At 34.0% G+C, this 130975-nt stretch overlaps 1 protein-coding gene across 3 annotated transcripts; it reads right to left on the bottom strand.

Moving 5' to 3' along the window:
- Positions 1-12843: 12843 nt before the first annotated feature.
- CD2AP (CD2 associated protein) lies at positions 12844-116454 on the bottom strand. Of its 3 annotated transcripts, none has more exons than XM_081295228.1 (19): positions 116390-116454; positions 96615-96775; positions 76731-76884; positions 69959-70059; positions 69029-69149; positions 48134-48321; positions 45943-46018; positions 45445-45539; positions 44108-44212; positions 43330-43365; positions 42741-42777; positions 41027-41089; positions 34707-34869; positions 33990-34132; positions 26219-26331; positions 25411-25512; positions 23206-23387; positions 19675-19738; positions 12844-15716 (listed from the first exon to the last, which is right to left on the bottom strand). In XM_081295228.1, the coding sequence occupies exons 1-19, from the start codon at positions 116391-116393 to the stop codon at positions 15675-15677; spliced, it is 1950 nt and encodes a 649-aa protein (XP_081151354.1). In that variant the 5' UTR covers positions 116394-116454; the 3' UTR covers positions 12844-15674. The 3 variants fall into 3 exon arrangements, with proteins under 3 accessions (XP_081151354.1, XP_081151356.1, XP_081151355.1); XM_081295230.1 differs by having other exon boundaries at positions 48134-48279; XM_081295229.1 differs by lacking the exon at positions 43330-43365.
- Positions 116455-130975: the final 14521 nt, after the last annotated feature.

Genomic DNA, 130975 nt, shown 5'->3' with positions numbered 1-130975 from the left:
GCTCTACAGCCTTACCCAGCATTTCAAGGAGAAAATTGAAGCCATCCAATGGGGACTCATCTACTTCTCAGCCCCAAGCCCACCCTGCACGTGCTCCTGCCTTCTCTTCCTTCCCTCCTGTCTTGTGAGGAGTGTCTGTCTTTTTCTAGAAACTGGTCCCTTCACAGAGGCTCCGTCCCTATCTCCTCGTCCCTCCCCAAGGACCACACACTTCAGACTTACTTCCTATTCCTGCACTGTCACTCTCCTCCTGGACAGTGGGCCATCTCACCAACATTCAAATGTGCTCAACATCTCCCCTTATAAACAAGACGGAGCAAAACAGGACTCTTCCTTTTCCCCTCATCCTCCTATTGACCCCATCCAAAGTCCCCCTTCCTACCTACACTTCTGAGCACCTTCCATACAGGCTGTCTCCTCTTCCTAATCTTGAAGTTCTTTCTCCATCCAGTTTTCTCCCTTTGTATGATGTAGAAAACAGATGTACAAACAACACTGGTATTTTCCACCTTCACAGATATGTATATAATAACTCTCTGCCCTCAACATATTCAATCACTCAATTCAGCTGGCCACTTTTCCCTACTACTTCTTTCTTTTTTAAAAAAAATGTAATATAATTTATGGTACTGGGATTGAACCCAAGGGTCTCGTGCACGCTAAGCAATCACTCTACCATTGAACCACATTTCCAGCCCAATGACTGCTTACTTTTGTCAAATTATTTTTATCTTTTGAATTTGTGGTGAAAAGCACATACTATAAAATGTACCCTCTTAATCATTTTTAAGTGCACACTTCTGTACTATGAAGTGTGTTCACATTGTTGTGCAACAAACCTTTAGACCAATTTTTTTTAATATTTATTTTTTTAGTTGTAGTTGGACACAATAGTATTATTCCATTCATTTATTTTTGTGTGGTGCTGAGGATCGAACCCAGGGCCACGCACATGCTAGGCGAGCGCTCTACTGCTGAGCCACAATTCCAGCCCCTAGACCACTTTTCATGCAAAACTGAAACTCCATATTCATTGGAAAATTCCCTATTTCTACCTTCTTCCAATCCCTGGCAACCAACTTTCTATTTTCTATTTTCATGAATTTGACTTATTTAAATACTTCATTTAACTAGGACAATATGGTCTTTGTCCTTTTCTTACTGGCCTATTTCATTTAGTGTAATGTCTCAAGCCTCATCGATGTTGTATCATATGTCAGAATTTCCTTCTTTTCAAGGCTGAATAATATCCCATTGTGCGCATATCCCACATTTTCCTCCTCCATTCACCTGTCATCTGGCATTTGGGTTTCTGAAGCTTCCCTTCTTGAATTCTTGAGTTTGTCACTTTCCTTATTTCCTCTGTCTCCTCTGATGTGGAAATTGCATTCAGCAAGAGACCTCTCTGCTTATATGGTTGGAGAACTCAGGTTTATTTTTGCCGGCAGACTGAGATGAGCTATTGCTCTAAAATTCTGGGCCTTGAGCTGAGGTTACGTGGGGCCTAGGAAATTTGACATCGTTTCTTAACTATTACAGCATTGATGGGTTTGAATTCTTGGCCTACAGTGACCAAAGACCATGCACAGGAATTTTTGCTATAAGCAGTTCACAGATGCAGATCAAAGACAAGGAAACACCTGTGAGGGATACCACAAGCAGCAGTTTCTCAAGATAATTGTAAGCTTACATTCCTAATATATATATAAACTAGCATAGAAATGTTACTATTTAGAGGAGAATTTAGACAACACTCTTATAGAGACCAAAGCTGTAAAGTAATATTTGCCTCTTCGCCTCTCCACTGAATTTCTAAGGATTGAAGTTTGGGAAATTCCAACACCCTTCTCCTCACCCCTCTGCTGTCCACTCCTCTCTCACTCATAGTTCCCTTTATTTCTCTTCTAAGCACAGCATTCCCACATCAGCACATCCTGATTTCTATTTCAAAATATATCTCAAATCTGTCTATTTCTTCTTGTTTCCCTCTAGCCCAGGTCCTCTTGTCTCTGGCCTGTGTTAACATGAACCCTTCTGATTGTCTTCTACTTTTACACTTGACCCCTTCCAATCTGTTTTTAAAAATCTCCTATAGCATGTACTCAATTATATCATTTTTCAGACTAAAACCTGAGTTCTCTATGACCCCCCCTTCCTGGCCCCCATAGCTGCAGTGCCCAGCTGACCCCAGACCAGCTGTTCCTCCAGGCTCACCTTGCTGCCTCTGTCCACTAAGGTCCAGATATAAGGGTCTTGTTCAGCTTCTGAAACTTGCCCAGCTCATGTCCTGCTCTGGGCCTTTGAATATCCAGTTTCTTCCTCCTGGGATCACCTCCTCCTCAGCCTACACCGCACTGCCTTCTTCAACACACACACACACACACACACACACACACACACACACACACACACTCATACCTTTGTGTGCCATTTCTCCTCTCCAGAATGCCCTGAAGACTAAGGTGAGGAAAGAGAAGGCTGTGAAAGTGCTCACCTTGCACTGTGTAACCCCAAGAAAGAGGGACTCCTTCAGTGCTGTGTCCTAAGTCTCACTTGCCGCCCCTTAGTCCAGCCCTGCCCCTCTCTTATGTCTGAGGTTCGACACAGTCTCTGGGAGGCTTCCTTTGACCATTCTCTCTAACAGGTTCCCCATTCTTCTTGCTTGCCAACCCTTCATCTCATTCACCCCAATTTGTAAACATCTTATTTATTTCAGGGTTGTCTGTTTATCCCTTCTGTCCCAGGAAAATAAGAACTGTACACACATTAACCATTTGGAGTGAATTTAAAGCCATAATTACTTCAACCACCCTTGAGTGAACATGGCTTCAAACTCTGTGAGTCTTCTGTCCACCTCCTCCTGCCTTCCAAATAGTGGAGGAGCTGAGATGGGAAGTAAGGGGCCTGGGAGCTTTATCAATTTCTAAGGGTAAAAAGAATTAAAGTATCACTAAACTCAGAATTCTTAAAATTAAAAAAAAAACTTGACATTTAACCCAATATTCAAAATTTAAAGGCAATTTGATATGGCCTAGTGAACTCATTTCTGACAAGCTACAACAAGGCTTTTGTTTCATATACAAGAAAGTCTTTCACTCTTAACATGTCAACCCTCCAAAAGACCACCAGAAAAATCCATTGATCAAAAAGCTACATGTACTAGACTTACTCTCAACAGCAAGAAAGAACTCCACCTTGACTGTCAGTAAGTCCCACAAGAGGGAAGACAAAGGAGGATATTCATGGGGTTTGGGAACCTTGAAAATCAAGGAACTGGGTGAGACTGGACAGTTTATGGCACATGGCTTGGCTAGGTGGACACAAAACCAAGAAGGGTTTAAGCAAGTCTTGAGAAGCAGGCGATTACTCTTGACAATAAGCTATTTTATTTCATTCAGGGTTTATCTTCCAGGAGCAAATATTTTCTGGAGAGAAGGTGGGTGTCTATGCTATTTTCGCTTGCCTCAGGTTTTATTTCACACGGAGACAGGAAAGGATACCCAGTTTCAGTACCATTTAACACAAAGACTGGAAAGAAAAACTTTTTTCTACGGCTCTAAAACTCACCCTCACAATTTTAATTTACATTCCCTCTCCTTTACCCACCATCCACCCTTCCTCAAGTCCATTGTTTAAATGGTCAATAGCCTCATTTCCCATCTGAGTCACTAAATAGGCTTTTAAGGCTCCAATGTGATCAGTAGGAGATCTCATTATTTTTCTCTTAAAAGGTTATTATCTACCACAAAATTAGTCACTTGGATAATTTTAAGAGTCTAGTTGTTGGAATGGACCTTGGTGGTGAATTACTCCTCGGGGTAATTTCCTTTCAATGTATTCATCAACCCTCCTCAAGCCACCTCCTTGCGTTCTTTTTGAAAGGGCTGGTCCTTTCGGCTGATTTCCAGTGCCTTTCAATATTTACTAGATGCTCCGATTTCATTTTGCTTCTGGCTACACTTCCCAACTCCTTAATCAAGCTGACGGTTCTGCTTTTCTAGGGGCCTGTGTGTCAGTCCGGGCAAAGCTTCATGCCTTCCTTCCTCTTCAGGAGTCGCTGGGTCATTGGTGGACACTGTTGGCTGGCTGACTGTGGAAGTCCTCCTCTGAGATTAAATAGCAGTAACATGCAACGACAAGTTGCCACCTACTATTTTTATCACCCACATAGATGACTGAGGGCAAGAAGGGGTAACATTATAAATATATATATATATATATATATATATATATATATATATATATATAGAGAGAGAGAGAGAGAGAGAGAGAGAGAGAGAGAGAGAGAATAAGGTTAAGATGGCTTTAAACTCAGATTCCTAACATTTCAATTGAAGAAAGAGACCCACTGAATAAGAACTTGATTTTCTAAAAGACACATTTATTACTATTCTATTACTTCCCAGCTGTGTGAACCTGGGCAAATCACTTACCCTCCCCTTCCATCAGTTTGCTCCTCTGTAAGTAGGGATGTAAAAGACACTAGTATGTGCACCAATTTTTATTCCCTTTTCTTTATTAACGAGCCCTAAATTTTTTTTCCAGGGTAACAATGTGCTCTGTTAAAATATATACCTTCCTACTGTGCAGCTAGGGCTAGGGATATAACCAAGTTCTGGACAATGAAATGTCAGTTGAATTTGCTAGGGGAGGGTTAGAGGAAAGTGTTTTTCCCATTAAAGAAAGTGGAATGAGCGGGGAGCAGACTCAGCAGCCATGGGTTTTGGGCTGATATTTTAGTTCAGCTCTTTGTTGCTATAACTAAAATACCTGACAAAGATAACTGAGAGGAGTCTACCCAGTGCTCATGCAGGCTAAGCCTGTTGGGATGTGTGGAGTATAAATTGGAACAGTTTACTTAAGGAACAACTGGACAGAAGTATCAAAAGCATTGAAAATGCTCACAGTTTCAAAGATTTAGTCTATGATGAGCTGACTCCATTACTCTGGGCCCAAGGTGTGGCAGAACATCACAATAAAAGGGTCTTGGTAGAGGGAAACTGCTCACCTTATGATAGCCAGGAAGCAGAGAGACGGAGGAGTATGGGGAAACAGGAAAGAAGAACCCTTCTAGGATACATCCCCAGGGACCCACCTCTTCCAGCCATGCCCACCTTCCTACAGTTACCACCCAGTTAGTCCAGTTAGACTTTGGTGGACTGATTAGATTACATCTCTCACAATCCAAACACTTTGCCTCTGAACATTACTGCATTAATCCAGGAGCTCTTCGGGACACCTCATATGCAAACCGTAACATCCTACTTACGTATTCTCATACTACCTGGGATGGAGATGCAATATTTACACAAAGATGAAAGCAGATGCTAAGACTGGTAGAACAGAAACATAGTGAAGATATAGTTCTTGATACCTTGCCTGAATCTTTCCATAAAGACTGCCTGCCACCTAATCAGTGACATTAAGAGAAAAAAAAATAACATGCAGCTAAATACAGGATTTGGTAATAGTACCTGTGCTATATTGAACATGTCCCTTCTGAAATTCAGATGTTGCCAACGTGATGCTATTGAGAAGTAGGACCTTTAAGAGGTGCTGGTCTTATCAAGGTAGGATTTCTAACAGATGACTAGCTTTAGGAACTCAATACTTCATGGTAGAGAACTCATCTAATGGGAGGAAAAAGTCAAGTTGAGATGGAAAAGCTTAATCTAGGATAGTGGTGCATGAAAGTCAGAAGGGTATGAGCTTATTAAAGTGTCCTCTAGTCTCACCTTCATTTCTCTACCTCATTGTGGACTTGACCTAACGTTATCTACAATAGGAAGCTATCATCCATACCAAGGTAAACAGGTTTGTCCTGGGTCAGTCTACCCATAATCCATTTGGGCTAAGCTTTGTTGAGATGTGTGGGGTATAAATTGGAACAATTCATTTAAGGAATCACTGGACAGATGTATCAAAAGCATTGAAAATGCTCATACCATTAACCCAGTTGGTAATGCCACTTTTGGGATTTTATCTTAAAGAAACAAGATGTTTCCAGGTATTCATGTAAAAGAATATTTATCACAGGGGCTGGGATTGTGGCTCAGTGGTGAAACGCTTGCCTTGCACGTGTGAGGCACTGGGTTCTATCCAAAGCACCACATAAAAAATAAATAAACAAAATAAAGTTATTTTGTTCATCCACAACTAAAAAATATTTTTCAAAAGGAATATTATTGCTAATAGTGAAACACTGAAATCCATGTAAATGTCAAATAAGAAGCCAATTGGCTAAATATATTATGTTATAACCATATCTTTGGCAGCAGGTAAATTCATATTTTGAGAAATAGCTAATGAAATGAAAAGAAAGTGATAACATACTCCAAAATCTACATATGATTCTGGTTTTGGGGGAAAAATATGTATACATACAGTGTGGGCAAATATTTTAGAAACAAACCTAAAGTTTATAGTTATCTCTTCTCTGGTTAGTTTGTGTGAAGTTTTTATACCCTTATATTTCCAAGTATTTCAAAATAAAAATATTTTTTCATTTAAAAAAGATGCAAAACAAAAATCATCAGTATGGAAACAGAAACAACTCTTTGTATGTTAAGTATGAAGAATTTGATCCTAGGGAATTAGAGTCTTAAACATCTACTGGAAGGTGGAGGGGAACAACATTAGGAAGCTAGGACCAAAAATCTCAGTTTGTAGCTCAAAACAGATGATTACCAAGAGCTGATTACAAATTCCAGAGCCTTCTAGAATTCCCTGCGACTCCGTGGGGAGGAAACTGGCAGGAGAGAAACAAAGTGCTCAGAAAGACACAGCTATGCTTGAAGGAACCCAAGAAGAATTTTGAAGCAGTAATTTCCAATAAACTGCTCCAGCTCCCATGTTGGGGATCCCAGAAGCAGCTCTTCCTGCTCTGATCTCCGTCCATAGCGTGCCCATATGCATATCTGCCACTGCACCTGGAGAATAATCACTGCTTCCATTTTGCCTCCCAACCCCCAGGAGAAAGAAATTCCAGGGTATGTTCTTTCTAGCTTCTCACCTGTGCTACAAAGAAGACCATAGCAATATGTGGCCATAATGCCAAGTAGACAACAGATAAGGCCAAAAGAAAACACAAATCTATAAAATGAAACAGCAACAGCAAAACAATTTTAAAAGCGATAGCACTACAAAGTTTTCTACTTCCTATTTGGGGCACCACACCAGAGTCTTGGTTATAATAGAAAGGTATCATTCAACCAGTCCAGCCATCTACTATATAAGAATTAATGCTGTTTTGTTCTTACCTCAGTGGATGATATCAGTTAAAATGATGTAAATGATTACAGCAGAGTCCCAAGTCTGGCATGAGAACTCCATGAGCAAATCATTATTCATAATGGGAATTTTTCATAATATACCCCCTAAAAAGTACTCTCTCACTGGTGAGCAGAATTTGTTCACTGAAGCATTTCCATATCACTTCCAGAAACAAGGGAAGGGTGAATACCATTGCACACGGTAAGGAAGGCCAAAGATACAGGCACTTTTCAGTCTGGTAGGAAGCAGAGCCTGTGGTAGGCAGAACAATTGCTCTCCCTCCAAAGATGTCTGTGACCTAGTCCCCAGAACCTGTGAACATGTTACATGGCATAAAGGATTTTGCAGATATATGAAGGTAGGACAAGTTGGGGCAGGAAGCTTGGATCCTCCAGGTGAGCCCAACATAATCATAAGAGTTCTTAGACATGGAGAGGAAAGCAAAGGCAGGGAGATGTGGCTATTCTGGAAGGTTGAATGCTGCCTTGTAAGCACTCCACCCTTGTTTGCACATCTACAAACTACTATACTGGATACGTTTGTGAAAAACTAGTAAGGGGGTGTCCATTGGTGCCTTTGGAAATGAAGAAAAGAGGCCATAAACCAAGAAATGCCAGCAACTTCTTAAGACTGGAAAATGGAATAACATGAATCCCTCACTAGAGCCCCGAGAAGGACCATAGCCTGCATGCACATTGATTCAGCCTAGGGAGTTCCAGCTGGACTTTTGAGCTCCTGCACATAATGTTTCTATTGTTCTATGCCACTAAATCTGTGGTAATTTCAGCAGAAATAGAAAACTAACACAGAATACTTCAGGTTCTGGAAAAAAGAAGCCCCAGAGGAGAAGGCAAGTACAGGCAGAGCAGGAGATGAGATAAAAGTATTTCCTAAAGTCAGTGCTGAGCTGGGAAGGAAAAGGGGCAGAGGGCTATAAGGGCTAAAAAACACACCACTGTGCTTAAGGAGATCCACAAAGGGCCAATGCTTCATTTCCCTGGATATGTCTGTCAGGTTTCAAGTTTTCTAGGGAGGCCTCATGAAAGGCCTGGTTTATTACTTGATGTTGAGTCAAGACAAAGAGCAGTTAAGAGCACAGGCAAGAGTCTAATCAGAGAGGTGTGAGACAACAATCTCCTTTTTCTTGGCAACTTGTCCCAGAAATTTGTGGATAACTAAGTCAAAGGAGGATAAAGCTATTGGGAAAATTGAGTTAGGATGCGCAGGTGCTGCATTCAGGAACTTGTTATTGAAAGTTTTTGTGAGAATCAAGTGCATAACAGTGTGATACTGTGCAGAACTAGGCAGGATCAATCACAACTCCATGCATGTGGGACAGAAGGCCATGAGCTGAGTAGTGAAGACACTCCCCGGGGGACCAATGAAGGCTACAGGACAGCACACAGACCTGAGGTCTTGCCTCCTCCTGCTGCCAAGAGGATACCTTGACACCAACTGAGAATAAAGGCAGGTGGGTCCCATAAGAGAAATAGTTTCAGAAGAACTTCATCTTGATTGCTCCTTGTTTTAAACCAGATGAGATCATTGACTTTGAATCACAATGTTTTTTCTCTTTCTTTCCTGCTGTGAGAACAAAAGCTTAGATTAAGATGAAATCAACAAAGACATTTTTACATTACATATATACTCAAGGAACTAAAAATAATTGTTTTATTTTATTATTTTATTTCATTCTCCACTTCCCTCCCTCCAATAAGACTGTTGATAATCTTGGTGAGACTGAGGAAAACAATCCCTTTTACATTGAATACATTTATGTGTACCCTGTTGTTTTTCTCATACTCCAGGACTTTTATTATATTAAAAATCACAATTGCTAGTTTTGTCACTTGTTCAAAATCACTGCCTAAGCTCTGAACCAAGACTCAGAGCTCTCTGTAGAAGGTTTTGCTTTCCCCTAGTGTTCTGCAGACAACTGGCTGTTGTTAGTGGAAAGAGCTGTGTGATGTCACATTGTTCTAACCTCTTAAATAACATGTTTCACACCTAAAGTCATTCAGATAGCCACGTCCTTTCTAGGGTAACATGGTTCCCAGTTTCTGTGACATTATAGTCATGTGGTACCATGAGGGACACATTAACTTCCTTTTGGACAACAAAATATTTCCTATTCAGAATTCAAACTGAAATAGATTTTCTTTCTTTGGCATGATCGTGGCACCAGGTCTCTCCCCGACCGCTGCTTGGAATGGACTGGGCTGTGTGGAACTTATACAAGGCCCTTGGGGAGAAGCTAGAAGTAGAAAAGTCAGAGATGCCTTGCCAGTAACTCTTTGAGAAGTCCAGGGTGCAGGTTATTTTTTGAGTTTGTTACATGAGTAACCATAGAGAGGATTTGTTTTCTTTGGAGGTTGGTTAAAGAAGGAGCACATTAGAAAAAGGAGCTGCTCCCAGATAATCCAGAGCTGTCAGTGGCAAATAGCATGGAGGAAGGAACCAAAACCCTGCAGCAACCTGGGGTTAAAGGATCTTTCAAGGAAATAGCGTCCAGCTATTTGTTGCTATTGCTGTGAGTTTGGTTGTTTTCTCAGACCACAGGATCCCCTCTCTCTTCCCTCTGAGTATATAACAAGAGGGAAAAGGCTTTAAATTGTAGTAACAATTTGGGGGGCATCTTTTAAAGGTAAGTGGCAAAATTTGAAGTGATTTCCTAAGTGCCCAGAGCTACTAATTTTTGAGCAAGTTTTCAAAGCCAGATTGATCTGATTCCAAACCCTCACTTCTCATCCTCTATTATGTGGCACTTTTCTTGAGGAAGAGGTTGGGCTAGGGGAGTGAGATGGTTATGTCCCAGCTCTGAATGAATTCACTAGGTTGAAGTGTTTTACTCAAGACAAACCAAAGAAGCCAAGCTTTGACTGCCATCTAGTGGTCAGTTGTTTGTTTTACGGAAGTAAAGTAGATTTTTTTTTTTGTCTTCACTGAAAACCCATATTTGTAGAGGTGTACACTAAGAAAGGAAAAATGCTAACTAAAATCTTATGTGTGATCATATCACACAGAGGAATCTTAAAGGACTGGGATAACTAAAATGATTGTTATACTAATGGAAAGATTTGATGCTCAGCGAAGATTCATAAAAGTAGTAAAAAATTTGAATACCCTATTTAGGCTTCTTTCATACTCATTATCTCTAGAGTGCCAATAATAAAGCATATATGATCAAGAGAATAAGCTCCAAAATCATGCTGTCTGGGCTTGGAGGTTAGTTCCATCCCTTACTAGCTCAGAAGCCTTCGTCAAGTCGCTTAATCTTCCTGAATTGGTTCACTCTTCTGTGAAGAATCATCCCACAGAACTGTCGAATGACGAAATAATTAGGAAAGTGGTAAGTTGAAATAGTGCTTGTTACATCATATTGACAGGATTCCTATTTCTGTTTTTTTTTTTAAGATGAACACAATATATTTATTTTTTATGTGGTGCTGAGGATCGAACCCAGTACCTCACAAGGGCAAGGCAAGTGCTCTACCGCTGAGCTATAATCCCAGCCCCTCTATTTCTAAAGATAAGCCTTGGTGTAATTAAACAGACCACTTAAAATCCAGTATAAAATATTTAACATATTTGAAGAGCCTAACAGAGTTCCTGGAATAGCTACTTAATAACAATTGGTATGATAGCAGTGGATTTCAACTAGGATACTTAAATATTTGGAGAGATGAAAAGGCAGAAGGGGGTCAAAAACACAACCTTGCTTTGTTCTTTTATTAATTCATCTACAAAACATTTATGAAGAGTCAGGCACAGTGGTGCACACCTGTAATCCTAGAAGCTTGAGAGGCTGAGTCAGGAGGATTAAAAATTTGAAGCCAGCCTCAGCAACTTAAGGAACCTAGTGAGACCCTGCATCTAAACAAATTAAAAGGGCTGAGGATGTGACTCAGTGGTTAAGCATCCTTGGATTCAATCCCTAACCCCCAAATTACTGATTGTGAACTATATGCTAGGTTATCTTAGGCCAGCCCACAATGTCAGCTGGTTTTGTGTGTGTGTGTTGAAATCTATACTGATGGTGTAAATGCAGTGGTGGGTAGAATTGCTGTCTCAGCATGCAATTGGTGCTCAACTGTTATCACACACCCATAATAAGGAAATGCCTTGCTTTGTCCTACTCTGTTCAATATGGTTTTTCTCATAATTTCATGATGCATTAATATGGAGGTTCAGAAAATATTGTAATTCCCAGACTCAGTCTCTCTTGAATCTTAGTAATAGAATCTTGAAAGTAATAGAACCTAATAAATATATTTGAGTTAAACTGTCATCTGCTTTTACTTCTTAGAATAGAACTAAATTTGAAGACTTTATCCTCACATAAAACATCATAAGGTTTGGATTGGACAATTTCTAATATCTCCTCAAACACTAAAATTCTATAGTCAAGTTATCACCATGTGCCTGCAAGGCTTAATTTTTGTCTAATGTTTATGCAGGCCAATAAAAAGCAACTCAAAATTTTTAGATTTTTTTTTTTACTTAAATGATTTAACATACTTATATCCATACTGCTTCATAGTTACTTCATAGTAATTTTTAGAAAGTCTGAGCTTTGTATGTGGCATATTTCCAGCATGAATACATGGGGCATGTTTAGGTTTTCTGATTTGTTTTTGTACTGGTGAATGAACCCAGAGCTTTACAATGATAGGCAAGTGCTTTCTACCACTAAGTGAGATCGTTGGTGCCTTGCTATCTATCTTGATTCAATCTTTTCTTTTCTTTTTTTTTTATTGATTCAATCTTTTCTATATCTGTCAGGACTTTTTCAGTTGTGAGCCAGAAACCCAACAAGCTTTTAAGCAAATTTGTGCTTCAGGAACCAAGCAACAGGTAACTGAGGTTCCAGAATGTCTATAATCAGTTTCAAAATCCTTTTACGATTCTGTTTCCATCTCAATGCTTTACTAAATTTTGTTCTTTCCAATTAGCTTTTCCATAACAGAAAAATAAAAGTAAGGAGAGTTTTCAGGCTGACACTAGCTTTTTGTTTCCAAATTCCAAAATCTTGCTCTCCGATTAACTTTAAAACTCAATTTGAGCTAAGTACTCTACCTACTGAGAGCAATTATTGGAAGGTAGAAACTAAGATGATAGCAGCTACCATTTAAAGAATACAATACAGATAGATGAATGTAGTATCTCCCCATATAATGTGATACTGTACTCAAAATCAAAGGGAGTGAAAATAATATACCTCCTCTCTTAACCTTATCCATCTCATTACATCACATCCAACACTGTAAAATGCTTTTTTGAAACTTCATTTTTTTCTGAACCAACTGTATCCCAAGCACTTCACAAAGCACTTTATATATATATAAATCACTTCAAATTATCCTCATAATCCTGGGAGGTAGGAAATGTCTTACAGTTTCGGATGAAATGACATATTTCGAAAGATACAAGAAAAGTCACACAGGCCTAGAAGCTTTAATACTTTCATTTTCAATTTGTTTCTTTTATTTGGAAAATTCAAATTATAAATATTCATCACTCTAAAATAAACATATGCTAAAGTTAATAATAACAAAGACTGACAAAAATAGCGATACGATTCTTTTATTATTGAGTTTTATTTTGAGGAAAAAGCATCTTTTTTTTTTTACACTTGTAAACAAGTCAGTAAATATACTATTCTGAGATTCCTCGTGTGTGTGTGTGTGTGTGTGTGTGTGTGTGTGTGTGTGTTGGAATGTTAGATTACAACAGCAACCACATTATATAATAGTTATTAAAGGCAAGTCAGGCTAAAACAAGGATAAAATTTTATAGCTAAAAATATTCATAGCAGCAACTTTAAAAAGATGATTTTATTAAGTCATTGCACTTGGTCATTTTATTGCTACAGCAAAACAAGGCCATTCAATTATAACACTTCTCGTTTTGGATTTTAACTGATTGTCTCATTCTGCTCATACATTTCAAGTTTAAATGCAAGCATAAAAAATTTACCAAAAAACTTACAGAGCACTTGAATTTTTTTTTCCCCCTGTAATCACAGTAAGGAGCTAATTTTAAAAAGAAAAAAAAAAAAAAGGATCCTCTGTTCCACAAGACCCATTCTCTCTCTGCATTTTTAGACTCTTCAGTAAAGTTCTATAAAATTCTGTAGAGGTAACAGCTTTATAAGACAGAAGCTTAGTGGTCACAACACAAAAAAGTAACATTGAATACAATTAGAAAATTAGTATTATGTGTTTCAAAGCATAGCAAACCTGAACTATATATTCACTAATAATTTGGCAACAACAGACTCATCTTTTCTGTCATTTATACTCACAAATAGGGAGTGGAGTGTGGGAACTAATGTTTCACCTCCAATAAAAGCTATTACTATTACATACCATTTTGTGACATGAAATTTAGGAAAGTCTTCATATCAAGAGCAAATACTGGTAAAATATGATAAAGGAATCGTTTTCCCCTTAATTTCAAGCTTGCTTGGTTTTCCTTACATTTTGTCAAGGGTAGAAAAGCAGAGAGAACTTCAATGAGTTTTATATTCTGAGAAGTAGGAAAGTCAAATATACTACAGAAAAATGACCAAAAAACCTTCATGAATAACCTGAAATCTGCTGGAACCTTCTCTCACCCCATTGTTATGGTAGGTAGGGATAACTTAGTACATCTTCCAATGAGAAAGCTGGAAGATATGGTATCTAGGATGCAGTATTTTTATTTTTACCTAAGGACTGTCATTAATTGATGATATAATTTATTTAACAAGGCAATCATTCATTTGACTAATCATTTAAAAACAAAAAGGAACAATTTTGCTCAGTAGTGATCTCATTAGAAGAGCCCAAAGACATTAAATAGTTAAAATGTACACACTCAAAAAGCAAAATTAGCTTTCCCCCAAAGCCCAAACATTGTGACTTAAATATTAAGTAACTGTGTATTGGCATTTCTATTATTTTCTACTTCAGTTCTTTTTATATCTTTTTTAAACAGTAAGAGTTTCATTTACACAAGATTTCCATACTTTTGAGATTTAAAAAATGTAAAGAAAAAACATTGGGTGGTTTAAAACAAAAACAAAAAAAAGGAAGCATGATAACTTGGTACTCAAAATCATTTCCTATAGTACAGCTGGAAGCCTTTTTTTTTCAAATGAAAAATTTCAAAATTTTAAATAAACCTATAAGTTTTTAGACATATTACATATAGAATATAACATTCTGAAATGTTCAAATGTTCATAAATGACTCTGAAGAAATTGCTGATTCACCCACTCTGTGAAAATGTGGTTTTCAATATGATCAACTATATTTGGTTTAAATAAGCTGTAATGTTATATTTTATGATATACTAACACCCTTTCTAAACTTTTAACCTAAATAACATTCCAAAATATCTCCAGGAGTTAGTTTGGCCTATTATGGAAATTATACACTGTAAAACCTGAGTATTTACATAATGACAACTTGTCCTAGTATGAAGCCTTACATGAGGTTCTGAAAAGATTTGGATTTTGTTTTCCTAATATTACACTATTAAAAGTCAGAGGGAAGAGTATGAAGAACTAAAGATAATGAAATATTTGAGACTGTAAAACAAGCAGGAAAGTACAGCAATAAGGCTGGTGTTTACTATTTCATAGGTGCTGTTGTTTCTAGGCACAAGGATTAAATTGATGTTTTTAGATTCCTTAGAACTAATGAACTTATAATAAAGCTCATTTTTAACAATCCATTACATTTTAACGAAATTCCTTTTATGAATCCTATAGTGCAAGCAATATAAAACACTCAAAATTGAAACTGTTTTTATTATTTCATTAGTTATTACTGTATGCATGGGTGAGTAATCTGATTTATAGCTAGGAAACTCCTATTTCATCACCCAAATTAAAAACAGCACTGCAGACAAACAGGCAAAACAGTGTAATCTTGGGTAAGAAGCTAAAAGTAAAAATATGTATATATTTACAAAGTTTATATCCCTTAATGTATCATGGGAAAAGTAGTGACTATAGTTACTATAAAGCTAATTTGTCGCTCTCAAATAGTTTATCTTACAGATTACTTGTAAAGATATCACCATATTTATAGTATAGATCTCTTTAAAAATAATACTACAAGTTTCAATAAAAAATTATGAACTTTCTTTCGTTTTTATACAGATTCAGTAGTATTTTCAAGCAAACAAACAAAAATAATGTTTGCAATCCCACCACAGTAAGAAATAAGGCCTCTTTTTTTTCATATTGGCAAAACTAAATATATATATATTAAAAAAAACACCCACCCCCTAACTTTTTAATAGATAATATAGTTCATATACTCATATTTCATTATCACAACATCAGCGTTTGTTATTTTTAAGTAACAAGTCGATGGAAGTTCATATTGTTGTATCTGAATCCCTGGAACACTTCAAGAAGACAGGACAGCTTTTTTCAGTTTCTCTATTTCCATCTAAAATAAATATAAATTGGGAAACAGATAAAATACACATTAGTGCAAATTATCTTGACATATGTCATTAACATTTGATCATACTTTTTAAGCCAGTAGATTTTAATTTCCAGATCTAAAATCCAGTTTCCCATGGTGTAATAAATATTGAGTAAATGCTCAACAGAATAAAAATGTCACAGTACAAGTTCCAAAGAAGCACTGAACAACAAGAAAAATATCAACTGTAATTCTTACAGCCAGAACAATATTAAGTAATGTGAAATTTAAAAGAATTTTTAAAAAATTATTCTATAAAGAACAAAAGAACTCTGGAAATCAAATTTAAAAATGTACATTTAAACAAAGGGGGCAGTGTAGAATAGTATAAAAAATAAAGGACCAGTTTATATTCCATGACTTTCACTATCTATGTATTACTGGTAAATTGCTTAACATTACTTCCTTTCAAATTCCCCATCTATAAACAGAAGGTACTAAATTGTCTCTAAAGCCCAGAAATATATCCAAGATTCAGACAATGTGTTAGAAATATTTCCACCTTTAGGAGAAGGGCCCCTTCACTTAAGAGAAAGAAAAAAAAATGATCATAATGACTACAAAGAGATACTTAATTTTCACATACTACAAATGACTAAGTTGAGGCTAAAAGACATTAAATAGTAAGTCAATATTTCTACATCAGTAACTGGTGGCATAGGATTTGTATTAGTAAAGTCTATGTCTATATTGTCCAGTTTTTGTACTGACTTTCTTCCCAATTCACCAATGTTTTCTTTACCTTTCACTTCCTTGCTTTTTCCTGATAATATTGCCTCTTTTTTAACAATGCACATAAGCAACGCGTGCATCAGTTAACCTCTGACTTAGTCGTAAAGTATAATTTCGATGTGGTCATAATCTCCTAAGTAATGCCAACCATCCAAATATGGTTTATTAACTTCAGGATCTCTCCTGATATCATTCTTAAATTTTCTTTTAATAATATAATTATGCACTAAATGTTTTGGCAGTATTGAATGAGAACAAGTCTCAATTTACAGTCTCAATTGAGACAAAATATCTTTAAATCATCCTCTTCATGTACTATTACTGTCTTGTTTCCAAAGATAAGTGAAAATAGGCAAGAATGCACAGAAAGCAGTAAGAAATAAGTTGGCAAAAGAGGGAATAAAAAGTGGGAGGAATAATCCTTCATTCAAAGTCAGTACTACTCCATACAAACAGTGATTTCTGACATAAATTTTAGTTATCAAGCAAAATCTTATATTGCTATCTACCCTCCTCATTTTTCCTTTTTTATCGCCCCCAAGTATAATTTAGTATTATATAGTACTAACATTATAGTATTTCAAAATACTACATCTAATCTTTCTGCAAACATTTCTTTAACTATATGATCCTAAAACTTTAATGACTTAAAAGTGCTTTTACAAATACAGAGGTCGAACTTTGCCCATTGGGGGAAAAAATACAGTTCAATAGGAGGGTAACATCTGACCATGTTGGAAAAATTAAATTCTTCAAAAAAGAATTCATTTGATTCCTTTCATAATTTTTATGACACAAACATTCCTCTTGCTTATCTTATTTTCATATATGAATATTAGCATGTATGTATAAAACAAAGTCAAGAAACTTTTTTTTAAATTTCTCAATTTCTACCAATTCACATGCTGTGAATTTAAGGTGTATTTTAAACACGTTTCCTCTAACATTCATTAATACAACAATAATTTATTAGGTATATAGTAAGTGTGTAGCACTGTTAGGAGTGATGGACAAAGATGAAACAGACATGGATCTCACTCTAAACAGTCTTATAATAAGGAACGGAACAAAACAAATAGTACAGTAATAGGATTGAAAATTATGATTTATACATGTCTTTAAAAACTAGAGGAAATGTAAATTTGGATGAAAATTAAAACTTCTAGTCAAAGGAAGACTACTACCAACTTAATAAATATGATTCTTTGAGCAGGTCTTTAAGAATCTATAGAATGAGCATTAGAAGATGAGGCAAGAAGACAATTTAGGAAGAGTGAAAATTCAGATGTATCAACTTGTTAAGGCACAATGGAGGATCAGAAATTAAGAAAGAAAGATAAACTAGGACTAGAATAATAGAAGACCTCACACACCAAGTTGAGAATTTTGAACTTCATTCAACAAGTAACAGAAAACTTTTGGAAGTACCTGAGCAATGAAAGATTAATCTGCAATAAAATTAGAGAAACTTGAGCAAGCTCAATAGAAAATAATGCACATCAGAACAAGAAAGTGTTGACATAAAAGTTAGAAAGTAAAGTAAATAAAACTGAAAGTAACAGAATTAGAAGAGAGGGTAAGTACCATGTATGTGTGACCAGAAGGGTAACAGAAACAGGAAGTCAAAAAAACAAAAGAAGAAAATAAAATATTTCCCTGGAGATATGGTAAGTTCACCATGTAACATCCAGGGAGACTAAAAGAAACTGGGAATACAAGAATTAGATTTAGAGGGAGATGCATTAAAGCTAATCACTAGATTCACTGTTGCAAATGAATTCAAACAGTGAATGCATAGAAAAAAAGAGCAAAGGATAGTAGTTAAGGAATATTTACATTTAAGGTTCAAGAAACAAAAAGGAAAGAAGTTAGACAAGGAACAAGTATCACCTTACTACAACAAACCTCTGACAAAGAGAAAACAGTAAAAATTTGAAATGTGCAGAAATTGAAGAAGAGAAAACCTAATAAAACCTAATAAAATGCAAGGGGTTAAAGAATGAAATGAAGGTAAAGACTCAGACACTGCAAATGTAGGCTTTTTGTGAGAGGGTAGAATGATAGTTATTTTTGTTTTGTAGGAAATGAACCTCAAATAAAAAGAGAAAACACGTACAGTAGATCAAAAGGGCAGTTAGACCCGGAAGAAGGCTTTGGTTTGAAGGGGGGAAATTGAATATTTTCATACAAAGAAACAAAAGCATCAAAAAAAATTGTCAGATATAAGAGTAAAAATGAAGTTTTCATAATACTTTGTAAGTTGTATCTTTAAATATATTATTTCAACAACTAAAGTTAAAGAAAGTTAAGTGACTCACCCAAGTTTACCCAGTATGATAATTTCTAAGAGTAGACATTTTAAAGTCTGGTTACTTCTGTTAAAATTTTTCAGTTCCACTGCTCTTACTTCACCATTCTAATCTCCAGTTTTCTCACCCTTATAAATAAAAACAATAATCCTTACAAGTCCTTATATGTATCGAATGAGATAATGAACAGAAAGAGCTAAGCCTAAATGATATAATTTAGGGTAGTAAAGACTATAATTCAGAATAGGAGCTCAAGTTCTATAACCACAGTCCCATGTTCTATCTTGACCTATGATGCTGACAAAAGAAACAGGCTAAGTAATGAGGTAAGGTAAAATGTAGAGAGGATATGAAATACTTCAATAGAGAATAAGAAGAGCCTCGGGCGGAGGGGTGGGGAGGATACAATTTTCTCTTACATATGTAGGAAGAACAACACAAATGAAGACAAAAATGCATGAGCAGAGAAAGAAAGTTAAGGAAGAAAAAGGAATTAAATAAAATTGCCAGCCATCAGCAAAGAATAAAGGTAAACTTCTAGTGAGAACTGGAAAGCAATAACACCACCAGTCCTGCCATAGGGAAAAAATAAACTGGCGACATAAGAGGAAAGAACAATATTTATTTTATTCACAAATATATACCTTCAGGTTCATACACTGCCTAAGAGAGTTAATGTTCAAAGATGTTTTTCCATTTGAATGAATGAAATATGACAGAGTATCAACAAGATATTTACAAAATTGCTACCATGCGGTAGGGAATGTCCAAGTGGAATAGAATGGCGTAATTTGTAGAACCAATCACATAGTTGGGATTAAAAAAAAAAAGTATAGTTTATACTGTCTAAAATCTCAATGCTGGGAGAAACAAATTACCTCTAGATTACTTCTCAAGGCCTTCTCTTCTTCCAAATCTTTTCTCAGTTTTTCCAGTTCTTTCCTAAAAAACAAAATATTTATTACTTCCAATTAAACAATATAGACGAGGCAAATAGACAAATTAACAGAATCTCTTTTGCCTAACCTCCCAGGTATATGAGGGAAACTAGCCATGTTGACTGATAAAATTTTCAGATGTTCTAGTTTCAACAATTCGATGTTAATAGTAAAAAAAAAAAAATGCAGCAAAACCCTGGCAAACTTATCTAAGATAAATTAAGTAAATTCAGAACAGCTTATGAAAAAAGCAAAAAAGGAAATAATACATGGCTTTTAAAAGCAATTTTCCACATTCATCTAGTATATATTTTATTTTGGCTAGATACTTCAGAGCCAAAACAATTTACAAAATAATATCAACAAGTCACAATAAAGGCAAATTACAATTTATCTGATAATTTCACCAATACTTTCCTTTTTTAAAATTAAATATTATATTAAAATTCAAACCAAACAGCAAAATTATTATAACCAATAATCTTTCTTAACTCGTATTTTTATTTTTCCATATTCAACTATTTTTTCAATAAAGATTCTATAAGTATATATTCCATATTGTGTCTTTTCAGAAATTATTTGAAAACATTTTCACTCTGCTTAAATTTTCATATTTATGCTATTTAGTATTCAAATATCTGTTTTTGATTTTTTTTTAATTGAACTAAGAGATTTTATTGGGGTCTGCACTAAAGAGAAGAAAAGGAGAGGAAGAGAGCAGCCCCCTGAGCCAGTTTTGGCTTTAGAAGTGTTGATTAGGCCATGTGGCAGTTGCTGATTTGCAGGGTGACTCAGGAATGGTGGTGACTGGCAGGGTTTTTGTTAGGAAAGGGTGATTAGAAAACGTGTCTTGAGGGAATTTTTGGAGAAAAATTTTGACTTTGGCACCCTTGAGACAAGAGGTAGAGGGGTAAGGGATTGTGTAATATTCTTCTGTAGAGATAGAAACTTCAGTGGGGAGAGACCCAATGGGGCAAATAAAACCTAATGCCAAGGTCTCTTGAAAACCCAACATTCCTCCCTTCTTTTTGTTTGGACTCAGGGCGTTGAAATCTTCTGGCTACTTCCTGTTGGAGAGGGACAACGAATTTGAAGGAAGGGAGGAATGGTCAGGTTGGGGGGACAAGAGAATTATAGCCATAAAGGCCAGGGTGCTAAAGATGCAAATTTCCTCGGCGTTGAAATTGATGAAAGTTCCTTGAAGCCATAGGTCATGGATAGCCTCAATCCAATCCTTGTCTGTATAAATGGGTGGAATCAGCCAGCTGTGTTGTTGGAGGGCTTCCACAAACTGCAGGAACCTGGAGTGCCACTTGGTGAAGCTGGATGAGGCCATGCTGCCTGAGGTCCTGAGGTAGCTGACACCGACAGCTCTCAGTGAGCTTCACGCTTACTTCTCATTCACGGTTGGGAGAGAGGGCTAAAAGCTGGGTTTTGTTGTTGTTGTTTGTTTGTGCATATTTTCTGCCTTTTAACATACATTAGAAAAATTCCCTTCATGAGTACTGTCAAAAAATAGTCCAGTATGATGGTGCATGCCTCTAATCCCAGCTACCCAAGAGGTTTAGGCAAAATGATTCCATGTTCAAGGCCATCCTGGGCAACTTAATGAGATCCTTTCTCAAAAATGAAAAATTAAAAAATATAAAAAAGAATTAGAAATGTAGCTCAGTGGTAGAGCACTTGCCTAATATGTGCAAGGGCCTGGGTTTAATTCCCAGCACAGCCCCCACAAAAAAGAAGAGTATAGAGAAACAGTTTGAGAAACTGTTTAAAAATTTATTAACTAAAACAAGGGAACTTTTAAAATTATTTATATTATTTAAATTAACATTTTAAAACTAATTTCTTCTAGGCCTTTAATAATTAGAAAACCATGCCTCTATATGAGGTAAATTTTCTATTTTCTACTTGACCATAATTTTTGAAATAATAATATTCAACTCAAATTCATCTAGAGCTTATTTTATAGTGATAAGAGGTATACACCTAAGCTAAATTCATATTTCTATAATATTATCCTAGTTTATATATTTTCTATTGTGATTATTCAATATTCTGATTTCATTATACATTAAATCTATATTTAAGACTAATCCTGCATTATTTATCCCATCCTATTTACCTATATAGTGTTAACATTATTTGCTTTCTGATCTAATAATTTAGTACTTCTCACATTTTTATTCTTCTTTTAAAAATATATTGACAAATGTATAGTTTTTATATACCACTGTTTTCTTTTTACAAGTCCAGGATCAAACTGTAAGTATTATTCTGCAACTTCTCTAATGAATACTTAGATGACTGACATATTTCAATCTTTATATGTCAAGCTGTATTTTTTAGTTACTTGTTGCATGCATTTTAGATTTTAATATTGGATGTATAAATATTACTTATGTAAGCTATAAAGATATAATAGTAATGCAAAAGCCAATTTGGGTTAATGTATCATCAAATGACAAACTATATATTATGTACATAAAATATATAATATATATAAATATATACATGCACACATATTTTAAGTAGTTATTCAAGATACATTTTTGTTTCTAAGAGGTAATAAATGTTCTATGAACTACAAATACCTCATGTTATTAATCTCACTACATTTTTTTTTTTATACAGAATACTAGGCCACCTGAGAATTGAACAAGAAATGGTTTAAAATTAGGTCCTGGGTAACATGGCCTCTGGCTGTGAATTTTATATTCTAAAAATACAAATTCTTTTAGAAAGGATGTTGATGTAAGGGGATGAGCACCATTGTTCTAAGTTCAAATAGATTAGTGACTCATTTATTTGTTTTACCTTGATATTTTGCAGTATTATATTTAAAATACCAAGTTTTAGAATTCAAATACTAGTTTTAATAGAAAAGATCTCTAAAATAATAGAGGACTTGAGGTTTGTTTTAGTTCTGTCTTTTAAAAAGCTGTATAATAAGTAAATAGCTTGACTTCTCTGAACTTTTATTTCTTCATTTTAAAAAATGGAGAGGGCTACAGTAAGTGATCTTTTACATGTACTTAAGCTCTACAAAGTCTCTCACATTCAATTAGGGATGTCCAACTGTACACCATATCAAAAACTTTCAGAGTTAAGAGAAAGGCTTTAGAGATCACCTATCCTAACCCTCTCAGAAATTCAGCTATACATATATAACTGACCCTAAAATACAATATGATTTTCCTCATGTTTTTCAAGACCATTTAACTCCTATGTCTGACCAGAAGATTTCTAGTCCAACTTAGAGGTTAACATGTATCTATTCCAAGACTAACATACTGGAACAAGTTTTCCAATTCAAGTTTTTATCAAAAGCACCTTTAATGAAAATTTTCTTTGAAAACATACTTGCTTATACCAGAAACAGGCAGAACAGATCTTTATTTGATACACTTTGAAAGAATTATTTGCATATGTACTAGGTAGTACTCACAGAAGAAAACAAAGGTTACTTACCCATGATCCTTTTTCAGTGCTTCTACACTACACAGCAATTCAATAATCTGGGCGCGAAGTTCATCTAGGGAATTTTTTTTGCCATCATCTGTTTCTACTTTAGATTTTATTTCTAATGGAGTTAGGAAAGCAGATGTATTTGCTTTAGAAGTATTTGAAGGTGTTGAAAGGTAGACAGATGGCTGAAAATAAAATAAAAGTTTCTTCTGATCTTATTTGTATATATAAATGTATATTACATTTAAGCACAAAAGATACTCAGAGCAAAAGATGTTTAAAAATAACAATGCGGGCTGGGGATGTGGCTCAAGCGGTAGCGCGCTCGCCTGGCATGCGTGCGGCCCGGGTTCGATCCTCAGCACCACATACCAACAAAGATGTTGTGTCCGCCGAGAAATAAAATAAACAAATAAATAAATTCTTTCTCTCTCTCTCTCTCTCTCTCTCTCTCTCTCTCTCTCTCTCTCTCTCTCTCTCTCTCCCCCTTTCCTCTCTCTTTAAAAAATAAAAATTAAAAAAAAATAAATAAAAATAACAATGCAGACTGAACATCCCAGACCTGAAAACTAGAAATTCAAGATGCTCAAAAGTTCAAATCTTTGAGTAGCAACTTTCCACAAGTGAATAATTCTATACCTGATTTTATATAATGGGTTAAGTCAAAATGTAGGCATACTAAAAACACTGTATAAATTTACCTTCAGGCTTTGTGTATAAGAAGTACATAAAACAAATAAATTTTGTACTTCATCTTGGGTCCCATTCTCAAGATATCTCATTGTATATTTGCAAATATTACAAAATACAAAAGAAGTGGAAATCTGAAACACTTCTGGTCCCTAGCATTTTGGTAACCTGTACTCCAAGATAACAGTAAATTTGAAAATTCAAGAAACAGTTTGATGTTCCTGACTGGAAAAAAAACAACAGACAATTAAAGAATTAATTTGCAACAACTAGTGGATTTTGTGGAAGAAATAAATGGCAATGGCTTTGTTTTTAAAAAGGAGAAACAAAAAAAAATCCATCAAATTTATCTTATGGATGCTGTGCCTACTGGAGAATCTAAAAGCAAGAATATATAAGTATTAATAAGGTGTTACTTGATCTTCCATATTAAACACATATCATTTAGACTATCTAAAAAGGCTGACTTAAAAGTAATTATGAAAAAATTTAGAATGATCATGGAAGCAGCATTAAGATGAATCCACATACTGGAATCGTTTTTGTAGCAAAATAAAACAACAAAGCCATTTTAGTAAAATTTCAATGGATTGTCAACTGCTTAGAGAATGAGATTTATTTGTATTTAATAAATTGCAAATGTATCCAAATGCCCTGTAATAAAACTAAGGAACAACTTAGGAGGAGATGTGACCTTTGTAAGTATATGTGTCAGTTGTGGTAAAAATATTTTAAATAAAAATAGCACAACTTTAGAAAAGATACCTAAGACCATGTAACAGATAGAAGGATCCATGTATTTTGCCATTCATTCCAGTATATACTGAGTGTTTAATTATGGTGCCAACAACCAAGCTAGGTAAAGAGTAAAGAAATAATGGTTTCTGATCTAATTAAATGTTATCGCTCTTTTAAAAGTATGTGGACTAGACAATTTCAGAGTATATGTTTAATAAGAAAATGAAACAGATATATAAATCTATGCCTTAAAAATATGAAATAAGTAATTATTAATTTTAAAACCAATATAAGCTCTTCTAAAAATATCTGACTTAAGATTAACAACTCAAGGGAGAGAAAAGGGAAATTGCATGGAAATGGAAGGAGACCCTCATTGTTATACAAAATTACATATAAGAGGTTGTGAGGGGAATGGGAAAAAAAACAAGGAGAGAAATGAATTACAGTAGATGGGTAGAGAGAGAAGATGGGAGGGGAGGGGAGGGGAGGGGGATAGTAGAGGATAGGAAAGGTAGCAGAATACAACAGTTACTATTATGGCATTATGTAAAAATGTGGATATGTAACCGATGTGATTCTGCAATCTTTGTAATGTTTTGAATAACCAATAAAAAAAAGAATAATAATATAAAAAGATTAACAACTCAATTCCTCAAAAAAATTATTTTATTTCTTGGCAGAAGAAATAATTTTTAGAAAATATACTAAATTCTATAATTCTGATGTTCACAAAGAATCATGAAAACCATACAAATGTTATAGCACAATGTGACTCACCTTTGGAACGTAGCATGTATCCTTTTTAAATTCAGATGGCTTTAGATTGGCACTATCTTCTTCTTTTGATAACTTCAAAGTTTTTTCTGGGCTTTGAGTTGGCTAGATGTTTTTTTTAGAAATCAAGAAACAGAACAAATCAAAGAAGGAAACTGTAGTAGGCATTTGGATAATAAAGAAAATTACTTATACTACTTCACTTGCTACTATTCTTGTTATTCCATTACTCTTAAAAAGATATTATGTAACTTCAAGCTGAATAACACATTTGCATATCTTGAGGGCAAGAATAACTCGTCTCACAGCAACAAAAATTTTTTCCACTTAAGTAGGATAAAAACATCATAGTAAATACAAGTTAATATATTATCATTAAAGTACAACCTGTATTCCAGGCAAAAAACAGAAAGCATAATAACAAGTTACTTAGATGATGGGAAATGTACTACAAAAAATCCTGAATATATCCGAAGAAAAAAGTTTCTCATTTTACCCTAAAATGAGTTATCTTCCACTTTTTAATCTTGATCACTATTGTTAGATTAGTAGATTGAACAGGTTCCCTGTCCTCATTTGACCCTGGGCTGTGTGGTTATGGTCTCATAACAAATAATCTATTCCAGACCATACTGAAGAACATATCTCTTTCCTTGTTATTTTCTTATACATCAGCATTTGCCATTTGACTATAAGAGGTACCTCTCCTGATTTATTTAGATGTAGCTATAAAACCTCTAATTTTCTCATCTTCAAATGGACTTTGTATTTGCTAAATCTTCTGAGTTTTCCTATAGTAAGTGTAACTCACAGAATGTCCACCATTGAAGCGACCAGGCAGTCTTCTTCCAGGCATCTTCGGTCTATTTGCAGTGAGATGTAACAAGTTTTCTGAGGAAGCTATGTCATCAAAATTTACAACATCTAGAGAATAAAAATAAATATTGTCTACTGAGATATAATTGTACCTTTTAAGGGGTAAAAAGTAATGTTTCTGGCTTTTGAACAAAAAAGAATACCACTATTTTGAAGGACTAACAAGTTGACCTGTGCTTTTCATATGCATTTGGAAAACAACACCCTTAAGATAGAATCACACATTCTTTTTACTTGATACATTTTATAGTACAAGACTTTATAAACAATAAGGGTTATGTTTTCAATAGATAGTTAGACTTCAACAAAAAGTTTTTATTGAAAGATAAATCTGTACCATAAACTGTAGTAACACAGAAACTATCATCTGAAGTTCTTGCTTATTAAAAAAAATGATCTACTTAAAACTTCTAATTAATTACAACATCATAAAATTTGTTTTAAACTTAACGTAGTGGACTGATATTCAAATTTTAAGGATTCAACTGTATCTGGCACCTTGCTGCTCTCTATTTGCATTTCTCAGTGTAAAGTGAAAGTATGATTTTTACTGATTTATTTATTTTTGGTACCAGGGACTGAACCCAAGCATGCTTAACCACTGAGCAACATCTCCAGCACTATCTATTTTTTTTGAGACAGGGTCTCACTAAGTTGCTGAGGCTGGCTTTGAACTTGCAATCCTCCTGCCTCAGCCTCCCAAGCTGCTGAGATTACAGGCCAAAAGTATGATTTAACATGTCTTCATATGGGATGTTACAGTTAGAATTAAAACTGTTTTAGCATCTATGCTTAGACATTACCATTTGTAGAAATCATAAGATAGTTATAAATCTAAGGCAAATCAAATACCAAGGGAAAATGCTATAAAGATCAATCTGCTTCTCTACCATCAAAGGCTGAATGATCTTTGACCCCAAAATTTGGGTTTAAAGAAGAATCTAGGTAAGTCATACCTCTGAAAGAATGGTATGCATTACCTTGCCTTTTCCTAGATAATCCATAAAATCATGCTAAAGAAGTAGTTGTAACTCTGAAGCCCAGGTATCTATATATAATAAAAGAACCCTACCAGTAATTCCTGATACTTCCATTGTTACTTGTTACTGGTTTAACCCAGATTCCAAGCTAGGGATATTAACCACAGCCAAATGGCAGCAGATATCCTAATTTTCCAGGCCTGGATTTTTTTTCTCCCCTTTAGCATTTGCCTGGATGGTTATAATACTTTGTTAGATACTACGATGTTGCAACAGTGATTTGTTATTGCTTAAAATATTCATCATCACCCTCAATGTTTAATTCATCAAATTTCATATAAAAATAATTTTAAAAATTTTGTTTTAAGGAATAAGTGACACAAATGTAAAGCAAAAAAAGAGGCATCACTGTTTGGCAACATGTGTTTTAAAATTGGAAACAATGGTTGACTACTGCTAATGTTTTTCTATAGATTACATTGTGTGTTCTCTCTTTGATCAAGTCACTAAGATAATGTATCACAACAGACACTGCAAAATATTAAGGTTAATTTTTTAGTCTCTTGGTGACTGTAACTATATAACAAGTCATACATAGCAAGAAATAAAGACTGCAGTGGAAAATGTATTATATGATCTAAAAGAGGTGGAATTTAAATATATACTTATATAAAGATCATTATATCTGTAAATAATTGTTTTGTTTTGCTTTGGTGGTACTGGGGATTGAACCTAAGGGTACCCTACCATGGCACTACAACCTAGCCCTTTTTATTTTGAGACAAGATTTCACTAAATTGGTAGACTGTCCTCAAAGTTGAAATCCTTATGCCTCAGCCACCCAAGTAACTGGGATTACAGGTGGATGCTGTCTATATATTTGTAAATATCTTGAAAAAAAATCAGTATTTTTTAAAAAGTATGTTAAGAATAGGATACAGTTGGTTAAAAATTTCTTTTTTACACTGACAAATGTACACTGATAGCCCACAAAACACTTTGAAAAATAAAAATCAATCATTTTGGCCTATAAAGATTATTTTCAAATGCATATTTAAGCAACTTGTAGAAAGAAAACACAAAAAAAAACATGGAAAAAATTAAAAGAAATGAAAACGAAGGGTAAATAAATGTAGATTTACAAAATACACCATGCTTATATAATAGGCCTTCCAAATGTCCAGTTTGGGGGCTACAACACCAAGACAATTTCACCATTCTAAAACTCTCTCAGGTTCTCCATTTATGCCATTATGTTAGTAATACAGAACAGCGCACATTTTTGACTCATATCTAAATGATTTTAAGTTTACTTAAAAGTGATAACAATGGATGTACACTATACAAATGGCACAAAAGGCATGACCATAACTTAACTCTTGTAATTACACCTTGTCACTCTAACAACTACTTGTGCTTTTGCATGTTGGTAGGAAGATATGGAACGTTTTTAAAAAGCCAAGTGAAATCTCCAATTTTAGGAGCAAATAACCTGATTTTTATGGTTGCCAAGGTTCGAAATTTTTTAAAAATCTTTTGTTACAGGAATATTTTAGGCTGTAATCAAGAAAAATTTTCCAAAATGAACTTCATTTTATTTTAAAATGGAAAACCAAAAGGGTTAGAATAGACAGACAGACATGTACACTTTCAGTAAAATTATAAAGAAAAAAAATCAATGTGCACCACCTATTTATACTGAATGTACTATTTTGATTTCTTTTATAAGTTGTTATCTTACCAAAATGGAGAAGGGTAGGATAATTTCCTGACACGTAAGAAGGGAAACATGGCAAACAGGCTAGGAAACAAAATCTGGAAAGAAAAGTCAAGGATAGGAATGTCTAGAAAAAAGACTAAACCAAAAAAATTATTTCACAAAGCAGGAAAAAGGAACAGTTGTAGAATGAATAGAAGCATTTCAATGTTTAGCATATAGCTACTGCAGGTTATGTAAACTTACACAAGATATGTATTAGATTTTTAGATTTCTGGGTCATTCAAAAGAAAAAGTTAAGATTAGTATTAATATCAATACACATTAAACAAGAAAGATGCCTTGTTTTATTACTCACTAAAAAATAAAGATAGTTTTTAAAAGGATGGCACAATACTTAAGAGGCCAGTTTTATAAATCAATATTAACATCTCATAAAATAATTGTAACTAAAATTAAACCACCTTTCAGTCAGTCAATTCTAGTCTTTGGTGTATACAGAAATTACAATAAAGGAGGCAACTTTAATCCTATAATATTATAAAATAAAAATGACAAATATTATTTTAAAAATATCTCACTATAAAAATTCAATACAACCTTTAAAATATCTTCATACATAAATAAAAATTTACCAAGGCCTTAATCAGTGATACTTTCTATAATATAATCGAGAAAACTATTATTAGAAACTAATATTTTTAATCCTTGTTTAGATAAGAGACTCACTTTTGATAGCATCCTCTACTCAATAAGAACCTTATTATAAAAATCCCACCATAAATTCTTTCTGAAAGAAAGAAATCAGTTAATATTTGGAAAGTAATTCACACAAAAAGAGATCAAGTATAAAATAAAATGGAAAGGAGAGAATGCTTCCTTATTCCATAATGACTGCTTTGGGAATGAAGAACTTATGTTTTCTAAAATTTCATTTTTTAAATGTATTTTTATTAGTGAATTATATATAATCATGGGGTTCATTGTGACATATTCATATATCCACATAATAAAATTTATCAATTTCCTTCTCCAGTACCTGCTCTTCCCTCTCCTCCTACCTTCCCCTTATTGTCTTCCTCTACTACACTGGTCTCCCTTCTATAACATTTCATTTTAATCCTGGAAGAACTTATCAAAAAAAAATCAAAAAAGATAAAATACTACACTGTAAGGGTAACTCATCAGCTGTAATAGCTATGTTAGTACTAAAGTCTCTAGTATTTTAAAGTAATTTACTTCTCAGAAAATTTATTATTGTAGAAGTATTTTAGAAAAATTCATTATTTTAAAAATATGTGGACCTTGTGAACTTTATAAATGACTAGCAGTGTCAGTGAGATTTTCCTTAAACTAATTTTTAATATAGTGTTTGAAAAAATAAAAAAAATCCCACTAAAATATAGTTCCTAGTAGCCCTGTAATTTGTAGTGCTATATAATATATGAGAACATACAAGGGGGAACTCAGTTATATCATGCCATTAAAAAGAAGAAAATATTATTCTAGGAGTGACTTTCTTACATGTACAAAAGTCAGAATCTGTGTGTATATCTATATATAATTAGTATTATACATAAAGACATAAATGTTTATATGTCGTTTTATATAAACAGGACAATTTTATGTGATAATAAAATGAGGGCCATATGTCTTTTATAAATTAAAGATGAAACAGATTTCCATACCACGTGTTCTAATGGGTATTAGTAGATGTACTGAATCATAAAATGTTAGCTAAGTAAGAAAACAGATTTTGAGGAGAAACTTATCAATAATAAAACCCACTTTTTTAAAATAGCAAAGTCAGTATACTTTATACTATATCATTTCTACTATATCTTTTACCTCAAATTATTACTTTAACTGAAAATGTCAATAAGCTGGTTTCATGTTTTACATTTTCTGTAACTTATGAATTAGTTTTATGCATTATTCTTAAAAGGTATATCTTCAAACTAAGTAGAAAATATGAAATTTACATAAACCTAATGCCAAATTTAAAGCTGTACTTGAACTAAAACAATTTTTTTAAGAAGTGTTAATAACTCACAGAAGAGTTAGAACAATACTTTTATATTTCAAGCACAGATATAATATTCCTAATCCAAAACCCCAAAATCAAATACGCTAAAAAAAAAAAGAAAATCAACTTTTTAATGAGCATCAACATAATGCCACTCACAAGTAGAAATTTCTGCAGACTTCATGTAATGGGTCACAGCCAAAACACGGATTTATTGATAATACTGTACAAAATTACTTCAAAGCTACATGTATACCAAATATTTGAAACATAAAAGAATCTTATAATTTGCTTTGGTTCCCATCCCCAAGATATCTATCTCATTATATACATGTAAATATTCTAAATACACCCCTCCAAAATGAAATTCAAAATATTTCTAGTTCCAGACATTTTGGATAAGGGATTATATATATGTAAATATCCCACTCGCCCACCATCCCCCCGCCATGTCAAAATAAATAAATAAACTCTTAAGGCATTTCTTGTTCCAAACATTCTGGATAAGAGATACTTAACCTATACTAGGAATATATGACATTCTAATGGGGGAAAATAGTATACAAGGAAAGAATAAATGTTTAGGACATAAGCTGTTTGCTACCTACAACTATGTCTTTTTTTTTTTTTTGTATGAGATATCAAACCCAGAGGCCCAAAACCACTGAGCCACATCACAGCCCTTTTATGTATATATTTATTTAGAGACAAGATTTCACTGAGTTGAGTTGCTTAGGGCCTTGCTAAATTGCTGAGGCCAACTCTGAACTCAGTGATAGCCCTGCCTCAGATTCCAAAGCCACTGGTATTACAGGCCTTCAGCACCATGACCAACCAGCAACTCTTTTATCTTAGCATACTACCAGTATCTAAAAATATTTTCTGGGAATAAAGCAATTGCTTAGTAACATTTGCTACTTAATATAAACTCAAATTCCCCAAATTTATATTTTCTAAACTTTGCAGGATAACAGTGTTTTATGCCAAAATTAGTTTTGTGAGCAAAATAAAAGACAGCTGCTTGGAAATTAGCTGCTAATTTTCTGATTTGTGTAAGTCTTAGCATCTTTACATTATTTCCTTATTTATTAAAAAAAATAAAAAACAGAAATTAGAAATATTCAAACTCTATTCCACAAAGCCTCTTTCTTTACATAAAGAATAAATAACCACTATGTCAATGAGGCAAAAAATGGAACAAAAACAAAGTTAAAAACTAAAACTTTCCAATCACCAACAGTTTGAAATAATTTTATATATATTATTTCCAACAGAAATGCAAAAAAACAAAGTATATTTGTTGTTGAATATATTTACAAAAAGTCTTGGAAAATGTGAAAATTAGTTTTATCTAAATTTTAAAAGATTTTTTCACTACTTTGAAATTAACTAAATAAAGCAAAAGTTGATACAAATAACAAAAAAAAAAAAAAATACAGATTCTAAATGTTATTACTTTAATCCCCAAAAGACTCCACCAAAATTTAAGTATTTTCTGATCAAGAATGTAGAAAATTATGAAAATTCAAAGATAATACTAATAGTTTTTTTAACTTATTTTGAAAGTTAAAATTGTGTAAACAACCTTTTTTTTTCTTTAAGGATTATTTTTAGAAAACACTTTTCTGGCTATATTTTAAATCAAATGGAAAAATATGAGCTCACAAGAATCCATTTTTAACTACTAAGCTCCATAATAAAAAGATAAAAGATTTTTAAAAAATACTTTTTTCATTTTTATTAAAATAGTAAATAAGTTAATTTTTACCAGATAAGAAATACTAAGTATATTTCAAGACTTTCTCAAACCTATAATCAACACCTCAATTCCCAGAAATGAGTAATGAATACAGCATCATAAAGGACAGTTAATATCCAAATAAATGGATTATAAAGTATTCAAAAGACTGAAAGGAGGTAACACTTAAGACAGAGGCTTTGCATTGGCAAACTGAAAATACAGAAGAAAAATAAGATCACCTGGAAAAAAGTTTGAAATGTAAATAAAATATAGTGGAAAAAAAAAGCTAAACGTAACTGAACTTGAAGTTCATAAAATGTTAACACGGGAACAAAAACAAATACATTAAGACATTAAGATTTTGTAAAAAAGAATATTACAGAGCACTTTATAGAAAAGGAATTTAAAGAGTTCTCTTTTGATTTATGTAATTGTACGTAGTTGATGTCTATAGCTTACTGTTTAAATGTTAAACAGAGAAAAATAGCATCTGTTTCCTAGAGTTTACGTTGTAAAGATAAAATAAAAACATGAAAAAAAGTGTTTTGAAAAATATAAAAAACTAAAAACTAATTTTGCAAGCACTGTACAAAATAACTATTACCACAAATGATTATAATCATTATATAAAGTTTTTAATAGAGACACCTTTATCAAGACGCCTGTTTCAAGTTTTTAATTTTTCAATTAATACAGTATAAAAAACGAGGAACATGTTTTTTAGTCAGTCCTAAAGCTTATAAAATAATATTTAGCAAAAAAAGTGACATGACTTCCTATATTGGAAAAAAAAAGTATCTCCGGATTAAGAGGAAATATCTAAAAAGTCTTATTAAATATAAGCTAGTTCGGCACTGAGAGCCTGTGTCATCTTATTTTTTAACTATTAAAACTAAACTGCATTTATAGGTGCCTGATTTAGGTAATATGGTCATTCTATTATAAAGGAAAGAAATAAAAGATGAATGAGCTTTTAATATGGATTTCAGTCTTTTGAACACTATAAAAACTTATTAATTCTGTATTATCATCAGTAGGAAACTCCTGATCAATAAGAACCATGAAGATTTGCCCATTTATCTTCTTTATTTTTATACTTCGGTTAATACATTTAAGAAAATTTCAATGAATTTCCACTATAACTATCTACACAAAAATTGCATATACACTGCTTAGTTCCTAAAAACTGAGATTCCTTTGATTACTTCTTTTAATGTACTACCTACTTCCATGATGACTTACCTGTTTCTTTAGAACTTCTTGCTATAAATGAATCAAGGTCCACTGATTTTGGTCTAGGTGGCAACTGTTCAGATTCGGGCTTTGGTTTGGATACTGGCTCAGTTTCAAATTTTGATGAAATGGTAGAAACTTCTCCATTGATCCTGAAATGAGAAAAACGAACATACAAAATCACTTGAACTGAAAAACAGCTTTTTAAAAAAACTATGATTTGGTGCTGGGCACCTATAATCCCAGTGACTTGTAAGGCTGAGGCAGAAGGACTGTGAATTCAAAGCCAGCCTTAGCAACTTAGTGAGGCCTTAAGCAACTCAGCAAGACTCTGTCTCTAAATAAAATACAAAAACAAGTTAAGGATGTGGCTCAGTGGTTAAGCACCCCTGTGTTAAATCTCCAGTAACAAAAAAAAAAAAAAAAAAAGGATTTGGTGACATTAAAGACTGTATAAACATAAGACAAATTGCTTTCTATTCTATAACACTATTTCCATAAAAGTAAACCTCTACTACAGTAATATTCACAATAAAATAAGAAATGTAAATATAGTTTGAGTGTATTCACCTACTGTGAGTATAACAATTAAGAACACTATTATAGTCTTTTGAGGAAGTATAAACAATACTTTAAAAATTACTTTGAGATTTAAAAAGGCAATAGAGTTCAGTTAGGTCAAAGGCAGGTAAATCAATAAGTAATTTAAAATTAGGTAAAACTTACTTGGCTATAGGAGGTGGTGGGGGAACTGGTTTTTCAGGTCGCTTTGGGTAAACTGTTCCAGGAGATCTTAATAAATTATTGGCTTTGGTGGGTGGAGTAGGCTTCTTGGGTGGGACCTGTGGAGCAGCTGGTTTAGAAGGTTTCTGTTCCAGTGTTTTTTCATCTGAAGATTTAAAAATATTTAACAAGTTATTAACAATCAAAACTATTTAGGTTTCTCTATTTATTTCAACTACTGTAAGGCAGCCATAGGCATGAACTCATTGTCTATAACCATATATAAGTGCATTATTTCATTTGTTTTAAAGTTACACTTTATTAAGCATCATGTAACTAAAAAAGTTTCCTTTAGTTGGGACAGAAATCATTAATAACCTTCTGATTAACAAATAATGCCTGCTTTTAATTATGTTCCCAGAATCCTCTGCTTTTAGGGGGTGATATTCTTTCTCAAATATACCACATATAATTTAACTACAAGCAGAAAATTATCTAGACTTGAGCCGGATTATTTTCTGAAATGGAAGTATAAGGAACTAAAAATAAAAAAGAACTGTAGTACATATAAAATTCTGATTAAAAAATCATAATGATGGCAAAGAAAAAAAAGATCAAATGCTAAGAAAAAGTGATACTAGGCCAATTAGCCACATGAAGGAATACAGGCTTGTACTAGGAATTTTATTAGCCCTGTTTCATGTAATAATTCCATCTGACAAATAAGAATATGCTGAATAAAGAATATTAAGAATAATTTCATGCCTTGTTAATAAAAATTTTATCACCAAAAATGCATTGAACACTCTTTGGTGCTACATATACTTTTTCAGGTACTAAGAATAAGTATTAAAAACTCACATATGTTCACATATAATTCAGATTCATGATACAACAGTTAGAACGTATCATAAGGTACATTTCCAAAAATAAGAAACTATTTAGTGCAAAACTGAATGATTCTACCTCTTCTTTGAAGTTTATTTGGTCTTTGAAAAGACTATCAGAGGACCACAAACAATTTTATGAAATTTCCTATCAGTTAGAAATTGGTGATCATGAAACCTGAAGAAACACCACAGGGCATGGTAAAAACTCCTCCTTTAAAATTATAAGTTTCACCTCACAACAAAAAAATACAAAATACTATTGCCTCAGTCTTCCCATTTACTTAATAACTCCCTTGGCTCTTGTGAAAAATATGAGTCCGTTGAAAGTGATTATCATTTAGTACAAATATCTATTTTTATATGACCTCCAGACATAACAATGCATAAAAAATTATACCTAATTCTGACCCTAATCAAATAGAGCTTTCCTTGATATTTTAGAAAATATAAGAAAAACATTTTATAAAAAATAACCAGGAAAGGGATGGGGTATAGCTCAATGAGGGAGGGTTTTCTGGCAAGCACAGGATCCTAATGGTGGGGGAGAGAGGAAAGGGTGAAGGGATAAAGAAAAAATATCAAAGAAAAAATGTCAAAGGCTAAACAGAGTTCACTAATTTTAACAGATTTACAAATAACTTGAAAATAGTTTTGTGTATAATTCCAAAACAACCCCCCCCAAAAAACAACCACACTTAATATTCATAGAAATCAAAACAAAGAAAAAGATTAATTATTCCTGGTATGTCCAAGACTATATTACTAATAATACAATGGCAATGTACTTGAGTACTTATGTTATTTTTGTTGTTGTTGAGGACATTAACATAACAAAAAAATCAATAATTTTAAAATGAACAATTCAGTACCATTTCATATATTTACAATGATATGCAAATTTACAGAGTTTTAAAACACTTCTATTACTCCAAAAGAACAGTTTCTGTTAATCTATTACTCACCATTCACCCCTCCATTTAATTCCTAACAATCAGTTATTTGCCTTCAAACTCTATGAATTTAGCAATTCTGAATTATTTCTGACTTGTGAAATCATACAACATATAACCTTTTGTTCAAATTTAACATAATATTTTCGAGGTTCATCCTTATTGAAGCATTTATCAGTATTTCATTCCTTTTTGTGAATGAATAATAGTCCATTATATGTATATAACACAATCTGATATACCTTGAAGGACATTTTGATTGTTTCTATTAACATTCAGGTACAAGTATAAGTATACCTATTTTCAATTCTTTTGTCGGGTCATATAGTAATCCTACACTTAACTTTTTGAAGAATTATCAAACTTTGCTCACAACCACAAAAACATTTTATATTAGCATCAGCAATGTATACTCATTACTCCATGTCCTTGCCAACACATTATTTTCCTTTTTTTTTTTTTAATTATAGTCATCCTAGTGGGCATAAAGTGGCAGCTCGTTCATTGTGGTTTGATTTACATTTCCCTGAAGATGTTAAATATCTTGGCCATGTGCTTTTCGGCTATTTTTATATCTCCTTTAGGAAAATAATTATTTCAGTGTTTTTCTCACTTTCAATGTTTTTCTGTTGTTGAATTGTAATATTTCTTTATATATTCCACATATAAATCTTTGTCAGATATGATTTGCAAATACTTTTTCATTCTAGAGGTTGTCTTTCCAATTTTAATAATGGCCTTTGATGCACAAAACTTTTAATTTTGATAAAGTCCAAGTTAATTTTTATTTGTTGAATGTGCTTTAGTTGTCAGATTGTATAAAGTACAAACTATTTCTGTTAATAATGCTCTGACATCAAATATGTAGAATTTATTCCCAAACCAACCAATACCAGCTAGCATCCTAAAATCCCACCTGGAACAGATCCCACAAACCAAGGACTCAGTCCTCTAGCACTACCTCCATTTCAGATGCCAACTGCAAGTCCAACCCTTTCATGCTCCCAACTAAATGGATATAAATTAGAGGTTCCTATGACCTCCTCCTCAAGTTTGATATTTGCTAGAATGGCTCACCTAACTCTGGAAGGCACTTTATTTCATATTTACCAATTTATTATAAAGGGTACAATTCAGAAACAGCCAGATAGATGAGATAATGTTACAGGGCAAGGTATGTGAAAAGATGCAGAGTTTCCATGCCTAGAACAGTGAATGGAAACACTTTTATACTGAAGGTTTCTCAAAAGGTTAGGCATGGAATTACCATATGACCCAGCTATACCATTCCTAAAAAATTAAAGTCATCTTGCTATAGTGATACATGCATACCCTTGTGCAGCACAGTTCACATTAGCCAAACTATGGAACCAGGCTAGGTGTCCATTAATGAATAAATGAATAAAGAAAATGTGATATATACACATGGAGTTTTTATTCAACAACAACAATATAAAAGTGTTTCCATTTATTAACACTTTGCATTATTTACTAAGCTTTAGAGGTCCTACTGAGAAAGTCATTGCCTATGCCTATATGCTGAAATGTTGACCCTACATTTTCTCCTAGTTTCTTTTCTAATTCATGGATATTAGATCCATTTGAATTGCTTTCTATGCAGAGTGAGAATTAAGGGTCTAGCTTAATTCTTTTACAGAAGGATAATCAGCTTTTCTAGCACCATTTGTTAAAAAGGCTGCCTTTTTTGACAATATACGTTTATGTTTTGGCACCTTTGTTGAAGATGAGATGACTATTGATATGTGGGTTTGTCTCTGTGTCTTCTATTCTCTACTACTGGTGTATGTGTTTGCTTTTATGCCAGTACCACGGAGTTTTTTGGTAGTATTGCTCTGTGTTTATAATTCAAAGTCACACACTGTAACGCCTCGAGCATTGCTTTTTTGGTTTATTTCTTTGGCTATTTTGGATCTTTTATTCTTCCAAATGAATTTTAGGACCACTTTTTCTAGTTCTGTGAAGAATATCATTGGTATTTTGATGGGGATTGCATTGAATCCATGTATTGCTTCTGGTAATATGGTCATTTTAACAATATTAATTCTGCTTATCCAGGAACATGAAAGGTGTTTCCATCTTCTCAATTTTTCTTCAATTTCTTTCTTCAATGTTTTATAGTTTTCATTATAAAGGTCTTTCACCTCATTGGTTAGATTAATTCCTAAGTACCTTGTTTTTGTTTTTTTTTTTAAAGCTATTGTGAATGAAATCATTTTCCTGATTTTTTTCTCAACAGGATATATTGTTGGTATATAGGAAAGCTATTAATTTTTGTATATTGATTTTATACCTGCTACTTTGCCAAATTTATTAGCTCTATTAGTATTTTGGTGGAATTCTTTAGGTATATGATCATATTATTTACAAACAGTGATAATTTGACCTCTTCCTTTCCTATTTTTATCCCTTTTACTTCTTTCTCTTGCCTAATTGCTCTGGCTACAATTTCTCATACTATTATTAAATAGGAGTGGTGAACATGAACATCCTAGTAGCAGATTTTAAAGAAAATGCTTTCAGTTTTTCCCCACTTACCATGAGGTTGACTTTGGGTTTTCATATATAGCCTTTATGATGTTGAAGTAGGTTCCTCCTATCCCTAGTTTCTTCAGTATTTTTTATCATGAATGGGTGCTGAATTTTGTCAAAGGCCTTCTCTGCATCTATTGAGATGACTAAGTGATTTCTGTCTTTAATTCTATTTTCGTGATAAATTTCATTCATTGATTTACATATATTAAACCATTCTTGCATCTCTGAAATAAAACCAACTTGGTCGTGGTGTACAATCTTCTTAACATATTGTTTAATATGATTTGCTAATATTTTATTAACTATTTTACACCTAAGTGTGATACTGGCTTCACAGAGCACATTTGGAACTGTTCCATCCCTTTCTATTTCATGGAAATATCTGAGGAATATTGGCATTAGTTCCTCTTTAAAAGTTTGGTAGAATTCAGCTGAGAATCATTCTAGTCCTGGGCTTTTCTTTGTTGGAAGGTTTTTTATTACTACTTCTATTGCATTGCTAGTTATGGGATTTTAACTTTCCATGTCCTTTTGATTCAGTTTTAGCCAGTCATATTTGTCTAGAAATATAGCCATTTCTTCTAGATTTTCCAACTTATTGGAGTATAACTTTTCAAAAGAGCCCCAATAATCCGCTGGATTTCTGCAAAGTCTGTGGAAATTTCTCTTTTTTCATCTTTCATTTTGTTAATTTGGGTTTTCTTTCTTTTTCTTTTGGCTGAGGGCTTATCAATCTATTGATCTTTTCAAAAAACCAACTCTTTGTTTGATCGATATTTTGTATTACTTTTCATTCTAAATTTCATTTATTTAGGTGCTGATCTAATTTCCTTCCTTTTACTGGTTTTGAAATTGGTTTATTCTTTTTCAAGGGCCTTGAGATACACCATTAGATTGCTTATTTGGGATCTTTCTGATTCTCTTTTGCAGGCACTCAAAGCTATAATATTTCCTCTCACATGTTGATCTTGATTTTAATTTCACAATAAAGTATGCTTAATTATACCAAGGTTTCCAGAACACATGACAAACTTAAAAAAAAATAACCTTCATTTCCAATCCCTATGTAATACAGACTAATTATTTTAAGAATATATGGTTAGCTAGGCACAGTGGCACATGCCTGTAATCCCAGCAATTTAGGAGGCCATGGCAAGAGAATCGAAAGTTCCAAGACAGCCTTAGCAACCCAGTGAAGTCCTAAGTAACTTAGCAAAACCCTGTCTCAAAAAAAAAAAAAAAAAAAAAAACAGCTGGTGATGTGGCTCAGTGGTTAAGCACCCCTGGGTTTAATCCCTGGTATTTAAAAAAAAGGCAAAATTTTTTATAGCATATTCCATATTTTAAAATAATTTTCTTTTAAATTTTAACTTATGTCTGAAGATGAATATGTCTTTATTTCTTGTCATATATTCACATTATTAGTAGAGTTATAGGAATGTTATTACTTAGTCACTTGATAATGTTTAGGGTGGGGGGGGAGTGACTTTAAAAAACATTAGAAATCTATGAGCCGGTGGCATGTGCCTGTAATCCCAGTGGATCCGGAGGATTATTTCCATATTTTAGAAGAAACTTTCTTTACACCTTTTAAGGAATTTTTAAAATTTTAACTGAAATACTATAAATACTATGTCAGTTTTTAATCTTTAGCTGTCTTAAATATTATTGAAAAAAAAAACTATGTTTAAATACTATATCCTCCTGAAGACATGGTTTAATTTTTTAAAGGATTAATTTATGAATGAAAGTTTTATTTCCTGTGAGTCTTGATAAATTTCTGCCTCCCAGAAAACTCTAAACATGGCAAAGTAAATATGAACACATGTTAAAAGTCAGTATAAATGATCCACTGTGGAGATCAATATTTGTATAAAATGAAATGAAAAAAAAGATGTTTTTGTTTTGAAAGTAGAAAAATCAGTCTCACCTTTTTCTTCGGGCTTCACAGGAAAAAACTTCTTCTCTGTAGCTAAGAGATCAGGCTTTGGAGCTGGTGGACAGTGGTAGTGGAGGGACAAAATGAATGCTTATTTAAAAATAATTTTATAGCATAGAGATATTTAACTAAATAGTAGTTATTTTAAAATAAAAATAGATAACACCATGCATGATTTAACAAAAAGAACAAAGAATCATCTTGCTCAATTTCTAATCCTGAACCTGCCAACATTATCCTAAACTCTGGTTTTATTTCCTTCTTTGTCAAATCAGAGTTCATAACCTCTGCTACACCTAGTCCAGTAGAATGTTCTGTGCTAGTAAAAATGTTTTACTTTGTGTTGTTTTATATTTGACTAATGAGTACATGAAATGCTGCTTTTGTGAATAAAAAACTAAATTTTTTATCTTATTTAATTAATTTTAAAAGCACCATGTGGCAAGTCACTACCACATTGAATTGTTCAGCTTTCAAGTAAGCCTCCAACACAAACTTCCATAAAAATTACTTTAAATTTATGCATTTTCTAGAATTAGATCAGCAAATATAAAGCTAAAACAAAAGAGGGAAGGGCTTGCATGTTTATAAAAACAGCATATCTTTCAAGGAAATACAAGTTTTACTACACTTGCATTAAATCAGATATCTAGGAATAGAACTCATGGAAATAAACTCTAATCAGACTTTTACTTGACACTTTTAGTGTATCATATTTATTCAACTGTTTAAAAAATTCAAAAACTTCATCTACCTTGCTTTACTCTTAGCATCATCTTTGAAATAAGAGCACATAAATATTATTTTTTTTCATATAGTAACGGGTTTAATTCAAAAACTTCATCTACCTTGCTTTACTCTTAGCATCATCTTTGAAATAAGAGCACATAAATATTAATTTTTTTTCATATAGTAACGGGTTTTACTTAAAAAGGCAGAAGGTTCTATTTGGAATTGTGGAGTAAAAAGTTTCTCCATGCTCCATAAGTACTAAAATTAAACATTCAACCCCCTAGATCAATAGCCATGATATTATTTCATGGACAAAGCCATAAAACATAAAATGAAATTCAGAGATCAAATCAGATACACGGAATGTGGTTACAGAGCAAATGCAAAAGAAAACGACTAAAAGATTGGTTGAAGTATGGGAATGTCTTCATTTCTACTTGGATTTGCCCCATTAATGTTTATAATTGTATGGCTTTTGATTTCACATACTTATGAATATAATTATATACATATGACTTCATTTTTTCATTTTCAGAATCATTATTATATTAAAAAATATGTTGTACAAAGAATTTTGTAATTCAAAAATAAATAAAAAGGTAAGGGTTAGAAAGGGGCTGACTGATTATAAACCCCTAGGTTCAATCCCCAATACCTAAATAAATAGGTAGAATAAATAATTGGCCAAGTCAATACACAGTTCTCTAAAATAGGTTTAAATCCCATCAATTTTATTAATTAGGTATTTCATATAACTAAATAGCTAAATTATCTTCCAGATATACCTATTTTATACCATTTTTACTTTTTAAAATAATAATAATGCATGGGAACATTAAATTTTTATATAGTTATGGAAAAACTTATATATATTATTCTTGATTTGACTAATAAAATTAGTGGTTTACATTAAGCACAATCTTACCATTTTAGAACTTAAAACAGAAAACTAAACATTATGTTTCTTACATACCTGGACCCTTAGCAGGAGGTGGTGGTTTCTTTGGTTTCTGTTAAAATAATAATGGCAAAAGTGGTTAGCTACTTATTAAATATTTATAGTTAAAATAAATACTGATCATTAATAATCTAAATTATACAAATATCTCTCATCTCATTGTTGCCAAAAATGATAAAATGCTAAACTCCTAACAAAACATCACTGAAAAACATTTATTCCATTAGAACAAATAACCTCCTTGATCAAAATCCAGTTAAATATTTCAAAAACTATCAATGTATTCAATAAACCCCAAAATCTTAATAAGCAAAGTGTTCCCTCTTATCTCCACTACCTTTAAGATTGCTAAATACCATTTTACCTATATTTCTCAGTTCAAGGCAGTAAGGCAGTGTAGCAGGACAAGAGGAAGAGAGATCTTGTTGAAAAAAATTAATAAGATCAATTATAAATAGATCTAGCTTTCACTCTTTATTCTTCTGAACTTAAAGGGAAAGTTAAAGACAATGGCCTCTTTTTCTTTTACAAGCATTCGTTCATTTTTACGACTAAATACCTTAAAAAAATTGAGACACATTTCTAAATATGAACTTAGTTTTACCTTAGTCATTGATGCATGGCTCAGCCTTACTTTATTCTGAGAATTGACAGAGAAACATTAGGTCTTGTAAGGAGGCAAAAACTGTGCTTTACTGTACTTTTAAGTAACATTAAGCTTCTCAAAAACATTCAGTGTAAATAGTTTCCTTCAGCCAGGTGTTATGGCACAAGTATATAATCTCAGCCAATTGAGAGGCTGAGTCAGGAGGATTTTGAGTTCCAGGGCAAAACACCAAGAACACTGGCTCAAATTTTTTTAAAAAAGTTTCTTCCAGGAGAGTACTAATTAATCCAAATAATACACCCAAGCTTTTTTTAATTTTTAAAATACGAAGTAAACAGATCTAAGCGGGGCATGGTGGAACATGCCTGTGATCCCAGTGGCTCAAAGGCTTAGGCAAGAAGATTGGAAGTTCAAAGCCAGCCTCAGCAATTTAACAAGGCTCTAAGAAACTAAGTAAAACCTTATCTCAAAATAAAAACCAAAAAGAGCTGGGGATGTGGCTCAGTAGTTAAGTACCCATGGGTTCAGTCCCTGGTACAAAAAAAAATTAAAAAGAAGTCTTAAGATTACATTTCAGTAGACATGTCAGTGAGGGCTGGGAGAGGTTGGAATAAAGCATAGAACTGAAACATTATAATATTATTTTACTGTAATTCAATACATATTTCAGGACTGTTTCATGAAAGTTATTCAATAATAAGGCAAAAAACCCTGTTTTGAAAAAAATATTGGCAAAATGTTAAAGTAGTATCATCACTGAAAAACAAAAGCTTACTGGAAAGTCCTTATCCAGTTCACTTATCTGAACAGCAAAATTGTCTGGAAATACTCCTTCTTTACCATTAAGTTCACCCTTCCACCACCCAGCTTCTCCAGTCTCCTGAAAAGCATAGCAAAAAATAATTAAAATAATAGGTTATCTTTACATAAGGAAAAGGTTTTCAACAAAAAGAAAATAATAAATTCCAATATCATTACAAGAAAAAGCCAACTTAAACAAATCATAAGGTCTTCCTAAAACAGAGTATACCTCACATGTTACATTTAGCAGGAGTTACAGCTGGGTTTAATTTTTGAAAATAACTTTTAAGATTCTATCTATAAAGTTAAAAGGATCTTAGGAGAGAGGCAAGAGATAAAAGGAAAGGAATTAAGAAAGAGAAGAAAGTAAAGAGAGAAAGGGAAAGTAAGACTTTCAAAACTATCTTTCTTAATATTATCCGTAACACTTAATATACTAAAAATTACTTGTTTGGCAACTTTAGACATTAACAAGATCTTAAAAGCTTGAATGAAAAATTAGGTACCATGAGTTCAAACTATATGGATATTAAATTACATACATTTGTGGGATTTGTGCTAAATGAATAGATTTTAGCTGCTTTACCACAAGGGTAACTATGTGAGATCATGAATATATTAAATTTGCTTCACTGGGGCTGGGGTTGTGGCTCAGCAGTAGAGCATTTGCCTTGCACGTGTGAGACACTGGGTTCTATCCTCAGCACCACAGAAAAATAAACAAACAAAATAAAGGTATAAAAAAATAAAAATTCTTTAAAAAATTTTTTTTCACTAGGGTACATACATTAAAAATACAAAATAAAATTTATTTTAAAAATTACATACAAAGTCATCTGATAACTAAGACTACACCAATGGGAGAAATTTCAAAAGTTATCTGCAATGTTATAGTAAAAATGAAATATTTATCATTTTTTCTAAGTACTTAAGATACGATTCTGTCCACATCAAATACTACAAGGTTTTCCCTTTATTTTCTGCAGAATTTTTTCCAACTTATAAAATCAATTCATTCTTTGCAACAGTTCCAAACAACACATGGTGGTGCGGACGGGGGAGTGGAAAAGAATTAAGTATAGAAATCTGGGAAGCTCAAATTAATAAAGAAAAAAAAGCAATGTGATCTAACAGACAAAAAAGATGGCTCAAATAAAATAACATTCTGAGTGCTAATTATATGTAAGGCTCTGAGGACTCAGAAACAAATAAGACAAAGGCTCTTCTGGAGCTTACATTCTAGGGGCAATATAAGAATTCAGCAATATATGCCTATGGATAAGTTAAATGACTCACTGAAAACCACCTTACCTTACTTATCAAATGGATTATTTCCCCTTCTTTAAAAGAAAGTTCGTCTTCATTGGTACCTTCATAGGCAAATAATGTTCTACAGTATTCTTTAGCTGAAATAAAAAATATAAATAGTGGCTGCTGCAAATTGATACAGAAAATTCTTATTATGCTTCTATTCGTGAAAAGAAATATATATAAGAAGCTATTAATAATAAACTTTATAATTCATCTTTAAATTTTAAAATTAAAAACTATAGCCAATACTGTATGTTAAAAAAACAATTTTGCTAATCATTCTTCAAATAATTACTAAATGTCTGCTATATATCAGGCACAATTCTAACTGCAGGGGGATGCATCAATGAACACAGCATGCCCAAATCCTTAACTTTATGGGGCTTACATCTAGTAGGAATTAATACTTTGATAAGTAGTGGCATGCATCATATGCCTTCAAAAAGTCCAATATATTTAAGTATGTTTCTACTATGAAGGTTTTATTAAAAAACTTACCTTTAATTTTACCTTCAGTTTCTGGTTTTGTTATCTCCACACTCGTTTTGGATCCTATTGACTGTATGGTTAAGGGCTAAAACAGAAAAGGATGATATCAACTAACTTAAGTTAGAATAAAGATACTATTGCTGAACAAAATTTCCATTTACAATCACCCAGCTTTCCCTGTAGTTTTTGTAGTCAGGTTAATAATGAGACTGAAAATTCAGCAATGAAAGATAGAGATCTTGAACATTCCTCAAGTGGTAGCTCATAACTGCTAATTTTTAAAACTCCTTGAGGATGATAAACATTCTCAGAGTTCTAAAATGAGAACACAGGCATTTATGCATATCATAATTTATTCTTCTATCTATATAAATATTATTCCTCCTTTTTTTACATTAAGAAGCAGTTAAATAATCTTGCCACAATAACAGATATTTAGAAGTAGAGCCCAGATCTGAATCTATAAAGTTTGACTCCAGAAAGTGCACAGTTTTTTTAATACCTTAATTTTATTTATTTATTTTTATGTGGTGCTGAGGATTGAACCCAGCGCCTCCCATTTGTGAGGGAGCACACTATCACTGAGCCCCAACCCCAGCCCCCAGAAAGTCCGCTCTTAATAGTACTAAACCTTAAAATAACAAAGCAGCTTTAAAAAATAAATAAAACTTTTTATAATTTATTTATTACTATCTGAAAATATTTTGTAAGTGTTACAACTCTTAGATAGTCCACTTAGACATTTTTCCATTGTAACTAGTAAAGTCCTTCAAAGAATTCTCTCTAATAATAACAGTACATTTGACCTTGGGTTTCCATTAGTTAAAAATCTGAACACACATAGCTGTCACTCTTTGTTTTCTATTTATCTTCCAAAACACTCATTTTAATTTCTCCCAATTCTAAGCACCATATCTTCCAATCTGGGGTCCCCTTACTAACATAGCAAATGTACTCCCTATTTATCAAATAGTGTGGTAACTCAGAGACTATTCTCATGAACAACTGAGTAGTGGAACTTGTTAATGGTGACTGAAAGATTACCAATATAATCATTAATCAAATGGTTATTCAATATAATCATAAGCTTGTAGAATTGCAAGGGACCCCAGATCATCTAGTGTAATGTCCCTTATAACACAAGAATTGCTTCCCCAATATTCTGTTGTATGACTGTAGATTACAATTTTTCGAAAATTAAAAAAAGAATAGATTATGACTTTAAAAACTGAAAATTTCACCAATTAGACTCCATAATATCAATGCCACACAATAACATTGTAGAAAGTGAAAGTTCTAAAATAGAAAGGAAGAAAGGAAGGACGGAGGAAGGGAAGGAGGGAGTGAGGGAGGGAAGGTTGTCTTCTTAAACTCAACTCACTATTACATGGAAAAATTCAGAGTGAAAAAAAGGGTTGCGACAAATCACCCTGGGAGAAAATTACAGAACTGTTTTTCACTAACCAAGTACAATTTAATAAATGATATGTAGTTAAAATTAGCAAATAAATATTAAAATATTTAAACTCTTAAATGTTAGATAAAGAGATCCAATTGAGAACTACAGGGAAAACATGCCCCTAAAAGTCAGAGGAAATGCCTCTTACCTGATGTATTCACTCTGACTCTCAAAAATATTGACAATAGGAACAAAAATGTGTTAAAAATACTCTAAAGACCAGCAATTTTTCTCCCAAAATAGTTCACTTACTTTATTTATTTCTTTTGAAAATGCCAGTATGATGCCAATGAAAAATAAAACTCAGAGGGCAGATCATTAAATTTAACCATTATTAACAATCCAAAGTAAAATTAAATTGTATCTGATTAATTTAATATCTCATTCTAAATTCATTTTAAAATAGCCCATTTTAGGTGTGTATAAAATTAAAATGATACAGAAAAAAATGTTCACCTTTGGATTTACACTAAACCTAACTACAAAACCTAAAACTTCCACTTAGAATAAGTTAATGTTAAATTAACCATGAAATAGCATCCTAATTTTATAGGATTCAAACAATATTAATCCACACAAATTTGGAAAAAAAGTTTCTCAGGAACTTCTCATTCAGAACTAAATTATTAGCAATCTCAAAGAAGGAAAATATAGCACAGTTACAAACTGCTCTTTATATTTAAAAAAAAGCTTAATGTGAGAATGAGTGAAGTTAATCTAAAATAAATACATCATTACCACCTTTTCTGTTTTTTTCTCTTCTGTTTCACTACTGGATATTCTTGTCCTAAGTTTCACGGAGCCTTCTTTAAAAATATCTCCAAATCCAATTCCTCGAATTTTCTTTGGCTGAGCAATTGATCCAGATGCAGTTTCATTCCCATTCCCTGGAGAGGGTAAGGGTGAGGTAGGCCCAGGCAAAACAGTTTCTGAAAAAATATTTTCAAAGAATGACACCTACAATAAGGAGAAACTTCAAATCCCTTTTCATAATGTCTATATGCTATACCTCTGCCTAATTTTTAAAAAATGGCAGAAAACACACAATAAAATTAATGATATAAGTACTAAAATATCCAAGAGTATGAATTATTTATATGGATTTTTTGTTGTATAAAACAATAACAATTTTAGGCAAATTTAACTAGTAAAATACTAATTAAGAAATTCAGGAAATCATACCACAAAAGGACCTCAACCAAATGCTATGATTTTAATGTGTTTTCCTCTTTACCCCCCACCAAAGATTTCTATGATTAAAGTTTGTTTCCCAATGTAAATAGTGTTGATAGATTGTAGGACTTTTAAGAGATAAAACATACTGAGAGGTGATTGGGTCATGACCATTCCCATAAAGAGATTCAGGCTGGTCCAGCAGGAGTAGCCTGACCCCTCCCTAGTCTCTTGTACTTCCAGAACTGTGTATTAAATAAGTGACTTTTTTTCTAAATATATAAAGTGCTTTAGTCTCAACTACTTTGTTATAGAAACACAAATTGAAACAAGATTATGTCAAATTTACAGGTTTTGGCCAAAGAAAACATAAGACTGAAACGTTAAAATGGGAAAGTATAACCATTTTTAAAAGTTAACATGACTAAATCGAGCTAAAGTTAGGGTGATTGTTGAATATAAAAAATGGGAATGTCAAAAGAGTATTTATTTTTTAAAAAGAGTGTTTATTTTAAAAAGTTAAAAAAAAGAATAGAAAAGTCAGAAATTCATTCAAAAACTGTTATTTTAACTCAGATGAATTAACTTAAGTCTTATTTTAAAGCAAATTCCAACACCAACTTTAAAATTATAATAAACAAAAAGTTTTAAATAAAGCTTAAAAGTATATGTTTAAGAAAGATTTTACTTGTTTGCTCAGTAACAAGAGTTCTTACATATAGGTCAAATGAGTCCATGAAAAAACTGTCTCCCTGCCCCTGAAAATTGTGTGCACATATTTTCTTTCTTTTTTTATATATTTAATTGATTTTATTTTTTAAATACATGACAGTGGAATGCATTACAATTCTTATTACACATATAGAGCACAATTTTTCATATCTCTGTATATAAAGTATGTTCACATCAATTCATGTCTTCATACATGTACTTTGGATAATGATGTCTATCACATTCCACTATCATTGCTAACCCCTTGCCCCCTCCCTTTCAATTTTTACCCCTCACACATCAGATACAGCACTAATCTGTAGGGTATATAAAGAACTCAAAAAGCTAAGCACCAAAAAAAACAAATAACCCAATCAATAAATGGGCCAAGGACCTGAACCAACACTTCTCAGAAGAGGATATACAATCAATTAACAAATATATGAAAAAATGTTCATCATCTCTAGCAATTAGAGAAATGCAAATCAAAACTACTCTAAGATATCATTTCACTCCAGTCAGAATAGTGACTATTATGAAGACAAACAACAATAAGTGTTGGCAAGATGTGGGGGGAAAAGGCACATTCATACATTGCTGATGGGACTGCAAACTGGTGCAGCCAATATAGAAACCAATATGGAGAATCCTTGGAAAACTGGGAATGCAACCACCATTTGACCCAGCTATCCCTCTCCTCGGTCTATACCCAAAGGACTTAAAAACGGCATACTATAGGGACACAGCCACATCAGTGTTTATGGCAGCACAATTCACAATAGCTAAATTGTGGAACCAACCTTGATTCACCTCAGTAGATGGATTAAAAAAAAATGTGTCATATATACACAATGGAATATTACTCAGCAATAAAAGAGAATAAAATCATGGCATTTGCTGGTAAATGGATAGTTTTGGAGAAAATAATGCTAAGTGAAGTTAGCCAATCTACTAATAGATAAATTATCAAATTTCACTATTAAATCAGTGGTTACAGGGCACCACTTTAGTGGTAAAGCATATGAATTCTAGAACCAAATTCTCCTGATTTAACACTCAGCTCCTCCACTTTATGCATCCAGTGTTTTCACCTATACAATGAGATACTTCCTAAGACTCCTATTATGGTTAATTTATTTCTGATTCAGTAGCTAGTATTTTTAAATAATGTATTATTGAGAAATATTCAAGTAAAAGAGATTACTGATCAGATAGAGCTGAGAAAACATAAAAAGGAGTGGGGGATTCTTAGCCACCACAAGAGAAAAAATATAGAAGAAACAAGGAAAGAGAAGGAAGGAGGAGGAGAAAGGGAAGCCAAGGGGACTCATGAGGCAAAATAGTAATATTTTACAGTATATCTAATTTTTTAATATTTAAGTGCTTTTTCCATCATATCGCCTCTGAATTGCAGAGCTGACAGAAAATATCTGCATTTTATGTATGTCACTGTCAGTCATAAAACATTGTCTTTCTATATAATCTAAAATTCTTCCTCTTTCCCTCCCTCTTCACTGAATCTCTATTGTAAAAGTTATTTGATGGTTTGTATCTCCTTATAAAGTGACTTAAAGTAAGCTCAAAATATAATCACTTGTTGAAAAAAACAAAAAAGAATAAAAGTCTAACAAAAACCACAAAGCATTTAATGGAAGAAATCCATGTTTACCATTAAAGTAATTGTTCAACATCATTCTAAGATTTTTTAAAGATGACTGTACATTTGCTAAGAAAAAGTGTGGGGGTGAGTGAGTGGGTATTCACCTGAACTAAAAATCAATCCATATTCCTTACAAAGGATCCTTAAAAAGGTGTCTGGTTATAACAGCAATTTTACAAAAACTCACAACATACTATAAGCAAACCTTGCAAAGCTGCTTACCACAAGTTCAGTATGAATGCTAATGTGGGTTTTACAGATGCCAAAATAAATCATATACAACCTTACCTCCTACAGACTAAGACTGAAAACCACAACATTTCTATCCACCAGGTTAGCAAAGCCAGTATATATAAGCATTCTCCAAGATCTTACGTTATACTAGCACTATCACTTTCTCGTTCTCTAGTGTGTAATAATCAAAACTTAAGCTACTCCTCCTCTAAGAAAAGAAATTCTCTACCCATACGGGACTAAAAACTCCTAAAAACAATCTATCAGGAGCTCTTTAAAAATGTTTTATGCCATGTATCCTTTTAGTTGCCCAGTAACACCTAGAGGGATAAGTGACACAAAGAATTTAGGTTCCTGCTTGGACCTTTTCAGTTTCCTCAAAATTGTCCACTTTGCACCTCATTCTTAACATCTAACACTTTATATAGAAAAAAAATCAGATGTTATCATTCCTCCTGCCACTAAGCCTACTAATTTTGATGTAGTTCCCTTAATGCAAAACTCCTTAAGCAAATACTATTTCTACCTAAATTACCAAAACATTCTTAACTGGTCCTACCATCCAAGTATCACTCTTCTCCAATCTATCTTAGAAACAATGAATGTTTCATTCCATTCTAATACTTCTCTGTGAATTAACATTTTCTATAATGACTTCTTAAGCCTGACACAATAATTTCTCCACTATCAACATATACCACATTCAACTATACACTTTATTATCCCTCTGAATTGAAAGTCTTCCAGGACACTGAAAATGCAATGCATTTTCTTCACTCGACTTCAAATTTGCTTAAAATTTCCTACTTATTTGAAGAACTCAATCTGTGACTTCTTAAGGGTGGGGAAATACTCTTTCAATTCCTGCCAAGCAAGTAATAATCCCCCTCCAGTAGTTACATATTTCACTTAATAATAAAAGCTAAAGTCTTTTTAAATGGCTACAAATCATTCCATGATTTGGCATCCCAAAGTCCCTTCCATCACCTCTCTGACTTCTTTTCCTGTTTAATAACGTTCAATAACAAGGTAATGGATAACAACTTAAAGTGTAAGATGACTATTAAGAGATGAGCACAGTGGCATACACATATCATCCCAGCTACTCAGGAGGCAGAGACAGAAGGATCTCAAGTTCAAAGCCAGCCTGAACAACATAATGAGACCCTGACTCAAAAAAAAAAAAAAAAAAAAAAAAATGCTTATTTGCTAAGAGCCATAGCCAAGTAGTATGATGCATGGCATTTTTGGTTGAAAGGTGACGATGATGCCCAGCAAGCCATTGAGATGATATGATTATGTTAAGATCTGCATTCATATGGATATTAGACCTCTGCTGTCCACCTCAGCCTGCTACGGGACTCCTGGAGAGTTCCCATTGGTTGGGGAAGTGTGGTAGGAGGGAATTCCGGAGGAGGGACTTCCTGTTCAAGGTGGGCATATTTCCTGGGAGCGGACAGGGCATTGGCGGCAGTTTCAAAAATAAAGTTTGTTCCTGTTTGAGTGGCTCGTGATTTTGTGCCCAGCCAGACTGCGGCACTTATTAGACATCTAAATGGAGATTTTGAAATATGACTATTATGAGGAGAGGACTTTTATAAAAGAATGAAAACAAGTAGATATAGTGACTGGCTTTATAGAATAAGAGGAATAATTAAAAGTAAAGTCCTATTTAGCAAGTTGGTAGAATTTGAACATTGACAAGGTACTATAGAAAGACTAAGTATATTTGACAAAATAAAACCACATTTCATTACAAACACTGAAATAAGCTGGTCTCAGTGGTACATGACTGTAATCCCAGTGAATAAAGAGACTGAAGCAGGAAGATTATAAATTCAAGGGTAGAGTATGCAACTTAGCAAAACCCACTCTCAAAAGTAAAAAATAGAAAAGGACTGAGGTAGCTCAGTGACAAAGCTACCCTGGATTCAATTCCCAATACCAAGTAAAGAAATAAATTGAAACTCTTCCTAGAGAAGTGATGCTTTTCCTTAAATATTAAAAATTATCTTAGAATTTCATACAAAAAAAATCACTAAGTAACAGAATAGATAATTCACTATTTTCCTACAGAAAACATAATAATTTTACTGACTGCAAAGATTGTCAAAACATCAGTTACGGACAGAGACTATTAGACTTCATTAGGACAAAGGATTAATACAGTGTAACAATGTAACTATATAACATTCACACTGTATTAGGTATCATGAGCTCTCTAGAATTATTTGAAGTGTACAGGTCATAATATATAAGATCAAACTCTTAACTTAAAATTTTAAAAAACTATGTACTTCCATCACTAAAATTCTAAGTGATCACTCCTTATAAAGTTCTAATTTCCTGACAATTACTTCAATATGTGAAAATTTTCTACATAAAAATTAGTTAGAAAAAAAAATTATAGTGTACTTCAACAACTGACTTCCTTACCCTATAATCACAAAGTTCTATACTTAGAAACTACTGCTATTATAACTGGGTTAAGCAAAAAGGGAAGTATATTTCTAAAAGATATAATTCTGCAAGGTTACTAAAATTCAAATAGAGCTGAAGAGTGTCAGAAAATGCTCAAAGTATTCATAATTTTACATAGTTCACATAGCATTATAAAGATAACTTCACTAATAAGCTTTAATTTATACCAAATTTTAATGTATAAAATAATTATCAGGAGATCCAATACTTGTGAACCATAAGAAATATCACTTTGTATTAGAAGTAACCCAGGAAACTTAATACTTACTAAGTATTAAGTAAATCACTGTGTTTTTGGTACTTACATTTGTTCTCTAGAGATTTTTATATATCCTTATACATTAGTTCTGCCTTCAAAACTGATACTATATATTGTCAAATGAAACATAAAATAGTAAAAAGATACCTATCATTACTTATCATCACTTCTCTACTTTTTCCTATCTCATTGATTTGAATCCTTCTATTTCTAACTCAAATAATTTTTGTACCTTTCAACTGAATCATCATCTGCATTAAAGCAAATTGAAATCCAGCATTCCCCTACCCCACCCTACTCTACTTAGAAATATTGAAATTTACTGTTTAACGGGAACTTTTAAAATATTGTTCTTAACTATAAATAAAAACCATGGAAGTTAAAGGAAAGAAAGCAGCAAAGGAGTCAGGATGGCATCATGTGGTAGGAAAAGAACTATTATCTACCATGCTTTACTTTGTCAGCTATATCCCCAGCTTGTAGCACTTTGGTATGGCTCTGGCTGCCTAATTCAATGATATTGGAGCCATGCTCCTTTTTTCCTGCTTTTGTAAACACATGTCCAAAAGGACCCTTATAAACGTAAAATCTCTAAGTGACTCTATTATTCTGTTGCAAGCCACTATTTCCGGTTATTTTAATTGGATCATACTTAAACAACATAGTACACTAACTTTTAAGAAAGGGAAAATATAATCAACTCTCCACACCTGAGGATACAGAAGCCATGAATACCAATGGCAAACTTAAGGAACCCTTGAGTATCCATGGATTCTGGTATCCCCATGGGAGTCCTGGAAATCCCCTGCAAATCAAGGGGAAACCTACATATGTTTTGTGTTTAAAAAACAATATATATATACACACACAAATATACACACACACACACACACACACACACACACACACACACACACACACCACTGTAGAGGGATCAAGAAAGTACAAATGCTTTCTTATAGAAGAGAAAGCAATGGGTTGCATAGAGATAATACTGTGATATCCTTTGATTTTTAAAAAACTGTAAGATATACTATTTAATTACAAGAAACTCAAGTATATAAAAAGGAACTATGAACCACATTAATTCATAAATAAAATTTGAAGGCCCTCATTCCAAAACTTTAAATCTTCCACTCCTCCAGCTTCTCTTTCTCCATCCTTTTAATAAACAAGCACATGTTTTAATGTTCTAAGTTTGAGATGTACAGAATAAAAGGACCTACATGGGGGGAGGCATTAAATTGATTCCTATATGTAGTTCCCAAAGAATGCAGAGCTTTAATCTACTTCTAAAAGGTGTTTATGAAGCAAGAAAAATTAAGAAAACAATATTCTCATACTCTATATAATTAAGATGACATGTCAGATTTGGAATATAATAACCACCCACAAATATTAAGTGACCAAGACATTGATTTGGCTCTCATAGTGGTGTGCTTTATGCAAGTAAGCTAACAGTTCATCTATTTCTTCTAGGAATCAAGAGTAATACTGTCTTGTGCTCTAAGATACAACACAAACAACTGGAGTTAGGAGCTACTTGTTCTATACATAAATTTTGAAGTTTTATTGATAATATTCTTCCCTCAAAGTGTCAGCAGTATCAAAAATAATGTAAATGACACAAAAAAATATATAAAACTATGAGATACAAAAGAAGCAAATTATGATTTATACTAAACACTGGAAAAACAAAGTAAGGAACAGGCTGCTCATAAATTTAGCTTCAACTCCACTAAAGGGGAAAGATATATGACTATATAAAAAGGTGTAGTGCCATAATAAAATTCTACAAAGAGTGGTCAAACCATCTTCAACAACAACATCAAGAGCATTTAAGGGGAAAGGACAGTCTCTACAAGAGAAAACTGGATATCCTACATAAAAGAAAAAAGGAAGATCCTTATCTGACACTGTATTTAAAAATTAACTCAAAATGGGTTAAATACCGAAATATAATAATACCCCAAATTAAGAATTTCTAGAAGAAAACATGCAGAAAACGTTCATGACATTGGATTTGGCAATGATTTCTAGGATATGTCACTAAAGATACAAAAAAAAAAAAAAGCAAAAATAAACCTGTGGAGCTACATCAAACTTGGAAAACTTCTATCCAAAGGACACAGCAGAAGAAAATATTTGCAAATTATATATCTAATCAGGTGGTTAATAACCAGAATATAAAAAGAACTACAACAATTTAAAAAAAAATCAGGACCCAACATGGCAGCCGGCGAGGAGGCAGCACTTTCAATGCCTCCGCAGTAACGGGATCAGAGAGACCCATTAATACACCTACATGCGAAACTTCTAGCAAAATTCCGCTGAAACTTCTAGCAAAATTCCTGCCAGGAATTAGTAAGTCTATTGGAGCGGTCAGTTTGTCCCAGACGAGTGAATCTCAGCAACGCGGAGCAGGGGCACAATCCCACCGGAAGCTGCCGAACGGCCGCTGCCCACGCGTAGCAGCAAAGGAACGATCGGCCGCTGCCCGCCTGGGCCCCGCCGGCCTGGCTCTGTGAACTGCCTCTGGTGGTTTGGCTCTGCAAACGACGACCCCCACCTCGTGTGAACAACTCCCGCCTGCCCGGCTCTTCGAACAGCCCTGCCCACACGGGGGAATCAGGAGGGGCGCGGGACACGCAAAGCGGAACTCCCGGATACCGCTCCCACCAGTGCTGACAACTGAGGTCTCTTGCACCAGCTTCCAGGGGCATGGCTACCAGAGGGCAAGCAAATTCGCTGGGGGTTCTCAGCCCCAAGCTCTACAAACTTAGGGTCCGAGGGAATGGCAAACAGGGAGAGTGTGCCCAGGTGTTCATGAAAACAGGGCTCCCGGGAGCAGCAGACCTGGCGTGTAGCCAGTATTGTGGTGAGCATCACCGGTGAGCGGAGCCTAGCTCGAGGAAAAGTGGGGAAGTGACTAGACACAAGAGAAGGCCCTAGGAACTCAGAATTGGAGACCCGCCCAGTCCGGGAGGAAGAGCTGCTGCACAGTGACAGGCTCCCGCCTACTGAGAGGAGAAGCTTAGCACGGTGGGCACAGCTCCACCTACTGAAAGAATAGTGAATCGAACTCTAAGACTGCATTTATTAAATTTTGCTGTTGTTGTTTTTAAAAAAAAATTTTTAATTCATTTCATTTTATTTTTTAATTTTAATTCTCATTTTTATTATTACTATTATTATTTTTTTAATTCTTTTTAATTTTCCATTTTTTTCTTTCTTCTTTTCTTCTGTCTTTTCATTTCTTTTCAATTCTCTTATTTCCCCTTCCTTGAATTCTACCTGCTTACTCTCATTCTCTTTGGTGACTTCTTCCCTTCCCTACTAACACCTTTCCTCCCAAGCATCAAATAAATTTATAGGAGTAAACAGTAACTCAGCAGTCAAACAGAACAAGAAGCAACACGAGCAGTATGAAAAAGCAAGGTAGAAAAGGAGTACAAACAATGCAGGAGGATATAGAGTCATCAGAAAAATGGTCATATAAAGAACTCAAGGAATACCTTAGACAGATGGAATGGAACCTTAAAGAGGATACGAGACAGCAAATTCAAGCAGCGAAAGAACACATTGAGAATGAATTACAAGCAGTTTTAAGAGGGAAATTCATAGCCTGGAGGTCATTCCTCAAAAAAAGGAAAAACCAACAACTAAATGATCTCACACTTCATCTCAAAGCCCTAGAAAAGGAAGAGCAAAACAATAGCAAATGTAGCAGAAGGCAAGAATTAATTAAAATCAGAGCAGAAATCAATGAAATTGAAACAAAAGAAACTATTGAAAAAATTAACAAAACTAAAAGTTGGTTCCTTGAAAAATAAATAAGATCGACAGACCCCTAGCCATACTAACGAAGAGAAGAAGAGCGAGAACTCAAATTACTAACATACGGGATGAAAAAGGCAATATTACAACAGATGCTTCAGAAATACAGAAAACAATTAGAAATTATTTTGAAAACCTATATTCCAATAAAATAGAAGATAGTGAAGACATCGATAAACTCCTTAACTCATATGATTTGCCCAGACGGAGTCAGAAGGAAACTCACAACTTAAACAGACCAATATCAATAGATGAAATAGAAGAAGCAATCAAAAGACTTCCAACCAAGAAAAGCCCAGAACCGGATGGGTATACAGCAGAGTTCTACAAAACCTTTAAAGAAGAATTAATACCAATACTTTTCAAGTTATTTCAGGAAATACAAAAAGAGGGAGCTCTTCCAAATTCATTCTATGAGGCCAACATCACCCTGATTCCGAAACCAGACAAAGACACCTCAAAGAAAGAAAACTACAGACCAATATCTCTAATGAACCTAGATACAAAAATCCTCAATAAAATTCTGGCGAATCGGATACAAAGGCACATCAAAAAGATTGTGCACCATGATCAAGTAGGATTCATCCCTGGGATGTAAGGATGGTTCAATATACGGAAATCAATAAATGTTATTCACCACATCAATAGACTTAAAGATAAGAACCATATGATCATCTCGATAGACGCAGAAAAAGCATTTGACAAAGTACAGCATCCCTTTATGTTCAAAACATTAGAAAAACTAGGGATAACAGGAACTTACCTCGACATTGTAAAAGCTATCTATGCTAAGCCTCAGGCTAGCATCATTCTGAATGGAGAAAAATTGAAGGCATTCCCTCTAAAATCTGGAACAAGACAGGGATGCCCTCTCTCACCACTTCTATTCAATTTAGTTCTCGAAACACTGGCCAGAGCAATTAGACAGACGAAAGAAATTAAAGGCATAACAATAGGAAAAGAAGAACTTAAATTATCACTATTTGCAGATGACATGATTCTATACCTAGAAGACCCAAAACAGTCTACAAAAAAACTACTAGAACTAATAAATGAATTCAGCAAAGTTGCAGGATATAAAATCAACACACATAAATCAAAGGCATTTCTGTATATCAGCGAGAAAACTTCTGAAATGGAAATGAGGAAAAACACTCCATTCACAATATCCTCAAAAAAAAAAAAAAATAAAATACTTGGGAATCAACCTAACAAAAGAGGTGAAAGACCTATACAATGAAAACTACATAACCCTAAAGAATGAAATAGAACACGATCTTAGAAGATGGAAAAATATACCTTGTTCATGGATAGGCAGAACTAACATCATCAAAATGGCGATATTACCAAAAGTTCTCTATAGGTTCAATGCAATGCCAATCAAAATCCCAATGGTATTTCTTGTAGAAATAGATAAAGCAATCATGAAATTCATATGGAAAAATAAAAAACCCAGAATAGCAAAAACAATTCTAAGCAGGAAGTGTGAATCAGGTGGTATAGCGATACCAGATTTCAAACTATATTACAGAGCAATAGTAATAAAAACAGCATGGTACTGGTACCAGAACAGGCAGGTGGACCAATGGTACAGAATAGAGGACACAGAGACTAATCCACAAAGCCACAACTATCTTATATTTGATAAAGGAGCTAAAAACATGCAATGGAGAAAGAATAGCATCTTCAACAAATGGTGTTGGGAAAACTGGAAATCCATATGCAACAAAATGAAACTGAATCCCCTACTCTCGCCATGCACAAAAGTAAACTCAAAGTGGATCAAGGAGCTACATATCAAATCAGAGACTCTCCGTCTGATAGAAGAAAAAGTTGGCTCCAATCTACATATTGTGGGGACGGGCTCAAAATTCCTTAACAGGACACCCATAGCACAAGAGTTAATAGCAAGAATCAACAAATGGAACTTTCTTAAACTGAAAAGTTTTTTCTCAGCAAGAGAAACAATAAGAGAGGTAAATAGGGAGCCTACATCCTGGGAACAAATTTTTACTCCTCACACTTCAGATAGAGCCCTAATATCCAGAGTATACAAAGAACTCAAAAAATTAGACAATAAGAAAACAAATAACCCAGTCAACAAATGGGCCAAGGACATGAACAAACACTTCACAGAGGAGGACATACAATCAATCAACAAGTACATGAAAAAATGCTCACCATCTCTAGCAGTCAAGGAAATGCAAATCAAAACCACCCTAAGATACCACCTCACCCCAGTAAGATTGGCAGCCATGACGAAGTCAAACAACAACGAGTGCTGGCAAGGATGTGGGGAAAAGGGTACACTTGTACATTGCTGGTGGGACTGCAAATTGCTGCGGCCAATTTGGAAAGCAGTATGGAGATTCCTGGGAAAGCTGGGAATGGAACCACCATTTGACCCAGCTATTCCCCTTCTCGGACTATTTCCTGAAAACCTTAACAGAGCACACTATAGGGATACTGCCACATCGATGTTCATAGCAGCACAATTCACAATTGCTAGACTGTGGAATCAACCCAGATGCCCTTCAATAGATGAATGGATAAAAAAAAAATGCGGCATTTATACACCATGGATGAAATTGAAGAAGCAATCAAAAGACTACCAACCAAGAAAAGCCCAGGACCGGATGGGTATACAGCAGAGTTTTACAAAACCTTTAAAGAAGAATTAATACCAATACTTTTCAAGTTATTTCAGGAAATAGAGAAAGAGGGAGCTCTTCCAAATTCATTCTATGAGACAAACATCACATTGATTCCGAAACCAGACAAAGACACCTCAAAGAAAGAAAACTACAGACCAATATCTGATGAACCTAGATGCAAAAATCCTCAATAAAATTCTGGCGAATCGGATACAAAGGCACATCAAAAAAATTGTGCACCATGATCAAGTAGGATTCATCCCTGGGATGCAAGGATGGTTCAATATACGGAAATCAATAAATGTTATTCACCACATCAATAGACGTAAAGATAAGAACCATATGATCATCTCGATAGACGCAGAAAAAGCATTCGACAAAGTACAGCATCCCTTTATGTTCAAAACATTAGAAAAACTAGGGATAACAGGAACTTACCTTGACATTGTAAAAGCTATCTATGCTAAGCCTCAGGCTAGCATCATTCTGAATGGAGAAAAATTGAAGGCATTCCCTCTAAAATCTGGAACAAGACAGGGATGCCCTCTATCACCACTTCTATGCAATATAGTTCTCGAAACACTGGCCAGAGCAATTAGACAAACGAAAGAAATTTAAAAATTGGCATAAAAATTGGAAAAGAAGAAGTTAAATTATCACTATTTGCGGATGACATGATAATATATTTAACAGACCCAAAAGGGTCTACAAAAAAACTACTAGAAGTAATAAATGAACTCAACAAAGTGGCAGGATATAAAATCAACACGCATAAATCAAAGGCATTTCTGTATATCAGCGACAAAACTTCTGAAATGGAAATGAGGAAAATCACCCCATTCGCAATATCCTCAAAAAAAAAAAAAAAAAAAAACTTGGGAATCAACCTAACAAAAGACGTGAAAGACTTATACAATGAAAACTACAGAACCCTAAAGAGAGAAGTAGAAGATCTTAGAAGATGGAAAAATATTCCCTGTTCATGGATAGGCAGAACTAACATCATCAAAATGGCGATATTACCAAAAGTTCTCTATAGGTTTAATGCAATGCCAATCAAAATCCCAATGGCATTGCTGGTAGAAATAGATAAAGCAATCATGAAATTCATATGGAAAAAATAAAAGACCCAGAATAGCAAAAGCAATTCTAAGTAGGAAGTGTGAATCAGGCGGTATAGCGATACCAGATTTCAAACTATATTACAGAGCAATAGTAACAAAAACAGCATGGTACTGGTACCAAAACAGGCAGCTGGACCAATGGTATAGAATAGAGGACACAGAGACTAATCCACAAAGTTACAACTATCTTATATTTGATAAGGGGGCTAAAAGCATGCAATGGAGGAAGGATAGCATCTTCAACAAATGGTGTTGGGAAAACTGGAAATCCATATGCAACAAAATGAAACTGAATCCCCTACTCTCACCATGCACAAAGGTTAACTCAAAATGGATCAAGGACCTTGATATCAAATCAGAGACTCTGCGTCTGATAGAAGAAAAAGTTGGCTCCGATCTACATATCGTGGGGTCGGGCTCCAAATTCCTTAATAGGACACCCATAGCACAAGAGTTAATAGCAAGAATCAACAAATGGGACTTACTTAAACTAAAAAGTTTTTTCTCAGCAAGAGAACCAATAGGAGAGGTAAATAGGGAGCCTACATCATGGGAACAAATTTTTACTCCTCACACTTCAGATAGGGCCCTAATATCCAGAGTATACAGAGAACTCAAAAAATTAGACAATAAGAAAACAAATAATCCAATCAACAAATGGGCCAAGGACCTGAACAGACACTTCTCAGAGGAGGACATACAATCAATCAAGAAGTACATGAAAAAATGCTCACCATCTCTAGCAGTCAGAGAAATGCAAATTAAAACCACCCTAAGATACCATCTCACTCCAGTAAGATTGGCAGCCATTATGAAGTCAAACAACAAGTGCTATAGAGGATGTGGGGAAAAGGGTACTCTTGTACATTGCTGGTGGGACTGCAAATTGCTGCGGCCAATTTGGAAAGCAGTATGGAGATTACTGGGAAAGCTGGGAATGGAACCACCATTTGACCCAGCTATTGCCCTTCTCGAACTATTCCCTGAAGACCTTAAAAGAGCGTACCACAGGGATACTGCCACATCGATGTTCACAGCAGCACAATTCACAATAGCTAGACTGTGGAACCAACCCAGATGCCCTTCAATGAATGAATGGATTAAAAAATGCGGCATTTATACACCATGGAGTATTACGCAGCACTAAAAAATGACAAAATCATGGAATTCACAGGGAAATCGATGGCATTAGAGCAGATTATGCTTAGTGAAGCTAGCCAATCCCTAAAAAACAAATACCAAATGTCTTCTTTGATATAATGAGAGCAACTAAGAATAGAGAAGGGAGGAAGAGCAGGAAGAAAAGATTAACATTAAACAGAGACATGAGGTGGGAGGGAAAGGGAGAGAAAAGGGGAATTGCATGGAAATGGAGAGAGAGACCCTCATTTTTATACAAAATTACATATAAGAGGTTGTGAGGGGAATTGGAAAATAAACAAGAAGAGAAATGAATTACAGTAGATGGGATAGAAAGAGAAGATGGGAGGGGAGGGGAGGGGGGATAGTAGAGGATAGGAAAGGTAGCAGAATACAACAGTTACTAGTATGGCATTATGTAAAAATGTGGATGTGTAACTGATGTGATTCTGCAATCTGTATTTGGGGTAAAAATGGGAGTTCATAACTCACTTGAAGCTAATGCATGAAATATGATATGTCAAGAGCTTTGTAAGGTTTTGAACAACCAATAAAAAAAATAAAAATAAAAATTACCTTCTAAGAAAAAAAAAAGAATTTGAATGATCAACTTGAGGAGCATTTTTAAAACACATTTTGCATTCTAATTTGAAACATATTTCTAATTTTGTATTTTTTAATGATATAAGTATGTACTCTTATCAAATTATTAAAGAGTCATAGGTTTTAAAAAAAAAATTTTTAAAATACCTGCTTCAAAAATAGCAGAAAGTTTAAATTTAAGTGTTGAGAGACAGTTTAGTCTGAATGATTCCTGGCATTTTGCCAGAGGGAATGATTGAAAGGTGACCCTGCTCCAGAATAGGGCGGATCAGGGATTAGGGTGGATCCTGCTGGGAATAGGGTGGCTGCCTCAGGCACCTGCTACTTTTGAGTTCTCTCAGGGTTCCAAGGGAAATGGCGCATGGAACCTGGTGGAGGGAGTGTGTTCCCGGGAAGTGTGTGTACAGTGCCGGTGAGAATTCGGGAATAAAGAGTTGCTGTTTGAACCTACAAGGCTTTATGGCGGCTCAGTTATTTGTGCCCAGCCAGACTGTGGCATTTAAGTACTTTTTTCAAAGATAATAATATACGAATGGCCAGCAGGCATGTAAAAACATACTCGATACCACTAATCATTACAGAAATGCAAAAAAAAAAATCACAATTAAGTATCATTTTATACCAATATACTAGAATGGGTAATACAGAAGAAAAAAAGTATTGGCAGGCAAGGAGAACCTTATGTACTGTTAGTGGGTCTACATACATGATACAACTTGTATGAATAACAGCATGGTGTTCCACAAACTACCAAATAATTCAATAATCCTACTTTTAGGTATATTCCACTTGAAATCAAGGTCTCAAAGGACTTCTGCACACCCATGTTCATTCAGCATTATTCATAACTGCCAAGAGGAGGAAGCAACTCAAATACCATTGAAAGATGAGTGAATATATTTAAATGTAACACAGATATACAACAGAATATTGTTCAACCTTTTAAAAACAGGAAATCTTGTCAAATACTCCGACATGGATTATCTGGAAAATATTAGACTAAATGAAATAAAAAGACAAAAACTGTATTATTTCCTTGTATGACAAATCTGAAGTAATCAATTTCATAGAAACAGAAAGTAAAATGATGATTAATAGGGTCCAGGACAGGGAAAAATGGTGAGTTACCTTTCCTTGATGTATAAATTTACAGATTTTTAAAATGAAAATTTCTAGATCTGTTGCAAACAATGTGAATATACCTAACATTGCTAGAACTGACACTTAACTGTTAAGATGACAAATTTTTGTTGTTTATCACCATTAGAAATGGTTTGGAGGACTGATTGCACAGAGGATAATAAGAGAAATAAAGAAAAGAACAATCAGAAGAGGGAAAAAACAAGATTTTAGAAAATAACCTCTAAGCTTAAATAGCTGGAGTGAGCACTATTGATTAGGTTTCTAATGCTTCCTGGGATATTTCTAAGATGAAAAAAAAAATCTGAAAATTAAGCAAAATAAAGCGACAATTTTTAGATCCGCCCCACAAATTCCCTATGACTATTTAGGGTAAATTAAATCATTTTACCCTATTATCTAAGTTTATTTAGTTCCTATTAGTCTTATCCACCAGAAATGTAGACCTTAAACCTCTGGATCACAGAGAGATCTGTCCCTTCACAAAACCAGCATAGAACTTAGATTACAAAAGGCTTAAGAAATATTCACGTGATTAAAATGTCCTCCACTTCTTTCTTAGGTTATATATGCTATTCTAAAAAACACAGTATTTAAAACTATTCAAACTAATTTATGTTAACTTTATTACTTATTCATTATTACTACAATTAACTCCGTTCCTGAAAAGCAGGTATTATTTATAATTAAATGGCAATTTTTTTCTCAAGATCTCATTCATTATTCCTCCTTTTTTGGGGGGCGGGGGTACCAGGAATTGAACCAAGGGGTTTTTAACCCCTGGGGCACATCTCCAGCTCTTTTTTGTATTTTATTTAGAGGCACAGTGTCACTGAGTTGCTTAGAGCCTCACTAAGTTACTGAGGCTGGCTTTGAACTCGCAGTCATCCTGCCTCAGCCTCCCAGGCCATTGGGATTACAGGCATGAGCCACCACGCCCATTATTCCTAACTCTTTATTATAATATCTATTATTTGCTGTCTATTTCCTAGAACAAATCAACAGTATTTTATGAAAGTACTAGGTAACATTTTTTCTTTGTAATTTTCTAAAATGCTAAGAGGTCTCTTCTAAATCTTTTAGGAAATGAATTGTTTTAGTCAACTTTTCCACTGCTATGACTAAAAGACTTGACAAGAAAAATTTTAGAGGAGAAGTTTATGTGGGAGCTTACAGTTTCAGAGGTCTCAGTCCATAGAAAACCAGCTCCGTTACTTGGGACTTGAGGTAAGGCTGAATTTCATGGTAGAAGACTGTAGTGGAGGGAAGGAGCTCAAGATATCACACTAGGAAACAGAGAGTGACTCTACTTACCAGATATAAAATATGTACTCCAAAGGCACACTCCTGTGCCCATCTCCTCCAGCCACACCCTACCTGCCTTCAGTTAATCCCCATCAGGAATTAATTCACTGACTGGAATAAGGCTCTCATAATCTTATCATTTCACCCCTGAAATGTCCTTGTGTTGTCTCATGTATGATCTTTTAGGGAACATAATATCTAATCAATAACATGAATTCATGTTGGTTTTTCTGTACATATCAAATAACAGAAAAATTAAAATATTGCCTTTTAAACATTTATCCTTTCAAGCCTAATATATGACAGCTTTTATGCCAAAAAGTAAACAGACATAGGCAATATAATTGTGACTTGCAAAGTATTGATAACTAAAACTCATAAGAAAAACTAAATTCCTTTAAAAGTAAAGCAAATTCAATTACTCATTTCACACATCTATAGAGAAATCAGAACATAATATATGCTATTAAATTGTTTATTTAACAGAGATAGAGAGGTAGAAGTCTGTGTGTATAGGCATTCCCCAGCTTAGTCCACTAAGATGGCCTCAAAGTAACATCACTCCAAGTAGAAATGAGCACACCACCTCCTAGATCTTGTCCTGGATCTTCCTCTCTAAAAGAAACCAAGGTTGCCTTGATAAGTCATTGATTCAAGGATTGGGAAAGTAAAGTTTAAACTTAGTAGGGAAGATCCCGTATTGCAAAGTAAGGACATCTTCAAAAAATAATTGAGAAATGTCAAAAGGACATAGCAATGCAAACTAAAATGACTAAAATAACAACAACAAAAAAGAGCAGATCCATCATTGCCTAGAGATAAGGAGAGAAAAAGACTTCAAAGAAGCAGGGGGATATTTTGGAGGTGACAGAATGTTCTGTATATTTATTTTTGTGGGGTGGTGCTTTCTATGCATGCACACATCTCACATCTGTCAAACTCATCAACCTGTATTTTTAAAGGGACAAACATATTCTATGTAAATTATACCTCCAAGAAAGTTAAAAGGTCACAATGGCCATATATGAGGGATGTCAAAATAAATATTGCTGGCTAGGCACAGTGGCATATACCTATCTATAATTCCAGCAACTTTGGAGACTAAAACAGGAGAGTAACAAATTCAAGACCAGCCTCAGGAACTAAGCAACTTAGTAAAACACTGTCTCAAAATAAAAAACTTTAAAGGGGGCCTGGGGATATAGGTCAGTGGTATAATCCCCTATATAAACAATAAATACTAGTTATAGATTGATGGTGAGTGAATAAATGGAACTCACTAAATAGTCCACAGTGATAAATAAGTAAGCTGAAGACAAAGAAAAGTAACTCTAGAGAATAAAAATCAAAGGTATGACAGAGTCATAAAATGACCCATTTGCAACCATGAGAACAATAACTGATTCAGGCAAAATTTATTTATAATGCTGTAACTTTGGATAAAAGTCTAATGAGAAACAGTGTTATATAGATTCAAAGTGTTTTCCTACAAAACACTTAAATATATGGAGAAAAACAGTAAACTTATTTATACTGGCAGCACTGTTTTAACTAAATTCACAATTAAATTTTAATAAAATTTAACACCACCAATTATAAAAGTCAGACATCACTGTCTTCCAATATAATGTCAAGAAACATTACTCTGTAGTTCTGCCAATAAAATACTATCTAAATCTAATGATGCATTAGAAGAAAATCCCAAGTAGGAGTCATTCTACAAAATAAATTGCCTTAACTCTAAAATCTGTCAAGAAAAACAGAAAAAAAGCTAGGAAATTAGTCTAGTTAAAGAAACATGAAAAATAAACTGTGTGGTACTGTTCAACAATCAGAGAGAAAAAACATCAATAAAACCATGCTGAAATACTGGCTCAGTGGTACACATCTATAATACCAACTATTCTGGTGGCTGAGGGAAGAGGTTTACAAGTTTGAGGTCAGGCTTGGCAACTGAGAGAGAACCTGTCTCAAAATAAAAAGAACTGGGTGTAGTTCAGAGCTAGAGCACTTGCCTAGCATGTGTGAGGCCTTGAGTTCAATCCCCATCACTGCCAAAAAAACAAAAACAAAAAAAGATCTAAAATGGCTGAACACAAACAGAACACATTAATTTATTAATTTTTGAAATAATCTTAACCATTAATTGTAGATCCCTTTTATCAATTATGTTTAATGCTATCATCTATTAAATGTAAAATTATGATTTGGGTTTCTTTTCTCTAAAATTTATTCCCTTGCCACTGAGGTTTATAAATCCATTTTCTATAAAAACAACCCTATAAAATTTTCTTACTTAATCTCAAAATGTTTGCTCATCCACTTATAAAACATTGAAAGTTGTCCTGACAAAAGAAAGTATTATGTTTGGAAACTATCTTGTCAATCCACACAATAACTCTTTCAGGAAAAAACTGTTACTTCTGTCTTGCAAACAAAGACATTACAATTAAGCAAAGATAACTAAGAAATAGGTGCCATCATGGAAGCCCAAAAACTTAGTAGATCTATACAGAGATTTATAATACTAGTGTATCGATGCGATACAATGTAAAGTGTCAGGTGCATTACATAAGTCTAAGCAATCTTACCATATCATCTCATTGTTTTTAATATGTACTTTTTATACCTTGGTATTACACTGGCTCTGAAAAGAATCAGTGATCCTGACAACCTTAAGGCTGTAGCCTACCCCTTACTATCTATGAATCTATGTAATCATAAAATTGCCACATAACACTAGTTAATACAACCATAAATCCCTGAAAATTCTCACTACATGAACTTTCCACGTCAAGAAAAAGATCTACATATTCCTGAATTACCACTTTTATAGATCACAAAATTTAAATCTAGCTTGGAGTAAAATTTTCTCAATCTGTGTGCATCCATCTCTAAATGACAAAAATTAAAAAAGTAATAATAATAAAATGACAATTGACTGCACAAGAAAAACAAAATCTATCTTATGAATATGGAAAACAATGAAAGTAAGATTTTTGTAATTTCCAAATTACCTCAAGTATTACACAGGCCATTTCCAAACTCAGCAGTTCAAAAGTTTACATAAATAAATCTTAAGTAGAAAGAACAGATAACATAAATAGCATTTTTCATTATTATAACAAACGCATGAAGTAGAGATCAAAGACAAAATTAAATATTAAAATTATTTGACGTAAGCTATTTAGTTCACCTTTATTCTCATTAAAAGCAGATTACCTACAGCTAACTCAGAGTTCAAAAATAAGTCAGAATACAGATGAAAAATTACAAAATAAATAATTCATTCAATTTTTTTAAAAAAGAGTCTACCTGAATCCTCTTGAGTTTCATGAGTTTCACCATCATCTGTCACTTCAAATTCTTTCACAAAGTTTGAGGGAAACAGTCCCAACTTATTGTTCAGGGTTCCACTCCACCAACCTTCTTCTACCTGAAAGAGTCCACAACTTAAAAATGATAAAAATTTCTTTTAAGTAAAAACCTTTTAGCCTATGAAAACCTAAGCTACGAAACACAAGAACAAAGTTAATGAAACAAAATATGGCCTTCAAGATAAAAGGGGGAAAATATATTAAATCTAAATGGATATATGGAACAAATATTGTCCTTTAAAATATTTACAATGCAAATATGTAATCAATCACAACCTATGAAGCAAATTATTTTTCGTGAAAATATCAGATAATCAAGTATTATGTATCAATAGCAATAAGTACATAGGTCTCTTTTAGAATGTCATTCTTTTAAAAATTACTGGGCCTTTTGGTGTATAATTATGACATACATTATTTAAGATATTTAGAAAAATTTTAACTTAGAAAAAGTTTGATTACTAACAAAAAAATTACTAACCCTATACTTGAACAATGATTCTTAACCATAAAGTATGATAATCACTTACTTTTAAATATTCATAATCACTCTACTGAACACCCCCTCCAAACTGAAATCTTTATAATCAAATTCTTTAGAAAAATATTTACACTCACTAGTTAACAAGGTTACTCAATTTCCACAAAACCGTTTAATAAAATATTTCATATACATTATTGTTGTTGTTGTTGTTGTTGTTTTGGAGACAGGGTCTCATTAAGTTACTGAGGCTGGCTTTGAACCTGTGATTCTCTTGCCTCAACCCCCCCAAGTTGCTAGGATTATAGGCATGTACCACTATGCCAGGTTCATAATTGTTTTAAATGTTTAGGTTCTGCTAAGGGTGCTAACATATGTTATACTTACCTCTTCATTAATATCAATAATATCTCCCACTTTCAGCTCCAGTTCATCCTCATTTTGTGGAATGTACTCAAAAAGAACTTTACACTGCCTTTTCTTGGTCTCTACAGGAAGTAACAATAAAAAATTAGTTTAAGAAAGATGAGTTCTAAAAACAGTATCTTTGTTTACATGTTTATCATCAGAGGACCTATAAGGATGAATTAGACAGAACATATGAGCATTCTAAGAAGCTAACCAAAAACAGCCCTAGTTGACATTTTTAACTCTGCCCCCATGACATAATGTATTCATTCCCAAATAGATTCAACTATATATAAGGTACAAAGTTTCCATCAATGGTGTTAATTTATATTATCTGATCCCACTAATTACACAAAAGCAAAACATCCATTATCTAATTTTAAGACAACAAAAACAAACAATGACATTTTGACCCAAAAATTTTATCATAAGTCCTCCAGGCCAGTGATTTTCAAACTACTTCCTGATCAAAGCCTAAGAATATTTAAAATATGCTACTTTGAAGAGTGTCTTCAGTAAAAAGAGGCAAAATGTACAAACCTAGAATGTTTTAGCTTTTTCAATATCTCTTATTTTCTGACAAATAAAAATTAAACACATAAGTGAAGACAAAAATAATTCTACAAGTTTCACTTATTCAAAACACGATCATTTATAATGTTCCAGACTTATATGCTCGACATCTTTCAAGCTCCAAGAATTGAAAACTCAGACTCACTCTCATCTTTAAAGGTGAATTGTGGGACTGGGGTTTGGCTAAGTGGTACAGTGGTTGCCTAGCATACATGAGGCACTGGGTTCGATCCTCAGCACCACATAAATGTAAATTAAAGATTTTGTATCCACTTAAAACTTAAGAATAATTTAAAAAAAAATGTGAATCGTTAAGCAGGTATGGGTAGACAACCAGGTGTAACTGATTAAGTGATTATTCTTGCTATCCAAAATATGTTCCTCAGATCAGCAATAGTTATTACCTACTCCAGAGCAGTATGTTATGGACTGAATTGTGTCTCCCTTAAAATTTATATATTGATGTCCTAGCTCCCAACGTGCATTTGGTGAACAGGGTCTTTTGAGAGGTAATTAAGGTTAAGATAAGACATACAGATGGAGCCCTAATTGGGAAGGACTGGTATCAGAAAGGACTTGTATTCTTTTAAAAGAAGAACAGACATCAGCCCACCACTGTCCTCCTCCCCACCCCTCAGCAGAAAGGGACTCATGTGAAACAACAGTAAGAAGGTGACCTCTACACGCCAACTGGAGAGACAATCACCAAAAACCAACCCCAGGGGTACTCTGATCTTAGACTTTCAAATCTTCAAAAATGTTACAAAATTTCTACTATTTAAGTCAGCTAGTTTGTGGTATTTTGTTATGGCAACCCTAGAAGAATAAATTCAAATAAGTACTTTAACTGAGTCACTTAGTCTTCCACTCAGTGATCCAGTTATCCTGACTGTTTCAACACAGATCTGAAATGTCCTCTCTAAAAGCTCATGTAATGAAGGTAATACAGCAAAGTCCAGAGTTGAGGCTTTAAAGGAAATGATTAGATCATGATGCTCTAATCTCATTACTGGGCTAATCCATTTAATAGATTCATTTAGTGGATTAATCCATTTAATGGATAATAATATCAATGGTGCATGATTGGACGAATTAGGTCACTAAAAGCATGTCCTTGGCACTTTATTTTGTTCCATGTTCCTTTCTTTTTCTCTTTGGAGGATGCCATAAACTGAGCAGCTTTCCTCTATCATGCCTTGATGCTATGCCTCATCTCAGGCCCAGAGCTCTGAACCCAGGAGCCAAAAGAAATCTTTAGTCCTCTAAGTTGTTCTTGTTTGGTCTTTTGGTCACAGAAACAAGAAAGCTGACCAACATGCTCATCCTTAATTTCTGGAAAATGGCATATCATATTCCTTCTAATATTTAAATGCTTTTCTTGCCAAGAACCAATTACTTTCATCCATAAACCTCACTCTGTCTTCATCTTCAGTTCTCAGCTATGAAATACTAACCTCCACCCATCTTTATGAATTATGTACTCTTCTTTGCACTTCTGTAGTTTCATGTACTTTATCCTATTGGATTCTGCAACCTACCTGTGATTGAAAATTCACCTTTTTTCTTTTCAGGCTATCACACTGACTTATTTCTTTTGAGTATCCTCCTCTACTCTAGAGGCTAAACAAGAGTAATGGGCATTGTTAGTAATGGACATCTCCTAACAATGTAACTATTACAAAATACCTGAGAACAGTGAAATAAAGGGTAGAAATTTTTTATCACAATTCTAGAGGCTGAGAAGTCCAAAATCAAAGTGCCAGAAAGTTTCATGTCTGATGAGGGCCCTCTTGTTACACAATCCTCAACTTTGCAAAAAATGGAAAGGCAATAAAAGGACCAAAACTACTTCCCTCTGGACCTTTTATAAAGCATTAATTAATTCATGAAGGCAGACCCCTTATGAATTAATCATTTTCCAAAAGGCCCACCTCTTAAAACCACAACAATAGAAATTAAGTTTCAACCTGAATTTTGGAGGGGACTATCATTCAACCCAGAGTAGTATCCAATAAATCTTTTTGAATGAATTAATCAACAAGCACCTAACCATATGGTATCAGTGCCAATTAATAATATTCCAAATGTTAGGGGCTGGGGTTGTGGCTCAGTGGTAGAGTGCTCGCCTCGCACATGCAGGGTCCTGGGTTCGATCCTCAGCACCACATAAAAATAAGTAAGTGAAATAAAGGTATTGTGTCCAACTACAACTAAAAATAAATAAATAAATATTTTCAAAAATAATAATAATATTCCAAGTGACTACATTCCATCAGCAATCTATCACCCACAATTCTGACAATATTTATCTTAACAATTTAAATATACACTTAAAGACCTCAACAATTAGTGATGTACTTGCAGATGGTAAAATATTTAGTGCAAACAACAAATATTCCTGGGCTGGGGATGTGGCTCAAGCGGTAATATGCTCGCTTGGCATGTGCGGGGCACTGGGTTCAATCCTCAGCACCACATAAAAATAAAATAAAGATGTTATGTCCACCGAAAACTGAAAAAGAAATATTAAAAAGTTCTCTCTCTCTATCTCTTCTCTCTCTTTAAAAAAAAAAATTCCAAAAACAAAAGGAATGAACAGGTCTGACCTGGAGAAAATATGGAAGACTCTAAAGCAGAGAAATCACAAGTTGGAAACTAGCCTGGGCAAATTAGTGAGACCCAGTCTCAAAAAAAGAAGCGAGGTGGGAGGGGTAGGAGTGGCTGGGATGTATATCAAATGATACAGCGCTTGTCCAGCAAGCACAAGGCACGGGATTCAATTCACAGTACTACAAACATAGAGAGCGAGAGGGGTGGGGCTGTGACCCTACAACAGAATATCATTGGTTTGAAAATCAGAAGATAAAGTTGACATAATATTTTTAATTCACCTAAATTCTTTAGAATCAGTTTCCTAAGCCATTTAAAGACAGAAAGGGAGAGAGGGTATGAGAACAAGAGAGATGAACTGGATAACCATTAGAGTTATTTCATTCTCTTACATTCTATAGATCTATGAAATTATTTATCAGGAAGGAAAAAAAAAAAGTCTAACCAAACCCCCACCTCAAAAGAAACATATTACATACAATCAACCATATGTAAAACAGACATGACAATCAACTAAATAGTTAAAACTCCATAAGTTTTCCCTTCTTCCTAAAAAAAATTAATAATTTACATCTGATTTATTATTCCATGTGTTATAAGAAACAAAAACTAAAGAAAGTAAACAATGACAACAATTTTGTAACTGACCTAGACTTCATAGTAGAATTTTTTAAAGGTCACCTTTCATTCAGTCAGGTAATTTTTTAAGCAATAATTTGAAGAAAATAGTTCCAAGTCAATTAACTTGGAACCTAGTCATACTTCAGGAGTTTCCCATCTCTAAATAGTTCTGCAAGTTCTACCAGCGAGCAGACAAAAATGTATTCATTAATGGATTTTTGTTGTTTTGAGAAAGTAGGGATCGAACCTAGCAGTGGTCTACCATTAAGCTATATACATGCTCAGCCTTTCCTTATTTTGAGATAAGGTCTTGCTAAATTACCCAGGCTGGCCTCGAAATTGTGATTCTCCTGCCTTGGACTCCCAACTAGGTAGCATATCAGGTATGGGCTTAGCATCCAGGATTAAAGGATTCAATTTATTTAGCATTTCTTAGACAAGGGGAGATTATCTATATTATTGAAAAGAAAAATTGATTTTCCTAAGGCTTCTCTTAAAAGAAGAAAATCTATTTTTTCTGATAATTTTAGACCTTTTTAAGATATATGGTTTGCTTCTTTTTCTTATGCCTCATTATCTCTTAAAACTGGACTTAAGGTAATTAGAGTATTTTGAGTGAGTCCCAACCCCAGGAGTGTCAACTAACTTGGAACCTAGTCATATTTTAAACAAGACTTGTATTTTTCCTTCCATACTAGGTATGAGTTTTAGATTAGCTTGTAGAATAATTTGCAAAGGAATTTTTCATTTTTCAAAGAAAACATGTCACAATGAATAGTAAACACCTACATAGCTCCTATTATTACTATTAAATGTGAGCGGTTTAAAGTTTTTTTCACATAATTTCATATTTGCATTATGGGTTCACTCTTGAGTTGCCAGCATACTGAATTCAACCACTGATTTAATTGGCAGATAATTAAAGGAATTTTGGATTTTTCACATTATAAATTGCACAGTGTCTACCCATATATATTGATCAATTATTAATTTTAAAATGGATCAGAACCTGTGCTAAACACAAAAGGGGAAAAAACCAAATACAAAAGCAAATTGTCAAAAAAGATGAATGAACTTAAGTCAAATTTTTTAAATAACCATTTTCTTATCATAAAAACATCCATACAGCTTTTCAGAGCTACAAAGAAATTAATGGTAAAAGAATTTTTAAATCAATATTTTATAAGTAAAGCTATTAATATTAACTCAAATGAGGTTAAAGGAGGTACAGCAAAGGTAGAAACATTTCATGTCCTTATAGTATGTATCAGCACTATTTAAAGTCTTTCATAAACATCTCCCATACAACAACACATAAAAACTTTTCATTACTTAACCAATGAGAAAACAAAACTCAGAAGTTAAATAATCTGTCAAACACCATAGGGCTAAAATGAGGCAAAACTAAGATACTCACTTCTGATATCCCCACTTCTAAACCATTTCTATTTCTACTACAGCATGTAGCATACAATGGATCACTGCATGTTACATGTTAAATTCTAATCTAAAATTCTAATAGTTCTTTAAAGCATAAAACAATAATTACAAACATTTACCAAGCACTTATAATAATTACTTAACATGTTAATATTAAAATTCTATAAGATAATCATTACCATCATCCCTATGTTATAGTAACTTGAAGTTTGCCCCTAACAGACTTTAAGTTCTGAATCATGATCCATACCCACCTTATTTGGCAGATTTAACTGCCTAGAACAACACTACTTCTCATGGTAATATACCCACAGATATTTAGGCATTCATACTATGTACTGAATAGTACATCTCACTGAAGAAAACTGTTTTTAATCTTTCCATCAAATGCTAAAATGAAAAGCATATCCCACAATGAAGCTAAGACTGAATGCTAAAACTTCAGAAACAGGAGCAAAAGGACTTCTGACTCACTTTTTGGTTCAATTTGGCCCTCGAAGATATACCTTCAGGTTTTATTCCAGCATTTAAACTCACTTAATCAGTCAAAGCTTTTTAATAGATTTCCTTCTCCAGTAAGCAAAGAAAATTAGCAAACATTAGGAAACAGTGATTCAGCCACTTATCATATGGCTGAATCCTTAAGAATTCTCTTCTTTTTTTTTTTAAAGACGTTTATTGTTTTTTTTAATATTTTTTTTTAGGTTTAAGTGGACACGTTATCTTTATTTTACATTTATGTGGGGCTGAGGATCGAACCCAGTGCCTCATGCATGCTAGGCGAGCACTCTACCACTGAGCCACAAACCCAGCCCCAAGAATTCGCTTCTTTAGGAATAAAAATTGTAAAATACTTAGACCATAAAAGTTTAAAGCCGCTCAAGAGGGGCTGAAGATGTGGCTCAAGCGGTAGCGCCCTCGCCTGGCATGCGTGCAGCCGGGGTTCGATCCTCAGCACCACATACAAAGATGTTGTGTCCGCCAAAAACTAAAAATAAATATTAAAATTCTTTCTCTCTAAATAAATAAATAAATAAATAAATAAAGCCGCTCAAGAAGATACTACCTATTTTACTTAATTTAGACACTTAGAATCTTAGAAAATCTTTATTATCATTATCAGCATCCAGAAGAAAAAACTTTGCCAGGTATGGTTGCAGCAGACATGTAATCGCAGAGATTCAGAGGGTGAAGCAGGAGGATCACAAGTTCAAAGTCAGACTTGGTAATGAGACTCTTAGCAACTTAGCATCTCAGCAACTTAGGGAGACCCTGTCTCAAAATAAACAATAAAAAAAGACTAGGGATGTAGCTCAGTGGTAAAGTACACGTGGGTTCCATCTTCAATAACAAGGAAAAAAAAATGGGGACAAAAATCCATGATAATAAGTTAAAAGTTACTCTAGTTGGCTGCAGAAGGTTAAACCATTTTTTCTGAATTTATCAACAGTTATGAAATATCCTCCTCTTTTGATGTAATTAATCAAGAAAGGAATTATTTACATACTCTTCTTGATGTTTTTGGTTTGTGGATGTGGCTGAATTCCTCCGGCTGGAAGTCCATAGGTACTTATTCGTTGCACAAGACTTGCTACATTTCCATGCCTTTCCCGTTTGATGGGCAAATTGTCATCCTTGGAATCTGTGTCTCGTTTAATTTCCTACAAAAGGGGATATCCATAAAAAGGAAATTAAGACACATTTTATTTAAACTCACAAATGCAAAATAGCAAAACATATCTATAACGACCACTACATAAATGAAGATGTCAATAGTTTTCAACCTTTTGCTCTGCTCAGGTACGATTAAACCTATAAAAAAAAACTATAAAATGGATTTATTGTGAATTGTCTTATCAAAATTAGAGATACCAGTAAAGGAAAAGGAAGCTAAAAAAACTCTACCCCCCACCACCCTCATCCTAAAACAGAAAGAAATCTTGAAATATACCAACAATAAGACAAACAAAAACTTTAAGTCAGGGATGAGCAATCTTTTTCTATAAAACACCTGTGATTTGCAGGTCATATAATCTCTGGGAATAATTAATTTTGTATGTATTACTACAAATGCTGTAATATACTGAAATAAATGAACACAGAAATATTCCAGTAAAACTAAATGTATGCACATAAATTAATTTTCATATACTCTTTACATTTCATATAATATTCATTTTATTTTTTTTCTAATCAATTATAAAATTCTTAGCATTCTTATATCATGGGCCTTATAAAAACAGATGGTACGAAGATTTTTGTCCTGTGGGGTTTACTTTAATGGCTCCTGTTTAAAGTCACAGGTACAATATAGATATGTGAACCGTCATGGAAAGCAATATGAAAATTTACTGGAAGACATGAAAGAAAACAAAAAAGAAAAAAAAAAGAAGTTATGCTATGTTCAGTGACTAAAAACTCAGTATCTTAAAAGACATCAATTCTCCCCTAAAATTGATAAAACTATGCAAAGCAACTCGAATAAATCATCAAATATTTAACAATTTAATAAACTGGCTCTAAATTTAAACACAAAAACAAAAGGCCAATAATAAACAAAATACCTGAAAGAATTAGAGAATCCTTTTTAACCAAAATACAAAACAAAGCTATGATACAATAAATTAGACAGTGTGGTAGAGGCATAAAGCAGACATACTATTACAAATGATGGTAAGACAAATCAGGATTACTTCACAGAGAAGCTGACATCTCTACTGAGACAGAAAGAATAAGTGAGAACAAGGTATAGGGCAGCGGGCAGAGGGCAGAGGAAAGGAAGAGTATCCTAACAGGAAAGAACAGTGTACAAGCAGCTCAGAGAGCAAAAAAGAACACAGACCCTCCAAGGAATGAAGAACACACTAAGTTTAGCTGAACCAGGGAAGGGTTAGGGTTAGGGTTAGGGTTAGGGTTAGGGTTAGGGAAGGGTTAGAGTTAGGGAAGGGAAGGGAAAGGTGGCAAGAGTTCAGGGAGGTACACATGCTATAATAAATTAAGCATGTAAAAGTTAAGAATACTAAAGCCAGCAGAAGACAGATAAAGACTCTCATGGTAGGAAACTGGAACTATAAAAATGATGGAATACTGTCACAGAATTTTAAAAGGAAAAAAAAAGATTATTCTATGCAGCATGAAAGAATGAGTTACACGGGGACAACTCTAAAAGCAACTATACCAGGTGATAGCTGAATATGAAGCAAATTATGACAGTAACAGAGAAATTTGAAAGATTCATGTTTGGATTTTAAAAGTTCCCCAAAGAGTTCATGTTAGGCAATACATCAAGGTTCAGAAGTGAAAAGTGTGTATTACCAGAGTTGTGTTATGGTTTAGATATTAAGTATCCCCTGAAAAGCTCTTGTGTTAGGCAATGCAGGAATGTTCAGTGATGAAATTATTAAGATTATGAGCACTGTAACATCATCAGTGTATTAATCCATTTGATGGATCAATAATTTGAATGAATTACCAGGTGATAACTGCAAGCAGGCAGGGCATGGATGGAGGAAGAAGGTCATTAGGGTGTGGCCTTGGCTCCTATCTTATCCCTGGTTCCTCTTGCTCTCTGCTTCTTGCTCCCTTTCTTCTTCTTACCCCCACCACCCACCACCCCCAGCTTTGCATTGCCATTTGCTGAGCAGCTTCCCTCTGCCATGAACTTCTTCTGTGATGTTCTGCCTCACCTCAGACCCTGAGAAATGGAATCAACTGACCATGGACTGAGACCTCTGAAGCCAAGAACCTGAATAAACTTTTCCTCCTCCATATTGTTCTTATGAGGTTTTGTCACAGACAAAAAGCTGAGTAACGTGATTCAGAACATATTCAAGAGGCATAATCTTCAAAATGAATCAGATGTAAACTATGGAAAAAGAGTAAAAAAGATGATACCCCAGTGCCCGACTTGGGCAACTGCTCAAATGATGTCACCATTCACTAAGAAAAAGTGTATCAAGAAAATGAGAAAAGGGGCTGGGGATGTGGCTCAAGCGGTAGCACGCTCGCCTGGCATGCATGCGGCCCGGGTTCAATCCTCAGCACCACATACAAAACAAAGATGTTGTATCTGCCAATAACTAAAAAATAAATATTAAAATTCTCTTTCTCTCTCTCTCTCTGTCTCCTCTCTCACTCTCTCTTTAAAAAAAAATGAGAAAAATAAGCCACAAACTGAGAGAAAACACTTCAAAAAAAATCTGATAAAGAACTGTTATCCAAAATATACAAACAACTCAACAACAAATTCCTGATTAAAAAATGCATACAAGATGCAAACCAATGGCTCTATAAAAAGACATAATAAACTATGAAAGACATATAAATGAATAAATAAGCATATGAAAAGACGCTAAACATCATATGCCTTTTGCAAACTGCAAACAAAACAATGAGATGCCAATACACACCTATAAGAGTGGCCAAAATCCAATATACTGACGACATCAAATGACAGCAAGGATAGGAAGTAACAGAAACTTTCATTCACTGCTGGGAAATCAAAATGTATAGTTGCTTTGGAAGATAGTTGACAGTTTCTAATCTAATAAACATACTCTTAACTATGCAATATAGCAACTGCATTCTTCATTATTTACCCAAATGAATTGAAAACAGGTCTACACTAAGGATGTTTTTAGCAACTTTGTTCATAACTGCGAAAATTTGGAAATAAAACAAGATGTTCTTGAGTAGTGAATGAATAAACAAAACAGTGGTACATACAGACAATAGAACATTAATCAGAGATATAAAGAAATGAGCTACCCAGACATGAAAAGACTTGGACAAACCCTAAACACATACTACTATGTGAAAGAAGCTATTCTGAGAAGACCATATTCTGTAAAATTCCAACTATCTGATGTTCTAAAAAGTGTAGTCAATGGCTGCCACTGGAGGGAAACAGAAATGAATGAGTAGGAACAGGGGATTTTATGAGCAATGAAAACTATTCTGTATGATTCTACAATGGTAGATACATATCATTATACTATAAAAAGAAGAATGAACCCCCACTATGGACTTCAGGTGATAATAATGAGTCAGTGTAGGTTTGCTGTATGTTAAAAAAAAAAAAAAAAAAGCAATAATTAGGGAGGCCCATGTATGTGTAGAGTTAGGGAACATTTGAGAATTCTTTGTTGAGTTCTTCTGTAACCTAAAACTACCCTAAAACATAGAGGCTATTAAAAAGAAGGAAAGGAATACAAAAAGAAAGTAGAACAAATGTGAAAGAAGAAAACAAGAAATTTTAAACCAAAACACTTAATTTTTGCTTTAATTTTGTTTCTATCAGAACATATTATTATGGGCAGTAAACCTCATAGACACATATCTACACATAAGCACATGAAGAATCCCTGTTCTATTTCTATTTCCTGTGATATTTCCTCCTTGATTATCTATTTCAGTCAACACACACACAAACACACACGCACACATACACCCAATGGAGTCAAGCTTTACTTCTGTCTCTAAGAGACTTTATCTCCAAACTTCTGACCCCTTTTGTGGTTAAAAATTCAACAGGTACATCACTAAATGTGAGTTCGAGGATAAAAGAGATTTTGTTTTATTATATTTCCAGTGCCTAGAATAAAGTCTCTAATAAGCACTGAAAGAGTTAATAAATGAACCACTATTTACAAACTGTAAAATCAGAAAGCAATGAGACAGTTGTATAACACTCTGACTCAAAAACGGACCCAACCAAATAACAGAATTCTTTATATAAAGGAACCATTTGAAATCAGTAAAGACAAATTCTTTATTAAATGATATCGGGAGAACTACCTAGATATATGGAAAAAACTAAGTTGGATCTCTTATACCAAAGTAAATTCCAACTAGTCCAAAGACAGGGTTATACAAAAATAACATAACAGTACTAAGAGAAAATATGAGTGACCATTTCTTCATACCTTAGGAGCAAAAAAATTGATGTTATGACTTCACAAGCATGACAGAAAACAAGAAACAGGAAAGAAAATTTTGACAGCTCTAACTAGAAAGTAAAAAAAAGTTTGTTGTAAAACTATGTCATGTTATAAATGATGCATAACATTTCTGTCAAGGACAGACTACCTATTATGGTAGTCTTCATAAGATCACTATAAGATTATGGCTTCCATATAACAGAGCTAAAAAATCTCTGTTGCCTAGTGACACTGCAGTTAACGTGATATCACAACACATTTCTCATGTGTTTGTGGTGACAAACCAAATGCACTTCCAATCGTATAAAAGTATAGCACATAAAATTACATACAGTATACATATATACACTATACAGTATACATTATATATAGTACATAATTAAGTATAGTACATATACTCAATAATGATGATAAATGGTTACATTAGTAAATTGATTATGCATTTAACATACTATATTTTATCATACTTTTATCATTAGTTTTTAATCAATATTTTAGTGTACCCCTACTGACAAAAAAAAAATTTGTTGTAAAACTATGTCATGTTACACAAGAAACAACCTCATCTCATCAAAACAGTGTCACCTAATAGCATCATTTTTTCTCACGCTTAATTATTAAATGTTAATTACGTTATTTTGTTTGTCATGGCTCTAGGAATATCATATACCATATAGCCTAATATGTTATAAGCTATACTATCAAGGTTCATATGAGTAAAACTTTTATGATATTTTCACAACAACAAAATAATCAAAAGACAAATGTTTTAGAATGTGTCGCCATCATTAAGTGATATAATGGTGAATCAAACATTTGGATGGCAAAGATAAACAGTAAAGAAGCTGGAAAAAAAATCACAATATAAAAGTATCAACGGGTTTATTATTTCAAGAAATTCTCCATAAAATTAATAAATTATCTTTTTATGAGCAAACTCCATGAGCAGATAATTCCAAAAGGAAATGGAAATAAATAAATGAAGACTGAGAATATAATAAAAATTTTTATGATATTTACCTTTACAAAATTAAAAACTTTAAAAGTAATGTCAGACCTGCTTAAAGGCAAAACTAATCAAAAACTGTAATGTGTATGGAATAACAAATCTATTTCCAGGGATTGATCCTATAAAAATAAACTGACAAGTACCTTATGATGAATATTATATGTATATATGGATTGAGTTTGAGAACATAACAATAAACTAAGAGCTTGAAGAGCTATTAATAGGAAACTACTTTAAAAAAACTAATGATACAATCATCCCTTGATATCTATGGAGGATTAGTTCTAGAACCAGCATGCCCCCTCCCAGCACACAGAAATCTGCAGATACTCAAGTCCCTTACATAAAATGATATATTTGCCCATAACCTACACACATCTTCCTATGTACTTTAAATGAGCACTACATTATTTATAATACCTAAAACAATATGACATGGAAGTAGTTGTGTTTTATTGCTTAGGGAATAAAGACAAGAGAAAAAAGTCTGTACATGTTCATGTTTGCCCTCTGGTCTCTCAGACTGAATAAATTTAGTATAGTTCTTTGTATACCTATCTCAACCCTGTACTTTGCTTGTCCATGGGAAGTAAGGATAGAATACCAACAGCCTATGAGCAGCAAAAACCGGCACATTTCTTCAATGAATGTCGTACAGTTTCACACATTTCTCCATTATCTAGCTTGTAGGGTTTCTAATGATTTTGACTTTATATTGCTCAGAACTGTTTGATGCTTATACACAATGCATATTACTTTCTAATCAGAAAAAGAGTTCTTTTAGTTAACAGTTAAATGGATAGCGAATTGCGAAAAATAACTAAGTACAAATCATAGAAGATACACACAGTATTCCACAAGGTACACTGATTCATTCTGATTAGTAGTGTACTCAAGAAAAAGTACTCTGATTTGCAAGTAACACACAATTGGGCACAGTGGTGCACGCCTGTAATTCCAGCTAGATGGGAGGCTGGTGCAGGAAGATCCTCCTGGTGCAGGAGGATCCCAAGTTCAAAACTTGTGAAGGTTTTGAAAAAAAAGGGCTTTATGACAGTTTAAAGTGTTCAGTTAACATGTGAGGACTTGTGTTCAATCCCCAGTATCAGAAAAACAAAACAAAACAAAGAAAGACAAAACAAAAAATGCAAGTCATATATCACATGTGTTAACTTCAAGGTTTTCACACTGCACTAAGTATTTTCCAAACTACAAAAAAACCCCATACAATCTACATAAAGACTGGTAATTAGAACCTCAACATTCCAAAGAGTGCTCATTTTGGCTTCTACTATATGTCTCATAAGCTACCTACATTTTTAAAAATAATATAAAGTTGACAGATGCCTATAATCCCACCTTCTCAGGAAGCTAAGGCAGGAGGATTAAGTTCAAGACCAGCCTGAATAACACTGAGAGACCTTGTCTCAAAACAAAGTATTTTTTTAAAGGGAGCTGGGGTTTTGCTCAATGATAAAGCACCCAAGCACCTCTGGGTTCAATCCCCAGTACAGCAAAAAAGGAAGAATTTTTTTTTTAAATTTTAATTAATAAAGTCACATCTCTAACAGCTATAGGTGCTTTGCAGTACAGGAGACGAAGCACTTGGCTTGGTGTTCAAATTCTGTTCCTTTAGAAAAGTAACTCTACTTTGAACAAACAAGATAAAGTATAGTTTCTGAAGACAGACAACCTAGGTACAAATCTTGGTTCTATTCTGTTCACTAGCTATATAAGCTTAGATATCTGTGTTATCTTTAATAAAAATTTACCATGTGAATATATTAATTCTTTGCTCAAGATCTAGAACCATTCTAGGAACCCTCAATATTTTCAGAGACAACCATATCCATGAATACTAGACATAATAATTCTTCTGAAGACAAAAGACACAAGACAAGGGGGGAAGCAAATTAATAATATAATGAACACTGAATAGAAAAAACAGATTTACAGCCTTGCAAATATATAATGCCAACTAAGATGCTATCATATGCACCGAGTGACCTCAGACTTTAAGCAAAATCATAAACAGGGCAAGGTTTGTGTTGGGGTCCATCACCTCCTCTTCCAGAACCCCTCCTCCCCAATATCATTCTTTACACTGCTTTACACTGCTAGATATATATACACACACATTCTTACCAACCTACATTGCTCCCCAGTTTATGGACATGCAGTATCCCCAGATTCTCTGGCCATCATCTTCAACAATAATTTTACTAAGTGCTAGAGTAGTAAAGACTTCCACTGTGCTTCATCCTTCCTCTGTCCTTTTATCTAAACAGCCAATACATAAAATACATTCTACCAATAAAGTATTTTTTTTGCTACTAACTTTACTTTCTTTCTAAACTTTGAAAATGGTTCCAGAAATTCCAATTAAAAAAAAAAAAAGTATCTTCCCTTAGAAAGCAATCATGTATGGACAAAACAAATTCTGAAAAACACTGAATCTCATTCTCCAAAACCTCCTGCAAAACATGATGTCAACACAAAAGTGGCCAAGAAAATATATGATACGGATAATCTCTATGTAGTATTATGTTGGGCTGGAGATATAGATTAGTTGGTAAAGTGCTTGCCTAGCATGCATAGGCCCTGGGTTCAATCCTCAGCACCATCAAAAAGAAAAAAAAAAAAAACAGTATTATGTTGACTAGTAGGAAGTAGCATCCTGGAGGTGAATGAGAAATATAAGCAAATTGGTAGGGAGGTACAATACAGCTATTCTTCATCTATTAAGGTAATCAAAGATATTTAACTTTGATTGTACTAACCAAAAACAGATAAAAAGATAATCAACAAAACACACATTATAATATATCTACATAATAATTTGGTTATCTGATCATGGCTAATACATTATCATGATTTGAAAACAGAAAGAAATTAACTTGTATTCCACAGAATCCCCAAAAAAACTAAAAATTAGATGAAAAGACAAGAACTTCTTTTTATTTCTCAAATGAAAGAGGTTATTTAATCACCAAATTTCTAACAGAGTAATAGCTCTGCTTAAGCTAATAAAAATCTAAAAATATACTTACATTTAACTTAACAGTCTGCATTTCCAGAAATGTTATATGAAATAGTACCTCCTACTTTACAGAAGCATAATTAAGAGATGAAAAATGATATTAAATAAGAAAAATTTAATAAGAAATAAGAAAAAATTGTAGGATTAAAGGTTTATTTGGGGGCTGGGGATGTGGCTCAAGCTGTAATGCGCTCGCCTGGCATGCACAGGGCGCTGGGTTCAATCCTCAGCACCATATAAAAATAAAGATGTTGTGTCCACCGAAAACTAAAAAATAAATATTTAAAAAAATTGTTTTTCTCTCTCTCTTAAAAAAAATGTTTTTTGGTGCATGCCTACCGTTTTAGTTTGACTGAATTAACTTTAGGCACACATTTTTAAAAGCTAGTCTAGAAATGACTGATTTAGGATTCTAGCTTAACAAAATGGTCTGCCCCATCCCTAAAGTTATTATTACCATTTGTTGTTGTTTTGCCATGTAAGTGATTATACATATTAAGGAATGATCCAAAAGTTGATTTTCCTTTTATGATTAAACAGTATAGTCACACACGGGGGTGGGGGAATATCCTTTAAGTCCAAAATAAAATGAACAGAAAAAGATGTTCCTTAACATACGTATCTTCATATTATATGTATTGATTTCTTGCATATAAATCAGCAAGGAAAACAACAATGGAAAATGTAATAGGGAAGGGCTATTTTGAAAGTTTCTAAACTTCTCTAAATACGCTTTTCACTGCATAATTGTTGTCTCTACACTTTGGACAAAGGGACTCCCTATTTAAACTGCCCCTCCTCCATTTGGAAAAGCAAAAGTAGGGAAAGAGGGAGGAGAAAGTTATATAAATTCATTGTCAATGGCATCCTACTCCTTCGCTTTTTCTATCTCAAGAATGTTAATGAGAGCCAAATGAAATATAGAGGGAAAAACACATAAAGAACTCTTCTACCCATGTTCTTTCAGGCATATTTCACTGATTGCAATGGTTTGAAAATACTCCATTATTTTACACTAGTCACGTTTTTCATACTAGCTAATTTTAAAAAATGTTATTCACAATTTCAGTCCTAGGATAAAGAGGTTTTACTAAGAACTTCAGGGAATGAAGGAGAGAGTGTTTACAATTTCTTCTGACTGAAAAGACATCAAGACTGCAATAGATCCTCTCTTAAAGATGCTACTCTCCTTGAGATTATACATAACGGTGAAAAGTGGGCAATTAGTGCTGGTCCAAAAAGCAAGAGCAGGAGATATCTCAGAAGCCCAGCTTCTAAAACTCAAGCTTTCCTGATGGAACCTAGTTAAATTATTCTACAATAGTAACCAATTTAAAATAACTGAGCAGAAACAAAATTTACTAACTTTTTAAGGGAAAAAGTTTGAATTTAACTTTCTAAATTAAATCCCAATCAAACATTATCATGACTTATATACATAAATGTGTTGAATTTCTATTTATGGTATGTAAAGGAGAGGAAGGGTACAAATAATTGATTTTAAAAGATTTTCTAGAGAAAACAGTCTTTAAAGCTAGCTATCAAATTTCATTTTACTTTTTTTGTGGTACTGGGGACCTGAAATAAAGTTCACTTTACCACAGAGCTATATACCCAGTCCATTTTTTTGCTTTTTAATTCTGAGACAGGGTTTTATTAAGTTGCTTCAGCTGTCCTTGAATTTGCAATCCTCCTGCCTCAAATTCCAACCAAGGTCACTGGGATTACAATGTACCACCATGCATAGGGATCTATGCAAATTCCTAATAAGGAAGGTGGCTAGTAGAGGGTCTTGAAGAAGCAATGCACTTCTCAGGAAAATTTTATGCTTACTTAAATTTTGGTTCAACATGTATTAATTGTGTGATTTTACCAAATCTAAATCTTTATACATTTTCTCAAGCATTACCTGTATAAATTATTTCTCTAATTCACTGAACACAGTCCATATTGGATTTAGAATATCATCTAAAATAACTTAAGTCATGAAACAAATTATTTTTAGTCAGTGATTAAAATTAATGCTTTAACTGATTTTTCATAAATAACTATATACAACTTTGGCAGTCCATCTATCAATTTTATTTTTCGCCTTTTTAATAAATGTTTGTTTCCTACTTAAGTAACATGTTCTGCATGAATGGCAATCAAGCATCTTTTAAAACAAGAACTGTATATACTATACTTAAAGTATACAACATGTTTTGATATATATATGCATAGTGAAATGATTACTTTAGTCAAGCTAATTGATATCTGCTTTTTATAATTTCCAGTTAGTAAGTATACTACGTTATCTTCCATTTAATACTCTGATATCTGCAGAGTTTTTACTCTATTAATCTGTCACCAATTAATAAAAGTAAAATAAATGCCAAATGTTCTCTAATTAAACTGCTATGAAGCTACTTTCCTGAATTGTTCTATTAAAGTCACTCATCTTTTAACACTTTAAAAGATAATTAATGTGTATTCAAAAGAACTATTTTCATAAAATAAAAAAATTTAAATATAAAAGTCATATATTAATTTCCAACCAAGCAAAAAAAAATCATATATTGCAGGGCACAGTGGCATATGCCTTAATCCCAGCAGCTCAGGAGACTGAGGCAGGAGGATCACAAATTCAAATCCAGTCTCAGCAATTTAGGGAGGCCCTGTCTCAAAACAAAAAATTTAAAAAAAAAAAAAAAATGTGTGTGGGGATGAAGCTCAGTGGTTGAGTACCTCTGGGGTCAATCATGGGTACCAAAAAAAGCCATATAAAATCAAGGTGTCATTTCCTTCATTAGAATAATATTTCTTCTCATAGAAACAGTAAAATACGAACAAGTTTAAAAACAAAATCAATATTCTTCTAGAAAAATAATGTGACAATTTAAAGAAGAAAAAAATCAACAAGTCCCTCCTAAAGTAGCTATATACATCTTCTTATTCCTCATAGTGCTACTTATTTTTCCTTATAAGTGACTCTTTTAAAACATTTTAAGTACATATGAAGGTCTGATGTCTACTTTGGCATTTAACACGGATCTAGAAAAAAATGGCAGCTAAACATTTTTAATTACAAGTTTTTAAACTGCCTAATTAAAAAAAATAAAAATGCGGAATCAATGATTTGTCTTTTTTCCAATAAAAAAGCTAGAAACTTAGTTTAAAACCAAGAAAATAAATCCAAATTATTTTTATCTCTTTCCTGAAATACGTTAAGTGTGAATAATTTTTGTTCCCTTCTTCCTTATTATGTCAAAAATCTAAAATACTTTTCAAAGTCAGGAAGTCTTCAAAAGAAATCAAAATTTCATTTTAAATGTAAAAATATAACAGTAATTCACTTACCAGCACCTGAGACATATTCTGTGATCATATTCACTTATTTTTTAAAGTATCAAAATAAATATAACAAAACTGATAATATAGCAAATCACACCACCTTGAGAATCAGTACAAACCTCATAAGAAAGTTGCTTCACATTCACAGATTAAACCCCCTTCCAAGATGGGGTTTGCAATGGGGCACACTTGTAATCCCAGCGGCTAGGGAGGCTGAGGCAGGAGTATTGAGAGTTTGAAGCCAGCCTCAGCAACTTAGCAAAGTGCTAGACAACTCAGTGAGACCCTGACTCTAAATAAAATACAAAAAAGGGCTGGGGATGTGGCTTAGTGGTTAAGTACCCCTGAGTTTAATCCCTGGTACCAAAAAAAAAAAAAAAAAAAAAAAAAAATCCACAAATACTCTCTTAATATTCTTTAAGTATATAAAGACTCTGTTAGGGCTGCCATTGGTTGTGGCTCAGTGGCAGAGCACTTGCCTCGCACATGTGTGGCACTGGGTTCAATCCTCAGCACCACATAAAATAAATGAACAAAATAAAGTTATTGTGTCCATGTATAACTAAAAATTTTTAAAAAAAATCAAAACAATATTGTTAACCTTCTCTTTTAATATCTTATTTCACTGACATTTTTCTGCTTTCTCTATATCTTTTTATGCTTCAATAATTGTAAATTTAACTACTAAATGCACCTTCTGAAGTATTGTTCCTCCCCAACCTCCTTAAAATATTGTTCCTCCCCAACCTCCTTACATGACTATGTACTCCTTTATATGAAACTCATCAGTTAACAGAATCCACAAACATTTATTAAATGCCTCCAACCAGCCAATTGCTCGGTTAGGTTATATTAAACCTTCTATGTTGCCAGGCATGGTGGCACCTGCCTGTATTCTTAGCAACTCAAGAGGCAGGAGGCCAGCCTCAGCAATTTAGTAAGACCCTGTCTCAAAATAGAAAAATAAAAGGAGTGGGATGAGATTCTCTAGGTTCATTCCCTAGTACAAAAAAAAAAGAAAAAAGATTTCCTCTTATGAAAAACTAGAGATGTACTTTACCCTATTCCTTCCACTAAGTATAGTTAAAAACTCTAGACATTAAAAATATTTAAAATTAAAAATATAAATATATTAAAAGACTCTGAAATGTAGAGTATAGGAAGTAGAATAGCCAAGAAAACCAGGTTCCAGAATTTGAGGAACAATACAGAAGTGAATTTACTGATTTTATACAATACAGAAGTGAATTTACTGATTTTACAGTTTGCCTATATCCGCAGAACAGGTATTAGAGAAATTAGCAACCTGGAAATGCCAAGAGGTATAACAATATGGCTCCAAGAAAATTCTGCTATTGCTAACCTTAGCCAAAGGAGCAGAAAAATAGGTATCCTAGCAAGACAGAAAGCTCTGAGACAGTAGCCATTCTACTGCAGTCAAATGGCACAGGGGAAAAAACAAAACAAAATTCTAGCCCCATCCCTACCCAAGCTAATATTGAGTAGACTTTCTTCCTCACCAGGCTGCAATAGACACCATGACCACCACCATATCTCCATATCCCCAACAAGGTAGTGTCAGAGAAGGCCAAATAGACAGCCAGGACTTTCCAGCACACAAGATAGGGGGAAAAAAAAAAAAAACTTCTCTCCTGCCCTCCAATCCATCCCAACCAGTAGTGGCCACTCCAGAAACATTAATAATGGCACACCTGCCCCTTTAGTCAGGCAAAGCAATGGAGGCTTCTCACCTGGAAGAAGTAAGGAGTCGTCCCCCACAACTGTCAACAGAAACAAAGTTGGGTACTGAACTTTGAGGCAACTCATTTTACTTTTTTTCAACACAAGTTTCCCCTTTAGGAATATAAACCTTTGAGATCCAAGGTTATCAACCACTATTCTCTGTGTACAGGTTTGTACTGAATACTCTAGGCAACTGTAACACAAGGGTGACCATTTGTATGTATGTAAAAGGCACCATAAAATCCAGGTGCAGTGGCGCACACCTATAATCCCAGTGGCTCGGGAGGCTAAGGCAGGAGGACTGCAAGTTCAAAGTCAGCCTCAGCAACTTAGCAAGGCCCTAAGCAACTTAGTAAGACCCTATTTCAAAATATTAAACAAAAACAAAAACAAAAAAAAACGCTGGGGTTCTGTCTCGGTTAAACTCCCTTGGGTCCAATCCCTGGTACTCCTTCCCCCTACAAAAAACCAAACCAAAAAAAAAAAAAAAAAAAAAAAAAAAACAAAATTAACATACCAAAGTGCTGTACTAAATGTAAAATCACAGGGAAATAACACTTAATTGTCCATGACTTTCCCTTTAAATCTCAATTCCTCTGTACATAAAAATAATAGAGAGCCAACAATTTGGGAACAAACTTTTTTTTTTATTGTTGGTTGTTCAAAACATTACATAGTTCTTGACATATCATATTTCACATTTTGATTCAAGTGGGTTATGAACTCCCTGGGAACAAACTTTTGAAACATGCATATCAGATAGAGCACTAATCTCTAGGATATGTAAAGAACTCAAAAATGTTAACACCAAAAAAACAACCCAATCAATAAATGGGCCAAGGATCTGAACAAATACTTCTCAGAAGAAGATACAGTCAATCAACAAATATATTAAAAAAAAATGTTTGACATTGCTAGCAATTAGAGAAATGCAAATCAAAACCACTCTAAGATTTCATCTTACTCCAGTCAGAATGGCAACTATTAAGAATACAAACAACAATAAGTGTCGGCAAGGATGTCAGGGGGGAAAGACGCACTCTTACATTGCTGGAGGGACTGCAAAACTGGTGCAGCCAATATGGAAAGCAGTATGGAAAATCCTTGGAAAACTGGGAATGGAACCACCATATAACCCAGCTATCCTACTTTTTGGTCTATACTCAAAGGATTCAAAACAGCATACTACAGGAACACAGCCACATCTATGTTTATAGCAGCACAATTCACAATAGCTATACTGTGGCACCAACCTAGATGCCCTTCAGTAGATGAATAGATAAAGAAAATGTGGTATATATACAAAACAGAATATTATTTGGCAATAAAAGAAAATAAAACCATAGTATTTGCAGGTAAATGGATGGCGTTGGAGAAAATAATGCTAAGTTAGCCAATCACAAAAAAACAAATGCTGAATGTTTTCTCTGATTTAACGATGTTGATTCATAATGTGGTGGTGGGAGGGGGCATAGGAAGATTAGAGGAAAAGGAAGGGAGGGGAGCATGGAGGGTAGAAAAGACAGTGGAATGAGATGAACATCATTACCCTAAGTACATGTATGAAGACACGAATGGTGTGACTCTATTTTATGTACAACCAGAGATATAAAAAATTGTGCTCTATACGTGTAATATGAATTGTAAAGCATTCTATCATATATAACAAAATTTTAAAAAGAAAAAGAAAAAACAGCCTCACTGTCCATTCTGTTTTCCAACTTTAAAAATTAACTTTTAGCAAATACATAAAAACATAAAAATTAGACATATTACCAAGGTAATATGTAATGTTTCAATGTGTATATACATTGTATGTTTAAATCAGATTAAACATATCTCCTAAAACATGTATTAAGTTTAATGGAAAAAACTTTCAAAATCGTGGCAGCTTTTTGAAATGCATATTAACTATAGTCTACTATAACAGAACACCAAAATCTCCTGTTCCTAACTGAAACTTAAATCCACTGATGATCCCTTCCCCATTCCTCCCTACTTTCTAATCTCCCTGCCTCTGGTAACTGCTATTATATTTTCGACTTCTATGGGATCAACATTTTTAGATTTCACATATGAGTGAGATCATACAGTACTTATTAAGTACCTGGCTTACTCCAATTTATATAGTAATCTATAATTCTATCCATGTTGTCACAAATGATAGCATTTCATTCTTTTTTGTGGCTAAATAATAATCCATTGAGCATAGACACCACACTTCCTTAATTTGTCAGTTGATGGATACTAAGGTTGTCTCCATTTCTTGGCTATGTTGAAAAATGCTCTAATGAAAATGGGAATGTGCCAGGTACAGTGGCGCAGGCCTATAACCTCAGCAGCTCAGGAGAATGAGGCAGAAGTTCAAAGTCATCCTCAGCATCTTAGTGAGGACCTAAGCAATTCAGTGAGACTCTTGTCTCTAAAATTTTATATAAAAAAGAACTAGGGATGTGGTTCAGTAGTTAAGTGCCCCTGGATTCAATCTCAAGAACAGAGAGACAGAGAGAAAGAGAAAGAGAGAGAGAGAGAGAGAGAGAGAGGGAGAGGGAGAGGGAGAGGGAGAGGGAGAGGGAGAGAGGGAGGGAGGGAGGGAGGGAGGGAGGGAGGGAGGGAGGGAGGAAGAAAGGGAGAGGGAGGGAGGGAGGGAGGGAATGAATGTGGACGTCTCTTTAACATACTAACTTTACTTCTGGATACATACTCAGTGGTGGGATTGCTAGTAGTTCTATTTTTGAGTAATCTCCATATTGTTTGGCTATAGAAATTTATACTCCCACCTACATTCTTGCCATCACTTATTATCTTGGTCTTATTGATAACAGCCTTGATTTGTATATCTGTGCTGATTAGTGATACTGAGCATTTTTTTCAAATAGCTCTGGCTATCTGTTATGACTTCTTTTGAGAAATGTCTATTTTTTAAATAAGATTATTGGTATCTTCTCTATATTTCCACTCTTTTCTATATATAAACACTTTTTGTTCCAATATCACTACCTTATTCTAAACATTCTAGGATATTCTCTTAACCTGAGGCAATAAAATAAAGAAAACATCGACTTCATTACATAGCTCTAATGTTGAGACTTCATGAATATCAATTAATGCATGTATCTGGTACAGTAGACATTACTAGTGCTCACCTAGTGTTTCTAATTCTACTGTCATTCTGGACACATAATAAGATCATATTTTCTTGCCCCTCTTGATGGAACACAAGACCAAAGACTATACCATTGCTCCGGCCAATGAAATACAAAGAAAAGTAATACACCACTTCCACAGGGAAGCACTTAAAATTGGAATCTAATTCTTCATGTTATCTTGCCCTACTTTATCAAAGAAGTACAACTTGATAAGAAATTGCCACAAGATTGAAGTAGCTCCAGGAGGTTGTGCTAACACATGAAAAGCTGCCCAGAGTTTTGGCTAGCTATATCACAAAAAACAGCATGAAAAGATCATACTCTCATTCTATTATTCCACCACTGTCATTTATATTATTATTCCACATGTGGTACTAATTTTAGTATCACAATATACACTCACCTATTCTGATTCTAATTTCCTCAACTTGTATAATAAAAACTTGTTTTTGAGGAGAATTTCTAGGAGTGGGGATACTAGAAGGCCATAAATGAAACATTCTGCAAAGTTATCTACAAACAACTGTGCGTTCAAACCCTGATTCTTTTTGTACTTATATTATTATTTTGACTTTTTTTCACATATTTCTATTCCATCTTTAGTCTTTGATATCTCCTTACGTCATGTGCCTTTCTGAAAGAAATTTAAATTTTGTAATTTTAATATTTTTCAACTATATTGGTGCTACTGAAGAATTTCATATCACTTTGTCCTTACATCTGCAAAAGCATAAAGGATATTACAAAATGATCATTTCTCTAATAACCAGCAAATAGCAAAAATACATTTCTCATTTAAAAAAAAAACCTGACATTTGCCTATAATAAAGCTAACTATTACTAAGTCCTTACCAGTGTGACTTTGGGCAAATTATAGAACTTTGGAACCTCAGCACTAAAAATGTAATAAGTAACAATAATTGAAACTCAGAAGATGGACAATAACTTAGACTGCTCAAGTAGTCATACATAAAGGATTATTCAGGAGCTATTAAAAATGTATAAAAATCCATTAAGCGGGAAGGTTAGCTTGTGAACACTCAATGTAGACAAGAGCAGAGGTGAGTGGCAAGATTTAAAAGTTTCACAATGCCAAGACTGTGTAACTTTTAAGAAAATGCCCAGGTACAATGATCACTTAGAAAGATATGATAAGAAAGGCAGACAAACAGGCTGGATGGGTGGGTTATGCTAAATGAACCCCAAGCACCCAAGCTGAGAATCTTGCCTTTTCTTGATAAAATTTGAATTCTACAATCTTTATTACTGTTCTTCTTACTTAGAAATTATTTTAACGCCACTTTTCCCTATCCTATCATGCTCTACTAATCACTATGAGCTAACTAGTGATATAAAACCCATTGTAGCGGAAATAATTACATTACATATCCATATCAAAACCACAAATATTAAGAAAAGTTGCACATCAACAATAATTACATAAATATCTAAATCACATAAAATATTACTTGTTTGTGCACAGGCAAATAGGTATAAAACCATAAACTGGATGGATATATAATACAATTTCAGAATACAGGTGTTTCTAAAGAAGAAAGTAATGAGAAATCAACTGTATCTGTAACGTTCTCTTTATTACAAAGTAACACTGAAGCAAAAATGACAAAAATAATAATATTCCATACATTAAGTTCATGGATCCTTGTCCTATACTTATTGTGAAATACCTTTAAAATTAGAAGAAAAACTAACATTGCAAAAGGGCAGTGAATTGGACATGTTCATCATAAAACAAAATTTTGAGGTGGGGATGAAGGGTACTGGGAATTGAACTCAGGGGTACTCAATCAACTGAGCCACATCCCCAGCCCTATTTTGTATTTGACTTAGAGACAGGGTCTCACTGAATTGCACAGCACTTCACCATTGCTGAGGCTGGCTGTGAACTTGTGATCCTCCTGCCTTACCCCCAAAGCTGCTGGGATTACAGCTGTATGCTACTGCACCCAGCACAAAACAAATTTATAGTATTTAAAATTTTTCACAATAGGCCACAAAAATGATTTGACCTTTCCATTCATCTTCTAAGCCAAATATGACTATCACTGTTCTTCAGTAAAACTACCTGAAATAATAATAGGGAGACTAGTTCTACTGTCCATTCCACAATTATATATTTATAAAATAACACATGCATTTAGGAAAGTTTAAAGTGGGTAGTAAATTATAATTTAAAGCTTTCTCCTTAATCTTATTTATTTTGTTGTTGTTGTTGTATTGTTGTTGTTGTTAAGATGCTGGATGTCATTAGCTATCCAACAGTAGACAAATCATTTAACTTTCATTCTGAATGTAACCATATTTAAAATGAGATTATTATCTTCCCTACATCACAAGACTATTATAGGCTAAATGAGAATGTGTATAGCAAAGCTACTTAATAAATTACAAAGTGCCACCCAGATACAAATTATTATTTATTTTTAAAAAATACATAGTGTTACAATTTGGATCTGAAATGTTCTCCAAAAGCTCATGTGCTCCAAGCTTGGTTCCCCAATGCAGCAGTGTTCACAGGTGGGGCCTGTGGACATGAATAGATCAAAAAGACTAACCTCATCAATAAATTAATACATTGATGAATTCACAGTTTTTTAATAGGCTATTGGGAGGTGGCAGAAACTTTAGGAGATGGGGACTAGCTGAATAAAGTAGGTTACTGGGGGCATGCTCTTGGAGGGTTATAGTTTGTCCCCACTCCTTCTTCTGACTGCTTCCTGGCCACCATGAGCTGAGCAGCTTTGTTCCACTGCATACTGCCTACCATGATGCTCTGCCTCAATAAAGACCTAAAAGCAATGGAGTCAACCAACCATAAACTGAAACCTCTCAAACCATGAGCTAAAATAAATCTTTCCTCCTTTAAGTTGATTTTCTCAGGTATTTTGTCACAGTGAAATAAAGCTGACTAACACAGGTATACACAAACCTACAAACATATACAAGCACATAAACACACATATATACAGTGTTATTATCCAGCAGGTCACTAAAGGAATAATAAAATCCATTATAGAAGTATCTAAACCTCTATTTTCTTAAATTCTACAGTAAAAATTGATTGAAAAATTTTCATTTTAGGTATTATTTTAAGTATTTAACATTGAAAATAAAATTCTATGAAGCAACAGCTTGAAATTTAACTGAAAATACTTACTTTAACAAAATTATCAGGAAACATTCCTCTTCTTCCATTTAGTTCTCCTTCTAGCCATCCTTCCTCCTGTAGTTTTTTCACATTTCTGATGATTTCCCCAACTCGAATAGTTAATTCATCATCATGCACAGCATCATAATCATACTCCACAATATAGTCAACTAAAAAAGGGGAGGGAAAAAAAGAAATGTCTAAAATCTAATTCACAAAATACTATAAATAATATTAACAAATTAAAACTACTTAAATCTGATTACCAACATTGGTTAACACAACATAAACATCATCATCACCTGTCTTAATGATTTCAATATCTGACTATATCAACAAATTTATTATCTTAGTACAGAACACATGCAGCTTTTAAGTGAGAGCCTCAAAAGAAATAAAACATGTAACTCATTCCATTACATTCTTAAAATCAGATGTACACTCTTTGTGGCAGAGAGACTCTACAGTGGTCCCCTGGTTACCACCCCCATCCCATATTCACATCATTTTGTAATTCCTTCTCCTTGAGTGGGAATGTGACCTGTGACTGACTTCTATCCAATAGAATATGACAAAAATGACTGACTACATGTGATTAAGAAAAATTGTAATGCCCATCTTGCTAGGAGTCTCTTTCCCTTTTAGCTTTGAAAATATACACTGCTACAGTTTGTAAACTGGCCTATGGAGAAGGCCACAAGCAAGTAATGAGGGGAGGCCTCTGGTTGAGTCCCTCAGTCCAACAATGAACAGTAACTGAGGAAGTCAGCAATCACATGAACTTAGAAACAGATCTTTCCCCACTAGAGCCCCAGATGAGAAGCCAACCCTAATCAATACCTTCAGTGCAGATTTATAAAAGGTCCAACTAACCAAGCCCATACTCAAAAACCACAGAAACAATAAATATATATTGTTCTGAACTATTAAATTTGTATTGATACATTACAGAAAAAAAGAAAATGAAAATACCCTAAAACAAAGATTAATAAGTTATCTATTTTTCATTCTTTAAGAATGAGATTTGGGGTTATAACACATCATATACGTATATCATTAATATTTTATACAGCTCAATGTTTTCTAAAAGGGGAATAACAGATTTTTCTATTCCAGATGGCAGATTAGCCATACTCCATTAATATTTTTTCCTACAAAACTAATAAGAAAATAATAATATATATTTATACAACTATAACCAAAAAACTAAGGAAAGGAAGTATAAAAACACATTACTTGTCAAACCAACCATCATTCCTGTACCGTCTGTCCCTTTTTCCTTTTGTTCTCACAGAAACTAAACTAGTTTTATATTCTGAAACACAGTACTTTTATAAGTCAAGCTTCTCTAAGCCACAGGAAGTTAAATCTTAACTAACCTAAGCCAGCATTTCTCTGAAGTACAATCATGTCATCTGGAGAACCATATTTAAATGTAGATTTTGATTAAGTAAGGGCAAGAATATCTAATGCTGCTGTTCAAAGAGGCAAAGGTCTAGAGATAGTCCATTTACAGTTACTTCAATTCATACATACCCACAGTGAGCGGTTTTCAAATAGACATGGAATAAATGAATTCCTACCTTCCTGCTAAGTTTTATTTGACCTTTAAAACAAAAACACAGGACTAGGTGTAGCTCAGTGGCAGAGCTACTAAGAGGATGTGATTAGAATGTGAGGCCTTGGGTTCAATTCCCAGCACCACTCTCATTCCAGGAAAAAGAAGGAATAACTTCCTTAACTAAACTTTTAATATGTCATGCCTAAACTGCTGTTTGAGAAAAAAAAAAACAAACAAACAAAAAAAAAAAACAGCAGTTATGATTCAGATGGAAGTGAACAAAGATGAAAATCATGGCTAAATTCTCAAACTACTAAATTTAGCTCAACTGCAGATTAGCCATACCTAAATAACTAAATTTAGATCTATAAGGTTGTAAAGGTACCATACCTTTAGATTTATTACATGAAGTAGTTCTATCATAACTTTTAAGTAAAATTTAGACAAAATTTCTATTTACAGCTAAAAACATCCTAATATGGTAAGGGACCCAGGAAGGAATTTCAACAAGTTTCTGAAAATGGATGCACAGCTGATAAAGACAGAAGCCTTCATAAGAAAGATATCAAATTGCTCTATAGAACCCCCAAAGACCACAAACAGATTACAAAAGGGCTCATATATAATGCAGGGCTAAAAATAGGAGAATTAATCTCTATATAGAAGCACTGAGAGCCATAATCAACTAGAGTAATTCAATAAGACAAACTATTTTAAAAGCTATGTATTTTTCTCTTGAAGCAAAAACCTAACAGCTAAACTACAAAACAATAAACAAACCAGTTTGAGGAAATTTATATAGCTAACAGTATTATAGATTATTGCTGGTTTCACAGAACAATTACTGAGAAATTTATAAGTTACTCACAGGACCAGGCAGTTTATGACCTGTTAATTCCAAAATAATACACTAAGTCACAGTACTTGGGGAGTAGGGTGGGGGAACACGACTCAATAGCTTTTTATTTACTAGTTATTTGTTATCAAATCTAAGCAGACAATAGTTTGTCATGAAAGACTATGATAACTAAAAAATAACTCCTAGAATAAAGAGTCAGAGCTAAAGTAAATGAAGAGGAGCTGGGGATGTGGCTCAAGCGGTAGCACGCTCGCCTGACATGCGTGCGGCCCGGGTTCGATCCTCAGCACCACATACAAACAAAGATGTTGTGTCCGCCGAAAACTAAAAAATAAATATTAAAAAAAATTCTCTCTTTCTCTCTCTCTCTCTCTCAAAAAAAAAAAAAATAAAGTAAATGAAGAGAGCGTTATGTTATATCCAGGAAAACTGATGGAATAAACAAATACATTAAGGACAGTAGAAGCCATGTTTTTCAAGCTTTTCTAAGACAGAGAAGAGGGTTGCGAACATATAAAAGGAAAAAGCCAGATTCAATCTTGTGATATTGAACTGTAAGAAATTATCAGTGTGAATCTATAGTTTCAATACACAAACAGATATAAACGTCTATATGCATATGTGTATGTTTATATATATATATATACACACACACACACACACATATTATACTATATATATATATATATACACACACACACATACATACATACATATATATACACATATACACACATATTCTTTCACAGAACACACACACTACTTCTGTCCATTAAATTGACCTTAAATCAGTGACACTCCAGTGGCAATGAGCAAACCTAATGCAAATATTTAATAAATATCACTTTCTACAAAAAGCAATCAGGAATCTGGGGGAAAATGATCCATTCCAGAGGTAGGCAGGAAAGTACAAGATAAGCCTGGAACATTGTGTCGTGCCAGAAAAGCAAGGAAGTTCTCTAACAAATGAAGTGCTATCACACAGATACAGAAAAGTGATATCAAAAGGGTGCCTCCTGTTTAAATTAGAACAGTTTGAGCATCAAAATTATGAAATTAACAGAATACATCCTGCTCAATAAAATAAGCCTGTACAGATTATAAATCAACATTTTTTTTTCATGGTGCTGGGGATTCAACCCAGGGGTACTCTACCATTGAGCTATATCCCCAGACCTTTTTATTTTACTTTATTTCATTTAATTCTTTTTTTTTTTTCCTCCAGACATGGTGTCACTAAATTATCTAGGCTGACCCTAAATTTGTGATTCACCTGGTCTCAGCTTCCTGAGTAGTTGGAATTACAAGCATGCACCACCATGGACCAGCTTTAATTTCTTAAATCTCATGGTTGTGTTGTGATTAGGTGGAAGAAGGTACTGGTTTGTAAGGAATACACAGTAAAGCATTCAGGTGAAAGATATCAGAAAAAAAAATTCCTTATCCTATATATCTGACTTTTCCACAACTCAGTGATTATTTCAATATTTGAAAAATTCAAAACATATGCAACAAATTTATATCTTTAAATTGATGCACTTAAGCATATAAAGTAATGAAATTATATGAAAAAATAAAATTATATGAAAAAACAATAAAAAGGCTTTGATTATCTTTCAAATTAAATTTTAAAGGAGACAAATCCAAAAAAACATTCCCAAAAGGATAAAACAAAGAGACAAAGAAAATACGAAAACAAAAATTCAGGTGATCAATCCAACATCCAATTAAAAGTTCAAGGAGAGAAGAAATTGGAGAATTCATAAAATAAATAAGAAAATAATACAAAGCTAACTGAAACAAATCTTCAAAAAGGACTGTGAGAGTTCAGTACAATGAACAAATAAAGATTTGCCTGTATGTAAAAATCAGTAAGAATAAAAAGATCCTAGAAAACTCTAAGAGGAAATAAAAAGTTCATCCACAAAGAACTGAGAATCAAGTTGGAAAACGTCATTAGCAAGTTTTCTAGAAAAAAAAAATTTCTAGAAAAAAATAATTGAAGTGCTGAAAAAAAAATTCATTCCCTATTCTGCCAAACTAGCAAGCAAGCATAGGATATAACATTTTCACACAGGCAAAGAAAAAGAAAATTAGCTCCCACATATGAAATTACAAAATATTATCCAGGAAAATTAAAATATGAAAGAAACAGTAAGACACAAAATCCAAGAAACAGTGGAGCCAAAGAGTAAGAAAATAAGTGCTAAACAGCAACTGTGCATCAAAACTAAGAAAAAAATCCACCTAGACTGAAATGAGGCAGAAAGTACTAGGAAGAATCTGGAAGTCAAGAGGAATGGAGGATAGACTATGAAACGGTACTATCTTACAAACTCAAAGAGACAGAGAAGTCAGATAGGAGATAAACACTAAAGCCTACTGAAATTTTCTGGAAAGGCAAAAAGTTATACAATGTTGAATACATTAATCATCATACACTACTTGGCTACAGAGTAAAAAATATCTACATGGCCCTAATAATGTAGAAACTAATTATTTTAACGTTGATAATCAAATTATTTTATAACAAAACAAATAAACTTATAGTTGCAGATAAAAATGTAAATGTTAACATCCTAGATATTAAAAAGGACACAATCCTTTAAAGAGACTGAAAGATCAAAGTTGGTAAAGAGAAGAATAGAGGTATCAATATCTTCATAATAAAAGTGTTAAATCCACAAATATATTAGTTGCTGGAGAAGAAATAAAGTGTATCTCTTGGTAAGGTATCCAATAAGAAACTGGAACTGTCATAAGATACAAGGAGAAAAGATATGACTATAAACATTAGGGTCTAACAATGAGGCATCCTCTAAAAGTTCATGTGTGAGACAATGCAAGAATACTTTAGGTGAAATAACTGAGAGTCTTAATCAGTGAATTGATACACTGATATGGGTTAACTGGGCAATAAAAGTAGGTAGGGAGGGTGTGGCTGGAAGAAGTAGATCATTGGGGGCGTGCCTTTATGGTTTATATTTTGTTCCTGGTGAGAGGAGCTCTCTCTTTGCTTCCTGATTGCCTTGTCCTAAGCTGCTTTCCTTTGTCATACCTTTCCATCCTTATGTTCTGCCTCACCATGGGCCCAGAGCTATTGGCCAGCCACAGACTGAACTTCTGAAGCCATGAGCCAAAATAAACTTTCCTCCCCTATATTGTTCTTGTCAGGTCTTTTGCTCACATAGATTAAAAAAAGCTAACTAAAACGGTAAGTAAACCAAACTTTACCTATCATGTTAACAAGATTAATATAAAAGTAAAAGTATCAAATCAAAATTAAGAGTAGAAACTTATTAGGAATATGAGAGCCAAAATACTTAAAAATTTATATATTTCAAAGTTGTTTCCCTTTGGAGAATGCAGAATAGAGATCAATGAATCAAGGAATTACTATTTTTCATTATAAGTCATTTGAATGTTTTTGATATTAATTATACACAGATGTTTTCTTGATAAGGTTTTTCTAAACAAAAACAGTAAATACTAAAGTGACTTGTTCAGTATTATGGCAAAAGTGTTTATAACACATAATTTCATGTATTATAACAAGAATTTCAATGAATCAAAATCTATTTTATGTCTCTTAGGGAAAAATACCATATAGATAATACAATAAGGTTACATTCTAATTTTTAAACATATATTTAGGCCTATAATGTTTTAAAGGGTTACAAAACATGTATAGTAACAACATACTTTTGTAAAAGAAATAGAAGTATACACAGGAAAATGTCTAAAGAGCTACATGTCAAATGTTAATAGAAGAATTTGAGATGCTGTTGTTATCAACTTTTACTTTATGTGTAATAAAGAATTAATCTTACCCAAAAGAAAGACCTGGAAAGACCCTCATCTCCTGAGAGGGCTTGCTAGGAAGAATGTCTCCTTTAACTAGGAACTTTATGGTTCCCTAGGAAATTTTGTTTACCTAAAGATCACATCAAAGAGTCTACCAATGTGATTACGCTGGGAGCTTTGGTGGATTCATTATCAGTTCTACCTTCAGAGGGGCTAAAACCCAAAGGTCAGTCATACAGGCAGTCAACCATATCTCATCAACAAAAATTCTGAACACCAAGGCTCAGGTGATCTTTCCTGGTTAGCAATATTCTTCGTGTGGTACTACCTATCTTTGCAGAGAGGAATTAAGACTCCCACAATTCCACAGAGAGGATGACTAGATAGGAGCTCCACATTTGGAACTTTCAGAGACTCTGTCCCATGCTTCTCTTTCCTTTGATGATTTTAATCCGTATCCTTTCATTTTAATAAACCCTAACTAAAAGCATTCACTGAGCTCTGTGAGTCCTTCTAGCAAATTATCTGACACGAGGGAGGCTGTTTGGGGAAACACCAAACTACCGTTGGAGTCAGAAGTAATAGGCGGTATTATAAAACTGCAATGCCTATCTCAGCATTTTTCTACAATAACTAAGTCTTAATTAGATAAAAATAAGTTACTAAAAATACTAATACATACCAGACAGTATGTAGAAATTACATTACTGAACAACTAGCATGCAGGCTATCATTTCAAAAATCAGAAATCTCCATATTTGGGAAACTCACATAATTCATCATTTCATTGAAAACTGGTAAACTTCTAGGAAAATTAAATAAAACCTTTCCACTATAACAATTATGTTTAATGGATTAAACAAAGTTTGTACTCATTGTTTTCTTAAGGTAAACAAATAACATTGACTAAATAAAACATCTAGAGAAAAAAGGGGAGAAAAATGTATACATCCAAAAAAAAAATCACCTCACAAGGTAAAAAAAAAAAAAAAAAAAAATCCATGGTATATACAGACTTATTTATCACTAATGGTTCTCTACTGATTACTCTTCTGTCAAACCAATCATGTAAGTATAAAACCTGGGATTGTCAATTGCCCTTATTTCTTCTTATTCTTCTCCAAAAATTACAAATTATGTGCAGTTTCAAAAGCAAAATTTAATTATAAATACACTGACATGCAAAATTATTAATCAACCTACATCTCAAAAACAGTTTAACTAGTTAGATTAAAAATGGTTAAACCACAAAAAGGAACAGAACTTAATTGCAACAAATATGACTTAGAGATATATGTAGAAAGTTTCAAGTAAATAAAGCAAGAGACCAAATTAATAATATAAAGGATGAACTAAATATGTAAAAATATATTTTAGGGGGCTGGGGCTGTGGTTTCATGAAGCGCACTTGCCTGGCATTTGTGAGGCACTGGGTTTGATTCTAAGCACTGCATAAAAATAAATAAAATAAAGGTCTCTCAACAACTAGAAAAATATTAAAATATATATATATATATATATATATATATATATATATATACATATATGTATGTATATATGTGTTTATTTATTTTATTTTAGGATTTCAACCAATGTATCAAAATAACTGTTCATTCTGGGGAGTATGTCAGTTCATTTTTTCCTTTTTTCTGTATTTTCTAAACTCTCAAAGATGAATAATTTTATAATCAGAAAAACAGATATCCAAATGTGTACTGTTCCTATAGAATGCTACTATGGCAGATGCCCAATTATGCAACAGTATTCCTTTTTTAGCCACTCTTCCAATGAGGGTTTCATTCTAAGGAGATACAGAAAGGTTTGAGATACCCTATCCCAAAAATACAATAGAACTTTTTTCCCATCTGCAGAGCTAATAAGAGCAATATAGGTTGTTTCATCCCTGAAGACACCATAAAAAAGCTATAATACTATTTCCCATTTCTCTAAGAACTTCTCTAGGAATTCTTGTAATTGAATTACTAATACGAAACTCAATAAAAAAAAAAGTTATCCCCCTCTTCTGACATCACTTTACTATCTTAAAAACAAAAAAATTCCATACAATAAGTATAAAAAAAACAAGAAATTCTGACTTAGATATATTATCTGTAATTAAACTCCTGAATACTCAATTTAATAGGGCTATTTATTCTTAGCAATCTACTTAAATTATAACATTTACGTCGGGATATGAGAATTAAGTTCTCCAGTATCCTTTATAATATTCATGTATATAAATAATATGTAATGTTATTCAAAAGATTATATAGAGTTATGTGGGGTGTGGCAAAAATATATATATTCCAGCAGTAAAATGTCAATTCAATACAATGAACTACTTAAAATTATGTTAAACTATTCTTCAAATTTATTTTTGTCATCTTTCAGGAAAATAATATTAGAATAACTTTTATACATTTCATTCTCCTTATTTTAACAAAGAAACCCACTTCCAAACATCTCAAAAGACTGAATACCTCAAAAAAGCCTATCAGAATGAGCAATAAAAAATAAACTGAGCCATAAGAGATTACACAAAGAAATTTGTCAATACAATATGCTGAAGAAATGCTACAGAGTTAGACCAGGCTGGTTCTTAGATATACTATAAAGTTACAAACCTAAATAGTGAGTGGAAATTTTCTGTTTAAAAAAAAAAAATATTCAACAGATTTTTTTTTTAAATCAACAGTATTTTAAAAAGAAAAAAAAAGAATGTCTGGGAATAAAGCTTAAAATCTTAAAATCTTGCTGGATACAATGGAGAACACTTCTAATGCCAGCTACACAGAAGGCTTAAGCAGGATGATTGCCAAATTCAAGGCCAGCCTCTGCAATCACATGGTGAGACCCTCCGCAACTTAGTGAGATCCCGTATCAAAACAAAAATAAAAAGGGCTGGGAATGTAACTCAGTGGTGATCACTTGCCTAGCACTTATGAGGCCCTAGATTTGATCCCTAGTACAACCACCACCAGGAAGGAAAAAAAAAAAAAGTCTAGAAATTTTTAAAATTTCAGAGCTGAGCAAGGTTGCACATGTTTATAATCTAACAACTCGGAAGACAAAGACAGGTGGATCACAAGCTCAAAAGCCAGCCTCAGCAACTTTAGCAAGGCCCTAAGCAACTCAGTGAGACCCTAACTCAAAATAAAAAATAAAAAGGGCTAGAGATATGGTTCAGTGTTAAAATGCCTTTGGGTTTAATCCCAATACTAATAAATAAATAAACAGAAATTTCTATGCCAAAAAAAAATACTAGTGGCAATATTATAAGAGATTTTATTCTACTCAAATAAGCACTTTTTATAATAAAAAAATCACTTCATAAAAAATAGACAATTTACACAAGAATTCTAAACAGTTTTAAATTTTATGGGCATTGAATAGGGAATATTTATTTTTAGTTTTGGTCAACACAATACAGATAAATATTACAACAGCATCAACTTGGGTCTGGGTCTGTAAAATTACCAGTTTTACTATTGAGCATTAATCTTTATTATTACAAACTACAAAATAGAGAAAGTTATACAAAAATACACAAAACTATGCTTTACATAAAATTAAACAATTATCAGTTTTACTGCCAAAGAAGTATACTATGATACATATACTTTAATATTTCTATCAACTATTTCCTATTAAATATATATATATTTTTTTAATTTCAATTTCCAATACTTAAGTATTTACTTTTCACCATAAAACAAAAGTCTTTATTAGATAATTTCCAGAGTTCAATACTTAGTATTTAATATAAGTAGAAGAATACAAAATTGATTAGCATTGCTTAATGTCATCATGAATAACATTTCATTAAATTTTATTGCTACTGGATTCATTAGTCAAAATACTAATAAAAAAGAACAATATTATCCCTAAAGTCATTGTAGTAATATAATAGTTTCATCTAAAATGCTCTTATCGGTATATTATAACTTGCCATTTATTTTCTCAAGCTTGTTAAATATAGAATTGATAAGTAGTATTTCTTATATGATTTCAACATAAGTAAATTTAGCATTCTTAAAACCAAGAGCAAATACCACAACCCCCTCCCCTCCCCTTTCTATTTATGTATTTATTTATTTATTCATTTATTTTTAGTTGTTGATGGGCCTTTATTTTCTTTATTTATATGCAGTGCTGAGAATCAACCCAGTGCCTCACACATGCTAGGCAAGTGTTCTGCCACTGAACCACAACCCCAGCCCCCCTCCTTTGTATTTTAAATAGTGTGCAAAGGTTTGCATGGCACCATATCCTCTCATCACATATCCAAGAGAAAAGGAAATCTGATAAAGGAAATGTAACTAAATTAGATTAGTGAAAAACATCTGCAAAAATAACCATAATCTAAGTTTAAAAAACAATAGCGGGTCTGAGGATATAGCTCAGTTCGTAAAGTGCTTGCCTCGCATGCACGAGGCCCTGGGTCCAATCCCCAGCATCACAAAAAAAAAGAAAAAAGAAAAGAAAAAAATGTTTTATTAAAATAATAGCGATTTTAGTCTCACAAAATTACTTAGAATTTAAGATTAAAAAACAAAGAAACTGAACTGAGACTGAAGCTCAGTGGCAGAGTGCGTGCCTAGCATGTATGGGGCACTGGGTTCAATCCTTAGCACCACGTAAAAATAAACTTCCCATCTGCAACTACAAAAAAAAAAAAAAATTTAAAGACATAAAACTAATTCCTTAAAAAAAAAGAAATTACCATGCCCATGTAATAAATGCCTCCTCCCAAAATAAATTCTTAAGATAACATAAAAAATCCATTTGAAGAGCAAACAAGTTGGAGTATTCAATTAAGTATTCTTCATTCCTCATTTCATTTTCCAGTCTTAACTTGAAGAAAACACTAAAAATTAGTTTTAAGCATGGTGCAAGTCAGACCAAAAAGTACCATATGAATGTTCATCTGGAAGTTTTATAAAACTCACTTAAATAAACGCTATGAAAACCTACTGGATACACAAAAAAGACCCAATGTGCAACAGAGTTAAAATTTATTAACATATCATAAGACAAAACAGTTACTCAAGCACATGAACAGTGTTTAATACCAATCCACAATTTTTAGGTGATAAAATCTGAATTTCTTTGGGTTATTTTTGTTTGTTTGTTTGTTTGTTGGGGGGCGGGAGAAGGGGATGAGAAGCATTCTCAGTGTATAGCCCAGGCTGGTCTGAAACTACTAGGCACAAGTGATCTTCCAGCCTTACCTTCCAGAGTAAGTAAAACTGCAGGTACACTCACCATTGCACCCAGCTAATTTGTTTTTAAACCACACTAAGATAGTCATATTACTTGCTCTGCTTATCTTACATTATTTCCCTTTCCCAAAATGTTTTAAGAAACAATTAAGAAGACATGCTTTAAAATCAAACCAACACAAGTCTGATCTTGCCACCTCCATATCCTGTATTCAACCTTGGGAGAGTAACAATCTCTGTAACTTTGATCCCTATTTCTGAAAAATGGGAACAATAGTATACGTCATAACACCTCCTATGGGGATTAAATGCTCAATACAATGCCTAGCATAATAAGCATTTTCTAAATACTAATATTCAGCAAAGTATCAGCTAAAAAGAAAATTTTAAACTTACCAAAACACGGGAAATTGCTATAGAAGAATTAATTTCATAATACACTTGAAATACATAAGTTACAAAGACAAATGAAAAACCTGTAATGGCACACTTAAGAATCATGAAAATATTTGAAATAATCATTTGAGTTTCTCCATCTATCTAAGCATACATGAAAAATACAAACATACAAAAAGTAAAATTAAATTCTTCTAATAAAAGAATTGTTTGTTCACTTTTAGTGATTACAATTCACTAAAATGAACATTTTTCTATGAGAAAATATACTTGTTATTATAAGAAGTTATCACTAATTAAATATCTAACAAAATAGCAAAATATCACAAAAAAAATATTTTCAGATAGATTCTTATTAGATTTTCAACAAACCTATAAGGTTTACATCCTAAAACTGTACTATTCAGCAGATAACCAGAAGCCACAGATAATGACTGAGCACAAAACACAGGGCTAGTCCAACTGAGATGTTGTATAAATGTAAAATACAAATCAGATTTCAAAGACAGAAAAATAAGTCAACTACCTCATTAACATTTTTATACTTAATTTATGTTGAAATAATGTGTTTTCTTTACTCCAACATGATGAAAAAAATGGCCAAATGTCACCAATTCTTTTTTTGCAATATGACTAGTAAAAAATTTAAAATTATATAATTTATCAATTTATTTATTTTCATTATTTGGTTTTCTGTTTTATTTATTATAACTCAAAAGAATATATATGTAACCCATCACAGTAACAATTACACCTGTAATCCCAGCTACTTAGGAGACTGAGGCAGGACTGCAAGTTTGAGGACAGCCTGGGCAATTTAATCAAGTCCTGTCTCAAAAAATAAAAACAGTTGGGCAGGTACCTCAATAGTAAAATATACCTGAGTTTACTCTCTAGCACTATAAGAAAAAAAGAAAAAGAAAAAAGGGAGAAGTCAGGATTTTGGACAAAAGTATATCATAGAGATCACCTCAAAGGAAAGTTTGCTTCACTGTAAATACTCATTACCTGGAATAGAAGAAAAAATATTTTATCTACTGCTGCTGTAGTTTGGATCTTGAATGTCCCCCAAAGGCCTATGTGTTGAAGGCTAGCCTGTGGTGCTAATGGCAGGTAGTAGAATATTTAGTAGGTGGGGCCTACTGGAAGGAAATTATGGCACTGGAGGTATACACTTTAAAGGACATTGGGACCCCTGCCATTTTATTTATTTGTTTGGTTTTGCTTCTAGCTGGCATCAAATGAATAGGACTCCTCTGCCATGTGCTTCCATCATGATATACTACACTGTGACCAGCCAAGAGACCGTGAACGAAAAGTTCTAAAACTGTGAGCCAAAATAAACCTTTCCTCCTTTTAAGTTGATTATCTTGGGTACTGTCACAATGCCAGAACACTAACACAACAGAACTGATGATACTCGTGTATCATCACTAATCAAACTAATGAGAGATGACTAAATCTTATTTGCCTTCCAATGCAAAGAATTCATATTCTGATCTTCTTTACACTTCTCCTATTACAGTTTATTATTTCTAATCCTGGAATATCTCCTGTTAAAATACTACATTCCCTCTCTTGTTTGGACTCCTAATGAAGTCACATGTTAAATTTTATTCCTATTATGTTAAGCCTTATTCCTATCACAACACTACTAAACCATCCTAATAGATTTAGAATCAGAAGGAGGAAGAGACAAGATCATTAATATCAGAATCCAGATATTGTGAGAAGTTTAAAAAATTAAGACAAATACTTCTTGATTGATCTTTCATCTGTAGCTCCTTTCTGTTAACACTTTTTTTTTTTTTTGGGGGGGGGGGTGTTGCTAAAGATCAAACTCAGGGCCTCATGCATGCTAGGCAAGCCTTCTACCACTAACCTGCATCATCAACCCAAACAGCTTTCATCTAATGTTGACAGTAATTGATTGTTACTATAACAATACTTAAAAGTATTGTTCTACTAGAAACCCCTAGTGATTAGAAGTTACATAGTAACTCCCTTGGAACCTAGAATTACCTAGACATTCAATCATCAAAAAGAACCTAAACTAAACCAAAAGTGTGGTGGTGGTATATGACTGTAGTCTCAGCTAATCTGGAGGATAAAGCAGGAAGATCACTTGATCCCAGGAGTTCAAGGTCAGCCAGAGCAACATGATGATACTCTTTCCTCAAAAGAAAAAAAAAAAGAACCTGATCTAAGTGATACTGATGAAGTATTAAAATAGATATTGGATTCAGATTCCCATGTTAGTTATCTCTGTTTTGCAAGTAAGTTAAAAAAACAGAACAGTAGGCACTGGGGTTGTGGCTCAGTGGCAGGGTGCTCACCTAGCATGCATGAGGCACTGGATTCTATCCTCAGCACCACATAAATAAAAGATATTGTATCCACCTAAAACTAAAACAATACTTAAAAATAAATATAAAAAAAGAACAGTATCATGATGGGAAGTTTAGGGTACACAAAATTTGGAAGATTATAAGTCTACTGGAGCTATTAGAAAGGACTGATGTGATACATTTAGGTTCCAGGAAACAGAGTCCATAACACTATCATGTCTGATACCAGATTAACATCTTTAGCCAGACAAAAAAAAAAAGAACCCCCCCGCCCCACACCCCCCCTCAAAAAAAAGAAAAAATATATATATATATATATAACATAGCCAAAAGAAAATGCCTACCTCACTTGGTGCTAAAATGGTCTCAGGTGGGAAAATTCCTAGAAAGATTATGAATCGAATTCTAACTGCTTTGTAGTAATACAAAGTCTGTAAAATAGTCTAAATATCTAAAACAAACCCAAAAGAAGGCTGAGGGGGAGTATGAGGAAGTACTAGAAAGGAATAATCAATCCAAAAGGAAAACAATGAAGGTCTTTCTAATAACTAGCCTAACACCACTTCAGTGAAATCAGGAGACCACGAATTAAAAGTACTTTAAAGTTTCTCATGCCTTAGTTGCCCATTTATTCTTATGTTTGTAGTTATAACTATTTAACATCCTTGGGAATTACATACTTGTTTCTAAAACATAAAAGCATGCTGCAACTCTGTGATCTGCTCTCCTTTCAATCTGAAAGGAAAAAAATCCAGGTGAAAAAAAAAAGCAGCAAAGAAAAAAGCAGGCATATCAAATCCCTGGGACCAAATAAACAGAGGGGGATGCTACAGACTATGAATATTCCCAAACCTTTAGATACGCAGAGGATGCCATAAATCTGAAATTTATTTGGAACCAATTATATCTCAGTTACAGATTCAGCTATTAATGTTGACTACTGATATAGTCTCAAGATAGATAACATATAGTAGCAGGTCCACAGCTGAGCAGCTCAACATCTTATCAGTATTACTATCCTAAACAGTTCCAATAACCAAACTCATTTTTATTCCGGAGAACAAATACCTATTTTGTATTTTTCTCATTAAAAAAACAAACAAACAAACAAAAAAACTAGGGGCTGGGGATGTGGCTCAAGCAGTAGCGAGCTTGCCTGGCATGCGTGCAGCCTGGGTTCGATCCTCAGCACCACATACAAACAAAGATGTTGTGTCTGCCAATAACTAAGGAATAAATATTGAAAAATTCTCTCTCTCTCTCTCTCTCTCTCTCTCTCTCTCTCTCTCTCTTAAAAAAAATAAATAAAAATAAATTTTAAAAGATTTTTAAAAAAACTAGACGGTGTGGGGGGGGGGCTGGAGTTGTGGCTCAGCGGTAGAGTGTTCGCCAATCCTCATCACCCCATATAAATAAATAAGTAAACCAAAGGAATTGTGTACAACTACAACTAAAATAAATATTAAAAAAAAAAAATCTAGACCCTGTCTGGTTTCATTTCCCTGTAGCTAGGTCTCCAAGGCCTATTTCCAGACCCTGTTTCCTCCCTTCTCCCTTCACAATGCCATCCTGAACCTCTACCTGGTGGCTTACTACCAACCAGCATCTCACTCCCACACCCAGCTGACCGGCTCCACCAGTCTACACACTAAATTTTGCTACACATATCCCTGATGTTGACATGCTGACGATAACTATAACTGAACTTCAATCCAGATTTCCCAAATTAGTGTTGGGAACTCATCTAGAAAGACTTACTGCCTGGCTGCTACTATTATTTAGCACCTAAATCCTGCTGGTGTTAAATCTGTATAGTAGATATCAATTCCTACAATCAAGTAAGTCACAGTTCCATTATAACGATTACTCAGTATTGTTTTATTCACCCTTTCTTTTCTGAATACAAATTCTGAAAATGTTCAGATCTTTAACAACTTATTCATCCATTTACCAAGAAAAGAGGTCTACAATTTATTTACCAGGAAAAGAGGTCTGCCCTATACTCAGTGAAATCAAGAATCATTACACCTCTTTCTCTGCCTATCTTTGGGCCCTTGACACAATGATACCACTTCTTTATATACATCAGAAAATGAAACATTTTTACCATACTCAAAACACATTTAACAACAGGGAAAGATATCCCATTAAAGAGAAAGGGGTTTTCACAGATTTGGATTAAGTATAAAAATTGGCAGGGAGGGGGAAAAATTTCCTATTACTTTTTTATGCTCAAGATTGTGTAACTGAAGTCAATCCTGAGGCTGAATTAGCAAGTATCCCCTATTGTATGTAAGCTAATGTATCTGTATGGATCAAGTTTTTCTCCAAATAGTACAATGTAAATGTAAAATAAATAAATTCTATTATAGAAGTGTGTGTGTGTGTGTGTGTATGTGTGTGTGGTATATATCATCTAAACACACTGCAAGTTTCCATTTAAACTTCGTGACTGACATGCTTTATATGTAAGTTTTTAGAATAAATTTAAACTCAAAAGCTCATAACCCTATCTGAAATTAACAAAAATTCAGTCCTTAAAATATGCTTACTCGGGCTGGAGATATGGCTCAAGCGGTAGCGCGCTCACCTGGCATGCGTGCGGCCCAGGTTCGATCCTCAGCACCACATACAAACAAAGATGTTGTGTCCGCCGATAACTAAAAAATAAATAAAATTCTCTCTCTCTCTCTCTCTCTCTCTCTCTCTCTCTCTCTCAAAAAAAAAAATATGCTTACTCTTTCAAAAATAAAAATTCAAATTTAGCAACACTGTGCCATTTACTTTCATATTTCACTTCAAAATGCACAAATGTATTTTTGGAACAAATTTTTTTAAAAGTATTGCTTTGTATCTCCCAAAGATGTTCCCTAATTATGTCACATGAGAGCCTCATATTTCTTGAAAGACATTTTCCATATTTAACAAACATAAAAAATAAAAACAGGTTAACAGAAAATTCAAATGTCTCTAGTAATAAGTCATTCCACTTAAAAGTTTTTTCTAAGTAAGCTTATTTTTAATAATGGAGCTTCTCAGTATATAACCAATACTGAAAAAAATAGTATCTTTCTACATAATTTCTGAAAGATTACACTACATAAAATTCTATTGATTTCTGCATTAGTATAAACTCATATCCTCTCACTGGCCCTTGAAAGACAGTATTCTATTTAAGGTCCCAACAAGAATCAAGGAAATCATTTAAAAATGAAAACATCCAGCAGCACTGGTAACTTCCTAAGCACTTTATAAGTATTCACTCACTCGGGCATTCTAACATCTATGAGATTCATACTTGAATCCCATTTTTAGATCAAGAAACTGAAGCACAGAGAGGTTAAGTAATTTGCTCAGTCACACAGATAGGTGAGACCTCAGGAAATAAATTCCTATCCAGGGCCCCTGCTCTTAACTCTCTTAACTGTATCACTAAAGTGCAGAAACCATCACTCAGTAGGTATCCACATTAATCTCTCAAAATTTTTTTTTCAATTTTTCTTTCATTTTTGACAAATTATATAAAATCCCATATAAAAAAAGATCGCTGATGAAAAAACCAAGCGAATGAACCTTAAAGAGGAAACTCCTTCAAATAAACTTGAGGATTTTAATATGGTTACATGACTAATAAATTTAAAGTATACATTCATATGAAAATGTTCCACAAATATTTCTCATTTTAACAACAAATACCCCAATTAAGAGAAGTTCATAATTGAATAGTCAAGTTGACAGTATGCTAACGTGGAACTTTACCAAACTTCACTTAACCAGAATATAACAACTCACTAAGAAAAGACCTCTGGCCAAATAGATATTATAATGTCCAAGTATTGGTATTCATTCACTTTTCCCACCAGAGGACCTCACACTGTTCAGTAAGGGTCTACTGATTTTCCCCCATGTATAATCAAAAATTTGCACATGATTTCCACACAGTCAAAAAAAAAAAAGAAAACGGAGAATGAAGGGGGACACTAATTACAGTTACAAGCATAGAAAAGCAAAGTAGGGGGGAAAGCACCTATTTAAATAATTTCAAAATGGAAAGGAATAATGTTAACAAACACTATCAACTATAATGCACCAATAAAAAATATGGAAAAAATGCAAAGAAGTATGTTATTTAGCATTTGGATCAAGTCCTATATATGATCCAACAGATTCTCAAGGCACACCAGCAACTAAAAAAGTAACAAATTATGACTTTACGTCATCAAAATAAATGTAATTATATTCTACATCCTATTTTAGATCGAGTTGTACATTTAATTTTAGTATAATTTTCATCCAAAGCAGTTAGTGATTTTAAAATTTGATGCTTAAAGGAATAAGCCCACAATTACCCTGCAAGCTCAACTAATCAATTAAAAAGGAATTCATTCGAAGGACCCAAACAGCAAATATTTTATTTTACTGTTTCTGAGTTCAAGAGCACTTTGTTTATAAAAGGTACCTGAGAACAGGTGGTAAGTGAGGGGAACATAAAAATAGAAAATCTAAGAAAACAGAATAGCTAGGCAAGTGCCTATATGCACTGTTCAAAGCATCATGCACAAAACAAAGGGTGGGCAGAGGGTGCCACATCAGCAGTACTCTATTTGTCCCGCTACTAAATCATTTGTTAGTTTCATGAATTATTCATTTCGGTAATGGTTTGTTGATATGAAGCGACACCAACTCTCAACTGGAAGCAGTGACAGAGTCCTCCTGATTTACTCCACTAAACTTGGATTTACTCTCACAGAACGTTCTCTCCCTTATGGTGGCCCAAATTTGATTTTTTAAAATATTCTTTTTAAAAAATGCTTTTAAATTTTAAAGAATATAGGAATTAGTGCCTAGCCTACACTGAACTTTTTAATCAAAAGAATCGTTACATCACTTGACAAAACTTTCCAAACCAAACTGCAATACATTCCCTAATTCCAAATAAAATTTTTAAAACACACAGCAACAACGTATAAGGCTTTGTACTTTTCTCTCCTCTAGCAAGGAAGTCTAACTCCAAACAGGAAACTACTCCTCACCGGGTTCAATACTGAATCCTACCAAACCCCAACCCAGTTGGGGAGGAGATTTAATGTTTAAGTACCAGCACACTTGCCTAGGTAGATCCAGACTAAAATACACATTATAGATTTCCTTTTCTCGAGTCATCTCCTGCTGCAAGTTTCAGCAAGAAAAAAAAAAAAAAAACTTTGACAAAATGTGTACTTATATGTCCCTAAAAGTCCAATCTATACAAAGCCTCAGAGAAGACAAAGTGCCACTTTGTCAAGTTTTTCCGATCACCCTCCCCCATCCGAAGAGGGCGGCGCAGGGCAGTGGGCGCCGAGAGGTGGTCGGGCGTCCCAGCCCCCCTTCCCACACCTTGAGGTGAACAGGAGAAGGGGCGGAGAGGACAGCGCCCGAGAGCACCGCGAGAAGAACAAGGTGGGAGGCAGGGCTAGGACGGGCGCCAGCGAGGGTGGAGTAGGGTGCTGCAGCGCGGGGGCTGAGCCCCGTCGCATCCCCACTGAGGCTGACCAGGGAACCGCCTCCGCGGCTCGAGAGGGCCTGGACCGGCGGCGGGAAGCGCCCAACCTTACCCATGCTGGGGACTCCTGCGGGAAGAAGCCCGGAACCCGCTCTCCTCCTCCGCTGGCTCGCGCGGGCGCTCGGCTCTGGCCCCTCCTGAGCTCAGGTGGGGCGTGCAGGCGCCTCCATCCGCCCGCTGCAGTGTCCGGCCAGTCTCTTCAGCGCGGCCCGTGAGGCAGCGACGGTGGCAGCTCCTCACGCCTGGCCTCCGCCGAAGCCACGGCGGCGGGAGGGCTCTCCCCCCCTCCCCCCGCGCGCCCAGACGGCGGCTCTCCCACTCTTGTCGCTTCCGCAGGAGTTGGGACCCACTGGTTCGTTCAGGCCGCCAGCTCCAACCCCGAGCGCCCGCCCAGCCTCAGAACCCGCCCCTAGCTGCTCCCTCTGGGCCCGGCGTCCTACAAGGCGACGCCAAAGACTGAGGTAAAGAGCCGGACAGAAGCCGGGAAGGTGCGGGGAGATGGGCCGGGATGAGGGAAATCTCGCGAGAACGTCCTTGTTCTCTTGGCCCCGCCCCCGATGTGCTGGAGTTTTTACCCAGCACGGGTCCTAGGGCTGTTGCCAGGTGCGGGGACGTCACGGCCCTGGTCGCGCGCCGCCCGCGTCCAGGTGCCATGAGCGGATGAGAGAGCGGTATAAAGAAGCTACGCTTCTTCCTCCCCGCAGAACTTCAGAACAGCTGGGTAGGGCGTTTTGTCTGTTCTGTGGCCTGAAATGGATACAAAAGGTTTTTGCTGATAGGCAAAATAAGCTTGGGTTGCCCCACTTTCCGCGGTGGCGACGCGGGGTTAACTTTCTGCAGAGGAGCAGCTTATGGGAGTCAGCGAGAAGAACTGAGGACGCGCTTGATTTCGGTGTTGAGGGTTACCCCAGCAGCTGTTGGAACCCCGCAGTTTACCTTGCAAAGTCCCTATAGAACCGAGTAATTTGCTCTTCGTCGGGGAAGAAAGAAAAATGAAAAACTAAGCACATAAATCTGTGTCACAGAAATAATTTATTACATTCTTTTAGTCTCTTGACAGCCGAAGATAACTTTCTATTCTCTTCTGAAAATATAAGTTGTTACGTAACCATGGAAGAAAAATAGGCATCATGATTTGAAATATTGCCAGACATTTTTTTATAGAGTCAATATGAAGGAGGGCATGGGATTATTATAATTAAATGTGGGCTTTCTTAAAGTTATAAACAAATATAATTAATTCATCCAGGGTTTTTTTGTTTTGTTTTTTCCTCCTCTCCTGCTTAAGTCGACACAATTCCTGGGCAAATTGTGGAAGAAACATCTGTTGAATGCCAACTATTGTGCCTACTGCTTTTTCAATAAATTATGCCATTTAATTCTCACAATCTTCCAACACTAAAACCGCCTTGCCTTTGAAATCAGGCAGACCTTGGTTTCTGAAACTTAGCACAGGCATTTATTGGTGGGGGGGGGGGGCGGCTTTGGATAAATTAACATGGCTGGACTTCAGTTTTTAAGTTTGTTCAAAGAAATCTTTAAAATGCAGACTATGGTGTCAAACACAGAATAGCGACACTATAAATATCAGTTCCCACTATCTCTTACATGCCTGTTTTTACCATCTTTTAATTTTTTTTTTATTGCTTCTAAAGTTACCTACGGTAATACTAAACAGGAATTGTCAAACTCAGAAGCAGAGGCCAAAAAGGAGAAAAGAAAAGAAAATTACTATGTATACCTAAATAAGATGTTGGCTGTGTGGTATTGAAATCATGGAACTTGTGCTTTCTTTAATCAACAAATACTTGTTGAGTAATATTTGTTCATTGTCTCCTACTGAACAAATCAAAAATAAATAAATAAATAAATAAAGGATGAAGTACATACAGCCCTCATCCTCAAGGACTGCATTCTAACTAGGACATGAGACATGAATACATGAAGCTAATAAACAGTATGAGGTAGTGAAAGTCAAATGCTTGAGATTTTATAGGAAAATAAATTACTACAGGCAGGGCAAACTATAGGGAGAAGGTGTGAATTGCACTAAAGCTTGAAGGAAGGCAATAATTCCATCTGAAGATGTCCTAGAAGTAAAGAGTGGAAGTGGCTGTGCAAACAGAATATTCCTGAGCTTTTGAAAAATCTGTGCAGCTCAAGCAACCCATAAGAAAGTAAATCAAGCATGGCTAGGTAGTACATCAAGAGACCAAGGGAGGAGGATCACTTGAGCCCAGGCTATTTTTCCAGCATGGGCAAAATAGCAAGACCCTGTCTTTTTAAAGAATTAGTAGATAGTTTTAAGATTTTGAAAAATGAGGCTAGTGAGAGGCAGAAGAGAATTCATTGAAGGAGACAGAAAAAAAAATCCATTGGAAGAGACCTAAATATCTAGGTCTCTTGAACCCTAGATATTTAAAGAAGAAAGGACAATAAATAGAACTGAAGAAAGGTTAAGGAAAACAAATGGGGAGTATTGTTTTGCCAATAAGGTCACATTAAAAAGTCTTATTTCAGGATATGTGTATATATAATAGGATATAATATGTAAAACTAGATATTTAGAATATATGTAACAAAATTCATATTAACCTTCATCAAGTAGATAAGGTGACCACATTTTCTTAACTAGAGATCAGGTTCCATGATTTGACAGTGTGACAAAACATTTACAATCAGTTCTGTCCTAGAAATCTCAGGATCTGTAATATCCCCATAATAAGCAGTGTAGTTTAGAGTTTAAAAATTAAAATAAGCAAATTCAAAAGGCATTATCTCATTGAGGTAATATTCCAATGTTGGATACAAAAATTAGAAGGATGAGGGAATAGGACCTATAAGAAGAGTTGAGTAAGTTGGGAAAAAAAAATAAATAACCATGATCCTAAAGTTAGTGCTATCTTCCAAACCAAAAAAATTATATTCAGGAATTTATTTTTAAACTTACAAAATGGTGCATAAAGACATTTTCTAAACCTTTGAATGCTATGTAAATGTTGGTTATTAATTGTTCATAGAGCTCCTTTAATTAATTATCTTAATTACAATACCTATACTGTGAGGTCATTAAAGCTAAAAATCTACGATGCCCACCAGCCTATAATCCCAGCTAGTTGGGAAGCTGAAGTAAGAGGATTCCAAGTTCAAAGCCAATTTCAGAAATTTAGTGAGATCTCATCTCAAAACAAAAGTTGAAAATTTCCCTGCTCAAACCGATGACCCATCAGATTGTGATAAAATATTATTTCACTAGAAATTTGGGGGATATGCTCATATAAGACAACTCTATAAGCACTTTTCATTATTGCATTTTCAGAGCTGGGGATATAGCTCAGTTGGTTGAGTGCTTACCTTGCATGCACAAGGCCCTGGGTTCACCATCAAAGAAAAAAAAGAAAGAAAAAGAAATCATTATTGCATTTTCAGAAAAAGTGTAACTAAAAATGTGATGACCCCATCAAAATGAATCACCACTTTGCCTACTGCAAGGACCTTTTTAATAATCATATGCCAGTATCAAAGAACTGGGCTATCATAATAGGGAAATCATAGGAGCTTCATAGGTCCTCAACAGGAGTCTCTTTTAAAAAGTATTACTCTCCCAAAATGTTACAACTGGCCCCTTATGAAGAGACAGATACTTTAAGTAATCCCAAATGACAAATGCATTTGCATTTTTCAAATATCAGCCAAATTTTGCACATAATATTATATAAAGAATTTCTAGTAATGAATACATTAATTCAAGTCAACACTGAGCATTCATTTTAAATGAGTAGCTGCTACTTGGAAAATATGATCCCTGCCATTAAAAGAGGAAGTATTGGGGATCCTCTTGGGGGAACATTGGGGTTGACTGACAAAGTTGAGAAAGGGTAATCAGCCAACCAGGACAAAGACATGTGGACAGCCAAAAGCCTAGAGAGCCAAGCTCTAGTGGATCAAAGTCAAACAAGGGAGGCCCTGTGTGCCATGGGAATAATCTGAACTGTTATCCTAGACAAGTTAATGAAGGATGTTAAGTAGTTAATTGATTTTTCTTTTAGCTACATCTACAATCACAGGGGAAAAAAGTGCTAATGTCTCAAAAAAAATAGGTACAAAAATTTGGTTCAATAAGCATTGATTAAGTATGTACTACTCTTAATCAACTAGTAAAAAAATTTTTACTAGTATAAAATAACATTTAAACCAATGTAATGTATAGGGCATGACAGATGTGAGGAACTCTGAGAGATGTAATACAATACACACTCTCCCTTTAAGGAATGTGATTTCTGGCTAAAAAGGCTAAGAAATGCTGATATTAAATAACTTGCTGTTATTTAAATAAAATTCGCTGTATTAGCTAGGTGTGGTGGTGCACTTCTATATCTCAGCAGTTTGGGAGACTGAGGCAGAAGGATCTCAAGTTCAAGTCCGGTCTCAGAAATTATAAATAAATAAAAAGGACTGGGGATGTGACTCAGTGGGTAAGCACCCCTGGGTTTAATCCCCTGTACAAAAAAAAAAAAAAAAAATTCACCCTATTGGAGAGAAACTGCATTGAGAGTGACATATCTCAGACAAATAAACTGGACACATTCTCATCTTAGTAAGGCATTTGCAATATTCCTATTTGAATCTCTGCAAATTTTAAACAGTAAATACAAGTGACTGTTGCTCAACAATCAGGTGATTTTTATACACATTACAAGTTACACTACTAAAGGGTAGCTTTTTAAAAAGCTGGAATACTAGTAATCTATATTTAATTTATTCAGGATCTTTTATAAATTACGAAGGACAAATTCTCTTTTTTAAGTAGAAACTCGTGGGAACTCTCAATAGAGGATTTCATCTATAATAATTATCTCTTAGACACCATCTAAGCATTTGTGTGTATCAGGCCTCATGTGACCCTAAAAGGCATTCGTCCAATTATTACATTGCTATGGTTCTGCCCACCTAGCCATAAAGTGTTTCCGAAACAAGAAGTAAGAACTTTATTTCAGGTCTCTACTTAACTCCCTTAACTAACAGATGATAAAGATTTATTTCCTGTCTAATGTTGGAACTTTTAAATTCACTGTTCAGAATTTTTTTCTTTTGTAATGCTGGAGATTGAATGGCATTATTTTGATGCCCAGAGTTAAATGCCTGCCAAAGCTTAAAAAAAAAAAAAAGCTCATAAACCAAGATATTGCTCTTATTTGCTTATTTCTGAGAATTCACATTCCATTCTGCCAGTTTCCAGGCCACATCTCACCACTCCCACGACTAAACCACATTCTATATGTGGCTCATAAGCAATTCTCCTCAACCTCCTGTCGGCCCACACTTTCTTAGTCAGCATCTGTCTTTTCTCAGATCTATTAATTGAAGGGCTACTTCAATTAATGTTGTGTACAGCACAGTACACTATTAACTTCCTTGTCCCCAAGGTTTATACCTTTCCTTTATAATCAGGGAAAATGAGTCATTCTAAATGCCCCCCCCATACTGTGCTACCTTCTTTATAGAATTGCGTCTTTGACAAGGACCTTGTTCCCTTTGCCCCATTAAAATTGTGTCTCTGATTTGGACTCCTAATTTATACTTGAACTCTCCTTTTCCCTCTTCAATTTCCTAGGCTACCTCCTCATTCTTTTTTTTTGCTCCCTCCCTTCCTGCCCTTTTCCTCTATATTATACCATATCTCTCCTAACTCTTCAGCACTGTCCTTAATTATCGATCCAGTTTGCCTGGTTTAGTAAACCTTATGTGGGTAGCCTCTTTGATCTTCTAAACCTCTCTCACTACCAGATACTTTTTCACAGAATAATCTTGATTCTTACCAAGACCATTACAAGGTAATAAAGCTTTCTACACATTAACAACATGCAATCTCAATGTGTTCCTTAAATATCCAGAAGTAACGAAAGTAGGACTATTTCTAGTTTGAAAATACTCTCAACAACATTAATAACAACTAACACCATCTGACAATTTAAGTCTCAGACACTGACCTGAACACATATACCTCATCAGACATGACTGCCATTACAATGCAATGCATAGTGGTACTGTCACCCCCCTTTCAAAGAGTAGGAAACTGAAATGGTTACTTAATTTGTATGAGATCACATAAGTATGAAATGGCAGAGCCTATGCTTGCATTCAGGGCTAATTCCATAGCTGATACTCTAGCCTATCTTAGGTCACTTGCTCTTTGAACTGGGAGTTCTTCCTTTGCCTAAAAAGAAGGAGAAAGAGAATGGAAAAACTGAAGGAATCCTCCTCCAGTTGTTTTTTGTACAGATCAACCGTGAAATGGCCTGAAATAATTATTTTCCCCCCTTTCATTGAAGACCTCTTGGGCAGATGGGTAGAGAGAGGAATAAAGGAGACGCTCTTCTTACGATCATGGAGCTCGTGATTTTAAAAGGGGAAGTCAAATTTCATGATAACACAGCATAAATCATGTATGATTTTTCTCTCATGCCCCTTGGACATGACTCCTCTCTTAAATCTATTCTCTCCATCCTTATAAAACTTGTTATTTCTACCTCTCCTAGGATATTTGGTACGTTTTCTACTGTGAAATAGCTATTTTCATGCAACTTTTGTTTCCTTTTATAAGAATAAAATTCTCAAAGACTGAAGACTGTCCCACACATTTTTACATTTATGCCAGCTATTGAACACAGAAAGTTCTCAGTAATTATGCACTAAGGGGCTGTGGATGTAGCTCAGTGGTAGAGCATTTGAGCATGCACAAGCCCTAGGATCAATCCCCAATGTCATCCTGACCCAAAAATTACATGCTAAATTCCACAGTCGGAAGAATGCCTAATTAGTTCTCTGTGTCTCCAAGATTTCAAATAAAGGAATTTTACTTAAGTGATTCTAAGACACTCTTCTTTTTTTTTTTAAACATTTATTTTTTAGTTCTCGGCGGACACAACATCTTTGTTGGTATGTGGTGCTGAGGATCGAACCCAGGCCGCACGCATGCCAGGCAAGCGTGCTACCCCTTGAGCCACATCCCCAGCCCAAAGACACTCTTCTTAAATTGAATAATATTCCATTTGGTAGCAACCTCTTTCTGGAGATAATTGGCCAATATGTGATTACTTATGACACATGCTTAATTGAGTATTCCAGTATCTTTTTAGTTAAGAGTCATTGATAAACAATTAAATGATAATTCCAAGTTAATTTTTACATTATGAATTCTATTCGAAGAATCATCTCAAAAAAGTTCAAGAAATGTATTCAGAACTGTTACACTCTAGTTGTTACAAAGTCATAAGTTTTTCTAAGAATTATGGTTGAGAAGGGGTAGAGAAATAAATACCAATAGTATGAGAGAAATGCTAGACAGTCTTATCTACGCATTTGACTTCACCCTGACAGGTGAAGTCAGGCTTTTTTACTTGTATTCTTGTATTTACAAGTATAAAGCCTGGCCTCTTTGCACATAGGCACATATTTGTGTTTATGCTTATATATATATCATATATATGAGTTCTCCTTCCACTCTGGAATCACCCTCTTGTTCTTCAAACCTTACCTCTTACCCCTAAAGAGTATGGAATGAATGAAGAAATCAGGCTATTACAACACTATAAGGTTGTGCTAGAAACACCTTAAAGAGTCATGACCTGTTTGTTAGAAATTAGTCACTACCTACCTGTGTGCAGTAGGTAGTGACTAATTTCTAAATCTAAAACCAGGTACAAAAAGAAAACCCGCGGCTCAGAGATAATGCTGGATGTTTCAGAAGCCAATTAAAACACTTACAAAATGGGAAGCTATTATGAACATTACACTTTAGAATTCTGTTAAAAGATCTTCAGTTTTCCAAACCCAGAAAAATCATATTATTTCAAGAGAAAAAACCTTAGACAACTACCACCTCTAATAAAAACTCACCTACTGATCTCTCTCCCCCAAATGAAATTTTTAGTTAATAAGTCTATGTGGATATTTCTGAAACCAAAATGAAAGGAAAAGGAACTTTATGGCAGATACTTTGAAGATATAGGAATTGAAAGCTCAAGGGGACAGTTTCATTTTGGGGAGGGGAAGAACCTTGAGAAAGAGGAACTTTAATTTAAACAAATTTAGTGATAGAGAAAATCACATTTATTTATTCATTAGTTCATTAATGGAAGGGTTGTTTTTTTCAAATGAAGTAATAAATTAAAATCAATTTTGTCCAGTATAAGCAAAAGCTGGCCTACTCTTCCACACACATAATATTTACAGTCCACAATTTTGCTTTCCCATGCTAGGGATCAAACCCAGGGATTCAAGTATGCTAGGCAAGTTCTTTACCACTGAGCTCCAGCTTCAACACTAAAGACCATAATTTTATTCTTTTCTTCTGATAATGTAAAAATTGTTTGTTGAACAAAATTCAAACAGTACAGGCAAAATAAGATAAAAATCCCAAAGAATCTCACATCTCAGAATGACCACTATTAACAGTTTGGATTATATTTACTAGAATTTTTATTCATGTTCTAACATGTAAATAGTTTGTAATTATACTATACATATTGCTCTGCAACTAGTCATACATATACATACATTCCTTTCTAGTACATTCTATGTCTATAGAATATACACATATTTCCAGTCCAATCTAGGTCTATTTCCAGTCATTTCTTGAAATGGTGCATTTTATTGTTTTACTGAACCATGAATGATTAATATAAATAAATATTTAAAATATTTCCAGGTTATTTTATTTAGTTATTTATTTTGGCATGATAAACACTTCCTTGGGGAACATCTTTATGTTTATACATGTATTTTTTTGCACACTTGTGATTATGAGATTTTTAATAAAATGAAATCGCTAAACCTAAAGGCATACATTCACATTTTAATTAGGTTTTGCCTTCTAAAAAGACTGCACCAATTACTCTTCTTCAGCAGACTACATTGTCCCCAAAACTGGATATTAACAATCTTTTGAATTTCATCCATAGAGTAGGAAAGAAATCATACTCCATTGTTTCAATGTATATTGAGGGAGATTGAGAATCTTTACATATACACACTGGCTATTTTTATTTTATTTTTTGCTTAACAATTGCTGAGCCTGCCAGCCCTGATCCTTGGCTAATTTTTGTATTTGTTATCATTTTCTCATTGATTTCTAAGAATGCTTTTATTCTAGGGATGGTAGCAATTTTTTCCAAATGTCCATTTGCCCTTAGATCCATTCCTCTTTCTCCTGGGTATGTATAGGGTAGCGAGAGGGACTTATTGTTGACCCCTGCAGACTGCTTTCCTAATAGGTTGGCTTCCAGCTGAGTCTGGACATTGGGAGGCACTGGTGGAAGGTTGGAGGGTGTGGAAGACAGAATAATGGCTTCTCTTAAAATGCCTGCTTTCTAATCCCCCATCAAGTGAACACATTCTATTACATGGTTAATGCGAATTGGATTGTAAAATTAGCTCATCTTAAAATAAGATAATCCTGAAAAAGAATTTAAGGTTAAAATTATTACCATAGTGCCCACACTTCAAAGGCATTATCTATAGCAAAGCTAGTAAAGTCTAAAGTTTTATTATTAACTGACTTCTAAAATCAGTGATGATCTGGTCATGGTGGCCCACACCTGTACTCGAAGCGGCTCTGAAGGTTGAGGCAGGAGGATTGCAAGTTCAAAGCCAACCTCAGCAATTTAGTGAGGCCCTAAGCAATTTAGGAAGATCCTGTCTCAAAAAATAAAAAAGGCTGGGGATGTGACTTAGTGGTTAAGCATCCCTGGGTTCAATCCCTTGTATCAAAAAAATAAAATCAGCGATTAAAGCAAATAACTAGGAGCAAGTTGAAGCTAGAGAGTTAAATCAGGCTTTCCCTTGGTTTCAGGATGACAAATTTTAAGGACTCTACTGGTCATTGCTGGCTTTGAAGAGAAAGGAAGTAACCATGACCCTTAGAAGGCAGCCTGGAAAAGGTCAAAACCCCAAGGAAACAGATACCTCCCTACAACCTCCAGAAAGAAATGAAACGCTGTCAACATCTTGTTTCTAACCCAATGAGTCCTATATCAGAATTCTGGTGTCCAGAAATTTAAAAATTGTGAAATTTGTAAAATTAAAAAATTGTGCTATTTTAAAACACCCAGCATGTGGTACTTAATTTATTGTGGAAGCAATAGGAAACTGATACAGAGGACTAGAAGAAAGGAGAAGCCAGGATATTCCTCCCCACCCCAGCCCCTACTTCAAGCTGCATCTCTGGCATCCACTGCATGTCCCCTGTGATTTCCACTCCTATCAGAGGGGACTGTGAGGTTGGCTTAAGCTAGCTGACCCTGGCTCCTGGGCTCTGAGAACACCATATTTTTCTTTTTCTTCCAGTGTAGAGGTGAAGAGGCTACCTACTATTGGACTTACTATATGGCCTTTTCTTGGATTTTCAGTGCTTCTATCACTGAGCTACTTCCCCGGATCTTTTTAATGATTTTTGAGTTTTATGTTACAGTGAAAGGGCTTTGCGGGCTGGGGATGTGGCTCAAGCGGTGGCACGCTCCCCTGGCCTGTGTGCAGCCCGGGTTCGATCCTCAGCACCACATACAAAGATGTTGTGTCCGCTGAAAACTAAAAAATAAATATTAAAAAATTCTCTCTCTCTCTTCTCTCTCTTTAAAAAGAAAAAAGAAAGGCCTTTGCAGCTCCAAAATTATAAAAAATAAACAGCCTATAACTTTATCTAGTTTTAAATTTTTTTATTTTAAAAATTTTACTTATTTTTATAATTATAGTTCTATAATATGTAATGACAAAAGTATACATAAATGTACAGCTTGCTGAATTTTCACATACTATGAAACTTCTGGTCATATTGTGCTTTTATATTTTATGTATTTTTTCTTTCTTTTTAAGGTGCTAGGGATAGAACCCAGAATCTTGAGCATTTTATTTATTGAAGCACTCTACCACTAAACTATACCCTGGCCCATTTTTTTTTTTTTGGGGGGGGGGCGGGGACTGTTACCAGGGATTGAACTCAGGAGCACTTGGCCACTGAACCACATCCCCAGCCCTATTTTGTATTTTATTTAGAGACAGGGTTTCACTGAGTTGCTCAGTGGCTGGCTTTGAACTCCTGTCTCAGCCTCTAGAGACGCTGGGATTACAAACGTCATTGTACCGTGACCCCTGGCTGATTTTTTATGAGTAAAATTTTGATATATCTGTATTTTGCTTGAGGGTGAATTAAGTAAGTAAGATTGTAATTCAAGTACGCTTTCCTCTCAATTACTAGGTATTTATAATATTTGAAAAAAATAATCTGCCTTTATGCTATTATTTGAAATGCCACCTTTATCATGTACATCTGCATGAATTGATTAGTTTCTGGACTCTGATTTACCTATTCCTGTTTGTATTTCACAATTTTGTAACATTTTAAAATAAAATTCTGTTTAACATCCCTTCCTTGCAATTGCTCAGAGTACAAACTATTTTAAATGTTTAGAATTACAAAAGAGACTTGCGCTTGCAAGAAAGAACAAGCCAAAATCAAAAACAATCTCCAGGCCAAGTAACAGAGATAGTAAATTGTCCTGTATAACTCTGTGCAGATGTTTACCTTTTGACTGCCAGCTGAGCCAGGATCTGGCATTTGTAAACATTCAGTAAATAAGTGATTCCCAATCCTGGCTGACTATTGAAAGTACACCAAACTCATATTTTGGCCAAATTCCAACTGATTGTATATTAAAACCAATATTCATCAGCACTCATAATCATAGCTGAATATTACTATCGTAGATGGAAACTCTGGTATATAAGAATTAATGTAAATTTGTCATTAAAATTATTATTCCAATTTTCTTATTTAAAATTTTAGAAGTCAGTATTTTTAGTTCAGCATTATAGAGTAGGAACAGTTTCTCAGCTCTCTTCCTGCTCCATTGCTCCAGAGGTCATTGGTATGCATACTTTACAATGCTAAATATATGCCCATTTTAACACTAGTCAGTAATATTGCCATCAAGTACCAAGTGTATAACTATCCCTCTTTCTCCAGAGATAACTGACCAGGGAAATGTCTAATAGATTCAAAAGTATATAGAATTGTCTTTCTGGAATACTTTTTAAAATTTTGGGTTTTATTTGTTTGTTTGTTTGTTTTTTTTTTTTTTTAAGGAGGAAATGTGTTCGTCCCTTCTCACCTTTTCCTCTTTTTTTTCCCCACTTATCCTAAGATTTTATAAAATCTCTTAATAAATATAATTTAACATGGATATTTTTTCTGATTTCAAATCTTATCTTCACATGAAATATTGAAATGGTAGAATTAATATCCTGCCTTTCCTTTGTCATCACATAACACAAAGAATTCCCAAACAACATCTTTACCTTGATATATTCATTATTACATTGTAAAGAAACAACTAAAAATTCAATGTAGTTCATAAACATTATTTTCCTTAGTGAAGTCAACATTACCAGCACTTTCATAAAAATTCAAATAAACAAAAAACTCAATCTTTACATTTCTTCCTTATATAGCTATTTAAAACTTCATGAGGCCGGGGCTGTAGCTCAGTGGTGGAGCACTTGCCTAGCAAGTGCAAGGCCCTGGGTTTGATCCCCAGCATTGCCAAAAATAAAATAAATAAACACTGTGCACTTTTATTGGCACATAAGGGATACAAAATTCTTCCCAGACTCTTCCTCTACATTTATTTTCATCTGGATACAATTCACTGAATTTCCACCTTCTGCAGGCCATCCACATTCCTTGGCTCACTGCCTCTTTTTCTGTTCTCAAAACCAACAAATTTGCATCTCTTTGATTATGCTCAGTAGTCCTATCTTCCTCTGACTCCATTAGGCTGCCTTCTTCCTTCCTCTTTTAAAGACCTTTATAATTATACTGGCTCACCTGAATAATCTAGGGCACTTCCCCTATTTTAAAATCAGTAAATTAGCAACATTAATTCCATCCTAATTCCCTTTGGCTGTGTAATGTAGCATATTCACAGGTTTCAGAAATTAGGATATTTGGGGCGAGGGTATTATTCAGCCTAAAACAGCATATGTATTTATATACTTCTTATAAGTCAAGATTCAGTTATAGAAAACAGAATCTGTTCTAGGTTAAGCAGAAAGTAATATATTTTAATGTTTTCAGAACTACTGAGTGAATAACTAAGTAGACTTAGCTAACTTTCAGAGAATACAGTGCAGAACTAAGCAACCAGAGAGTTGACATTGCTACCATAATCAGGTGTCCATGGAATCTGGACTCTGTGGGTAGAACTGTTGTCTGGAAAAACCATATCACTTCTACCACTATCAAAAAGCTGTTTCTGACAAATCAGAGATAGAGTACAATCCTGCTAAACCATGTAGCCTCTGCTGTGGTTCATACTAGCAAAACGGATGACTGATGCCCCTTTCTCTCTTTATTTAGCCCAGTTTCAATATCAAGTGTCATAAAAGTGCATCTGAGTTAATCATATCAGGAACTCTGGTTATGATTTCTTATTTTTACTTTTCAATGAACAAGGAGATTGAAATGGGTATTAAGCAAATGAATCAAGATTTGTTAAAAATATACATTGTAAATATACATAGTATACATGGTATGTTTCTGGGGAAACTTTTATAGTAGATGCATCTGGGGAGGGATATTGAGAGGTTAGAGGGTAGGATGGGGGGATACTTTATTTTCACTATATATCTTTTGTAATTATTGAAATTGGTAACTTGCATAACTAAAGAATTTTTTTATTGTATAGGGCAAAAAAGTATATTGGTGCATGCTTATAATCCAAGTTACTTAAGAAGTTGAGTTAGGAAGATTGCAAGTTTGAGACCAGCCTGCACACTTAGTGAGACCCTGCCTCAAAATAAAAACTGAAAAGAGGGAATGTAGTTCAAGAATAGAACACCCCTGGATTTAATCCCCAGCATGGGGGGTGGGTAATATTCATTGAAATAAATGTGCTTTCTATTTGGTCTGTTTGAGGAAGATCATGATTAGGGAAGTAGAAATTGATTACTATCAGAATTTGGTTTTATTATTTCTGTTGTCATCATTTATGTATTAAAAATAATCTTTACTATGATTTATTTTCTTCACCTTGCATTTTGTTCTGCTTGTCACTGTCCTCATATTTAGATATGACTTGTTAAGTAATGTATACACAAATGTCTGACTTCTATAAATATATCCTCATCTCCAATTATCCCTCACTTGGATAAGGTTAATCCCATGGACTGAATTCTCATAGCGGGGAACCACAATTCTATTGCTGACACTTGCAGAGTTGCAGGCATGATGCCAACAAGGACCAGTTCTGTAGGATAGTCTTTCAAAATCAAACCTATTGAACTATGGATAATAGTAAATTAAATATAGTGCTGAGTCAGAGAGTCTAGGAAAAGGATTTATTTAAAGAAATGGGGACAGAAATGGGGAATTCAGAGGAAATCCTTTTTGACTGGGGAAGATAATGAGTTGATTTATGCAGTTTGGGTTGATAGTTGGAAAGGTCTTTTAAAGAGCAAAGCCTGAGCCTTCAGTTGAAATGAGGAACTGAAATTTAAAGAGGCAGGGCAAGGGTAAAGCTGCTGGGCACACTTAATAATCATCAAATACATATAAAACCTTTATTATTTGGATTTCACTAAA

This window comes from Spermophilus citellus, assembly GCF_964194105.1.
Source record: "Spermophilus citellus genome assembly, chromosome: 5".
Classification (NCBI taxonomy): domain Eukaryota; kingdom Metazoa; phylum Chordata; class Mammalia; order Rodentia; family Sciuridae; genus Spermophilus; species Spermophilus citellus.
Note: the sequence above shows the minus strand (reverse complement) of the source record. Positions and strands in the feature narration are given on the sequence as shown.

Excerpts from the sequence above, each read along its gene's own strand:
- CD2AP (XM_081295228.1), bottom strand. Across the intron at positions 46,019-48,133 it reads AAGAGAAAAAAACAGAAAAG|CCCTTAACCATACAGTCAAT; the intron begins GTGGTAATGATG and ends TTTCTGTTTTAG. Across the intron at positions 42,778-43,329 it reads GCCATGCATCAATGACTAAG|AAACCAAAGAAACCACCACC; the intron begins GTAAAACTAAGT and ends TTATTTTAACAG.